Genomic DNA, 138479 nt, shown 5'->3' on the forward strand with positions numbered 1-138479 from the left:
ATCCAGGTTTGTGACAGTATTGTTGCTAACGCTGGGTGTCGCTGTCACTGGCTGGATCAATAGCGCTTGATGATGTGGCCCACAGCTGATTATCAACTTTCAGAGACACGCTTTTAAAGTGTCCCAGTCTGTTAATGGACTCGAATGAGCTCCACAAACTGGAAGCTAAACACCTCGGAGGTCTGTCCAGGTATGAGCATGATTATAACCTGGTTCACTTTGGAGTCTATAAAGAGGTTTGAATATGATCTGGATGCTTATTGATCCATTATGAGGATGCGGATATGAAACCAGATGCCTGGAAGTGAGGTGAAGGGTTATTCCCAATGAGTTACTGAATAAGTACTGTGGCCATATAGGACTGTATATCATATGTGTGCTCTGGGCAGAAACAAGTATGCATTAAGTTTGATTTTATGATATTTAATTTCTATCTTGGACCACCGGCACATTCGCTGTCGCCAGAACATGTGTTGTAAACTACAAGGCCATGTCTGTGAAGGAAAAAGCCAGTAAAGCCTAAAAATGGTTCAGCATCATACTCGGAGCAGGTTTTGGTTTAAGGAAGCAAACCGGTATCTCAAATCGTCAAACCATCTGTTTTGCGGCTCTCATCATGTTCCGCCTGTGCCATAACACACGTCTACAGCCGCTCCGCATGACAAATTAAATGATTCGCACCAAAGCAAAGATAGGCAGGTAATGAAGGTGACAGAATGCTGATAGCTAAAGGAAAGAGTTTATCAAAAGCTTCCTGGGAGATTTTACAGGACATCTGCCACCGAAACTGAAGCGGCAGCGACATGAGGAAAGAAGAGCGCCGTGGAAGATAGACTCCAGAAATCAACTGAATCGTCAGGGGGCAGGAAATGGATTATTGAAAGCATAGTTACTTAGAACTTGTGATCTTTTGCCGCAGGGATGTTATAGAGCATAATCTTCAAAAAAAAAAAAAAAAAAAAAAAAATGTCAGTACGCTTAAAATAAGCTCGAGCACTTGAGCTAAAGTGGAAAAAACTGCTAGCAGAGCAGATTAAAGTTGAAGCACACTGCCAGTAAAGCAGATGTTTGAGCAGTGGCCTACCACTTACATTCAAAAAAAAAAAAATGCTGGGTAAAATGTGGACAGAACCAGCAACTGGGTTGTTTTGACCCAGCGGTTGGGTTAAATGTTTAACACGACCCTCTGGATAGTAACCCAACTGCTGGGTCAAAACAACCCAATCGCTGGTTCTGTCCATGCTTCAACCAACACTGGGCTGCATTTTTAGAGTGTAGGATTCATTTATTAATACATCTAATATTTATATATAAGCAGTATTTATTTATTTATTTTTTACAGTGCAGGGTTTGATGAAGCCGCTTATGAGCTAGTTACCAAAGAGAAAAGGAACTTTTAAAAGTAAATCCAAAAACTTCACATTAGACTTAAAGTGTTGATTGCACTTAAAAGGATCTAATGCACAAGATTATAGCATCCATCTATTATTCACATTTGAATAATTGATAATATGGTGGTTTCCCACCAAAGTATCGGAAGTTTGTGCAATTTGGCAGGTTTCCTCGTAATGTCCTATAGTCAATGTATACAAACTTTTGTGAAGTCTGAACAACTTTTTCACCAGATACAGAACGATTAGTCAGAGGACATTCAGCCCATATCTATTAGACAATTAAATTCTTTTCTTTTTTGAAGGGCATCCTTCAAATTCCATAAAATGTCTGTGCTGAACTATTATGTTGACTTAGTATTGGATGATGATTACATTTACTAATTACAATTACTGAGTATTTTATTTAAATTGGAATCAAAAAACAGAAGTGTACACGATTGCTTCGCTCCATGTGGAGAATTCAAGCAGAAACGCTTTTCACAACCTGCCAGATCTCAGGAATGGGATCTGAGATGAATAAACTCACGTCTGTTCGACTTCATGCGGCAATTTTAGGAGTCCAAGAAGCAAAAAGGCTGTTGACCTCGCTGTGTTGTAACCTCATGCTTTGACAAACCACAAGCCAGCAAGCATTTCCAAAAAACTGTCTTCTTGGCATTCCGATCAGCCATAGTTGAGGGAATGTTGGCCGGCCCTTGAGGGATGGACAGATGGACGATTAGCTATAATGAGGTCCTGCAGGGTTCAGCGCGACACGGAGCAAAGACAAGAGGCACATGCAGGAACGTCCAAGGACATACTTGTCTCCAGGAAAGTGGAAGTCGTTTGATATCTTTTGTTTTGGGGGAAAGGGTCAAACCCGGGACGTTCTAGATCAACGTTATCAAATGCTTTAACACCGTAGCTTTGTTCAGCATACGACCATACTATTTATGCAAACTATGCAGCTGTGCAAAAGTAATAACAAATGTTCAATAGAGTCGCTTTGGCTTAACTGATCTTTTTTCACAATAAATATTTACACAGCTGCAAACAATGAACTGACTGGAAATGAATAATGACACTATTGTCTTGAATTTTGGATTTGCCTCCTGTTTAGGTTTGCACCAGTTTGATTTAGTTATATTCCTGTTCTGTAAAGCTGCATTGAAACAAATCTCTACTGTATGAAGCAATAAAAAATAAAGGTGATTTGACTTGACAGTGTCTGAGGCAGTTTTCTGTATAGGTTAGATCAGATATCTTCAACCCTGTTCCTAGGGACCCAAAGTCCTTGAGTTTAGCTACAACCCTAATCAAACGCACTCGAAGCAGCTAATCAGGCTCCACAAGATTGCTTAAAAATAGACAGATGTGCTAAAGCAAGTTGAAAATAAACTCTGTAGGTCAGTGTGTGTCCAGGAGAAGGGCTGAAGACCTCTGGCAAAGATCTCTGATGACTGACTGCATTTGCCTAAAAGTGACGTATGCAACTGATAACACCGTGTGAGATTCTGTAAAGATTCAAAAATTTCGTGTTTGTGAAAATAAACTTTTACAAAACAATAAATAAATAATATACAAGAACTTAAGTAATAAAATGCAATTCAGTCAGGACATAGATCTCCAAAACAACATTTGAAGAATTAATCTCTGCTCTATATTAATCTATATTAGCACGCATCGCATGTACTCAAAAGGCATTTTCCATGTTCAGTTCATACCTGTTCATGTTCATTAATTGATAAAAAGTCATGACAGGAATGTTCATCTTTAGGTCAACAACTCTCTACGTGTGCCTATAACTCAGATCTGCACTTTAGGCAACTATCAATGTCAAAAGCAGATCTTCATGGGACTTTGTGGATTCTTTTGAAGACACTTTTGTGAAATGCTGTACCATACCCACTTTTTTATTACAGTTGGTTAGGAATCAAATTGAACCATCCTGCCACATTAGCCTGATCCGAGGCTTTACTTCATGCCGTTTTCAACATCCCTTTGAGAAACTTCATATTCTGTTTTTCATTAAAACTGTTTGAGTACAACTTAACAGTCAAAAGTTCACTCACCTTTTCTTTTCATTACTTCAGCGCTTGCCTTGAGTTCAAGAGCTGAGCGATAAATTATGAAGGTATTTTAATTAAATACTGTGTACAACACGTCCTGTCCCCTTGAATTGTGCTGTCATTATTTCTTTCAGGTGCGGCTCCATTTCAATTTGCAACTCTTCAAGCGAGTAACTCCTAAAAGATATAATTCAATATTCATTTATGCTTTACTAATAAAATAAGACGCCTGGATGCTAAATTAACACATCGGCCTGACTTTTGTGTGGAACAAAATTTACAATTAAGCATTAATTTGCTAACCTGATACAAGGTAAACACTAAAGAAACACTAAAGGTAAAACACTTGGCGGCTGTGCTTGTTTTGCCTATTAAGAGGTGAAATTGGTTAAAAATGAGCAGCTTAATCAGTAAAATTGAGTGTATGTAAAGAATGTAGAGACAAAACTTGAAGAAACTGTCAGGAAGTCAAACTAAATATCAAATCAGCCGTTTATTATTACTATAAAAATCAAGCAAGATCTAGAATGAAGTACATATATATAATCACGAGGCTTTTTTGCAGTGTATAAATATTCTATATATGAAATAAATACTTAAATATATTAATCGTATGCCTACTGTTTAGGATGTGATCTTAGAATGACTGTGAATGACAACATCCAGCTTTTTTCTTCCCTGATTCGAGCCGTTTCACCGTACTTACCTAAACTTCAAAAGGGATCGATACACCGCAGAGGCCTCATTCTGTCCGACTTCACCTTTACTAGAAGTGTTCAATACTCGAAATGATAACAGCCTCGGAAACCATCCACGAGTTTTGCTCAGCGCCGGTCCCCTCAGCTACCGAGGCGAACGTGAACGCGGCGGGTTAAGTTACTTCACCTTCAGTCAAACGCGCGGGCGAGTGTTGATACCCGGAGACCGCGCGGTCGAAACGCTCCAGCCCAAAATGCCACCGTTTAAATTTGATTGACATGATTCACAATGGATTCGGAGAACAAAGGTTTCCTGAATGTCAAGATTATGGCGCGGAATACACAAGCCATTCTCATCTCCGGCCGGACGGGTGAGAAACGCGTCCTCCATTACAGGACTTAAGCTGCCTGTATTAATTGGTTTTCTTAATTAACAGCACGCGCGGGCATTAATATTCGCGCCTCATAAGATAGCGACGCTCCTCATTCAGCGCTAAATAATTTAGCCTTAGCTGTGCTCCTAGCAGAGACAGGCCATTTTATACGATATTCTGACAAAAAAAACAGCAATTAGAGGAAAGTGTTTGTGTTTTTTAATGATTAGAAATGCTGCTGTTCTGCTGTCTTTCATTAACGATATGTATAACGACAAATGGGATGCTAGTAACGTTGAAAAAATAAATAAAAATCTAAACAAGGAACGCAAATAGCTAAACAGCGATTGACTGTACGGGCAAACACTTTCTGTGCGGTTTAAATTGTAAACAAGGGAAAATAATTAGAGTTTCGAATGATTTACTGTCCTTATCTGCCAGTTTGATAACTTATTCAATTTGACATGTCATGAGTGTCAACCAGCGCTGAATAATTACCTCATTTCTACCTCATTGTCACTACGCCATTCATTTACGGTTTGACAGGTTTGGGGCCGAAGAACAAGAGGATAAGACCTACCTGTCAGAAAGAAAAATCACAAATGACTAAATGAAATGAAGAGCAGTTTTCTTCTCAGTGTCGACGTAAGCTACTGAAACAGGAAGTTGGAACACAGTCCTGTTAAAAGTCAGAGCTACTCCTTTGCAAACTCTGGAAAAAACTAATGATTAATGAAGCAAGCTATAAAGACATATCAGCAAACAATTTGCTAGACATATTTCAAATTTGGAGGTAGGGGGGTCTTGAAGAGACAAAAAAAATGCGGGATGATGTCGTCAATATGTTTGGTTTGAAGAAAGAATGTGAAATTTGTCAACTTTTATAAGTACACTGTAGAAATGACTGAGAAATTAAGTAGATTATTGAAAGGTGTTTTACGACAAAATACTATTTTCATCTTTTTACTTCTCAATTTCTTGTTTAAAACTCATTTTCCTTTGTAATTAAGTGAAATTTAGCATAACAGGTAAATTATAGCCACAAAACTCTTTGCCAACTCAATCCTTTCTCCAAGACAGCACGGGGATAAAAGCGAGAGCAAATGGGAATTTTCTTCTCAGATGTTTCTTCTGCTGAAAAACCTATAGAGAAAAAGCACAAATTTAAACTCACACATTACTCATTAAAATCAGTTCTCAGTCATTTTATAGTTCTTTACTTTAACTGCATGACAACAGCTGACTATATCTTTGATTTAATTTTTGTTAAAGTTGATACTTCAGTAAAACGCCAAAATCCAGCAAGCATTTAAAGAGCAACCACCGAGCAAACACAACTTTCCTGAGGCAAGGGAAGTTCTGGTGAACTTGGTCTCTTCAAAGAAACATCAGCATGAAGCAGTTCGTGACATCAGCAGTGCCTGAATAAATGATGATGTAAAATATCGCCTGTGCCGTTGAGGGTGGGACAACAAATCAGGCCGCAGTCCTCCGCGGCCGCTGACACATTCTGACACTGATAGATCCGCATGGAGGGCCGCTCTTAATTACCTTTTAGCCCGGCACTGGAGAGAGAGAGAGAGAGGGGTTTAGAGGCGGCCATCGGCCGAACGGCAGCGACAGAGATGAATGCGCAAGACTTCCCGATCAATCAGCCACTCCGGCCTCCTCTGGATCATCTGTCACGCCCCGGAGGAAAGGGCTGAAAGAGAGCTCTCATTCTCGCCCGTCTCAAAGAGAAAAGTCACAGGACGAGAGAGACGAGAGATGATAAAGAGAAGGACAGTTTGAAGGTGTTTAAGAGGAGAACGCGATGACAATAAAAGCTCGAGGTGTGCAAACACGCAGGCTGATATAGTTAGCGGGCTCTTATCGATTGCTTCTGTTGTGGTTTAATTGCAATTAAAGCTTGCAAATTGGCCCGTGGATCATTTTCAACAGCGTCAGGATGCATAAAGACATTGATACCACACACACACACACACACACACACACATTAACTAATTAAATTAGGAAAAAACTATTAACTTCTATTGTTTATGTTTAAAGCATAGTCTAAAACAAATTAACCTAAACCCCAAAGATAAAATTAAATTGGATGTTTTTTTTAGATTTTACAGAGGTGTGTATATATAGAGACAAATATAGATGCCGACAAATTGATAGAAAAACTGATAGATGGATAGAAGGAGAGACAGACAGATATATAGCCACATTGACAGATAGATGGAGAGACATACGGGTGATGATGGATGCAAAGATAGACAGACAGATGGATGTATAGATAGATAGAAAGAGGAACATATAGACTGTTAAAGAGAGAAAGAGAAGGACAGACAGATAATAGATAGATAGGATAACAACAGATGGATGGAGAAATGATCTGGAGGTGACGCTGCTCTCGGTTCTTCAGCGTGCGATGCTCTGTTGATTGGTTTTGACGCCTGAGCAGTTTCATGGTCACTGATTGCTGCTCGACCTCGCTCTCGGTCTTGCGTTGGCCGCTGTCAACAGGATCATATGACCCTGACCTGTGACAGCACTGCTCGTAGAGGAGGAATGCTGAAGTCAATACGCTGCATGTCTGAATTTCAGCCAGTGCCAATCATTTGACGTTTCACTCAGATCATTTCTGGAAATGCAGAGCGGTCTAGATCACATTTTAAAATCCAAAGCACCGAGCACGCAATCTCCTGATGATAGGTTGCCTCTAATCCCTGTGATTTTCAGTCTCTGTGCAGCAAATAAATTGAATGCAAGTTGAAATCTTGAATATTTGTCTGCGTAACTAGCCGATCTACGGGGTAGCCTCTGACTAAGGCCAAACAAGGTCTCTAAGCGACCCAGACTCCTAACGAACAATAAGTTGAAACTAGGAAAGATTAAAGTTAATTAATGATCCAAATTTTATCACAACTAGAGGGATCAGCAGTTACATTTAAATAAATATAACTAAAATCACGAAAGATTGGAGTCAGATGAAATTATGTATAAGGTCAGTACTAAAATTGGAAACTCAAAAGATTAATAAATATTAGTGATTTTTAAAGAGACGAATGGAAAAGACCAAACACGCATTAACCTTCGACCAGGACCTCTGGATTCTGTTCTTCAGGTAAAGGGAAACCCTTAAATAAATATATATTTTATAAATAAAAAAATATCAGAGTTACTATAATAAACCCAAACTAAAATTACTTACCATAATTAAAGTAAAATAAATGTTAACTAAAATAAAATATCTATTTTTTAAATTTAGCTTAACTTGATGTACAAAACTATCAAAACTATAACTTAAAATATTAAAAGCTATATAGACAAATAAACAAAAACTATTACAATGACAAACCACAGCAACATTAAAGTTGCAATAAAACTAAAATATGCAAACTGAAAACATCTTAACACTATGATATCTAAATAATAAAATAACACTGCAAATTACACGTCAGATTTGGTTCAATACATAATACTGATCTCATGTTGTTACAATCTCACGATACATTAATATACATTATAATGCCTGCAGTCTGATGTCCCTGACTATATACATTTAAAAAGTTTTAAATATTGTATATATTTTTAAATGATACGTTTCAATTTCAAATACGTGACCTTCTGGGTCAACCATATTCGATGCGCCGTTACTATATTTTGCACAAGATTTTAACTTTAAACTTCTTAATACCCGATATATTTTAAAACGATATATTGCTACAGCCCTAATGACATATAAAGCAGCACGAGGCGTGTTTGACCTCTGTGAATGTGACGTGTCTCTCGGGGAACGCGCGGTTGCTCTGAGAGACTTCACCTGCCCTCGACACCGTGAACCTGCATCGACACGCGTAGAGGATGGCCGTCCACGGGGGTCACGGCCAGTGCGTGTGAGATAGATGTTTAGAGTGTGTACGCGAACCTCGCGGGATCTGCAGCGTTCTTTCGCCAGACTGCAGGCGCTATCAGCGGTGGAAAAAAATCTCCCGATGTGGCGTCGAGTTTCCCGTTATCTGATGGAGCGCTGGATGATGTGCCGGGGCAGAGCAGCCTCTGCTGACACTCTCATGATGACAGGACACAGCGGAAGAGAGACCTGCAGGAGAGAGAGAGAGAGAGAGAGAGAGAGAGAGAGAGAGAGAGAGAGAGAGAGAGAGAGAGAGAGAGAGAGAGAGAGAGAGAGAGAGAGAGAGAGAGAGAGAGAGAGAGAGAGAGAGAGAGAGAGAGAGAGAGAGAGAGAGAGAGAGAGAGAGAGAGAGAGAGAGAGAGAGAGAGAGAGAGAGAGAGAGAGAGAGAGAGAGAGAGAGAGAGAGAGACAGAGAGAGAGAGAGACAGAGAGAGAGAGAGAGAGAGAGAGAGAGAGACAGAGAGAGAGAGAGAGAGAGAGAGAGAGAGAGAGAGAGAGAGAGAGAGAGAGAGAGAGAGAGAGAGAGAGAGAGAGAGAGAGAGAGAGAGAGAGAGAGAGAGAGAGAGAGAGAGAGAGAGAGAGAGAGAGAGAGACAGAGAGAGACAGAGAGAGAGAGAGAGAGAGAGAGACAGAGAGACAGAGAGAGAGAGAGAGACAGAGAGAGAGAGACAGAGAGAGAGAGAGAGAGAGAGAGAGAGAGAGAGAGAGAGAGAGAGAGAGAGAGAGAGAGAGAGAGAGAGAGAGAGAGAGAGAGAGAGAGACAGAGAGAGAGAGAGAGAGAGAGAGAGAGAGAGAGAGAGAGAGAGAGAGAGAGAGAGAGAGAGACAGAGAGAGAGAGAGAGAGACAGAGAGAGAGAGAGAGAGAGAGAGAGAGAGAGAGAGAGAGAGAGAGAGAGAGAGAGAGAGAGAGAGAGAGAGAGAGAGAGAGAGAGAGAGAGACAGAGAGAGAGAGAGAGAGAGAGAGAGAGAGAGAGAGAGAGAGAGACAGAGAGAGAGAGAGAGAGAGAGAGAGAGAGAGAGAGAGACAGAGAGAGAGAGAGAGACAGAGAGAGACAGAGAGAGAGAGAGAGAGAGAGAGACAGAGAGACAGAGAGAGAGAGAGAGAGACAGAGAGAGAGAGACAGAGAGAGAGAGAGAGAGAGAGAGAGACAGAGAGAGAGAGAGAGAGAGAGAGAGAGAGAGAGAGAGAGAGAGAGAGAGAGAGAGAGAGACAGAGAGAGAGAGAGAGAGAGAGAGAGAGAGAGAGAGAGAGAGAGAGAGAGAGAGAGAGAGAGAGAGAGAGAGAGAGAGAGAGAGAGAGAGAGAGAGAGAGAGAGAGAGAGAGAGAGAGAGAGAGAGAGAGAGAGAGAGAGAGAGAGAGAGAGAGAGAGAGAGAGAGAGAGAGAGAGAGAGAGAGAGAGAGAGAGAGAGACAGAGAGAGAGAGAGACAGAGAGAGAGAGAGAGAGAGAGAGAGAGAGAGAGAGAGAGAGAGAGAGAGAGAGAGAGAGAGAGAGAGAGAGAGAGAGAGAGACAGAGAGAGAGAGAGAGAGAGAGAGAGAGAGAGAGAGAGAGAGAGAGAGAGAGAGAGAGAGAGAGACAGAGAGAGAGAGAGACAGAGAGACAGAGAGACAGACAGAGAGAGAGAGAGAGAGAGAGAGAGAGAGAGAGAGAGAGAGAGAGAGAGAGAGAGAGAGAGAGAGACAGGCCACTCATGTCTTTCTTCTATGGCCTGGACTGCATTCATACAATATATAGTTTATAGTAGTGCTGTCAAATGATTAATCACCATTAATTGCAACCAAAAGAACAGTTTTTGATTACACACACACATATACGTATGTGTATATATAGTTATCAAATATAATTACTGTTTAGTTAATAAAATATTTAAGTTATATTAGGAATAATTAATGCATTTAATTTTATAAATTAAAAAATATCAGAGGTAGAAAAAGCTAAATAAATATTATAACATTTATTGCAATTTTTATAGTTTACAGAGAATTCAAATGAAATTATAAAGCTCAAATGATAAACCACATTTCAGGCTGTTCAGAAGAGAAATTCATGATTTTTACACTATTGGTATTTACTATTTTTCTTCATGTAAAATTTAGAAAAAAAGGCATCTAAAAAATTTTGCTTTAAAAAAGTTTTAGAAAATTAACCAAAGAGATTATAAAACATGTTTTCACATAGCGTGCATGGAAAGTATTAAATCATAGGGAGTGTTTTCTGTAAACGAGAACATTTGCTTCAACTTTTTGAAGTTATCTAAACATTGTAAAGTTCTGACTAAACCCAGACGAAAAAACTCTCAGAAACGTTCTGAACGCCCCATGAATTTCATCAGCACAAGTCATTAACTTTCAAACCTCACAAACTCATTTGTGGGAGCTCAAATCCTCCCTTCATTAAGTGATGACATTCTATCGTGAACAAACATCTTTAATTAAAACATCCTCCCCGTCTGATCCGAACGCTTGATTCAGGCGTGATTCTCAGAGGTGCCGTGGAGAGTGATGGATGATGGGACCGAAGCCTGTGTGAAGTGGAGGAGCCACGGATGGGCCACTTCTGGTCTCAGCCCAAAGGCCCAGATGTTGGCGCCAGCGCCGGCTCAATTACCAGTCAGGACAGCTATCTTTCTAATGGACTACGATAAGAGAATAATCCAAACGCAGACGCTTTAATGACTTCTGCTTTAATTAGTGACAGTATAAAAGGTGATTTGGCCTTCCTATTGTGCTCAGATCTTTTGTGCGAGCGATCACGAGTTTTGGATGGCCACTATTTGCTGTGTGAAAGAAGTATTTTATGAGCTCAGGACTGAAGACTGAGCTGGGAATGAACTAAATGAGGCTAAAACCAAAGTCAAGGCCAATGTCAAAGAGTTAGACGTACAAGAAACGGCGATGAAAGATTCTCACATGTTGAGTCGGTCTGGTAAATGCCCTGCTGTTTGGGATTTTAAAGTTTTGAGAATCAAACTCAGAATTTATTCAGCTGTAGGCTATTTTTCCTTGTTATTTATTAGTTCTGCTTTTTCACTGTTCTGAGCAACAATGCTAAAAAAAATATCAGTTTTGAAAGGGAAATAACATAAGCGATGACTATTCAGTATTATTCGGGGTGGTTCAGTTATGGTACAGAAACTACTGCTGTCAATATCACTGATGACAGCAGATTCAGTCCAGCTTTGATAAAAAAAAAAATCACAAATCAATCAATCAAAGCCTATCACTGGTGTTCCCAAGGTTCAGTTTAAGGCCCGTTTCTGTTCATTATTTTTGACCTATTTTACATATATATATTACAATTTAAACACATTTGTCACATTTAAGTATTATATAAACATAATACAGCATATCTAATTGGTCAATTTTGTAGTAGTATTTATTTTTAATAATTGTTAAAGTTTTGTTTTTTATATTAAATATAGTAATAATAGATGCTTTTTCATATATAACTTTAATATTTCAAATAATCCAATGACATTCATCGTACAAAATGTACAAGAACACGGTAAGAGAAAAAATGTGTTCAAAACATAAAATTCAGTCAGACCTGACCTCATATTCTCCTCAGATTTAAATGGGTTGTGATTTCCTTGAAGGCACCTCAGTGACCAGCACGTGACCTTTGAAAAGAGGTGAGAAGAATAAATGTTTTTAGTCATAGTGAAAGGTCACGTCATCACATTGAGGTCAGCCGTGGTCAGCAAATCCTCAAAACTGAGTATCAGAGTGTAGCCAATAATTTTCCCAATGTACGGAGGTCTATCCGTCCATCCGTCTATCCATCAAAACGTATCTATTTATATGATGTTTGCTGCAACAGTGAAAAAAAAATAGAAGGTAAAAGAAGGCCACACCAATGGAAGTTTCCAGAAAAGAGTAAGTAGTAGAAAAGAATTCAGTATACTGTGCACTGGCTCCCTCTAGTGTTTAGCAGAAAATCTGTTATTCAAACCCATTCAAGTAATTAAAGTCATGTTTACAGTAGGGGTAAGTTATTAATATTAAGAGTTACTCACAGCATCTGCGTTAGTCAACATATTTTCGTGTTCTTGTAACATATGAGCTCTCTTTAGTCGCCCGAGTTGTAAGATCTCTGTGCTCTACATAAAATATTAAGTTTAAGGTTGTATAAATAATCCATTGCTCTACAACAGGTGGCATTTTTGACTCCTGGAAATGCCAAATATAAGTCTTATCATGCTGAGGCCACCGTTTTCTTATCAATATCAGCAGTAAACCTGCAAATCGAGGAGTGAGAACCAGGAGGGATCTTAATGAGCTCTTTCTATTGGCCAATGTACTGTCATCCACTTGTGATATCAAAATGTACACCTTTAATTATACTGCACAGGAACTTTATATGAGGAGCATAAAGGTAATTCGGAAAATAACTAACTTAAAGTTAATAGAGGTCAAGCATTTGTGTCAAGCTAGATAAACAAGTTTATTCTGCAACTGGCACACCGGCCTTGGCAGCGCTGAAATCTGTGGGATTCACACACCTGTGGGCATCAGCCATGAGAAAACACCTGTTCTGTGAACTTCTGCAGGCATATATATGGATGACGGAAGTGTTTAGAGTGCAGAAAGTCCAGACAGACTGCAAACATGCTGAGGATCCTGTTGTTGAGCGTGCTGGCCGCCTTGGGTGAGACGTCCATCTGTTTCTACTGAAAAAAACATTTGCGTTTAGCTTAGATTTAGTTCATTTATCAAATGCACGCAATACTCAGAACTTAGTATATGTGGACGAAATGCATCGCTAAGTATGTTTTTCATATTCAGCGCTGGCTGAGCCCAGGTATCTGGAGGAGGGCCCTGAACAGAGGGTTGTTGGTGGAGAGGTGGCAAGACCCAACTCTTGGCCTTGGCAGGTAAAACATCTTTAACGATAACTCAATAAATAAGCTGTTTGGGTGTTTTTTTCTTAATATGGTTGAAGGTTGCTTTCTCAATAGCCATCTTGCTAAAGATGGTCTACAAGGCATCAGCGCCAACATAATGATCATTAAAAATGAACTTGATACCACGTAAATCCACTGTAAGCTGCATTTTCAGCATGAGTAAAGACCACTCATATTGAAAGGAGGGTGTTCCCTCTCAAACAAAGATTGTAACAAAGTCATCGTCTCTTTCTCAGATCTCTCCAGTACCTGTCTGGCGGCAGCTACTATCATACCTGTGGCGGCACTCTGATCAGAACTAACTGGGTGATGACTGCTGCCCACTGCGTTGACACGTAATGAAAGTTTGTTTGTATATAGACTATATAGTTAAAAACAAAACCCATCTCAGAATTTCTCAGAATTGCAAGATAACAATGCAATTTTATATTGTGAGTTGATATTTTTGAAATTCATGTTTTTCTCTCACCATCCTGATCCTGCAATTTTGTCTGAAGAATTGTAAGAAATAAAATACAAATTGTGAGTCACTTTACACAGTTACTGAACTGAACCGACACTGTTAGTTTCTGATGAGAAAAATGACTGGAAATTTCGCGCCTTTAGCAAAAACTCTATGCAGACAAAACGTAATGCATCGAAAAATGTACGCTTGTTTCCTGACTTTACCCCTGTTCACTTGAATGTGTTTCCGGTGCAGCTCGAGGACTTGGCGTGTTGTCCTGGGCGACCACGACATCTACAACCACGAGGGTCGCGAGCAGTACATGAGCGTCAGCAACGTCTACATCCACCCCAACTGGAACAGCAACAGTGTGGCTTCTGGGTGTGTAAAAATCACATACACGTAAATGTATATTAATGGCAAATTTAGCAAATATATCCATATATATTAAAATAAGTATTACAAAAATATACTTAGAAATTGCAGAATGAGAACAATGACCATGCCAAATTATAGTAATTTCAACACATCATATAAAAAACAAGCATGCAAACCCTGACACAGCATATACAATATATCTAATATATCTTGACTGCATCAACCTTCAGACCTAATGTTAAGAACATAATGTTGCAACATAAATGTACCATAACATACATCAGCACAATATGCATGATTGTATCAAGATTTTCAAAAGTTTTAGCACCCCTAGCATCATAAATGTGTGAAATCGGTTGTCGACTGTCCGTTCTTGTGCGTTTCAGATATGATATTGCCCTTCTGCGCCTGTCCTCCAGCGCCTCTCTGAACTCTTATGTACAGCTGGCCGCCCTGCCACCTTCTGGACAGGTTCTGCCCCACAACAACCCTTGTTACATCACCGGCTGGGGCCGCACATCCAGTCAGTTTCGCTTTAAATACCACAGATCAGCCTTGACGTTGCTTGAAATCATTTCTGACTCATTTCTATTTAATGTCTCTCCTCTGATCTTCATGCAGCTGGTGGGTCGCTCTCGGCTCAGCTGAAACAGGCCTATCTGCCCGCAGTGGACTACAGTACCTGCCTCGTAGCGACTGGTGGGAAGCACCGTGAAGAACACCATGGTTTGCGCTGGCGGCGGAAGCGACTCTGGATGTAATGTAAGAAAGACTCTCAAACAGCTCATGAACTATTTCCTGTGAGAAGTTATTTGGTAATGCAGTAAAATGTCTCATTTTGGCCCATTTTCAGGGTGACTCTGGTGGCCCTCTGAACTGTCAGGTCAGCGGTCAGTACGTCGTCCACGGTGTGACCAGCTTTGTGTCTTCACTGGGTTGCAACACCACCAAGAAGCCAACAGTCTTCACCCGTGTGTCTGCCTACTCCAGCTGGATTAGTGGCGTAAGTGCAATTCATAAGATAATAAACTTTACATATGTAATTAATAAACAATAATTATCACAGCTGTATCTTATAATACTATTATAATATTACATTTCTTGTGCCCTATTGTTCATTTCAGATCATTGGATAAGCAGGAAAAATCCGAGACGATGAAACAAGAGCATCCTCCATTTAGCAAACATCTGCAATGGATAAATTTAATAAACATTTCATCTCAAATTGAAATTGTTTTTTTAATTATTCTCAAGATTCCAAGATATTTATGACCTTCTTGTTTTTTGTTTGTTTTTTTAATCTGACCCGGTTTGTCCCACCCTTCATCCCAGAATCTGGACATGGACGATGTTTTAATTTATTTGATGCCTGCACACAGAGCAGTAGGAGATAAATGGCAAGTTCAGTGACGTTCCACCCACAGCAGCTCTCCATAGCTCTGCTACGCTTCATATATCAATAAAAAATATGGTGTTAAACAAAACAGTTAAAAATATAACAGGAATCTGAAAGTGTCAGTTTCTCCATGACAATTAAACAGACGTTTTATTCTAAACAATTCAGTGTCGTCTTTATCTTATTAAACATATTGCTTCGTGATCGTATAAGACGTTTTAAATCAAGCAGGAAGAACAGAAAGACTGAATAGAAAGTAAAGGATAATATGAGGTACATAAATTGCATTGCTTACATTTTCGTATGCATGATAATTTAATGAAAAATCATGATATTTCTCTGCAATACAATGAATTTGTGTGAATAAGCAGAGTGAACTACATGATTATCTGAACGCAGAGCAGTAGGAGATGTAAATGTAAAGTTCAGTCAAGTTATAGCTCCATCTATTAAGAATATGTTTCATTTTGTTAGCATGTGGCAAAATGATGCATGTGGAAAAGGGTATATCAAAACATAAAAGTAACAAGAAATAACAAGAAAATCAATGTCTATGATGTTCAATACTTTTCAAACAGTGTCTAACAATTTACAAGAAACAGTATTTATTTTTTTAGTTTTAGTATCAGATTTGATTTGTATATAGATTTGTCAAATGAAGGCAGTCTGCTGTTTTCTTAAGGCGGCGGTTAACTGTTTTTCGAGGCTTGATCGGGGTGCAGTCTCACGTGTTGAACTGCCAACACACATTTCAGTTCAAACATCTTCAAACCGTTATATGAATTATTACAGAGAATAAGTCAACATTTATGTTGTTTGTAGACCATTTGGGATCCTGACCAATTGTAGAACGGAAGAGGATGTTTGACACTGAGAACCATCTCAGGTAAAGTGGTGTATGAAATTAATTAACATACAGACCACAGATGTTACAACAGGTGCAACTTGATTTACATGAAGTGTAGTAAACTTAAGTGTATAAAAGGTTTGAGCTTAGGATGTTCAGGATTCAATCCAACTCCGCTGAAGCCAAGGTACTACATGTGTTTTGTCATTGCTATGCTACATTAAACGTCTTCATCAAGATCTTCTACGTCCTCGTAATTTTTTCTTACAACTGTATTGTCAAGTATTTAGTTTTATCATGTTTATAAAATAATGATACGATTTTTTCCAAAAAAAGCAGAGCTTCTGGAGACATTGCCTGTGGGCGTAGCTAAAGAGTGACAAGCACTTGAGCGCCGATCACCAACAAAATGCTTGTAGACATAATGCTTTCCATCTTTCATTATCAAACAATGTGCAAATACAGTGTCGAACTGTCATTTGTTCATATATGGACAAATATATATGTATTGCAACTTTGTCAATGAGTAGCATTAGAATCCAACTCTTTAACAGTGTAAGCGTATCTTTAGCTATTATGTACTAACATTTAAATAATTTCATACAATGTAATAATAGAGATTAGTTCAGACTTGGGGTCTAAGGACTAAAAAATATATATCAAACTGCCCCTACATCAGTACAAGTTGTTCAAATGGGTTTCAAGGGGAAAAAAACTGCTAACTCATCCAAAAACAATCTCTGCCATATTGAGTTGTCAGACATGACTGGAACTTCAAAGAACACTGGATTCTATGGTCAGATGAAACAAGCTTTTTGGCAGAAAACATTCAAGATGGGTTTGGTGAACACTGGGATAAAAAATACCCCATGTCCAGAGTTAAATATACTACTGGATCTATAAGTTGTGGGCCTGTTTTTCTGCCGGAGGTCCTGAACATATGGTTCAGATGCATGGCATCATGGATTCTCTCAAATATCAGCATGTAAAAAATCTGATGACGACTGCCTCAATTAGAAATCTTGTAATGAGTCATGGATAGATCTTCCATTAAGACAAGGATCCAAAATAAATATCAAAATCAACAATAAAATGAGTCATTGAGCACAAAACTAATCTTCTCTGACGTGAACCCTATAGAAAATGAGGGGAATTAGCTGAAGATGAGAAGCACCAACATGGATATGTGAATCTAAAGGGTTTGGAGTTATTCTGGATGAAGAAATGGTTTCTGAACTTCTGTTCTCCTAACTTGTCAGGCATTACAGGAAAAAAAAAACTCAGAGCTGTTATCTAGGGAAAAATATGTTGCAATAACTGGGTGCCAGCCAATAACCGTGGCTATTGTGAACTAAAGAAAAACATTTATTTTAATGGGAATGGGAATTCCCTTCTACTTTCCATTAGTTTGCTTTAATTAATTTTTTTTTAATGAAAGATCAAAAAGATAAAGAATTTCACAGCCAATACCAATGTGAAGTGAACACTTTCAATTATACACAGGAACATTACACATGGACCATGAGAGTAATTCTGAAATGAACTAACTCAAAGTTAATACACGTCAAGCATTTGTGTCAAGCTAGATAAACAAGTTTATTCTGCAACTGGCACATTGGCCTTGGCAGCGCTGAAATCTGTGGGATTCACACACCTGTGGGCATCAGCCATGAGAAAACACCTGTTCTGTGAACTTCTGCAGGCATATATACAGTATATATATATATGGATGGCAGAAGTGTTTAGAGTGCAGAAAGTCCAGACAGACTGCAAACATGCTGAGGATCCTGTTGTTGAGCGTGCTGGCCGCCCTGGGTGAGACGTTTGACTATTTCTTTTGAAAGAATCATTGACATTTAGTTTAGATTTTGCCAATTTAAAAAAAAATGCATGCAATACTCAGAATTGAGTTTAAATGCATGTCTTAATGTGTTTTTTGTATGCAGCGCTGGCTGAACCCAGATATCTGGAGGAGGGCCCTGAACAGAGGGTTGTTGGTGGAGAGGTGGCAAGACCCAACTCTTGGCCTTGGCAGGTAAAACATCTTAATGATAACTTAATAAATAAGCTGTTTGGGTGTTTTTCCACCTATAAATGGACATGGTTGTGCAAGGTGGTCAAGATATTTTCTTTATTTAAGTCCTGTCTACTTGCTGGGATATTTTAATAAGGTTTCAAAGACCACTCATATTGAAAGGAGAGCATTTCCTTCAAATCTTCTAATTGTAACAAAGCTATTGTCTCTTTCTCAGATCTCTCTCCAGTACCTGTCTGGCGGCAGCTACTATCATACCTGTGGCGGCACTCTGATCAGAACTAACTGGGTGATGACTGCTGCCCACTGCGTTGACACGTAATGAAAGTTTTCTCTATCTAGATGGTTAAGACACAACAAAACCATGTAAAAATATACGCTTGTTTCCTGACTGTGCCTGTATTCACAGTGTATGGATTAACTGGTTCTAGCCATGACTTTAGCTACTTGTAGCTATAGATGCTGGAATGGCGTTAAGAAGAAGAAAATAATCAAACTGGTAAAACGTGTTCACTTGAATGTGTTTCCTGTGCAGCTCGAGGACTTGGCGTGTTGTCCTGGGCGACCACGACATCTACAACCACGAGGGTCGCGAGCAGTACATGAGCGTCAGCAACGTCTACATCCACCCCAACTGGAACAGCAACAATGTGGCCTCTGGGTGTGTAAAAATCACATACAATCACATTTAAATAGGGCAAATACATACTTTTAATGCTCTAAATTTGTAATTATTCATATTTATAAAAAAATTTACATTTTCAAAAAAAATACAAGCAATGGTCAATAATGTATTCTAAGATTCAAATTCTTGAGCTTGTGAGAACAGAAGAGATACTGTTTGGCTGTCAGTGTGTGTTCTAGAAGTGATTCCAATGATATTGTTATAATTAGGGTGTGGACTCTGCTATTCATTAATATTAAAAACTATTTTTAGAACTATATCTTTATCAGCACAACATGCATGATTGTATAAAGATTGTATTTGAAGAAGTTTAAGAACATCATAAATGTGTGAAATCTAACCTGTAGACTGTCCGTTCTTGTGCATTTCAGATATGATATCGCCCTTCTGCGCCTGTCCTCCAGCGCCTCTCTGAACTCTTATGTACAGCTGGCCGCCCTGCCACCTTCTGGACAGGTTCTGCCCCACAACAACCCTTGTTACATCACTGGCTGGGGACGCACACAGAGTCAGTTTAGCTGCAAGTACAACAAATTTGTTATGCTGCTGCCTCAAATAATTTGTAATCATTTCTCTCCTCTGAACTTCATGCAGCTGGTGGGTCACTCTCGGCTCAGCTGAAACAGGCCTATCTGCCTGTGGTGGACTACAGTACCTGCTCTCGTAGCGACTGGTGGGGAAGCACCGTGAAGAACACCATGGTTTGCGGTGGCGGCGGAAACGACTCTGGATGCCAGGTGAGAAAGATCAACTCTTGAACAAACCATTAACTATGAGAAGTTGTTTGGTTCTGTGGTAAAAAGGTCTAATTTTGGCTTGTGTCATGTTGTTTCAGGGTGACTCTGGTGGCCCTCTGAACTGTCAGGTCAGTGGTCAGTATGTCGTCCATGGTGTAACCAGCTTTGTGTCTTCATCGGGTTGTAACGCCTACAAGAAGCCAACAGTCTTCACCCGTGTGTCTGCCTACTCCAGCTGGATTAGTGGCGTAAGTGCAATTCCTCACAGATCATATCATCATTATAATATACTTTAAATAAGAAATTAACATGGTCATGACTGTATCTTTTAATACTTGTACCATTATTTTTTTTCAGATCATTGGATAAGCAGGAAAACCTGAGAGGCTAAAGAGATAAACATCCTCAATTTAGCATGTTTTAAGATCTGCATTGGCCAAAAATACAATAAACTTTTCATCTGATCTTGGGCTGCTTATGAATCATTTTTTAAGACTGTATCCTTGATTAATTCAGTTTTGTCTTACATAAACATATTTTAACAAAAAAATTTAAAAAATATCCATTTGATCTCTTTTAAATAAGCTATTATTGAAAAGGAGAATCATTAAAAAGGAAGCATTACTAAAAAAATGATAAATTCACACTGCTATTAAAACCATTTTTTTACTTTTAACACACTGATAACCACCAATAAGGAAGGTGGTATAATAGAAGACATCACAAAGAATCAAAGCTGATCACAAGTTGCTTCGCCACAAGCACAATTATATATTAGCATACAGAAGTGATTCACACAAAACACCATCACGATCGGTGGCCTGCACAGACCTCTGTAACAGACATTGCTAGTATACAAGCGCCAAAGTTAAATAGTTCATTAAAAAAATTCACACATTGAATATGCAGTGTCATATGTATGTGCAATACTATCTGCTGCTGTCTGAATTCACAGTAATCACTGCTGTTGCATTAAGGGCATGCACACCTGCATAGGCCCCCAATCCTGATTTCTTTCAACTGAAAAAGGTTTCATAATAGGTAATGTGAAATGTATACGTAAAGATAAAATCACATCTAAGCATTCTATTTTATTTAAAGCTGAAGTGTGTGATTTCCAAATTAATAAGATCACCACGTTACTCACCATGGATTGTAACTATGAATCTCTTGTATTTGGTCTCTCGGCTGCTGATGATCAGAAGTTTATAAAGGTGTTCAGTTGTGCTGTTTGTAATAGTCAGAGATCCAGTTTGATGATCCAGCATGAATTTGTTTCTGAACTTCCCTTTGGCGCCATCATACGCACAGTCTTTATTTATTTCACCTCTAGCAATGAGGCTGTCTTCAGGTCCAAACATCCACAGCACCAGATCATCTTTTTGTATTTGATTAGTGTTGAGTAGTGTGACCGAACCTTCCTCCATTCCAGACTCAATCCTCATAATTTTATGACAGCACCACAAAATGAATTGCCATCTGAATAATACGATTTTTGTTTTGTGCATAATTGCGCCGGACAGAAAAAAAATACACCTAGGATGCTTCAAATATGAGTAAAACTCGGGGTAATTTAAATTTTTTTAGTGAACTAACCCTATAAAGCAGTCATAAATTTGATTGAGCTACTCACCATGGGCAATAACCATGAATCTCTTACATGAGTTAATTTTGCAGCTGGTGATCTGGAGTCTATAAACATCTGAGCTCTGCTGATGTTCCTGATGGTCAGATCTCCAGTTTGGTGATTTAACTGCAGTCTGTCTCTAAATTTCCCATTAGGACCTTTGTATAATTTGGTCTGATTGGTGGCTCTGCTGATTTCCGCTATGAGAGGAATTACTCAGTTCAGTTCCGCCAGTTCATAGAGTGACTGAATCTCTGTCTTTATATTTCAGCATATGCACTGCCACAGAGAGAGAGAAAGATGTAGAAGAAACGTGAGTTTGAACACAAATGGGGCTATCAATGTTTTGGTCTACTCACACAAAACGAGAACACTGAATTTCTTGTAAAAGCCTTTATTGCTGCTCTTGATCTGCAGTTCATAAACTCCAGAGTCTGTGCTTTTGGTGTTTGTGATCGTCCAGTTCGAGCATCCAGCTCCAATCCGTCATCATCTTCATTGTAGACGCTTTGGTGAGTCCATCGATTTTGGCTATGATGGCGTTTTTAGGCTCAAACTTCCACAGTATCAAATCATCTTTCTTTAATCAGTAACACCAGTCTGCAGATGGACAGATACTCCTTCTGTGAATTTCAGAGTGTCCACTTAATTTCATAAAGAATCAGAAACACATAAAACATGTCAGCGTGAATGTGGAGGTGAACGACTGGACTAACAAACAACACTTTAAGACATTTGAAGTGTTAGAGTTGTGCACCTCATACAAGAACTTTGAATCTCTCCAATTTGTTGCTTTGCTGCTGGCGATCTTCAACTGATAAACTCCAGAGATTGGGACCCTGATGTCGCTGATGGTCAGATCTCCAGTCTGATAGTCCAGCTGAAGCTTGGCTCTGAATCGCTCAACATCAGGGTACGAGATTTCACTGCCATTTTTGTTGATATGAGCGATGACTATCTTGAGGTCCAAACATCCGGAGAACTTTGCTATGTCTTTGGATTTTGGATGCACTGGTTTTTAACATGACAGTATTTTCTTCTGCCATCACATAAAACATCAAGCAAATGGAGAAGTCAAATTTTGGTGAAAACATGGTTACTTAAAATTAGTGTCTCTTATGAACAAATCTGCTCCTCTATTTAATGTAGATAAGCCCACTTTTCCGTTTTCTAGCATGTTTTACGTAGCACATCCCTCTTAGAGCTGCAGCCACTAACAGCAAAACCAAGAGACAAATCATAATAAAATAACCAATGAACAGACCTGGATCTGGAAGAGCTGAAGAGAGATAGTCAAACATCATTGTGAGGAAACATCTAAAATGACACTTTTTTTTAATGTGATTTGACATGAATTAAGTACCAACAAAAACATTGAATCTCCTGTATAAAGTTTCTTTAGTGTTGGAGATCTGTAGCTGATAAACTCCTGTGTCTGTGGTTTTGACATATCTGATGCTAAAATATCCCGTCTGATATTTTATTAAAGTATCTGAGCTTCTCACCATGGACAGTAACACTGAAAGTACTGAAGAAGGTCTTGTCACTGATGATCTTTAGATGATAATCTCCAGAGTGTTTGGTTCTGATGTCACTGATGGTCAGAGATCCAGTCTGATTGTCCAGCTGCAGTCGGTCTTCAAACCTCCCATCATCAACATCGTACAATGAGACTGTTTGAGTTTTCCCAACGATTTTAGCAACAACATTGTTTTGAGATACATACATCCACCACAAAAACATTGTCTTATTATTATTATTTTATTTATTACTATTTAAAAATTTGTACGAACAAAACATTAACTCTGCAGTTGATGTAAGCTATAAAACCATGATGATTATACACATTACCTTAATAGTATAGCCCAGTATTAGCCTTATTAAAAATTAACCATGGTCTTATTATAGTAAAAGTGTGGAAACCATTGCATTTTTGCATATTGTTTACTTTTGGTATAACTAAAAAAAAAAAAAAAAACGTTAATTTTGCCTAATTGTTCATTTGTGGTTACGTTTTTTGTTGATGTAGGTTTTTCATTAGCCTATTTACGAAAAAAAACATGGTTAATATTAAAGGATGCCGTCATTTGTAAATTCTGTCCGCGTTTGTTTATTCAGTAATCTCCGTCATAATTTTCTACAGGTCTAAATATCCTCATGAATAACTTGACGTTTTCAAAATGAATTTATCAAAACTGACTCTAATCACAAACCGAAAATGACGTCAGCGCCACGTAGCTAACACATATATGATTATTAGGAGGCTGTTTGTTGGTTTGAAATGAAATGTTTCATCATTTGACATCAAATGTAGACCAACACATAAAAAATAGATACGCCAACTGAAAAGAGTTATTCGACTGCAATGTTTATCATGTTCATTTTTCCATGTCTGTCTTTGTTATGTCTAAATGGCCAAAGGGGGCTTTGGCCGTTCTAATTCACTTTCCAATGGAATAGCTTTGGTATTGAATGTCATTATAGATAAAAGTATACTAAAACTAACTGCTTTCAAAATATAGCCAGAAATGACCCTGTCTGTTACAGAAACTCTACATAATGTAGGGGATTCGGTCAATCTGCCTCTTCTTTGCCAAAAACAAACACTAGCTGTTCATCTGCTTTGTTAAAGCAGATTTTAGTACTAAGTCTTACAATAAATGATTTTCCTCTCAATCCTTAGACTACAAGCAGCACTGCAGTTCTTTAGATAATTAGGTGATTAGTTGAGTGATGATTACCCATTATTGAAGACAAAATCAAATAAAACACATAGTACGGAACAAAGTATTTACGCAATTTGGATTTCATTATTATACTGTTACATGCAAATGTGTATTCGGGGACATTTCACGTGCTTCGTGTGAGAACGGTAAGCAGAAACTGTATCAGTATTTGTCCACTAGAGGACAGAAAAGATCAGACGTTAAGACCAGCTGCATATAAATGTTTAACATTGTTCATCAAGCAGGTGCTTTTGTCAAAAATGCTACAGTTGAGCAAAAGCCATTTTTATTTTTTGCCAAGTGCAATAATGCTAATTTAATATCAACGCAAAAGCATCAAAAGCATCAGACCGGATCACAAGAAGATACGTTTAGAGGATGAAAAACCTTCATATCTAAGCATATTCATGTATGCAAAATGATACATTTTGTTCTGCGGTGAGAGGAGGCATATCCACGGAGGGACGCGAAGACCAGGCCAGACAACAGAAAGTCAGAACGATTCTAAGAGCCCCACGATGGAGGAGGCCCCTCGAGGGGAACGTGGTTACGATTTCCTCCACAGAGTAGCGACTGTAGTTTTTCTCGGTTGTTTTAGTGACATTAAAAGAGTAGGTCACGCAAAAAAAAAATCTGCCTGTCAATTCTGTCATAGTGTTCTATTTCTATTAATTCTCAAGCTGTTTCAAACACGGATTAGCCTAGTTTATTTCTTTTGTTGAACATAGGTTATTTTGAAAAACCGAGCGGTTGGTGGTTTTAAACTATTTATATTATAGCATTTTCCACTCACAGTCAGCGTGTCGAAATATGTTTGGCACTAAATACACACATTTGACTTGTGGTAACTTACAGCTCTATATATATATACTGTATATAGACATACGTATGTGTCCTTGGTTACGACAAAACACCTTCAGCGTGTTTCCTCACCCAGGTGGCCACAGTGAGCTCTCTTCATCTTGAACACTCCTTTCGAGCTCATTCAGCTAGTAGCATTAGATACTTGCGTTAGATCAAACAGAGTAATATTCTTTCATTTTTAGGTACCAGGATCTGATGATGGCCTCCCTGCTCCTGATGATCTGTATAATGCATCTGCTCTACGAAATAGGTAAGCATAATAAACGCTTATAACGCATATATGCATGGCTGAATCAATTTCAAATACGCATGCATGGAAGATAATTCAAACCATGCTGTAAAGCAATTATCACACAGGAACAATGATACACTTATTTTCGTTTGAAAGTGCAGTGCATGTCTCCTTTTCCCGACAGAAATGAGTCTCAAGCAGTGCGTTTAAATTGATTGAACAGGTTTGCTCTGTGTGTGTTGGGGCTTCCTGAGCAGTCCTGAATTATTTCCTAAAATTCCTTTGTCAAAATGATAACTTTTCCTGCTTCCAAGACATGCAATTTACGAACTGTCTGTTCACTTAGTATATAAAACCTTGTATATATGCAGTAGCTAAAATCAGTATATGCAGATGTCATATAACGATCGTGTTGATGTGAGATTCAGAGACAGACTCATAACAGACTCAGAAACTCCAGAACCCAAGACTCTGGGTTTTGGTATCTAGAAATGAGTTGTCTTTAGAGTCAAAAAATGACTTGATTTGTCCTGTCTATATTTTTCTGACAATCACATCGCAACTTATAATTCTTTGTAAGCAATGATATAGAGATTTAAATAAATTTTTCTCATGTTAAACTTCCATCGAACACAATAAAACCTCTACAAATGATTCAGAATGCAGCAGCACGGCTGGTATTCAATGAGCCCAAGAGAACCCATGTTACACCTCTCTTTATCTCCTTACATTGGCTACCGATTGCAGCTCGCATCAAGTTCAAGGCACTGATGCTTGCATATAGAACAACCACAGACTCAGCACCGGTCTACTTCCACTCACTATTACAAATCTACACACCCTCTAGAAGTCTGAGATCTGCTAGCGAGCGACGCCTCGTGGTACCATCTCAAAGAGGCTCGAAATCACTCTCCAGAACTTTCTCGTTCTCTGTTCCTGGCTGGTGGAACGATCTTCCCGTACATATCCGGAATGCTGGATCTCTGTCAATCTTTAAGAAACTGCTGAAAACTCACATCTTTCAGCAATACTTGACCTCATCTTAAAAAAAAAATAAAAAAATTCCTCTCACTGTCTCTGTCTCTCTTCTCATCCCCCTTGTTTATTCCTTCCCTTCTGGCATGTACTAATTTGAACACTGCCTTTGACTGGGTGTTATAAGCACTTACTCTGTCTGTTTGTCTCTCAAAAAAATGAATCGCTGTTGTACTCTCAATTGTAAGTCGCTTTGGATAAAAGCGTCTGCAAAATGACTAAATGTAAATGTAAATGTAAATGTTCCGGTGTGTCGCGCCACCGATTCGGCATCTTGATTAATAAGATCTTAATTAGTGACTATCTAGATTAGCCATTGCTAGTTTGAAAGGATGAAAAAGACCTTTCGCACTAACAGCAAATCACAGTAACAACACAATGTCATTCATTTTCTTTGAGAGTCGCTGTTGTTCATGCTGCTACCTCCAGTGACCACTGACAGCTGAAAGTGGACAATATACACATTGGATTTTTAAAAAATACATACTAGCAATTCTGTACATTATCGGATTTAACAGGTATCCGTATCAATTAATATATTCCAGTAATACAAAGATATACAAACACTGTTTCATGTTACCATAACAACCAGCTGTTAGATCATCCACAGTACAGCAACCAAAGACCTATTCTGGTATAAGCCAGAGAGAACATAAACGTAATTCCTTAATAATAATCCAGCATTAAGTAGTGCATTAATTAATGTTGATTTATTCTATATTTTACAGCTCCTCTACCTGTTACTGAAAACAGCAATTACTGTCTATCATCAGAATCATCAGTTTCCAAATGTCTGTTGCTGTGTTGGGTGGTGAACGTGAGTCATGTGACTCTCTCCTGGTACAAAGGAAACAGTTTATTGTCCAGCATCAATGTGTCTGATCTCAGCATCAGTCTCTCTCTACCTCTGGAGGTGGAATATCAGGAGAAAAACATCTACAGCTGTGTGATCAACAACCCCATCAGAAACCAGACCACACATCTGAACATCAGTGAAGTCTGTCAGACATGCTCAGGTACAGTAGAGCTGATTTTAATGCCAATTCACTCAAATATTCCTGGGTTCTCTGTCTCCTCAGAAACCACTTAAGGACCTGTCCACCTGACTGATTTAGTAGTTCTCTATTATATGCCTGATATGTTAATAAGCAGCAGCACTGTTCTTGTTCTGACAAGCAAGATACATTCCCTGTGGTTCAGTGAATAAAAATATCAGCACCATTGCTAAATATTATCAAAAAATTAATCTGCATTGGTAAATCTAACCAAAATGTAACCTTTTATTGGATAATAATAATTTAAAATAGAGAGAAATGTCATTATGAAATAAATGTTTTTCTCTAATATACATTGGCCACAATTAACGGCACCCTTTTATCCAATACTTTTTAAAACCTTCATTTGCTAGTTTAACAGCTCTAAACGTTCTCTTATAATGTCTGATGAGGTTAGAGAAAACCTGACAATAGATCTTAGACCATTCTTTCATCCAAACTCACTCCATATTCTTTAGATTCCCAGCTCCAATGTGGTTCTTCTCTTCAGTTCACCTCAATGATTTTGTTCAAGTCATAGGACTGAAATGGCCAGCAGAAGCCTGGTTTTGTGCTCAATGACCCATTTTTGTGTTGTTTTTGAGGTTTGTGTTTGGATTATTGTACGTTTGGAAAATCCAAAGATAGCATATTATAAGATTTCTATCAGAGTCAGTCACTTATTGACTTTTTATCTGTTGATATTTGATAGAATCCATGAAGACATGTGTCTAAACAAGATGTCCAGGACCTCCAGCAGAACATCAGAAATACAGCTGTATATTTCATTGTACACATGGGATCATTTTTATCCCTTTTGTCGGACATCAGAAATATATACTTAGTCTTTCTTCTTATGGTGATAGATGGTTAAGGGAACTTGGGCTTTTTATTCCCTCCTGTTCGCATTTCTGTTAAATAAAAAGCCACAGCTGGATCATTTAATGATCATAATCACCCTGGAGTGCTCAAAATTTTAAATATGAATGGGAATGTATTTCAGAGATATTTCGCTCATGAGAATTTCTAGGGGCGCCAATAATTATGTCCAAGATGTAAAAAAGCTATTATTTCATAATGATATTTCCACCCATTTTAAATTCTTATTATCCAATCATTTTTTTAACCAAATATAATTTTCACAGCCTTCTTTGAACATATTTACCAAGTGTGCTGATATTTTGATATATGTTGTTCCAAACCTATAAGACATTCGTTCATCTCCAGTATTCTCGTAGCGTCGCTACCGTTGCGCCACTGATGTCACATGGACTGCATTTACTGTTTATGTTTTCCATTTACGTTTCTGAATCTGGATCATTTCGGTCATGTTGCTGTCTATGGAGGGTCAGATAGCTCTGATTTCATCCAGAACATCTTAATTTGTGTTCCAAAGATGGTCTAAGGTCTTACAGGTTTGGAATGACATAAGATTCCAAAAAGAAATTATTTTGGGGTGAACTAATTCTCTAAGGAACAAATTCCATGCCCATGTGTGATCTGCGCATACTAGGCAATGAAATTTGGATTCTTGCATACAATTAAAAAATAAGCAATGTATACTTTGGACTTTAGCTTTCTCCTCCCTAGTCTTGCCCTTGACTGAAGGCCACCGATCGTTGGGAAAGCATCCATTTTCCATTTAAACTTTAAATCGCTCACAATGGTTTTTAATATGCAGCTATTCCCTGCTTCCATTTTAACTTGCTGCATCACTGAATGTCATATTTTTATGATGTTTCAAATCGATGTTTGTTCTGAATCATCCCCTTACACTACTGTACGTCTCTCTTTCTCACCGAACCCCAAAGACTGGAGTGCATTGCAGATCAGTAAAGTGGTGGTTTTTGCTTCCGCCGCTGTAAACTTTCTGATCGTGGCTGTGACCGTGATGGTCTGTATTTACAGGAAACATAAAAAAAAAGAACAAAAAGGCAAGTCATAACCACATTTGTGATTCAAAAGGAAACGCCGGTCTCTTGCTAAACATAACCTCTTTTGGTAAAGATATTAATGAGTCTTGCATTTTAATATTTCTGTTATTACTGTTGAAACAGTTCAGACCAGTGAAGAAGAGATAACTTACGCTGATCCAACATTCTGCCAACAAAAAATGCACAAAGCGGTAAGATCATCAATTGTGTCCCTGGCCTTTTCTCAGGAAACAGGTTGTTATTATTTCCTTTCCTAGGCTCAAAGTACCAGACATTAACCACCAGCAATGAATGCACATGCATAGGCAAAGCAATGCTTTTTAAAATCACCAAAACATTTTTAATTTAAGATATTTTTTGTTTACCACACTTTATATAAAGATGATTCTCAACTATAACTAACAGAATTATTCGATATACCATTTTTCTTATGCAAAATGTGTGTAAAATAGTCATAAACTTTTTTTTTTTGTTTAATGCCATTCATCTATAATCTATATATTATTTTTTTTAAATCAAGCTTTTCATAATAATATTTAATAGATTGAAAAAACTTTTGATAAAGTCGATAAACTTGCTTTCAGTCCCGGTGTCCTCATACGAGGACATGCATCAAATCAACTTCCTGTTTCATAACAGAAAGTCGTATTTGGATTTGAAACCCTGTAAAATGTTCAATTTACAAACTAGACAGATTAAAGCGATAATTACGAAATATGATCATATTTCCGTAACTGTGTCACAAAATGAATTTCAGACATTTTTGAAGACCAAAGAAAGAAAGTGGACTTGGTGAAACATCTCCACATTTAGTATCTCTGTAAAGCCCTGAATGTGCTCTTTAGACTTAACACTATAGTATAGTCTCAGAGAACTTCACTAAAATATAAAACCCTCACATGAGGCCGCAGGGTCCTAAGAGATTGAACTAAATCAACAATACTAATTCATATTTATTATGCTTTACTATATCGTTACTACAATGCAAGTATAAAGTGATATATTATTTTATCTTCCAGGGTACCTTTGGTGTTTAAATACTAACTATTGAACTAAACAAGTAAAGTCTTCTAGTGGGTCAGTTATAACATCTAGTATACGATAACATTTTAAAGTGCATGTACTGCAACAGGAAGTCTATTTTTTGTTACCAACCAGTCAACATGAGAAAACGACCAAAGCGTGAGTCCGTCTTTGTGTTTCCTTACAGAGAGTGCAAAAAGAAGAAGATGTGGTGTACGCAGGGGTCTCTGCAAGTCGCTGATGAAAAAACAGCATTACTTTCGAGTCCGTTCTGGGCCCAGTGCTAACGTTTGCTAGTCGATCGTGTGATTGTAAATAGTGTGCTGACATGGACTTGTGACCTTTTTTTTTTACACACATGTCTTCCTTACTTTAAACATCAATGCAGTTGCTGGAGCTCCACCTTGTGACTGAACATGAAATCATTTTTGCTAGTTTCTCTGTCTGTGGCACTTTGTGCTAAAGCGCTACGCTGATCAGCTTCTTAGCTTCTTTGAATAATCAAAAACCAATTTTACGATCTTGAAATACTTGCTTAAACTTCCACGTCATCACTTTTTGAGCACGTCTCTAAAATCATATTCAGGTTACCTATTGCGTTGATTTTCTCACTGACTTGTTCTTACATGCATTTTCTGTCTCTTAAATGTTGGTAAGTGCATTTTGTTTGTGTTAGAATGGTAGTCATTTAGTTGCGTGATTCTAAAACAGATGATCTTTGGCTAATGCATGCATAAAAATTATAGTTTTAAACCTTCATTAGTCAAAACAATTGGCGCACTGAATTGTGGTTTTCATTTTGAAGTCCCTCCCCCTTCACGAGAGCCATCTTGACCTGCTTTTGTGTTGTCACCAAATTAGCAAATGTTTCTCTTTGGGTGATGCATCGTCATTCTAAACGTACAGGTCCCTTTTACAGGTCAGCACAATTGATTTTATTTTTATAATTTTTTTAATGTGAAAAGGAGGAGCATATATTAACTGTTTTTTGTGACTACGTACATTTTAATCTCTTTTTCAAGCCCCGTAAAACGAGGTTTGCCTTTTGTAAACTTGCATTTATGAATGTGAAATTTACATAAAATAAAAATAAAATTTATAATAAAACCACCATCCTTTAAAGAGTGATCCTTGATATAAAAAACCCAATATAAAATATTTATAAAATCTTGAGGTAAAGTTAGCAAACTCACTAATAGCAACCCATTACTAAACCAATCGTGAAAAAAATACTCATTTCTATATAAAGTATTATTCCAGTGTGCAGACAGTACTCTACAAGAGACTCTGCTGGAGCGCCTTCTAGTGACTGAACATGGAAAACAAGTTATGTGTAATATTTATCTTTAATATTTTTCATGCTGATGATGATTGAACACCTTTTTGTTCCAGAGGATGAATTTGAGAAACAGTATATTATACTGTGGCATATACATAACACTTTACTGTTTACAATTTACAGTAAATCTCTTCTGGTTAGCATGGTTAGCATGGTTTGTTAGCCGCTTCTGGTTAGACGTAACCACACAGACATCGACATGTTTGTGTATTCTGACTAAATAAAGCCACATACAGGAAAAAAATAAATAGTATTTTCTATAATATTTTGAGTGAATGATTGTTTCTCGGACGCTTTCGGGAAGATGCTGTAGCGCCCCCTCTGGCTGAATATAAAAATTGCTGTAATGCACTGTAATATTTATATGTTATATGTTATCGATTCTTTGATGAGCAGAAAGATTGAAATTGTAAATAAAAATGTGATTATTCAAAATTGCATAAACTTTAAACGCTTAATTTCTATTTTTATTGGACATTTTGCACATTTACAATGTAAGAGGGATCATATCTCATTTGCTATAGTTTCTATTTACTTCTGCTGCTATCTTGTGGTGAAAAAGATGAAGTGCATTTAAAAGCCTTTTTGTGGCAGAAGATCAATTACAGTAAAAATTGTCTAGATGGTACTTTTAAACTATGAAATAAAATAAAATGTAGACCTAACTCAAAAGTATTCATATATCATTTCGACCTCAAATTATTATTTAGCACCGTTACATTCAGGGAAACTGTTCAGTTTATTTTGTGGATCTGATTTTGTAGAATAGTTTGTTTTTTATTATATTTAGTACATGCAAAAGTATATTTATTTAGGCACGTTGTTTATAAAAGGAGCTGTTAGGAAGCAAAACCTGTTTCAGTGTTTGTCCACTAGAGGACAGAAATGATCCAACATTAAAAACAGTAGCATTCATCAAGCGGTTTCTAATATGGTTTTACCCAGCATGCACTGCAGCAGCAAGCATTCTTTCTATTCTCACCACAGTTGAGATTCATATGCTGCTTCTTGATGTCTGTGTGCGTCTTAATTATTGCTTTTTTATACCAATATTGTATAAAACGTGTGGTAGAATTGACGATAAAGCATACTTGACACCTGGCTGGAACATTTTCAGAGACCCTTCTCAACAGAACACGGTTCTACAATGTTTTATTTAATCTTCGGTGTCGTAAAACAACGGCGAGAGAGGGTTTGAAGTCCTTTGTTCCTTTGGAGATACCTTCTCAGATTAGTTTTACTGCATGGCAGGTTTTTGGCTCCTTAAAGTGTTGACTACAACTGTAAACTTGAATAGTCTACTTAAGACTGTACGTTCATACAACTTACCCCGTTTAGATTCAACTAAAATGGTTCGGTGCAACAGGTATCCACACAATTTTCTAGTAATGTCAACTAATTTGGGTTAAGAGTGCAATACCGGAGACACTGTGCCATTTAACGGAAAAAGCGCTAAAAGAATAAAATGGTGCAATATTCATATTTAAACTTTCAAAAGTGGACAACCATTGATCTCATCCCGTTAAAGGGTGTTGAACAGTTCTAGAAAGCGTCAAATGAAGCCGAGAAGAAAAAAATTCACAGCCCACACGCTCGTAGCCACAAAGATAAATGTGTGAACTTTAGTGAAGTCTTCAGTTTATATTTCCACACCGCTCTATGTTGATCTTTATCTCTCATCACAACTATTTTAACACATTTTTTGCGCTCATGGCCGTCGAAGCCCATGACCGACAGATGCTTGGCCTGATCAGGCCTGATCATTAAAATCATTGTGTGTGTTTCTCTGCTTCCCACAAATCATAATCAAACTCCACTGATCGACTAAACCACGGGCATCAGCTGCGTCATTCACTGAATCCCCACAAAGTCTGAATAATTCATAAAAACACGTTTTGTGTGAATATACGATCAGCTGAGATCAGATGATAGAGAAAACTCGCTTATGAAAAAAAGGGAGTTTATTCAAATGTGCTATTAGTGTGGTTCTTTTAAATTTAAAACAGGAAAGTATGCTTTCTGTAGGTTCATGCAGAGCCATTCAGTCATTCTGTGCAGGATTGCATCTTTTGAATATTGAGTTTATGATTATTTGGTGATATGGTAAATGACGTCAAGTGGCACATTACAAAATGGCGGACGGCCTACGAGGCATCTACATGATAATCAGACATAAAGTATTGAAACTTTGTAACATTATGGAATAAAATAAAGCTTTTAGGTTCAACAGCATTATTTTAAAGCCATAGGCCTTAAAAACTTTCACATAAACTCTTTTTTTAAGTGCTAGCTAACTGTTTAGCATTTCCATAATCTATTAAAATATATTTTAATAATTATTTTATGTGATCACTAGAAGCTGCTACAAAAACCTATATATTATTTGATTATGTGTGTGATCAGATTTATAAAGCAGGTCAGTTGATCATGAAGATCATTGAACGTACTAAGAACTGCATAGTAATGATCTGTGACAAAAACTGCCTAGCAACACGATAAGCACCCAGAACACCCTAGCAACACCAGACAAACCATCCCTAGCACCCTGGCAACCTCCCAGAACACCCTAGCAACAGAATTCCACAGAAACTGCCTAACAACCGTTGCAGTTGTTTACTGAATTACATCCGTCTCACGTTCTCACATTCACAAATACTTTCTTCTGAAAACATACTGTTAATCAGTTCTAGGAAGACGTTGACCGCCGGAGTGAAAAAAAGTGTGAAAGAGAAGCGGAGAAGAAAACAAGATCACGAAAATAAATATGTGAACATGAGTCACTTCTTCTGTTTCACTCTGCTCTAGGTTGACCTTTATCTCTCATCCTGACTATTTCAGCTTTTTTTCATACATGGTTGTTGAACCCCATGATCTACAGGTTTTAGCTTGATCAAGTTCAGATGTTTAAAATCATTGTTTGATCCAGCGTTTTTTTTCACAAACCGTAATCAAACTAAACACTGAGATCAGCTTCATCAGTCACTGAATCACCTCTTGAACAACATTTCGGCAAGAGATTCAGGGCAAAAAGCTTAGTAATTCGCATCAGCAAAAATGCATTTTATGAGAATATAGAAGCAAGTGATCAATTTAAACACAATGAGCTTCTGATAAAACAAACACTGATAGTTCTTCAAGAAATTGCCCTCAGCAGCCAATGAGTCCTAATGCTTATATGCGTGTGGGCCTGTAAAATGGATGTGCATTGTTTTAATACTAAACGATAGCATTCATATCTGCTGTATATGATCAAATGAGGTCGATGTATCACGTTTGTTTAAAATGACAGAAGAGTACACAGATAATGAGAGTTTGTACGGGATCAGGATCTAAACATCTGTGTGAACTTGAAGAGCCATTTGAATCTTAATGACTTCTCCAGTGTTACTCTTTGAAATAATATTATATAAATTTGAACCACTTACAAACGATTTTGGGCTGTTTAATGTCACCGTGTGAATAATTTTGGCTAAAGGCCAAAAGGTCAAACATCACACACAGACACACCAGCGACAGAATATGTCTAAATTATGTTATGAGTAATGTCCTCGCCTGATCCTGGTTTTGATTGTAATTCAGATTTGATCTGGTCATCATCACTTGAAGATCTTGTGAAGATCTCAGTATATTATTCATCTGTGTTTGATGAGGAAATATCAACAGACTCTCCTCACCGAACTCTGATTAAATGCTTATTATAGTGAAGGTTATAAAAATCCTCTGCTTGAGATGGGTATATAATATCTGGTGGATTTTCACAGTATATGTATTATCGAGGTTCATGGTGTGTTTTCTCTCTTCTCTTCCTGTTCATGATCACCTCTGCTGGTAGATGTTATAACTACACTCTTCTTCTTTGAAGGCCATTCAAATGAACATGCGTAGTTATGTTTTAAAGCAACATATGAAATATTTAATTTTATTATATTTGTTACTGTAGGACTGTAGGTGGGGAGAAGAATGTAAAGAGCTGTCCACGACCTTAAAGCAGGAACTGAACCCCCAACTGCTGTGTGTAATTGCTGTAATTTATCACGTGATGGGGACCAAATATCCCCACATGAATAGGAATACCAGTAAAATTTGACCTTGTGGGGACCTTTTTTAGGTCCCCATGAGGAAACAAGCTTATAAAACATACATTATTTAATTTTCTAAAAATCTAAAAATGCCAATAGTTTCCTTTAAGGGTTGGGTTTAGGTGTAGAACAATATCACATACGGTCTGTACAGAATAAAATCCATTACACCAATGGAAAGTCCCCATAAAACATGGAAACACTGCATGTGTGTCTCTCTCTCTCTCTCTCTCTCTCTCTCTCTCTCTCTCTCTCTCTCTCTCTCTCTCTCTCTCTCTCTCTCTCTCTCTCTCTCTCTCTCTCTCTCTCTCTCTCTCTCTCTCTCTCTCTCTCTCTCTCTCTCTCTCTCTCTCTCTCTCTCTCTCTCTCTCTCTCTCTCTCTCTCTCTCTCTCTCTCTCTCTCTCTCTCTCTCTCTCTCTCTCTCTCTCTCTCTCTCTCTCTGTGTGTGTGAGCTCACACTCGGTCACTTTCACTTTCACTCTCTTAATGAATCTCCTGTAGCTTCCTCTTGTGGCTCAATACGAAAATTGCTCCTCAGGCTGATATTTCAGTCTTTCAGGAGCTGATATAAACGGTTTTGCTGCTTATTGAAATCTAAAATATGTGAGAAATATTCTGTGTGTTTGTTGTTTTTATGATGATGGTGAACTACAATAAAATAAGGAATAGAAAATGTATAATAATAAAAATGATTTAAAATATCAAAGCTTATTGGCTGTGAATGCTTTTACAGTTTTTTCCATTTATTTTAATTATCGTATTGATGAACAGATGTGATGTACACATGACAGTGAAAGAGAGGGATCGATATACCACTTACTAACATTTCACGTCTCTGTTTTCTCCTGCTGCCATCGTGTGCTGAAAAAGATGAAGTGCATTTAAAAGCCTTTTCCTGGCAGTATTTGAATTGCAGGAAGATCATCTGTAGATGATGTATTCAAACTGTAAAACAATAAAAACAAAATGTAATACGTGAGTGGAGCTTACATGCATTACATAGATTTAAAATTAATTCTCTTTAATTGGTCAGCTGCTGGTTGCACAAATAATAATGATTTCAGACAATATTACAATTTAACCGATATTAACAATTGTTTTGCCAGGCAAGAATATGTTCCAAATTAGTTTAATTCATAAACAAAACAAAACAACTATAAAAGGTCATTATACCTTGTCTTTAGAAACTACATAGTATGGTGTAAGGAGAGACACACACACACCACACTACGGGCCGATCTGACTACAGAATCACCTTGTTGTGTTTTGTCACTTTCCTTATATTCTCAGACCAGACAAAGAGATCCCAAATGTAGTTGTATAAACCTTTTGGTGTTTAGGTTCCCGTGCTCCAGTGTCACACCTGGCTGGAACACGTTCAGAGACCCAAAAGGAGGACACACCTCCTTCTCAACAGAACACAGTTCTACCAAGTTCTTAATCTTCTCCATAGTATAAGTGATTACTGTGAAATTGAGACCAATTTATCAATTGCACTGAGACTTTTCAGATGAGACCAAACATGAAATTGAGGTTCAAATGACATAACGCCTTATTCTTAATGAACCTTAAGCCAAATCTTTTGGGCAGAAGGAGGGGAGTCAGGAAGAGCAGTGGTGAGGAGGGTGCTGTAAAAACAACAGGGAGGGATGGTTTTTGAAGTCCTTTTGTTCATTTGGAAAACCCCTTCTCAGATTAATCTTATTGCATTGCGGGTTTTTGATTTCACTCCTTACAAAAGACACCAGCTATCCTCCCAAAGGCAACAGGAAGAAAAGTGTTGAAGCTTACTGCATGCAAGATCACACTTACTGTCGACAGGATGAGCTTTTTGTGGACACCTAGACCTCGAAATGGAAGAATGGCAGAATGGATGCTGGTTATCCTGGAGTCCTGTTAGCTGAAGAGTCATTGGTTTAGCAGCTGGTGTAGTATTTATGGTCACATCACAAACCATGCAGATCAAGGATATAAACTTCTAGTAACTGAATGAGTAGGAGCAGAACTTGTGCAAAATGTCTTGTCTTATTGCAGTTCTTATTTAGCAGATGCCGCAGTTACTAGTCACTTAATTATCCCATTAACTTATTAAGTTAATGAGACAATTAAGTCTTAACAAGTCTTTAAACCTTTTCCCCCGACACAGTACTCACACCCAACACTGATCACATGGCTCACGGTCATCACTGAACATCGTAATACAACAATTTGATGACAATGATGTGATTATGGACACCAACAGTGGTGTCGACGAACAAAAACTCTTCAAAAGCTGTAATAGCATCTTCCAAATTGTCACAAGTATTGGGCAATGTATGAAACAATCTCTGACCTTCCGTTCCCTGGCTTCTGGCCAGGAATCTCCAGTTGGATTATCTAAGCCATGTAACTGGTGAAATTAGGCAAAGGCAAAAAAGGTCTTGGAAAAGGTGCACTTGCTGATGCCATCTTTGGTAAAACTTAGAAAAATGTCCTTGTCACCAATCAGCTTCTCACCACAAGCTGATAGTTAGAGATAAAGCCTGTGAAGTAATAGGGTAGCTTATGTCAGACACTGGCGTTGTTCTAAACCTGTATGGAATTTCTTTGCTCTCCTCACCATAACAGAAGATATTTTGAAGAATGCTCATAGTCAGGAAGTTTTTGGACCCCTTTGACTTCAATAGTGTTTTTATTTTTTTTATTTGTAATTGTTAAGAATATTGTTTACAGAAACCAAAAGAATATGAATCATGTTAGTTAATTCAACAATATTTCACCTTCACTATTAATTTTATCATCTGAAAAGTTCTGCTACTTATATTCCAAAGCCACTTATGTTATGTAATTAACGGCAAGCAAACAAAAAGTAACACATGCAAGCATATTTATTTTACTTTCACTTTAAATAAAGTAAAGGATAAGATTATGTATATGTAGCGAATTAATTTTGAGTAATGTTGATGCTTTAGCAACAGTTTTCACAATTTTTTTTTTTAAGTCATCAGACTCCCCGTGGCTTAGCTGTCTGCTGCTCAGTCACTTAAAACATGTGCTTCTTCATTCATTCCTTTTCCAGCTGAGTCTGAAAGGAAACACAGAGATAATCAGAAATTTTCAAGAGAGAAGACCTGGGCCCTCATTTATCAACAGTCCGTAGAAAACGTCCTATATTTTGACCTACGAATGAAATTTAGAAAGTACAAGTTCACCTAGGACCTGTTTGCCTTGGGAGACCCTTCAAGGGGCATATAGCCCTGGACAACATAGCTCCTAGGGTCGTTCAGGCACTCAAACCCCTCCGCCACATTAAGGTGGTGATCCCAGGAGGGGTAAAAAAAAATGCAGTAACCAGCAATATCAATGTCTCTATTGTTGTTCAGTTGTTATATAAGTAAGGTGATTGGTCGGGTCAGTGTAGTATTTGTCCCCCCCTCCACTGATTGGATGGCTGAGAAAACACTGACAGGGACTGAGCAGAACAATTTTGGGAAAAAAGTGGATTCGAACTCCAGTTGATCACGTTAAAATGAATTACCTTGTGTCTTACTACATACTACAACAGACAACTTATTTCTTTCTTAGAGCTGCTTTACAGCAGAATTGAAATAAAGGGTAAAAATAAAGCTTTCTAGAGAATGTGCGTGTTAGTGTACAGATGAAGAAACTAGTTACAATGAAATATTACATTTAAAGACAGCTACTCACCATGTATTCAGACTCACCTTTCTTTTTATTCACTAGACTTATAACAGTGTCTTCATAATAACTGGCCCTTTTTTTTCACCTTCATCACCTGGAAACAGATTTACAGACATAAACAGTAAAATGAAGAGCCCGTTCCTCTTATATATGCGAAGAAGCAGCTCTGTATAAAAGGCATAATAAAATGCAGCAGCTCAAGAAGACACATACGAACATATTGTGCACATATGCACAAACTTAATTTGTCAGTTATGTGAAAATATTTATGCATCCTGTTTTTTGTATTTACATTATTCTAAATATGTTTTATTAATATATTTTAATGAAATTATTTTTTATTAATTAACTGTGTGAATCCAGGTTTTGCTGTTACTGTTATGGTGTATGTTTGCACATTAAATTAAACACATAAAATGTATATTTGTTTGTATTTTGATTTTGTTTAATTTAATACCAATTTCACATTTTAATCTCATCAGTTAACGGTTGACAGAGAAAATGAGCATCCCTAAGCTCTTCACGTCTGATTTGTATTTGTAATGCGCATACTAAAGTTATCATTTAAGTATAATATTGAATAGGCAATTATAACAATAAGAATTATTTGGGCAATCGAGGTATTACTTAGTTATTCTGATGATTAATATATTAATATTTTGGTAATAAAAATAGAACAATAAAGATAGAACAAGATAAGAAAACAACAGACTTCTTGTGTAATACTTACCCGTTTCTTGGTCTTCATTGATCATGGCATCAACCAAAGCTGCACACAGAATTACATTACATTAGGTAAAGCATCATTGATGCAAATTAACAATAAACCATACCATTCATATCATTTATTTGTTACTGGTGATAATTATTAGCATTTAGCTGGTTCAGGAGCCTGATAAAGTTCTGTTGTATATGAAACAGAGTGAAAATAATTATATTCAGACATTCATAAATTGGGATAATAAACAAGTCATCACTCATTGGGCACAGGATGTAGTGGGCGGAGCTCTATATCTCCCTACTGATAAGACACATCAAAAAAAAAGTTTGGACTTGAAACTACACATACGTTTCCTATTTTGTCTGTCAGGTATTTGTGACGATAATGTGAAAAGTGTTTTATTGACTTACTTGTCTTACATGCAACTAAAATCGTATCAATGACTCTTTCTATGTATTTGTGTGAATACATACTGTTATCTGAAATCTGGGGTCACAGGTGCATTTCCTTATCTTTCATTGTTGGATACGACTGTCACCTGAGGCTTTTGACAAGTACTAACCGTTGCTAATTTTAAGATGAAGTACTTAAAACAGATTTATTGCTGCTTCATCTGTGATACTTACGTGTTTCTTGTTCAGAGTTCTGTCCTTTCTTTTTCGAAGCTGCACAGAGGCACAAAAATTTGTAAACATAACCGCAAAGTGATCAAAAACACTGAGAAGATGCAATATGCTTAAAGTGCTTCTAATAATCACTTTACCATCCGCTTGACTTTTTCTTAACAATAGACATCCACAGCACTATATACTGTAGCATTTCTCTCTTTGTATCAGCTGTAATACTTACACATTTCCTTTAGTCTGTCAGAGATCTTGCCTTCATGTCACAGCAGCACATAGAAACAGAAACGAGATGATTATAAGAGAGTGAACAAATGAAGTTTTCCGACTTATTTTTTTTTTTTTTTTTTTACAGAGATGCTAAATGTATTTTCATAGATACATGGACAAATATAGTGGTGTAGCACAATAAAGCAAATCTATATCTCTATATCGGTTTTAATACTTACACAATTCTTTTTCACAGTGTTTTGCTTCACGTAACAGTCACATAGAAACAAGAGAAACAAGGAGACATTAACAGAAAAAACATGATAGAAACACTAGCCGCATTTCCATTACCTTTCAAATTGCGCAAATTAAAATTGCGAATTGAAAATACGTTTAAATGGAAACGCATCAATTTCGCAAAAACTCAAAACGTTTTTCAGGGCCTTGAAAATTGGGTAACTTGCAAAAATGCAATAATGAAAATGGAAACCCTGGCATTTTGCAATACATTTTTTATCTACATTTATCAAATATCGCCAACGTTTTGCGCGAATGGAAACGCAGCTAATGAAAAGATATTGATTCTTTATGCATTTCTAAAAATCACTTCGTTATGTAAATGACTTTGTAAGAATCTATAGTCTGCCTCGACTCAGATTCCACTCCACAATAAATGTTTGATCATGCTCATCTAACAAAATGGCTTAATTATTATCAAGAATTAGTAAAACAACAGTTTGTAGACCATTTAGGATGATTACATCCTGAGCAAATGGTCACTAACTGTAGAGTGGAAGATGATGTGGGACACCAAAGGGGTGTGAGAAGCTGTCACAACAGGAGCAACTCATACATTAAGAGAAGTACGATCAAAGTGTAAAAAGTTTAGGAAGTTTGAGGTTCACTCCGACTCTATTTAACTCAAGGTACTACATGTACTCTATCACTGCTGTGCTGCAATAAGCATCTTCATCAAGATCTTCTACGTCCTCATCACATACAACGTAAAGAAGGCAGTTCTAGCATCTATTCAGTCAAAAGAAACAAAGCTGTGGTGGAAACAGTTGTATCTTGTGAAGTTTTAGCAGTGAATGAGGAACAAAAAAAGGACACAGCAGCAGTGGAAAGAAGTTAGTAGAACTAATTATAATTACTGACGTGTTAACACTGAATGTTCACGCACTCATCCAGTTTTTGCTTGTGACCGTAAATTTCAGAAAGATCTCAACGGCAGGGACAAGCGGATGGTTCCAGGATTATCTTTGTTTTCAACATTTTGGTTTCTAAACGAGGCAGTGTTAAGGAGAGCTTGCTGGAAACTTTGGTGAAAGATGAAGCGGTAGCTGCATCACAAACAGAGAGTTTTTGTATGTTTTGTCTGTAAATGATTTGTATAAGAGTGACCGGTACACATTACATTACACTAGTAATGTCACGCAATACAAACCTCAATACTGCACTAAATCCAACACAAGTTTGAAAAACTATTTTGTATGTTTACATTTCCAACACAGCTCAGTTTCTCCTGTCTCTTCAGCTGTAGTACTTACACAGTTCCTTTAGTCGTTTAGAGTCCTTCACTTCAGGTTCAGCAGCACAGAGACAAACAGAAATGAGGAGATAAGATGAACATAACGTACAATACTGGACAATCTAACATTTTTGAAAAATAGTTGCACTGAATCAAACACAAGCAGAATCAAAATAAAAATGAAAAATAAAAACAATAGAATATATATTTAAAATTTAGCACATAAATCTTCTTTTCCTGTCTGTGTGAGCTGTAAAACTTACACATTTCCTTTAGTTTTTCAGAGATCCTCGCTTCATGCCACAGCAGCACATAGATGCAAAGAAATGATGAAATTGAAAGTGAATGAACAGATAAACATGTCAGAAACACTGAAACGTGCTTCTAATAATCACTTCATCTTCTGTACAACTTTATATTAATAAATCAGTAACAATTACAGCACGGTTTCTCAACTCTGGTCCTCAAGATTCATTTTCCTGCAGAGTTTAGCTCCAACCCTGATCAAACCTACATGCCTGTAGCTTTCTATTAATCCTGAAGACCTTGATTAACTTGTTCAGGTGTGTCTGATCAGATCAGATCAATATAGAAACCCTTGAATTACAGTAATCTTGTAAACGTGAACATAAGTTAAAGTCATTATTAATGTAAATTAATGTGAACAGTATTTTACATTTACACTGTAATGTAATATTTTAATATATAAATATTGATGATGAAAAAGCACAATAAAGCTTATTTTTCCTGTGGCTGTATCAGCTGTAATACTCACACGTTTGATGGTGTTCTAATACATCAGCTTCATGTGTGACAGCAGCACATAAAAACAGATGAACATGAACATCCTGTGACTCTTAATCACCAAATATAAGGCTCTACATAATTTCTTAATTAACAATACAGCTTGTTACTGAAAATAATTAAACAATACTAATTCTAATAATAATGAAATGCATTTTAAATACACAGATAATGAACTCAATTGACCAAAAAAAAACAATAACACAGCATCAGAGTTTTGCATGATTTACAAAATCAAATTACTTACGTTCTAAAAAAGTAACTAATTTTTTTTTGTTTACTATGGTAGAGAACACATTCAACATTTGCCAAAATAAAACATTATATATATATATTAAAAATAAATAAATAAATAAAAGCCTAGCCCAGATGACAAAAGCAATGCAAAAGTAACATCAATTTCCATAAAAAGCAATGTAATTACGTTTTTATGGAGTAACGCAACATTACCTTTTTTAAAAGTAACTTTCACTTTCACTTTCACTTTCACGTCATGCACTTAATCACAGCTGTATCTTTTTCTGTATCAATTTTAATACTTACGCAATTCTTTTTCACAATCTTCCGCTTCATGTCACAGCAGCATATAGAAAGAGTTAAAACAGTATTACCAATTAAAACAAGGAGTATTAAACTACTAAAACTAATGTCTGGCTGATTGTTAGATAATGTTAGTAAATGCATTACCTAACATACAAAGCATTAACTATCCAACATTTACATTTTTAATTTAAATAAAAGCATTAAATAACATTAACTAAAGACCATTATTGTTAGGTGTCACTTAATTTCATAATGTACTAGTAAATATTAATTTATATATTATATAAAGATCAGTTAAGTGATGTTTATGTTCATTTCAGCTTACTCGTTTCCTTACCTAGTTTTGTGGAGATCTCAGCTTCATGTCACAGCAAAGAAACAGAAACATTTAGATCATCAGTGAATGAACAGATAAAAGTCAGAAACACTGAGAAGATAATACGTGATTCTTCATGTGCTTCTAAATCATTTCATCGTCTGCGTTATAGTCTGTAATAAATAGGTCAATAGGTCTGTAAAAATATCTAAATACAATTCAGACGCAGGTTTTGAAAATGAATAAATAATCAAATCAATAATCAAAAACTGGTGATGTTATTCTACTCACTCTTCAACCTGAATTATTTAAAGAGAAATTACAAATTAACAAATTACTACAACAGACAATAAATAGCCTCAAGTGCATGATAATTAACATTAATAATGAATAATACTATATCAGATAAGTGGTTTCTGTCATTTTGACATAAAAAATATTGTATCTATTACTTATTTACTCAGCATTTATTTTTATCATATTTAGCTGCAATACTTACACATTTCCTTTAGTTTTTCAGAGATCGCCACTTAATGTCACAGCAGCACAAAGAAATAAAAAAAATGTCGATTAGGAGATAATAAATGAGATATACACAATTCAATAACTACTACGCTAAATCAAATACAAACAGAACATTTATAATACATAATTACTGACCACGACAAATCATATTATATGTTTAGACTGCTGAAGCACCATAAAGTTCACTTTGAAAGTTCATCACTTACATGTTTCATCTTGTCGTTCCGAGATTTTCGCTTCATGTCACAGCAGCACATAGAAAGACAAATTGGGATATTATTTGTGAATGAAAAGAGGAACATGACAGAAACACTGAGACCTAACACCATATTACTAAATAAATCTGTTATTATTTACTCGTCATCTTCTTCCAAACTTTCATGACTAGATATTAAAAGATTTTTTTATACAATGACATTTTATCATAAAGATCATCAGACATATCAAAACTAATATTAAAAATATACCAAGATAGTGCAGTAAATTAGGAACTAGGTCATAAATTGTAATATAAGTCTTATCAATATGAAAGCTTTATGCAGTTTAAGTATCTACTGTCATGCATCAATTTTTCTTGCTGTATCATCTGTAATACTTACAATTTTGTTTGTCTACTTCAGATTTCGTGCGTAAATAAAAAAAACACCAGCAGCGGTGGCAGCTAGCACCAGAATCAAGCAAGCACAGATGATCCCTGCTACAGCAGCTGAAGAAAGACCTGGTTCTGTAGAGATAAATAGAGACAGTCAGGTGAATGTGTGTCTGATCTACAGCAAACATTATTAAACCTTTTGAGTTCTGAAAAAGTCTTTGTACACTGAAGCTTTTCTATTTTAATGGTCTGCTTGATTTCTCATGATCTGAACCCTTTAAAGGGAGGGTAAAATGCATTCAGAGTTGTTTACACTGTTAAAAAGTTGGATTTTCATGCTACGCAAAGTTTTGAAATAAAAATTGACGAATAAAAAGGTGCCAAAAATCTTACTTCCTGGTTTGTTTCTGAGTTTTTTTTTTTGATCACTGGTCTAAATGACATGGTGGAACTCCTTATATAGGAATTTCTTAACTAAATTAGCTCCTACTTCACAGTAGGGTCCTGTCGTTTACGTTGTTATTCTTTGGGGTTTTTTATGTGTGTTTGTTGAGTTCCTCACCGCTGACAGTAACAGTGAATCTCTTGTATAAGGTCTGTTTGTTGCTGCTGATCTTCACTCTATAAAGTCCAGAATCTGTGGTTCTGGTGTTGGTGATGATCAGAGATCCGGTCTGATCCAGTTCCAGTCTGTCTCTGAATCTCTCATCATAATATAATGGTGAGCTTTTGGTCTCTATATCAAGTTTAGCTATGAGTTTTCCGTCATCTCCAGACCTCCACACTATCAGCTCGTTTCCTTGTAGTTGAGGAATATTTAGAGTTACAGAATCTCCCTCCATCACCGACATGAGCTGCCTTTCTGCTTCACCAGCATCTATAACAGATGGAGACTCTACAAGAAAGAGATTAAAAGAGTTTCTTAGATTCAAAGAGATTTAAAGTTTTACTGTCAGTTAAAGATATAGTTACTACACAAGGCATTTAGGAACCATTTGTTCATTGTATTAATCTAATTTAAGTACTGTATTCAATTTACAATGCATCCCTTCATTTGAACGTATTTATTATTTAACATATATGTATGTTTGCGTGTGCGTTGATTCAGTTTACTCTGCTGTATAATGGGTGCAAATGTACACGTGCGCAATAAGGTTAATGTACAACATGGACAATTGAGATTGATGACAGCAAGCAGAAACACTCATTAACATGCTCACAAATAGAGACTATATTTTTCTTAATCCGCTATTTTTGCATGTTTTTTGTTAGAAACAGGCTTAATAGAGAAACATTAACATTTAGGAGTTACATGTGTTGACTGAGCATAAATAAGACAAAGCCCTTCATTGTAGACAAATGTTTGCCAATACAAGGCATACGTAGGATAATAAAAGTATTCAATTTGAGATGAACAACAGTTATTAATACTAATTTCATGAGTCGCTTTTTCATTGAATGACTTGGATTTTTCCATGTTCAGCAGACATAATTACAATCTGTATTTCCAGACAACATTTGATCCTGCTTTGAATTATTTCAAAATACCAGTGGAATTCAGCAAACAAATCCAGGCCATATGTTTGTAGTAGCAGTTTGTTAGTTTTGACTTGGTTTTCAGTTTCTGGAGTTTTTTATTTTTTGTTTGAAACATTTTACGTAGTATAGTTCCCTTTCAATTGGTCACTCCAAGTCATGTCGGATGACCAACGAATTGGGATCTCGCTTCGAGAGACCAATCTACTTCGAGTGTATCTAAACGAGCCAATTGAAGATTGGCATGCGCTAATCGTATCCAGCTGCCGCTGATCACAGCGCGGGTATAAATAAGCAGCGAGTGCACTGCATATTCAGGTTTTTGCTTTGGAGCCGAGTGTGACTGTTCTGCTCCCAAGACGATCTACGGGCTTTGGAGTACGGTGGTTCAGCGGAGGTCATTCCTGTGTCGAGTGGGTTGCCACAATCAGGCTGCACTACCCCCCTGTTTGTGTGCAACGAGAAATGGTGGCTATGCTTGCCCAGGCAGCCGAGGGGATCGGGCTCAAATTGAAACCTCCACCGCTTCCCGAGGCCTCAAGGCTGGATGATTGGTACTTAAGGGTGGCTTGTGCTGGTTCTCAGGGCCCCACCCTGGTACCTTTCTTCCCAGAAGTGCATGAGGAGCTTACTAGGACGTAGAAGGCACCTTTGACCCTGTCAAATCAGTACTTTTTTTTTTTTTTTTTTTTTTTTTTTTTTTTTTGGTTCTTTGTTTATTAAACCACTGCTGTGCTTATATCCTTTACCTTATCCAAGCTTTAACTGGTAAGTGACAGCTGTATGTAAAATATAAGTCACTCCATATCATTTTTTTTTTTTTCCAACTGTACAATACAAGCAGCAAAACGGTTCACATCATGCTGCTGTTCTGAGTATCATTCATGTGATCACCTCTGGTCCAGTCACAGCTATAATGATATGCAGAACAACTGCACAGTATTGTGAAACCACAATTCTGTAAAACTTTTAAATACATTTGATGGCTGCACTATAAATCTCAATGTAGTATAATTTAATAAAACAACAAAAACTCAAAACATCATAGTCAAAAACAAATGTGTCCTTACCATACACAGTAACTCTGTATGTCTCATATAAGGTCTCTTTGTTGGTATTGATCTCTAGTTTATAAATTCCAGAATGATTTGTTTTCATGTTCTTGATGACCAGAGATCCAGTTTGATCCAGCTGCAGTCTGTCAATGAATCCTTTATCACTGGTATATGAGATCTCCTTTTCCTCAATTTGAGCTATAACTGGACCCGGATCTCCAAATCTCCACTGCATCTGAATAATTCTCTGTATTTGAGTGAGATCAGGGTTTAGAGTGACAGAATCTCCCTCCATCATTGACTTTTCTTTGACTTGTTCAGCCGCAAACACACCTGCAAAACACACACAAAAAATAAAATGCGAGACTGAAGCTGAAATGGCGATGTTTGACAATGAGGGGACAAAAAAACCCTCATAATATAATCTATATTGTGTTATGGCTAAATGCGATGTTACATGCAGGAACGTTCAGTTTATTTAACTTCTATGCTACATGCATTTCTAGATCATGTATCATAGACACACACACACACACACACACACAAATCAGAACAGTATTAGAATAGACCCTTTTACACGTATCTAAAAGTTGTAACTGGAATTGGTCATAAATCAAGATCATTGTTTCCCTAAATTTAGGAATGTCTGAAATTAAGACATACATTTCAAGACAATTTTTTTTTCCTTTTAATAAATTACTTTTATTCAATACACAACTCAAATAGAAATAGTTTTTTAAAGTTCTGTTCACATATGGTTACTTTAAAAGGTTATGACTGGTTCAAGCTGTCTTTTTTTTAACTTTTAAAATGTATTTTTACTCTCTACGCTGATGCACACTCTAGCAAAATCACTCCAATTGCATAAACACAGCTGTCCAAGAATCATTTGGTGATAAGTCACAGACTAAACCTAATATCACATTTAGTGAAAAAGAGCACTGTTAAAAAGGAAATTAAGCTCAATGATGTGAGAACATTCCTTTCCATTGAACTCTACTGTTTTCTACGTCACAATGAAACCGAAACTTGTATATATAATGTATAATATAAATCGTGCACTTACCGCACATTACCAGAAAAATCACAAACAATTTTAAAAAGGTTTTCATAATGTTGAAGATTCCGGCAAATGCAAATGACTATGGTTATTATAACGTTTTGGGTTTTTACGCAAGAGACAAACCACACCCATCAACCGACTGACTGCTAACAAAACTCTGTTAACACCTATAGAGAGATATACTAACTAATTAAATAACAAATGCTTTATATTCTACAAAAGTGGAACAAGAACGTTTGCGTTATTCAAACCAAAAGTCGTCGCTGGAAAGAAGGGAATCTGTAATGGCGGATGCTAACGGTTTTCTTTCTCTATGGCGGACTGCTAACTTAAATAGAGAATTGCTGCCATCTGCTGTTCTCTCTCTCTCTGTGTGTGTCTCTCTCTCTCTGTCTCAAAGTCGGGAAAGGATTGTTATTGCTGGCAAGCCAATTTAAACATTCATAGATTAAAAATTACAACAGCTTATGGATCGTCAGAGTTTTGTGTACTTTGAAAGATTATATAAATGTATAAATTAACAATATACATGTAAACAAGAGTAAATTAGCCTATAGAAATTAGTAAAAAAATAATATATAAAAGACAACATGAAAGAGAAAAAAAAAATAGTGTTACCAATTTGGGGTGACAATCCAAAAATAATAATGATCACAAGATTATAAATATATATCCATCCATCCATCCATTTACAACCGCTTATCTGGGGACGGGTCGCGGGGCCAACAGTCTAAGCAGGCGCCCAGACTTCCCTCTCCCCAGACACTTCCTCCAGCTCTTCCGTGTGAACATCGAGGCGCTCCCAGGCCAGCCGAGAGACATAGTCCCTCCAGCTTGTCCTAGGTCTTCCCCGGGGCCTCCTCCCGGTGGGACATGCCTAGAACACTTCCATTGGGAGGCGTCCGGGAGGCATCCGGAACAGATGCCCGAGCCACCTCAGCTGGCCTCTCTCGATGTGGAGGAGCAGCGGGTCTACTCCGAGCTCCTCCCGAGTGACTGAACTCCTCACCCTATCTCTAAGGGAGCGCCCAGCCACCCTATGGAGGAAACTCATTTCAGCCACTTGTATCTGGGATCTCATCCTTTCAGTCATGACCCAAAGCTCATGACCATAGGTGAGAGTAGGAATGATGATCGACCGGTAAATCGGGAGCTTCGCCTTGCAGCTCAGCTCCTTCTTCACCATGACAGACCAGTATAGTTGACCGCATTACTGCACAAGCTGCACCGATCCGTCTGTCAATCTCTTGATCCATCCTCCCCTCACTCGTGAACAAGATACTTAAACTTCTCCACATGAGGCAGAAACTCTTTACCAACCTAAAGGGGGCAAGCCACCCTTGTCCGACTGACCATGGCCTCAGACTTAGAGGTGCTGATTCTCATCCCAGCCGTTTCACACTCAGCTGCAACCGTCTTGGCCAGATGCAGCCAACAGGACAACTTCATCCGCAAAAAGCAGAGACGCTATCCTGTGGTCACCAAACCAGACCCCCTCCGGCCCCTGGCTGCGCATAAAAATCCTGTTCATAAAAATAATGAACACGACCAGTGACAAGGGGCAGCCCTGTTGGAGTCCAACATGCACTGGGAACAAGTCTGACTTAATGCCGGCAACGTGAACCAAGCTCCTGCTCTGATCATACAGGGACAGGACAGCCCTTAACAATGGGCCCCTTACCCCGTATTCCTAGAGCACCCCCCACAGGACACCACAAGGAAACCGGGGCGAATGCCTTCTCCAAATCCACAAAACACACGTGGACTAGTTGGGCAAACTCCCAGGACCCCCTTCAGTATCCTGAAGAGGGTATAGAGCTGGTCCAGTGTTCCATGTCCAGGACGAAACCCGCATTGTTCCTCTTGAAGCTGAGGTTCCACTATTGGACGGATTCTCCTCTCCAGTACCCTGGCATTAACTTTCCCAGGGAGGCTGAGGAGTGTGATCCCCCTATAGTTGGAGCACACCCTCCGGTCCCCCTTCTTAAAAAGAGGAACCACCAGAGGCACTGTCCCCCGTGTCTACGCGATGCTGCAGAGGTGTGTCAGCCAAGACAGCCCCACAACATCCAGAGACCTGAGGTACTCCAGGTGGATCTCGTCCACCCCTGGTGCCTTGCCACCGAGGAGCTTCTCAACAACCTCAGTGACCTCAGCCAGGGTGATGATTGAGTCCCCCCCCGGGTCCCCGGCCTCTGCTCCCTCAATGGAAGATGTGTTGGCGGGATTGAGGAGATTCCTTCCACTGCCCGACAATACCCGACCGAACTCTTCTCAGACCTGAGTTTTTGCCTGCACAACCACCCGGGCAGCAATCTGCTTGGCCCACCGGTACCTGGATCCATGGCAGGGCCCTGTACCAGGCGACGTCGCAACTCTATTATTAGTTTTGTTGTCCATATGGGGTGGGGTGGATCGCTCTTTGTCTGGCTTGTCACCTAGGACCTGTTTGCCTTGGGAGACCCGACCAGGAGCATATAACCCCAGACAACCTAGCTCCTAGGGTCATTCAGGCACTCAAACCCCTCCACCATGTTAAGGTGGCAATCCTAGGATATATATATAAACAACAAAAAACTCAGTTATCTAATAAATTAGAGTAGGCTACTTTAGAGTTAGCCTACACTGTACAACATATGAAAATGAAAGTGAGTGTTTTATTAAAATTGAAGAATGAGAGAATTTAACTTTTGTGAGAAATTAAAATGACCTATATTACAATTATTTTAGATGTCAGTTGATTTTAAAATGACCAAATACAATTTAAAAAGGTGCACACACAGTTTGGCTGTTGGCGTAGACAAGGAAGGAAATACATGATTTAGAGAGGAGGAAAATTCAAGGGTAAATCCAGGAGTAAGAGTCCTGCCATATGTTTATTTTTTATTTTTTCCAGCCGTGAACTCATTAGCTGATTTCACCAAGTCATTCCTTTCAAGACACAAGCATGTCGTCAAAAGGCCTCAAAAAGTTAAAGTTAAACATAATAAACTCCAGAAGATGGCAGTAGTGCAACATCAAGTGTTCAAGCTGCCTTAAAAACCACAAAGCATTAAACAATAATTAAATATCGGGGAAAACGGTCAGATAAAACAATTTAGGGAGACGCATGGATTTCAAGCACGGGAGATGAATGTGCAGAAATACAGAACTGTGTGAACTCAAATAATTATCATCAATGTAAGGAAATAAATTGTAGGTGGCAGTATGTGTCTATGGTGCGGAATGCAGCAGCAGAAGAAGAAGAAAGTAGACGTAGAAGAAGAAAACGAAGGCGGACGTCGTTTTTTTTCTATCTTAAAGCATATATTTTTTTAAACTGCCTATGCTTTAATTAGACATTTTACAATTACGATGAAGACCCTATGAACATTTGGAGTTGTTTGCTAGTTCTTCATGCCTGAACATCCTGACTGTGTACAACCTGGACGCTTATTTCTGGACTTTTGTGTACACTTTAATATCTAACCTTGTCCTCACGGTACATCATATTTTTACTTGTTCTCTTTGCATTGTTCAAGTGGTGGATTAAATGTTACGTATAATAAATTGATTGAAAATAAAATTGAAAATAAATTGATGGCTTTCTTTTAGCGGCATTTGATTGTTATTGCGTTTAATATGCTTCAACTATTTAGAATTGTTTTAATTCAATGTAGGAAAGCTGTGACCCTGAAATATTGTCGTTTTTTTTACCGATTGATTCGGTATAAATGCGTACTTTTTTTGTTAACCGTGTGTTAAACCGTTTTAAATGACTCTTTCCACTGTGTGTGTATACGTGAATTTAGGTGAACTTTGCTGACAAAGGTTTTAACATCTTTGCAAATATTAAAGATACAAAACAAATTATGACGTTGAATAAGTATCCGTGTCTTCATCTAGAACAATAGAATTTTCCCTCAGGAGCATTCGTTTTGTTTATGTTATTGTACAAAAAGACATAAAACTGAATAAATAAAAAAGTATATATATATATATATATATATATATATATATATATATATATATATATATATATATATATATTTGCAAAGTAGTCTGTAAGTTTATATGATGGTGACCCCACCTCCCCAGCCAATGCTATCATCTAGCATACTTTCTATAGGAAGGACCAAAACAGTCAGGAAGTGGTTCTCTCACAGTTTTTTTAAGCCACTTTACAAAAGACCAGCTGCACCGTCCCCTTTCGTCTTTATAACAAAACGGCCAAGGTTTATTATAACTATTGTACTTTGTTTTGTGTCCCCTTCACAAAAGTAGTAACTGTTATTATTTGAAGTGGTTCAGAGAGATGGAAAAATATATATATAGCACATTTATATATTTCTGTTTGAACTTATGGAGTCTGAGTGGTAAGTGTTCTGAGCGCTTTCATTTCAACATAGCTATTATATTGTCCACATACATGTCATTGTGTTATTATTTCCATAATTTACGTTAATGTTTTAGTAGACATTTATCGTTATGATTTTTTTAATTATTATTATTATTATTATACTTTTTTATCAGCTAGTTACGTTAAAGTGGTTAATTATTGACACATTATACACATAAATCTGTGAAGTGTTTTTTGGTTATAATTTTTTAAATGACAAAAACTCCAAATCTGTTAAACCTCTAAATTTGTAGTAATTATGTGTATGTGTTCATCAGGTGTGTTTGGTGTAGATTCGGTGAGGTCAGTGACGGAGGGAGATTCTGTTACTCTAAACTCTGATCTTACTCAAATAGAGTCTGATGATGAGATGATGTGGAAATATGACAACATTCTGATAGCTAAAATCTATGGGAGGGACAAAAGCACCAGGGTTTATAAAGAAAGTGCTGACGGTAGATTCAGAGGCAGACTGGAGCTGGATCAGACTGGATCTCTGATCATCACAAACACCAGAACCACAGACTCTGGACTTTATAAAGTCTCCAGCAGAAACTCAGACATCAACATCTTCAGTCTTACTGTCTACGGTGAGTACACAATCACTTACTCAGGATTTATATATATACAATAATACTTTTGACAATAATATTATATATTATTAAAACTTCATCTTCTCAACTTGTGCTCTCTGTAACTATCAATCAACAGACAATTATCGCACCATTTTTATTATACTGAATTAAATTGTTCCCCTCATGTTTTCAAGCTCATCTGCCTGTTCCTGTCATTATCGGAGACTCTTCACAAAATTCATCATCATCATCTTCATCTTGTTCGCTGCTGTGTTTGGTGGTGAACGTGGGTCATGTGACTCTCTCCTGGTACAAAGGAAACAGTTTATTGTCCAGCATCGGTGTGTCTGATCTCAGCACCACTCTCGCTCTACAATCTGGAGTGTCTGGATGATTCCTACAGCTGTGTGGTGAACAACCCCATCAGAAACCAGACCACACATCTCAACCACACTGAACTCTGTCATCCGTGTTCAGGTAGGCCTACTATACACACACACACACACATATATATATACTCCCGAACGAAATCTTACGACCAGGGGAATATTATAAGCATTCATATTTCACGCTGGTGGATCGTAATCAGGTTGTAAGTACTGCTTGCTATTTTTTGTATCTTGGTCTTGTTTCTTCTATTATTATTCTGCTATTCTATATCTTGCTGGTTACAATCCACCAGATTATAATGTTTCCCCTGGTCTTAAGATTCAGGATTTTGTATACATACATACATCATACTAAAACTAAATAAATCATATTTCTGGTTCTAATGCTGCTTATTTCTTCCCTCATAAGACCTTATCCATTGTTGCGGTTTTACCGAAGCTGTGATCCGATTGGCTCTCTCTGCTCTGGTTGGGGTGGCTGCTCTGGCTTTTCTTGTTTATGATATCAGATCCAGACGTTTTCAACAAAAGAGGGAACCAACACCACCATCCAGCTCTGAATAAAAAGACAATCAGGAAAATGGATGTAAAAGTGGAGCTAATCAATTCAGTGAGAAAATGATCCGTATATCTGTAGTTATCAAATTTTTGGCATACCTTTTTTTTAATTTTGTAAGGTAGGAAGCATTGGCAGCATATACATGTTTTTGAGCAAAGTTTTGTTTTTAAATCGTATTAGTTTATTAGAATATAAGAATATGTTGATGTTAACGTCTCGATTTCTTTAATAAAACATTTGCTTCATAACGCTGTACACCTAAGCTGTTTTGACTAAAGAATATATTATTATACTGTATTACGCCACTATATTCAAAATAAAAAAATTCTAGAGTTGTGAAATGTTTGTCTAAAATTTTCTGAATTTTAATTGAAATTGTCTGAAATGTGAAGACTAAAAGTCAAAAATAAACGACATGAATTGCAAGACAAACTAAATAATCCAAATTCTAAATAATTACGATTAACGTTAGGATGAAACAAAAGCTTCGAAACCTTTTTTAACAATAGTGTATTATAAATTACACCGTTTTAGTGAAAGCCGTTGACTGGGAGACTTGAATGTTTTAATCTGCTATGTATATTTGAATAACAGCAAGTTATTTATAAAAATTAATGTTCAGTGCATTGAATTGCAGCGTATGCTTTTTAGCAAATATATATTGTTGTGAATGTTTGCGTCCTGTTAGATTTTTCTTTAAAAATACAAAATATTGCTCGTATTTGTTGGAAAATTTACGTCAGCAGACATTTTAATTGATATTTTGGGTCAAGGATCATTTTTAAGGACGGTTGTGCTTCTTATGAGCAGTACATATCGTGTTATATAAACAACCCCTACACCAGTGCATTTTTTATTTTTTAATAGGTTTTCAATTAATGTTTAAACTTAACAGTGGAGTGTGGTTCAAACACGAAACGTATATATTCATTTATTATGCTTGATTTATTTATTGTACATAAAGACTCGCTGCTATTATTAAAACAAAAAGTATCATTCAAATGAAGTAAAAATACATCTTATTGTGATTTAATATGACATTTGAATGACTGCTGACCATTAAGAACAAAGTTTTAATTTCTTTTCATAATAAAAATTGAAAAGATGAAATCGTGTCATCGGCGTGTTTGCTTTTTCTTCTTTCTGTTAATAAAACGGTTTTCCATTTTTCTATGCAAACCTTTCTTAACTGGGATAGCATTAATGAGCGCAATTCGTCAACTTCAAAACTGCATGTCGGGTTTATGACGTGAAATGTGAAAGTCTTGCAACAATTTAACACTAAAGTGCGAGAAATGTGATTGTTAGCAATTTTTCTTAATACCGATGCTGCGCCCATTTGATACGATGCAATGCAGCGTAACAAATGCTTAACGTTAAACTAATTCCCGCTTTATTTTGGTGTACTCCAAAAGTCAGTAATTCTGACATGAGGGACAAAAGGATTTGTAATTGCTGCTTTTTGTCCAGTGTAGACAACCTTAAGCCATTGAAGTACTGGTTAGTATTGCGGTAGGCCTGCTTAGTAAAAATAGTATGTGAAAAACATGCAACAAGTTCTATACAGTCTGCGATGGGAGGTGTCATCTAGAGGAGTTTAATCAAACCACTTCCCTACGACGCCGTCCTCCACAGCTTCTCTATCGCTTCAAACGTTCAGATGTTTACTATATATATATAAAATCGTTAAGCTCCAAAGGAAATATATGACATGTTTATAATCTTCTGTTTGTGGAGCCTATGGAGCCCGAATGGTAACTATATTTATGACCGCAATACACATTATCATTTGTCTGCAAGACCATAATGTTATCAATTACGTTTTATCAGACTATAATGAAATGTCTTTGTTTCGTAATGTTATATTGTATTTTAACATTATTGTACGTTGGCTTCATATTATTGAACTGTGAACCTTTGCATTGACAATTTTTAAATATAGTTTCCAAATGTTAAAAACTCTGGTAATTCCGGTAAACTAGTTCTTATTTATGTCTGTTCATCAGGTGTGTTTGGTGTAGATTCGGTGAAGTCAGTGACGGAGGGAGATTCTGTTACTCTAAACTCTGATCTTACTCAAATAGAGTCTGATGATGAGATGATGTGGAAATATGAAAACATTCTGATAGCTAAAATCTATGGGAAAGACAAAAGCACCAGGGTTTATAAAGAAAGTGCTGACGGTAGATTCAGAGACAGACTGGAGCTGGATCAGACTGGATCTCTGATCATCAGAAACACCAGAACCACAGACTCTGGACTTTATTCAGCCTCCAGCAAAAACTCAGGAACAGTACTCTTCAGACTTACTGTCTACGGTGAGTACACAATCACTCTGTTTGTTGCTATTGGCATTTCTTCAACGGTCAATTTTAGCTATAGACTGCAAGAATATAAGCATTTTAATAATTTTAAATCTGTAAAAAACATTACTGACTTAGTAGCTAGTGCATAAAAAACTTACATAAAAGCTAGCAGACACATGTCTTTTTGTTTGGAGTTAGCTACATGCTCAACAGTTACAGTTGTCTGTTTATTTAACACCATTTCTTTAGCTACATCAAAAATTGTTATATTGTCTCATGTTTTCCAGCTAATCTGTGTGTTCCTGACATTGTTAGAAACTGTTTATCATCATCATCATCATCATCTTGTTCATTGTTGTGTTTGGCGGTGAACGTGAGTCATGTGACTCTCTCCTGGTACAAAGGAAACAGTTTATTGTCCAGCATCAGTGTGTCTGATCTCAGCAGCAGTCTCTCTCTACCTCTGGAGGTGGAATATCAGGATAAAAACACCTACAGCTGTGTGATCAACAACCCCATCAGAAACCAGACCACACACCTGGACATCAGTCAGGTCTGTCACACGTGTTCAGGTATGTCAGTCAGGGGCACTGTGTTGTTATGGGGCCATTATAAGGGCCAAACAATGGTAACACAAATTTTATCTAGGGGAATGTGGGCATGATTTCTATACCGCTTGGATACCCCCAGAATATGATTTGTACCTGTACAACACAAATGTAATATTTTAAACTTTAACCCATGGTAGAAAATTCACTCGCCTCAACAGAAAGGTAAGTCTTTAGGTGATTAGTATTCGTTTGATTGGGATCGTACATTAAGTGGATGATGGAAGTGATGGCGTGACAATAACACGGTTCCCTCATATGGTTGATAAGTGTAATTCTATGTCATCCAAAAAAAAAACATATCCACATTTTTCTTCATGTAAAAATGACCCAGCCATTTGTAAATTCTATTGGTCTAGCTTTCGGTCTTATCTGCATCCAGCTATTTTTAGCTATAAAAACTGTTTGTTTTGCTGCTTGATATTGAAAATTGGCGTGTCTTAGCATATTATATTAATGTCTTAATTATTAACATACTGGTTTGTGGTGCAAACAGTTTTACCATTTACTGCACGTTGCTATTAATCTCGTTATTTTCCTTTAGCGTCTATCGAACCAGAATTCTCACCCATGAGCTTACTTCCGTGTTGAAGAAAAAAGTAGATAAGTGTCCTGTAATAGCTTATACATCTGACATTCTCATATTTTTAGGCTGTAAAGTAATAATTAAAAAACATTCAGACTTGAAGTAGACTGGGGAATTAGTTTTTTAATCTGTGCCAAAACAGATATGGCACTTTTAAAGGGTCCCAGGCAAAAAGGAATCCTCAATAAAGAAACTTCAGATACTCCACTGTCTTTATTTTCTGCAGAAATGGGAAATATGTTGAAAACACTGAATTCTGTGAGTCTTCATTTAATTAAACATGTTTCATGTCTCAATAAACTGTTAGACAAGCTTCTCTCGACTCAGATGTAAGTAAACTGACTGAGCAAACGATTGAGTTACTGTTCATGGTAGCAGTCATCAAGATGTTCAAACACTGAAATCATTTTAGAGATAGCATTTTCAGGTAAAAAAAAAAACAACAAAAAAAGAAAAACTGTAGAGTTGCTTTAAAATACGCCAAATTCTATGATAAAAATATTTATTTGGCAACTCTACGTTCAACATGAGCTGCTTCCAACTGGTCCAAAAAGAGGACATGTCCAGGAAAATGAGGATGTATTAAGCTCTTTCAAGTTATATAGTACAGACAAAGTTTGTTGTTGATCAGATTGAAAAATTCACTCATATTAATGCTTTATTTTGTTTATTATAGATAAAGGTCTGTCCTCGTTGTACACTGGGCTGATCTCTGCTGCAGCTGCTGGGTCTCTGTTGATTGTAGCTGCAGTCTGGATCTTCTGTATCTGCAGGAAAACTGGCCAAGAGGGCAAGTATTATCTACTGCTGAGATATGTATAAAAATAAATGTTTTTGAGTAAGGAATTGCTGACTTGAATAGACATTGTATATGTAGTAATATAACACACTTGTAATGGAGTTACAGTGCTGTCACAATATACCTTTCCTGTTTATGCATTTGGCTCTCCATTGGTTTCAAAATGAACCTCTTGTCTTGGCGCTGCTCTGGATCTGCTGGATAAAAGTACAACAGCCATGTTTTTGGTACATATAGGACATTATGGCTTGCTTTTAGCAAAAACCGAAGAGGCTACCACAGTTCTCCCCTTCTGGCTTGGTTTTGCAAATTGTTCCAAGCAAGCTAATGTGTTTGTGGAGCAATTCAGCAGCAAGTTTGGGAAGGAAAATGGGGAAGTTCCAACTTTCCAAATACAGTCTGGCGCTTCTGTCTTGAAAGTCAAGTTTATAAAGTAAAGTTGTTAAGCTGCTGGATGCAATGCGCAAAAAGACAGCAAAGTCATTATAATCTGTAATTATGTCGCCAATGGATGCAACGAATGTCCCATTTGTAATGTGTTTTATTGTTTTTGTATCATTGTGCTGAGTCACAATATCACAATATGGTAAGAGCTGCAACATTTGCATCACATGCTTGAGGTATGTGGAGGCAAGTTCAGGAGATAAGTTACAGGATTGATTTGGGAGTGGATAATGAATGGCCCTATGTCGCAGGGACTAAGCTTCTTACAGGGCAGTTGGAGGTGGATAGCCACACCTTGTCTCCTGGAAGATAAGTGGGATTGGGTAACCTGCCATGGTTGTTGGTCTACATACTACCCGCTGCAGATGGACGTGCGCTGAGTCCCACACCCTCTCGCTCTCCTGGAACCAGTGATTCACCATGGGCACTTTAGAGGCTTCGCCAGTCTATGGAAACAGAGATGGTTGGTATCCTAGAACACATTGGAACAAGGTTAAACAAAACCTGGTCTCTATCGTGAGATCTCCTGAATTTTCCGCTCGGTCTGGCCGTTGGTTTGGGGATGATAGCCTGATGATAAGCTGACGGAGGTTCCTAGGAGTTGGAAGAAGGCCCGCAAGACCCTGGAGATAAACTGGGACCCTCTGTCAGACACAATGTCCTCTGGCAGCCCAAAGTTCCAGAACATGTTGGTAAAGAGGGCTTCCACAGTCTCGAGAGCTGTGGGTAGACTGTTCAAAGGGATTTGTTTACAGGCTTTAGAAGAAATGGTCGACAACTACATGGATGGTAGTGTAGCCTCACGAGGGGGTAAATCCGTGGCAAAGTCCACTCTGAGGTGTGTCCAGGGGCGGCCGGGAATGGGTAGAGGTTGTAATTTCCCTTCGGGAAGACAGCGAGGTGTGGTTGTGATGGTACAGACCAAGCATCCATGGACGAAGCGAGAGACATCACTGGCCATGTCAGGCCACCAGTACCAGAATGTTCTCCTGCTGCCAGGGTGTCCTGAACCAGGTGATATGTGCGTACTGTTCAGTAGAGGGAGTCAATGGCTAGTGCAGTGGTTCCCAACCGGTGTGCCGCGGCACTAAGGGGTGCCGTGAGATCTTTTGAGGGTGCCGCCAAAATTTCAACAAAATTTTTTTATTAAGGCAGAATCAGTGTAAACAGTATTCTCATATCATCTAGGACTAGGTATAAGGTGTTGTTGCATGCAAACTCTCGAAATGAAACAAATAAATAATAATAAAAAAGCTACGGAGATTTTAAATATCTATTTCCTTATAAGGGTGCCGGGAACTTTTGAAAGGCTTTCCAAGGGTGCCTCAAACAAGAAAAGGTTGGGAACCACTGGGCTAGTGGGAACATAGGTAAGACCTGAGAGAACTCCCTGCGGAGTGGGTTCCTCGAGGGTGACACACTGGATAGGTGGCCAGTCTGAGCTCACCTTGTACAAACTGAACTCAGAAAGGCAGGGTGTATAGTATGTGCAAAATAATGTGTTTTATTTTTTAAACCACATAAGCACATTTTTTATATATTTTTATATTTTATTCAGTGTTGTGATGTTTTTACATGTCTGTTATTATTGTTGAAACAGTTCAGAGCGGTGAAGAACTAACATATGCTGCGCCAACATTCAGCAAAAGAAAAGCACAGGAATCTGTAAGATTTTTCTTTCTTTCTTTGTGTTATTTTAGAAGTGAGTCAGATCTAGCTGTGTTTTTTGTTCTTAATAACTGTGACGTGTATCTCCTACAAAGTATCTGTGATGTGAAAGTATGTTTGTTTTTCTTTCAGAGAGATCAAGTGCAGGAGGATGTTGTGTATGCAGGAATCGCCATGAGACATTAATCAGTGTGTGATTCTGTGAAAGGCTGAAAACTTTCTAGAACCCAAATATCTAAAAATGGAAAAGGGGCTGTATTATTGTATTAGTGTGCTTAATGGGTTTGATATATTTATGCCAAACAGTCACACACAGAACATTTAATATATCTCCTAGTGGTCTTCATTCGCAAAATATTTAATAAATGTAACCCTCGCACAGTATTGGATATGAGATCAGCATTGTGCATTAATGATAAACAGCTGATGTTACAGAGAATTACAGATTTATATATATATATATAATGTATGTATGATATTCTAAAAAGAACGTTCATGTGGTATTAAATGGAAACTAATGGATTTCAGGTCAGGTATTTTTTTATTGTGTTTTCGATTTGTGTATATTTGTATTGTTTTTAGACAGTCCTGTGTTACATGATAAGCCTGATGAAGCCCAGCCTATGGAATGTAGATGATAACATATGATCTAATATATATATATATATATATATATATACTGTATATATATATATATATATATATATATATATATATATATATATATATATATATATATATATATATATCTTAATGTTTTATTGTCTTTTATTGTCTTTATTGTCTTCTATTGTCTTGATCTTTTGTAGTATATAGTACTTTTTTGTAGCAAATTAAAGAACAATAAATAAACAATATGATTCACTGTCTATTCTATTATGTAGTACAAAATAACATCTTTCTGCTTACACCATTTACATTTTTGGATTTTCTTTTTACTTTGTACTTATACATACATGCCGCTTCTGTTGAAAACATACTTTTCCTGCAAAGTTGATCACCAAGAAAGCTAACAGGCCACAGTCACTCACAGTAAATACTAAAAATAAATGTGTAAAAATTTGCAGATTATATTCCACTCTGCTCTTAGTTTGATGTCTCATCACAGATATTTTAACATGTTTGCATTTATTTTTGTTAAACTGCATGGTTATATGTTTGACCAGGAGCTTATACCACAATCCTGGTGTAGATAAATAGGTAGGTTTCAGTTTGGTTTATGTCAACTCTGGGTTTCAGGCACCACGAAAGTGGCTCAGCTTTTATTGCTGTTCATCGCTGTAGTAACTCCATGGTAGGTATATGTTCTGTTATCCATGTTCTGGATAACAGATTTCAAACCAAAATCAGATGAATCAGCTGTGAGCAAAGTAACACAAGCCTGAAGCCGGAAAGGAGCCACTGTAATAAAGCATGTTCTTGTAATATAATGAGTGCTTTAAGAACTAAACTAATAGTAAATTAATTGTAAATAACATGGTTTGCAGCATTCAGAAATAGAAATTACAGTAAAATTCAGAAGTTACTGTAAGGTAGTGGTCAAAAAGGATTTTGAATGGATTTGTAATAAATGTAGCAGTGAATAATGACATAGGGACAGTAATATCATTTCTTTTTTATATTGTAATAAACAAATTGAACATAAAAAATCAAACACAACAGAAGTGAAAAATGGAAAACTAAAATATACATTGTATTTTTAGTTACAGTCAAGCATTTAATCACTAAATATTAATAATAATAATATTGATTTAATCATAAATGCTATTTATTTGGATTTTATATGTCCAGTGGTTCAAATTCATCTACACCTTTGTGAAAATCCAACACAGTCTGACGGCCTTTGAATTTGCTGCAAAAAAAGTGATGCAAAAGGGTCCTTGACCAAGCGGCAATATGTGACGAGTTGGGGTGAGATCGTGTTGGAAAATCAGTTTAATTCTTGTTTGATTGCGACATCTGCTCTCTCTTTTGCTCGAAGGTTTCTGGATCTGAATTCATAAACCAGCACAGCAACAGCAGCCACGCCCACCAGAGCAGAGAGGGCCAATCGGATCACAGCTTCAGTAGAACCGCAACAATGGATAAAATCTTATAGAGGAGGAAATTAGCAACATAAAAAATAGAAATTGAATTAATGTACTATAAAAATATAATAATAAATAATGCCACTGACAAACCTAAATTTATGTGACAAAGTTGAGTGATGTTCAGCTGTGTGGTCTGATTGCTGACAGGATTGTTCACTACACAACTATAGTTGTTTTTCTCCTGATGTTCCACCTCCAGAGTTAGAGAGAGACTGATGCTGAGATCAGACACATTGATGCTGGACAATAAACTGTTTCCTTTGTACCAGGAGAGAGTCACATGACCCACGTTCACCACCGAACACAGCAGTGAACAATGCTGGTAGGTTCTGAAAACAGAGGGGTCTCTGCTAATGACAGGAGTAGACAGACGAGCTGGAGAATATTGAAGAATAATTTAATTGGTTAAACTGCCAGGTTGGTCCATTGACATTGATATTTAAAATTGAAACAAATGTTAAAAAAGGCTGATTATCATATTACTAATCACCTATTATTTTTATGATATTCTTAGTAATATGAGACTGATGGGATCAGTAAGATGTTTGTTATTCCCATCAAGGATCCATCATCAAAAATATAGATTTTTTTTATATATATATATGTGTGATTTAATATAATATATATAATATATAATTTAATATAATTTATTTCTGTGATGAAACGTTGAATTTCCATCAGTCATTACTCCAGTCTAAAGTGCATGCTCCTTAAGAAATAATTTTAACATGCTGATATATTATTAGAATTATCAATGTAGGCTGCCAATTAATTTGGGGAAGCTGTGATACTTTTTTTTAGGATTCTTTGATTAATTAAAGTTTTATTTTAAATAAAAATATAAAGCATTTATGAAAACTATAAATCTATAAATCAATAATATATATATATATATATATATATATATATATATATATATATATATATATATGTATTTATTTTTTTTTTTTTTTTCAATTAAGTTTTTTTTTTTTTTCTGTATATTTTTGATCAAATGAGGAGCATATAATAAACATCTTTAAAAACATTACAAATCTTACTGATCCCAAACTTTTGACTGTTAATGTGTAATAAATTCTGTACTCACCGTAGACAGTAAGTCTGAAGAGTACTGTTCCTGAGTTTTTGCTGGAGGCTGTATAAAGTCCAGAGTCTGTGGTTCTGGTGTTTGTGATGATCAGAGATCCAGTCTGATCCAGCTCCAGTCTGTCTCTGAATCTACCGTCAGCACTTTCATTATAAACCCTGCTCTTATTGTCCTTCCCATAGATTTTAGCTATCAGAATGTTGTCATATTTCCACATCATCTCATCATCAGACTGTATTTGAGTAAGATCAGAGTTTAGAGTAACAGAATCTCCCTCCATCACTGACCTCACCGAATCTACACCAAACACACCTGATGAACAGACATGAATAAGAACTAGTTTACCTGATTTTTTTTAGCATTTTGAAACCTTGCTCTTTAGGTTAAGTTTGATAAAAAACCTGTTAATATCGCAGGCAAAATGAATGATGGCAAAAATAAAAACAGAATGATCTGGATTTACATGGAAATAAATAATTTACTAGATTTATAAACATTTTAAGGTAAGTGGTTGCAAAGAATGTATTTCATTTACATTTTAATAAACAAATTTAGTTCAAAGTCAGTCAACTAAATTTATTTAAACGTACAGTAGCTAAAATAAATTGACCGCAACAACCCACCTTAAAAACTGTGAGTAAATGCAATAAATCAGTTTATAAAAAGACTTGAAGCTATATTTACCAGCCAGATTCCATGAGAACAAAAAGAAAATAAACATGTCAAAGATTTTCTTCAGCATATCTCCTAACAGTTTCACAACAGAAATGATAATCACGCCCTGACACTCTCAAAATATTGAATGAAGCTGTTGGTCTGTAGTGCAATGGTTTAGTAAAAGTATGAGTAGCTCCTCCCCATCACAGGCAGACCTAGGTCAATAATTATTTAGGTTTAAGATTAATAATAGTCACATAGTTCAGTTCATGAATGTCTTTGAGGGCTTCTGGCCTAAAGCTTCATTTTGGCTTTAATAATGGAAAAAGATTAAATATTGTTTTAGAAAGTGTTTTAGAAATTTCTGTTCTTCTTGTAGCTTAAACAGTGTCATTGTTCAGCCACTGAAAGGAGGAGCTGCTGGAGGAGTATTCATACTGCATGCTGAGTTTTATAAACCGCTTCATTACAGAGCGACAGCTTCAGCTCCGTTGTAAAACTACTTTGCAGACTGCTAAAGAAAATGTTCATTTACATATATTTGGTGTCATGGAGTATGGCTGGTGAGTATTTACTTGGCTTCAGTTTTGTTTTTATTACAATTTGTCCATAATCATAGTTTAGATTATGTTTTTATTATTATTATTAAAAGTGTATAATTATTCATGTCTGCTCATCAGGTGTGTTTGGTGTAGATTCGGTGAAGTCAGTGTTGGAGGGAGATTCTGTTACTCTAAACTCTAATCTTACTCAAATAAAGTCAGACGATGTGGTGATGTGGAAATATGAAAACATTCTGATGGCTAAAATCAATGGGAAGGACAAAAAGAGCAGGGTTTATAATGAAAGTGCTGAGGGTAGATTCAGAGGCAGACTGAAGCTGGATCAGACTGGATCTCTGATCATCACAAACACCAGAACCACAGACTCTGGACTTTATAAAGTCTCCAGCAAAAACTCAGGCATCAACATCTTCAGACTTACTGTCTACGGTGAGTACAGAATCACTTACTCAGGATTTATATATATACACATCTTTAGACAATAATATTATATATTATTAAAACTTCATCTTCTCAACTTGTGCTCTCTGCAACTATCAATCAACAGACAATTATCGCGCCATTTTTATAATACTGAATTAAATTGTTCCCCTCATGTTTTCAAGCTCATCTGCCTGTTCCTGTTATTATCGGAGACTCTTCACAAAATTCATCATCATCATCATCATCATCTTGTTCTTTGTTGTGTTCGGCGGTGAACGTGGGTCATGTGACTCTCTCCTGGTACAAAGGAAACAGTTTATTGTCCAGCATCGGTGTGTCTGATCTCAGCACCATTCTCGCTCTACATCTGGAGTGTCTGGATGATTCCTACAGCTGTGTGGTGAACAACCCCATCAGAAACCAGACCACACATCTGAACCACACTGAACTCTGTCATCCGTGTTCAGGTACGTCTGTATATTTAGTGTTTATGTACGCATTCACTCACACTGTTGACCGTCTCCTTCATATCCTGCAGATTCTGTTCCTCTGTTGATTCCTGCCGTCTCTGCTGGATCTCTGTTGATCGTAGCTGCCGTCGTGGTCTTCTGCGTCATGGAAACACAGGAAAACAGGCCGAGAAGGCAAGCACTGCCTACGTTTGCTGTGTAAATATATGCTTAAACATCAGTTCATTGAGCATTTTGTTTCTGCATTTTGTTACAGTTCAGACCCTGAAAGAGAGATCACTTACGCAGATCCCACATTTTACAAAAGACATAAATCGGTAAGAGAACATGTTTCTGTTTATGATGTTCGTGCATTATTTTAGCAGCGAGTCCAATTTAGGTGCACGTTTAATGGTTTACAAACACAAGCAGCAGAACTGAAGCGTTTTAGTGTCTTTTATTCTGATACATATTGTAGTCTCACACAAGACCATCATTTAGAGGCATTAATACTGTCCCAAAACAAATCCAAGACATATCCCCCCAAAATATGAAGTTACTATATTACAGACAAATTAAAAAGACAATAATTGTACGTTTTAGTGCAATTCAGCATAAAAATTCACCACATCATAACATAGTTCGATTGTCCTGTCAGATCAAATAGTCTATTTTCCAAACTACTTGGTGTACGATTACAGATTTCTGCTGATATGAGAGTTACCGCATTTGCATGAGAAGAAATAGGGACACATATTTAAAAGTGTTTGAGGGATGAAGAGAGATGTAAATAGGTTTTTATGAATAAATAAGCGAACATGCATGTGTGTTTTCTTTCAGAGTGCTAGAGAGCAGGACAATGTGGTTTACGCAGGAGTCTCAAGGCGTTGATCAAGTCTTGATCCAAATGTCATTTTGCTTTTAGATTACTATCTTTCTACACCCCAAATGTGATTACAAATATAGCGAGGAGGGTTAAAAATGTTGTTTTTTAAATCTCCTTTGTTTCATCAGTCAGCCCTCTATTTAAACAACCCGCTAGTTCTCCTGATGGCCAATAGGCCTATATTCCTGCATATTCAAAAATAAATCAATACATTTAAAAAAAAGATTTCATGAAACAAGCTATTTGCCGACCAAATGAGCCAAGCATATTTGAGTTATTCTGACTTATTTTTGAAACAAATCAATTGGCAATACGTAAGACTAACAGAAATAAAGCTCAAACTTGTTTTATGAAACAGGCCCCTGCATGGCTAGAAATCCCTGAATTAATAATGCTTTATGTTTCATTGCTGTTTCAAGTGTACTTGTGTTTGTTACATTTAAGAGTAAATTAATGATATAGAAAAAAAAATAATAATAATAATAATAATCATCATTTACGGCTTTTGAGCAGTGTTTTTGTCTTATTTTTTGTTTGTGTTAATTTCAATAATTTTCTCAGTAATGTCTTTGCTGATACAGATGAATCTGCTTGGAGCATTGTATATTTTTGATTTAAATTGTTTCTGTAGAATGTTAAATAAACATACTTTGATGATTTTTTTATTACTATAATTTGATTATTATTTAAATATATGCTTTAGGCCTCTTTCCTGACTTGTGAGAAAAACCGGAACATACGCATTTGTACCATCATTCATCACTTGCTTCATAAATACTGAATCTTTTCCAATGTTCATCCCAATGTTCATCCACCCTGCATGTGAGATTAAGCTAGGAAATTTCTACTATGGGCAAAAGTGTCCAACTATCGCTGTATCAAAGAGTATAGAAGCCCAAGAGGCGAAGCTCGATAGAACACTTCATAGCAACAGTTAAACCCATGACAGTGCCGCCGCCATTTTGGACTGAAAACTACACAAAAATGAGCCAGTGAATGGTTATAAATACCTAATTACAAATTAGGAATGCTATTAAAGATATACCCATTTGATTTATGATCGTCTGCCCTATTTTTCCATTTGAAAACTTGAGAAAGCTGCTTTTAAAAATTTTCAAAATCCATTGCATTTAAAGTGATAAACTATTTATTTCACACCTTAATTTGACTGTTAGATGTGTAAAGTGAATTTGCATATAGGCTATGAAGGTTGACAAAAATGGTTCTTATCATGGCTGCAAGTGTTTCAGGAAGATGTTGGCCACTAAAACATGAATTTAAAAAAAAAAATTCTAAAATGAGAAGGTGAGAAAAAAAAAACTGACAGTCGCTGGTCGCGAATATGTGTGAACAGTCTTCAGTTTGTTGTTTATATTCCACTCTGCTATTAGCTTGATCTTTATCTCTGATCATGACTATTTTAGCACATCTTCAGTTTCATATCTGTTTAACCCCATGATGCACAGATGTTTGCCTGATGAAGTATCTCCCTTGTCCTACGGCTTGTAAAACTGTTGTTTGGTTGTAATTCAGTGGTTTTCCACTCTCTACAAACCACAACAAAGCTCCAAAGGCCAACCCAACACATTTCTTTTATTCTGCTATCATTCAGCTCTGGCCCTCTGTCAGTTGGTCATTTGGTTTTACATTTACATGGATGCATTTAGCAGATCCCTTTTTAGTTGTAGTAACTAGAATGTTGGTGGTAGCCTTGAGGCATGTGGGTACAACCGCCTGATTAAGCGAGGTGTTGAAAATGTCTTTGAAGACATCAGTGAGTCTCTCAGAACACACACAGGGAATTTTGTCAGGACCCAGAGCTTTGCGTGCGTTGACCCTGCTGAAGGTTCTTCTCATACTGTCTGGGGATAGCATCATCACCTGGTTGTCGAGAGGGGGTGGAGTCTTCTGTGCCTCAAAGCGAGCAAAAAGGTATTTAGCTCATTCATCAGCGAGATGGAGCTGTCGCAGGTCTGAGGTGGGGGCTTGTAGTCCTTGATGGTCTGGATCCCCTGCCACAGGTTTTGAGTGTCTCTGCTGTCACTGAAACAATGGGATAACCTTCTGGAATACTGTCTCTTAGCCTCCCTGATGCCACTGGACAGGTTGGCCCTAGCTGCCTTAAGACCCTCCTGATGTCCAGCTCTAAAGGCAGCGTTCAGAGCTTTTAGGAGTCTGTAGACCTCTCCTGTCCACCATGGCTTCTGGTTGGGTCATACAGTGATGGACTTTGTGAGTGTTACATCATCGATGCACTTGGTGATGTAGGATGTAACGGTCTCTGTTGTACTCCTGGAGGTCTGTGGTGTTATTGTATTTGACATCTTGCTTGAACATACTCAAGTCAGTGGTGTTAAAACAGTCTTGAAGGGCTTCTGATGACCCTTCTGGCCTCACTTGAATCCGTTTGTGAACCGGTTTGGTGACTTTGACGACCGGCCTGTATGCAGGCATTAGCACGACTGTGATGTGGTCTGAGGCACCGAGGTGGGGGAGGGGTAGGCTCCTCTCTGTGTGATATAGTTTCCAGGGTGTTGTTTCCTCTTGCTGGAAAGTCAATATGTTGGTGGATGTTTTTGGAAACTCTCTTAAAGTTAGCATGGTTGAAAATCATCTGAGTGGGCTGTCTGCTGCTTACTGATGTTGTGGTACAGATCATTTAGTGCCTCACTCCTGTTATTGTTGTTGGAGCTGGGAGGGATATATACAGCACGAGCAGTATGGCTGTATATTCCCTCGGTAGATAGAATGGCCACACTTAATAATTATGAACTCCACCAGAGATGGTCAGACCACAACAGCATTACCAATGCATCGTTAATGTAAACACAAAGTCCACCGCCATGGGTCTTACCTACCTCAATGAGAACTCTATCTGCTCTGTCTGCATGTTAGTGAGTCGAGCTGAACGGCACAGACCGGTATGCTGTTGTTGAGCCATGTTTCAGTCCTCCGTGTTGAGCGTAGTAATCTGATTTCCAAACGTTCGCCAGTATGATAGTAGGGATAGCTGGCTTGAGTGGGTTAGCTGCTAGCCTAGCCTGAATACCTCCAAGCTTACACCTCTTTTGTTTTTTTCAAATAAAAATAAATGAAATACAACTACTACATTAAAAGAACAATCAAAGTGAAAACTTTTGGAGAATAAAAATGGAAAAATGCTTTTTATAAGTTGTCACACATTGTTCTCATCACCTCTGTGGGTGTTCTTCTGAAAACATACAGTTAATCAGTTCTTGGAAGACGTTGGCCACTGGAGTGAAAAAAAATGTGTGAAAGAGAAGCTGAGAAGAAAACATCTGATCACAGTCACGCGGTTGCAAAAATAAATGTGTGAATATTCCACTCTGCTCTAAGTTGATCTCTGATCATGGTTATTTTATCACATGATTAACAGATCTCCATTGAGTTCAGCTGTTACAATAAATAAAATAAACCCCTGACACCAGCAGCATCAGTCACTGAATAAACACATCAAAATATTTCAGCATATGAGTTCGGTACAACAATCTTAATGTTTCAGATCAACAGTCAAATGATCAACTGAGAGCAGATGAGAGAGAAGTGCCAGTGTATCTAAGCTTCTGCAAAAACAAATGCAGTCCTTTTAGAAACTGAATCTCAAAGCAGCCCAAAATAATCCTGACACTTTACATGTGAGAGAGAGGTGTAAAAAGTGACCAGTGCATTGAAAATGTTAAAACAATAGCATTCTGATCTGCTACATATAGCATAATTAAATTATGTTGATATATCACTTTTTTTTAAAAACTGACAAAAAAAGTATATAAGAGTATACAAATAATGAGAGCTTGTGCAGGGCCTACATATCTGCGTTGATTAAAAAGCTACATTTTATTTATTTATATTTTGTTATAGTTTTTGATTTACCTGGTGTATTTAAGTCCTGTGGTTTAAGTTCTGTTTGTCTGATCTCGTCTTTATGTGCGTGTGGTTTTGTCCTGTCTGCCTGCAAGTATATTATTTATTTAATCTCTGAGTAGATTAAAGGGTTTTATTTACCTTTATGCTCGTTGTGTGCTCTCCTGCTAACCACAACCAGAAGATCAGAAGATCAGACCGTACAAAAGTGCAAGTATAACGGCGTTTATTCTCTTTTATTCGCATAATGTTTTCCCCGTATAAAGACCCGAACTTCCTCATCCTCCTGCTGGAGCAGGGGGATTGCTCTCTCGAGGAATATACAGAGACATTTTTCCTCCTCACCAGTGACTCCCGTTACCCGGGCAGCTTTCTGTGCGGAATTTACTTCCGCGGACTAAACATCTCCAATCAAGCTCATCTGTCCAGGAGCGGTCCTCGAGAGAGCTTCGCCACTTATGTCGAGTGGGTGCTGGTGTCGTGCAATTCGTTAATGACTGTTCAGCTGGAGGACAACGACACCAGCCCCACTCGGGATCCAGAGCCCAGCCCATCACTTCCCCGTATGGTCGAGCCCCAGCCTGAGCCCACCGCTTACACAGGTGCGGAGTCGAGCGCGACCACGGACCCATCGCCAGGCAGAGCGACAGAGCCGTGGAGTGCCACCGGACCTACATCAGACCAGGTGCGTGAGCCGTCAACAGAGCTCGCCACGGTGGAGACGACCGTCTGCGAGGAGAGCTCGGAGAGGAGCTCCACCCACTGCACTACGGCGGAGGATGAGCTGATTCTCCACCTGGCGCTGCTGGATCCTCAAGAGGAATATACAGAGACTGCTACCCAAAAGCTCCGTCCAGTGCCCGCCCCCATGTGCGCTCCATCCTTCCCATCCCCCGTCTCCACATCGGTCCCCGAAGCCTGCAGCGTCACCTAGATCCTCCAGTGCCTCGTCGTCACCTTGGCTCTTCGGCTCTCCGGCCTCCGCCTCAGTCTCCTCCACCACCTGCTCCGTCAGTCGGCCCCATGGAGTCGATGGCTGTAAAAAATAAATTAAATATAGATATTTGCTTGTATTTGTCAATTGTTGTTTGCTCTCAGGAACCAAGAAGACCTTCTAGTTTTATGCATGTGAGAGAGATACAGAGTATGAAAACCAGAGCAGAGACTGACCAGCGCATTGGATATTATGTTTTTATTACTAAATAATAGCATTCAGATCCGCTGCACAATTACAGAACAGTACAGATAATGAGAGCTTGTACTAGATCTGTGTTGACTCAAGTATGCTGTATGACTGTTTTGAACAATTGTATGTCAATTCTGAACAGTTTATGACTGATTTATGACAGATTGTGATCCAGAATGTCATTGTGTGGCTGATTTAGACTAAAGGTCAAATATCACACTACAAGAGTCGATCATTATTGGATATTTCATTTATTTATGTCATTTACATGTCAGTTTCTTTTGTAAACTTCGGACTCTGTCTTTTTTTTCCTTTTTTTAAGTTTAATGGCATCTAGGCGGCATGTCTCTCCTAAAGACACTGCTGGAGCGCCAACTATTGACCAAAAATGGAAAAACAACAATATTTTACAGTTCTAGGCCTTGAAAATATGTAAGCGAAAATATTTTCACATTAAAGCAATAGTACAAAAAAGTATTTTCTGAAAAGTAAATTATTTTAAATAGCAATGCTTATTAATGTTATTAAGCAAGACTGGGATCAAATCCTACTTACTAACATCTGACGTCTATTGTCTTCTACTGCCATCATGTGCTGAAAAAGAAGATGTGCATTCACGAGTCTTTTCATGGTAGCGCTTGATTTGTGATTAAAAAAAAACCAAAAACAAAACCTTGTCTAAATAGGGCTTTTAAACTGTAAAATAAAAATATGTAAACTGCTAAATATTTTAACATCTGGTCATCATCTACTGTTGAATTAATTTTTTATTAACCATAGAACATACTGTACAGTGTGCATCAACACATTTCACATTGTTTTTATGTTGCTTAATTATTAATACTGTAACATTCACATATAAACTATTATTGGGTATATAAAATATTGGAAATGTGCTTAAATAAAATATTATTTCGGTACATTTCCATGCGTTTTGTGTGTAAACAGCAATTAGGAAGCCAAAGCTGCATCAGTAGGGGACATAATCATAATCATAATCACATCACTGATTCCATAACATATTTTGGTTAACATTTAATTTAATTATTTAATTTTAACTAGATAACACAGTTGTGTAGTAATGATATAATAAATGCATGCTACTCATCCCCTCCTGATCATTCACCTCCATCCATATCCTCTGTGTTGAACAGAGGCATCTCTACAGTCGCTGATTCATTCCCTCGCTTTTCTGTGAAACCTGATCGAAAATACAGAAACAACGAATAGTTTTGCAAAATAAAATGTGCAAAATTATTTCAATGCCATATGGTCAGTAGCGCATTTTTGCTGAAAAGCTTACAATAGGCATGTCAACATATATTAGTAGTATAAGCAGATGTCAGGACGTCTTCTATACTATTCTTTTTGGGGGTTTTTCCCTCATTCACAGTGTAATAAATCAGCAGGTTGAGGATCCATTGGTGAAGGTCCTTCTGAAGTGCCAAACATACCAACAACTAAGTTATCTATCTAGGTTATTTTAAAGGTCTTATAACGGATATAAAAACTGATATGTAGAAACTTTAGCATTCAACACTTTTTTAAAAATCATTTTAGTATATGTATTTTTTTAGTGGCTCATGTTAGTGTACTGCGTGGCCTGCCCCTGCTGGTAGATGTTGTAACTACACTCTAGGAATACAAGGCAACACAATGGCACTCAAGCTTGTGTAGTCTGGTGAAATCAGCAACATACCACATACGAATATTTCAATTAGGGCTGCACGATAAATCGCAATCCATGATATTTAATGCGCATCTTCTCAGTAAAGCCTATATTGTTGTTTTATGGTGCTCAAATCTCCTGCACCTTCTACCTTATTTTGTTTATCCTCAGGTCAGGTAAAGTAAGTCGAGTCTGTCCTATCTCTCATAAGCACTAGACAGGTCACAGAAGACTTCTCCGTGGTCTGTTCTGCTCAGGTCTAGAAATCAGAGTCTTTTAGCAGGCCTGCGTCAATAAGATGCAATAAGATGCGTCAATAAGATGCAATTTCATTATATATAGTTTAAATACATTACAAATAAAATGCTAATGTTAAACCGAAGGCATGCAGAGATGCACATATAACTTCTGGCTCACTGTTCAAACATCCATTATAGACTTTAGGTGCATTCCAAAGTCACTTTTTGGACGTCCCATATAGTTGGAAACATCCTTCTCGAGAAGCTCACTATAAAAAGTCCATTTTGCTCTTCTGCGAAGATCTGGTAAGATCTGGTCTCCTTCCGTGTATTATTAAGAGTGAATACATGCTGCTTATACTCGTCATCAAAATCGTATTTATTCAGAAGTCTGTCCATTCTTCAGTCAGCTCATTCGCAGAATGGGTAGGTTTGGGTGTAGAGCAATAGAAATGCCAGTTTGTTTAGTAAAAAACAGACGTGTGTTTGTGTGTGTGTGTGTTGAATTTTTCTGTATAAAGGTTATTCACCAATTGAGGAAATAAATGCTAGCGTGAATATATTGGATATATTGTAATGTTTTGAACCTTGGGGTCTATAGCAAAGTTAACATGTTAATTAAACTGTCTCTCAGATGCCTGATTAGGTTTTCTGTTAGTTATTTTGAGTTGTCCATGGTTAACCTATGGAGTACAAAAATAAGCAAAAAAAAAATAAAAATTGAAATAATCTTTCGAAGGCCTTTTGACTGATTTTTTTTTACTAACTACCAGATGGCACTGTTTCTGACACTCTTAAATATTATACCAATATAGTCATGGGAAAAGAAATGTGGTTGTTTACAAACATGACCATTAATATCTTAATAAAACCGTATAAAAGTATAAACAAATATCTTAAACATGAAGCCTGTTTTTGCAAAGTCTTAATTTTATAACCCATAGGGCCTTATTGAAGAAGAACCATTAATAAGATAGTTGGATGTTGTAGCCTCTACGTTATCGTAGATATTTGTAACGAGGACGTGGAGGCTGAGTTTGAATCCATATGCGGTTGTTCATTAGGGGCTGAGAATCACAATCATAAACGTGAAAGCAGGAGCTCAGAAACACAACATCAATCAAATCGAGAAGACAAAACATTAGGGCCAATCCAAAGGTTGTGAAACAGGTTATCAGCCAAATATCATAAACAATTAACCGCAACAGGCAGAGATAAAGAGCGCTCAGTAAGGCAGGTAATACTGGCAATGCTTTGGATTGTTTCTACGGAGGGTCTTTGGTTATAAAGGCCTGAAAACAGGAAATGAAGGGAGAAGAAGCATAGGGTGAGCCCAGCTAGTACTAGGACGAGGGCTCCCTCTGCTGGCTAGGCGTTACAATATTAAGGTGGTGAGATGTGTGGTTCTTTACTCAAGTTGGTTTTATTTGTCTTGAGCAAGTTTTCGGAACCGATTTTGTTCTGATTTCTCAAGAAAACGATTCACCCAGTTTTCCTCCAACAGTTTCTATTATTTGTACATCTGGCAAAAATTAATGGGTTCTACAGTTCTTTCAAATTTAAAAGTAGATTGACGTTTCTTTGGTCAGTCGATAAAGTCTGATGGTTGACAGCTTCTAGCAACAGTAAACCCCTGAGAGAGCGCTTAGAGATTCATGAGAGCACAGCACAATATCAGAGAAAGAGTCGATTAATAATAAGCACACTATAGAACTGGGCTCACACATTACCTGCATGTGTTCTCACGTTAATGCACTCTCAACATATAATGCCATGAGTGAACTATAAAGAGAAGAGAAGTCACATCTGAGAGCTGCATGTGCAGACAGTGTCTCATGCTGGCCCTCAGCATGTTACAGGCCCTTGGCATCTGCCTCTATTGCCTTGATTTTCTTTTCCAAGAACTCTCTGCTGCTGATGATGATCTGTATTTTGTAGAGTCCAGTGTATTCAGGTCTGAAGTCTGTGATGGTCAGTGATCCAGTCTCGTTCAGATTCAGTCTGTCTCTGGATCTCTTATTAATACCATCATCACATGTCTCTACCAATCTTACATTGATTTGAGCTTCTCTTGGACTCCAAACATCCGCAGGATCAGATCATCTCTCTGTATTTCAGTATCAGGTTTCAGAGTTCAAGCTTCAAAATCATGGCCACCAACCTACAGCATTAAAAGGCTTGGAAAAGCCAGGATAATAAAAACAAACAAACCTCTAACCGTGTTAATCTGAAAGAAGAAAGTCATATACACCTAGGATGGCTCTGGGGTGAGTACATTATCGGCTACTTTTCATTTTGGGGTGAACTATTCCTTTAAGGAAGTAATTTTTGGGGCAGCACCAGAACAGTGTTTCTTTCACAATGAAGTTCAATTGGTAGATCTTAAATTGTAACGATCTACAGAAAAAACTCTAAATGAGGTTTTGAACATTAAGAAGTTTGAGTTCAATTACCTGCAGAAGAACAGAATTATGGGGAACAGTTGCTCTAGTTCTAGAATGGTTAAATTGGTATTATTTTGGTTTATTTCAGTCTTTATCACTTCTTTTGTTTTATTTATCCCCTGCCATTTGTGGAGCACTTTGCGATCCTGTGGAGCCTTGTCCCGACTTGTCTTTTTGTGTTAAGTCTCTTGTTCCTGGTCTTGCCAATAGTCCTCGCTAATAGTCTTCTTTTACTGTGTTCCTAATGTTGTATCACATCTCAGCCTGTTCTCCACAGTGTTGGGTATGAATACAGCATTCAATTACTTTTGAGTACTTTGCTGATGAGGGTTAAAGACTTTTTTTAAGTTTACTTAATTGACTAATTAGATAAACTAGATAAACATAAAATCACATTTGGCTTTTGACCATTCAAAATGGGTAGGATACAACAATATATCTACCGACAGAAATACAGATTGCGATTGATTTCCAAATAATGGTTTTTACGCTACTAAGGAGAAGAACATTTGCGTTCCCAAAATCGAAACACAGAACGCTGTAATGGCAGAGATGGTTTTTCGGTTTTCTTTACAATGAACTACAGAACTACATAATAAGAGCATTACCGCCATCTGATGCATAGAGCAGACAGTTCTCTCTCTCTCTCTCTCTCTCTCTCTCTCTCTCCACCTTCCTTTTTACATCAATAATAAAAAAAAAGAATATATCAATCTCAACATATATATATGAAACAGATAAAAAAAAAAAATCAACTGTTCTACCAAGTTGGCGTAACAACCATATTAATGGATCACAAACAATTATCTTAAATTTAAAATAATAACAAATAATAATAATTTTTTATTTCATTTATTTTGCAATGTTCTCCTTAGTGTGCATTGTGCAGCAATCAACAAAATTAATAAAAACGGTAACAAAAAATAAAGGGGTGCCTGAGAGAGAGCCGTAGACGGTTCACATTCTCTGTTCTTTTTCCTGTAGATCAGTGTCACTGTGAAGGGTGGAGCTACTGGAGGAGTTCACTTCAGAGCTTCACTAAACTACCTCACTACAAGTCGACAGCTTCAAGAAACATTAAACTTTTCAAAAGCTCCAAGTGTGTTATATGATATCTTGGAAAACCGCTGGAGGAAATGTTTGAGGCAGTCATTCTCTTCTGTTTGTGCTTGTGGGGTCTGACTGGTAAGTATTTTTGAGGCTTCATTTGATCAGTTCTCGACGTGCACAATGTTATTATTTCCATTCATTTTGCCTCTAGTATTTTCAGGTTTTCTAAAACAAATCAGCGCTTCTGTGTTCATGATGCTCGCGTTTTAGTATGAAAGGTTTCAGTTATTGTGAATTATTGGTGAGATTAATGCTAAGAAGTCTTTTGTTCTCTGACAAATGGTTGATAGTTACAGTACAATTAGTTTTACAGTAACTAAAACCCGGTTTCTCAGTAAATGTTCATGTGTTGATCAGGTGTGTTTGCTGATGAAGTGAAGTCAGTGTCAGTGATGAAGGGGATTCTGTCACTCTGAACATCGATGGTGATGTACAGATAAACAATGTGACCGAGTGGAGATTTGGACCTGCAGAGCTTCTCATAGCTAAAATCAGCAAACGGAACAATACAAGTATGTTTCTTAATGAAAGTGCTGACGGGAGATTCAGAGACAGACTGAAGCTGGATCAGACTGGATCTCTGATCATCACCAACACCAGAACCACAGACTCTGGACTTTATAAAGTAACCAGCAACGGCACTGAAACTCTGCTAAACACATTCAATCTTACCGTGTATGGTGAGTTAAAACACTTTTCACCCTGTCAGTACTTTATTTCATTTCTCTATTATCGATCCGACATTGTTTGTAGGGGACATTGTCCCAAGAGAATCCTGTAATTTCTCTGAAACCACTGCTACCTCCAAAAATGAAAACGCTATCAACCCTTCTCAACCAAACAGTTGCTGTTCCCCGGCTATCAATGGCTACCAGAAACAGTGTGGATACCTGAATAAAGAAAACATCTGTTAATTTTTTTTTTTTTTTCTCAGTTCCTCTACCGATCCCTGTCATCACCATTTACTGTCCACAAAATTCTTCATCACCCTCAGTACCATCGGCGTCCAAATGTGTGCTGCTGTGTTTAGCGATGAATGTGAGTCACGTGACTCTCTCCTGGTACAAAGGAAACAGTTTATTGTCCAACATCAGTGTGTCTGATCTCAGCATCACTCTCGCTCTGCCTTTGAAAGTGGAATATCAGGATAAAAACACCTACAGCTGTGTGATCGACAGTCTCACCAATAACCAGACCACACATCTGGACATCACTCAATTCTGTCCCACATGTCCAGGTACAATATGTGCATATATATTATTTTGACCCCACGAATCATATTTCTGTTTTCTCATGTGGTTCATTTCGTTTTTTTTACAAGACTGCATTCATTGTTGCGGTTCTACTGAAGCTGTGATCCGATTGGCTCTCTCTGCTCTAGTGGGCGTGGCTACTGTTGCTGTGCTGGTTTACGAAGTCTTCAACAAAAGAGAAGATAACAGACATTGCTGTCAATCTCTAATATATGTAGAAAGGTGGAAATATGATTGAATAGCATACTTTACAAAAATAAAGCAACTTTAAAGAAAATAGTACATTAAACCCATTTGGACTAATTTGACAATCAATATAATGATTTTTTGGAATTATTTTTATATTATCTTAAGTCTTCACTAAGTGTTTAAATGGTTCTTCATAGCGATGCCATTTTTCTGCTCAGTCAGTCAAAGGTTCTTTAAGGAACAATCTTTTTTCTTTTTCTTTTTTAAACTGAAGAACTTTCTTTCACCTCAAAGAACCTTCTGTGAAACAGAAAGGTTCTTCAGATATTAAGGGTTCTTTATGGAACCATTTGGACAAAAAGGTTCTTCTATGGCATTGTGAAGCACCTTATTAAAGCATTGATTTTAACCTTGTTTCACATTCAAATAAAACCCCATAGACCAACTAAACGTCCAAACTCAGCTGTGTCAATAAACCAATGTAAAATGTGTTTGAACAAATATAGAAGCAAATACTCTGAGAGACCTGCAAGTGAACTTTACCGTAAACAAGCTGCGGTTTAATGCCCTGCTGATAAAATAAATGCTTGTAAGCAGTTCTGCAGGAAGTGTGGAAGTGTGAAAACCACAGCGTCAAAATACACAAAATCTGCAATAAAAACGTTGGCATCTGTGGTTGCTAGAATTTGAAAATAATAAAAATAACCTATTAAAAAATAGAAATCTGTTTTGTGTCTTTGAAATACACTGCAGGCGGTGATGAGAACAGCTAAGCTTTTAAAGAGTAACATTAAACACTCAACACCATCACGGTGAGACTCGTTAAACTGAATTATGCAATAAAAATTCATTTAACAACATTAGATGTAACATACAACCCTAATAAACACAACTGATTCAAAAGAATTTTAAACGCAATGCAGGGATTTCTGGGAATGGCTGGTTACTGGTTACAAGAAATGTACCATTAACCATTTAACAGGTTTTTACTGTAGAATTTTCCCAGGTTTTAGCATTAAAATCACAACTGATGCATCACTACAAACTTCTGTGAAAACGTCAATATCATTAAAATGACATGATCCAATCAGTTTTAAAGATTAGGCTTCAATACAGATATCAATAATATCGTTCAAACTACAGTTAAAATAAAGAATTGTAGAATGCATTATAAATGTTGTTATCATTAGAGGCATCTGGCTATTTAATTTATTTTATCTGCGTAATTTTCCACCCTAAAGCAAATCTGAGTAGGCTAGTCTATAATAATAACGCAGTGTTTCAAATGAAACTGTAGAGCAATAACAGTAGAAAGAGCAATGCCGTGTTCTCCAGGTTATGCAGGTGAAGAATCTCAATGAATACGATCTCTGGAGATTTAGATTATTCTGGTCGGCTCAATCCGTTCCGTTGTGTTTCTGAACAGCGGCATGCACCGCATCCGGTCAAACGAAACGTTAAACGGTCAGCGGCGCATCAGGTCGAGCACAGAGCTATCTAGCTTGGGACGCTTTGATGGGAGTTACCTCTATCTGCGAAAGATGCATTTTCAAAGACTGGTTACGATAAGATGACAGTGCATCAAGTGATCAAGTTTTCCAGAAAATAAAATAAAATAAAGCTAAATAAATATAAACCACTGAACTTACAATGGTTCTCATCTCAAATACTATTGTGAACAAAGTCAAAACCAACTAGGCTATTAACCATCAGAGCTGTTTAGATTACTTACAAACTGTAATCTGTTACTGATTACTGTAATATAATCAGATTACTTTTAGATTACTTTTGACTTCGCTTGTATGCTGCATTTATTCTAATATTATGTAAAATATTTATTCTTAATCATGTAAAAATATGTTCTATTCATTGTAAAATTATTGTCCCATAACAATAGGCTCAAATGGCATTTAAGAGGTTTATTTTTAGGCTAGACCATGGGTAGCTTCTGGATCTATTAAAAAAAAATAATTTCCTCAATTTTGTGCGACTGTAATGTAATGTAATTGCATATCATTTAAAAGATTTAATCACAGTTAGGACTTGAGTAGTTGACTTAATTTCCACTTTCTAATGCATGTCTTTCCACAACTCCTTTCCTAATTGACTCTTCTAAGCACATTAATAATTAGCTTGAGCATTAATGAAATAAGAAAAGAATATGCATTCGAGAAATATATACACACTCATTCTTTTTCCATGAAATATTTCTATTAAGCGTTAAAAAAATAAATGCACTGTCAAAGCCATGTAGCATCCCGCCTACTGTCGCTCATAACCGTTACTAGGCAACCGTTGGGAACGCCCACTAGCGACTCAAATCCGGGCACTTGCGACATGCAGCCACAGTTAGTTGAGTTGTGAACGGGAACGGACAGAGAATATGATTCATCTGTTTGTATTGCTCTCCTTGTGCTTGTGGCGTCTGGTTGGTAAGTTATTACTGTGTTTTCTTGGCTTTGCGGCTTTTTGTAGGCATTTTGAAGGAGCTCTGCATGCTATGTTACCTAAATAAAAATTGTCTATCATTCATTTAAAAACTTAAAAAAAAAGGTTAGGATATTCAAGATGTTTAAATTTAGCCATTCAGACCTTTATCATTTAATTTTCAGGCTTATAATAAAATGAATAGACAAACCAGTAAGTAACTGTAACTAGTTAGATGAATAAGCTTAGTCTGATTCACAGTTCATGTTTTATGTTTCACTTCTGTTTACACGCCAACATGAGCGCAGAAGAAACAACCCTTAAGAGGAACAATCAGTTCAGTAATTATCATCAGCGTTTTTCCATTTCGTTCAGCAAGCCGAACGAACATGTGCAGTTTTTATCAACTGTGGCGTTGGTTAAAATGCGATATTTACGTACTATGGATTGGGGCCAAAGCTCGGTTTTGACAAAAAGTCTGTAACAAAGCACATCCCTGTCTGTTTTCCAGGTGTGTTTGGTGCTGATGAAGTGAAGACCGTATCAGCGAGGAAGGGAGAGTCTGTCACTCTGAACAGTGGTGTTACAGAAGCGCACAAATATTTTCTCATACAGTGGACGTTTGGAAGCACGCGGATAGCTGAAGTCAACAGATTTAAGCAGACCAACTCGACATATGGTGGTCCTGATGAGAGGTTCAGAGACAGACTGATGCTGGATCAGACTGGATCTCTGACCGTCACAGACACCAGAACCGCAGACTCTGGACTTTATAAACTAACAATTGTCAACAGAGATACCATTTACATCAGTTACAATGTTACAATTAGAATTGTTTCGTTGCCATTGTAATATTTAAAAATGGTTCTTTTCCATTAATTTCAGTATTGCTTATGACAATAATGGCTTTAATTCAATTTAAACAAATGACACAGATGCGAATGTGAAAGTTCGGTCATGTATAAACATGTATTTGAAGATATTTTGAAGAAAGCTGGCAACCAAACAGTTGCTGGTAGCGAAAAACGTGCCATGGAAGTAAGTGGCCATCAGAAATCGTCTGCTAGGTTTTTTGATTTTCAGCAGAAGTTGTAATATTTTGGATGAACTATCTCTTTGGCCCATTGGTGCTGTTCTGTCATATTAGACAGGCAAAAAAAGTTCTGAATTTGTAACAATCGCTACTTTATCGTAATGATTCGAAACTTGACTTGTTTTGAAAAAGCTGATTTGTGTCATACTTGTGTAGTTCTTGGTTACAAATGTCTCCCATTGGAAATAAATGGGAAATGTTAGTTTGTAGAATTTTTGATGTTACGTGTAACAAAATGCCATTTTCTGTGTTCAGGTTGGACTATAGTGAAAAAAAAGCAAAAACTAACATTTCAAAACAAAACAAAAAGTATTTGAGAATGTCTAAATATATGTCCAGATCCACAACAAATTATTTATGCCAAAAAAAACACTAGAGAGTTTATACGCATTTAGTGCTTTATAGGAATCTAGTGGCTAAATCAGACGGCCCTAATCTAACTTCAAAAACTAAAGCATGTTAAAAAAAAGTTTCAGTACTGACCAGCACAAATTAACAATACAAGAGGGTTAAAGCAGTCTGATCCACAGATGAGTGTTTAGTTTGTTTTGAGAGTTTAGTTTCACTTCCGTCTGCATATGACAGTATTACGAACTCACATTGAACTCCTAAACTTTAACTGTTATTGTCTTTGGTTTACATATCGTTTAGGAAATGGGAAATGCACGGATTGAAATATTTCTCTGGTCATTAATAACCGACATAATGCCATTAACAAGAATGTTTGTTGATTCTCTAGAAGTGGCCGACGAGGTCAAGTCGATATCTGTGTCGGAGGGAGATTCGTTCACTCTAAACACTGATGTTACGGAAACAAATAAATATCTGTTAATACAATGGATGTTTGGAGGCGCTCGGATAGCTGAAGTCAACAGACTCACGCTAAACAACTCGACATACGATGCCGGTGGGAGATTCGGAGACAGACTGAAGCTGGATCAAACCGGATCTCTGACCGTCACGGACACCAGAACCACAGACTCTGGACTTTATAAACTAGCAACTGTCAGCAGAGAAACCAGCTACATGGATTACAACGTTACAGTCTATGGTACGGCGTTGAGTATATTTTTCAACACATTTTATGATGTTGTCTGCTTTAATTACAAAATTCTTCATCGTCAGGAATTTCATCGAGCCCAAATTGTGTGTCGTCCGGCTGGGAAGTGAACACTTCAAGCGTGAACAGAAATGAGGATGCCGGCATTACAGAACATCAGCCGACTTCAGGTGAGCCACTGGGTTTATGGAAACATTTGGTTGAATCTGCTTCCGTGATTTTGCGGGAACAGAAAACAGATGGCTGATAAGCCACAGAGAATGCTCGTCTACGCTGCTCTAGGGAGCATTAGCGCTCAAGGCATCGTCAAAAAGCATTCTTTCTCTTAAAAAGAGTCTAGAATTGCTTCAGTTGGCCGAGCAATTCTAGCTAATGTTATTCGGCTAAGCAGGGAAAGAGCTTGTGGATTTTTTTTCTTCTCCATGGACTCCATGAGCACTTAACAACCCACAAAATCCACACCTGTAAGTCTGTTTGAAAGAGAAGCAAATGCTCAATTGTGAGCTTTGTCTTTTCAGACCTCATCCACTGCTGCGGTTTTACTGAAGCTGTGATCCGATTGGCTCTCTCCGCTCTGGTGGGCGTGGCTGCTGTTGCCGTGCTGGTTTATGACGTCAGATCCACAAGAAGCGAGCTGAATGGGACAGAAGAGGCTGGATATCTCTACGAGACACACGGAGTAAAAGCAGACATACAGTATAAACAGAGGTTGAGTTGCAGATATATCCAGATGTAAAGCAAAACACGCATTAATGCTCTGTTCTTTACACAGCTGTTCATTAACAGATCATTTAGGCACTCATTGGTCGTTTATTGATTGTATGACTTTGCACAATCTAGTAAATACATGCCTGTAAACATAATTTCTATGAACTAAATAATAAGCAGCAACACAAATTATGACATGGAATTATCTCAAAAGCATTTTTTGGGGGAATTAGTGGTTTTCAGCTGATTTTTACATAAACGTTTAAACCTACTAATATAAACTACTAATATTTTGTCTTGCACTATAACAAAAAAATCCACAAGAAAAGTAAAAAGGGTACATAAGAATTAGTTTGCAGACAAATATATACATACAGTATATTTACATTTACATTGGATATTACAATGCTATTTTACAAAAATATACTTTGCAGACAAGCATGATTAATGTATTTTATATTGTATTAAACCTTCAAGGATGAGCATATATTAATCGTCTTAACAGCATTATTTTATTTTCATGTTTTGACATCACATCTACATTTTAATTGCTTTTTCAAGCACCATAAAAAAGGTAAACTTGCCTATATGAATGTGAAATTCACCTAAAATATGAAATAATAATAATGAAGTAATACTGTAAGTACCGATATGAAAATCAACACTGCATCTCGCACAACATAAAAACAGCATGTCAGTCAATTTTGATTTCACATTCCACTCCACAGAAAGATATTTATTGGGAGAAAAGATTTAAAATGTTCTTCACATTTCTGTTTTAGGAGGATTAACAAATATTCGGTGGCGTCACTGTGAATAAGCACTTTTGTTAGAGTAGTAACAGCGTTTGGTAATTGTGTTAAAACTAACTGCTTTCTTAAAAGCTGAAATGTATTGAGATCAAATGTTATATGATGCCACAATGGAGTCTTATTGAATTAAAGTGACCATGTCTCTTCCTGCTCATTCAGTCCATCCACATCTTCCAACATCAGCATTACATCACTGTCTAATTGACTCGCCTGGTTTTCTGTGGAACATGGAAGAAATACAGAGATTACATGGAAAGTATAAAGAGAGAAAGAAGTATTTATATACACGTCTGATTACAAATGATGTTGCAGCTACACAATAATCCAAGCGATGACACAAGAGTTACTCTTAATTAACGATGTTCTACTCACCGGTGACGGTCACATTGATTCTCCTGAATGTGGTCTTTTTAGTGTTGACGATCTGCAGTTTATAATGCCCAGAGTCTGTATTTGTGACGTCTGCGATGTTCAGAGATGCCGTACTCTTGCCCAACCTAAGCCTGCCTCGGAATCTCTCATTAACGGTAGTTGTTTCTCGATCCTTTTTAACGATGAGAACATTCTCAGCTCCAAGCGTCCACAGAATCAGATCACCGCTCTGTATTTGGGCATGAGTCTGGAGAGAACCTCCTGCGGTCGCTGACAGTGACTTCACTTCGTGTCACAACAACACACGGAAATTCATTATTAGTGACCGAATTGATTTTACCTGCCATTTCATTCTTAAAACAACTAATGTAGCTGTTGGAGACTAATAAGAGTGTTGTAGTAAACGTATCAGCATTAAAAGAAGTCCTATTTTGAGACTGTTTTCCAAACTCTAATATCCTATATCTCTTGATATATAATCGTGAAAAGCTAAGACTTAGTAACTGAAATCTAATTATTATTTGCACACTTTAAAATGCATTCATTTTAAATCATCTCACTATATGACTTACCACTGATGGTAACAATATATCTCTTGTAGTTGTTTTCTTTGCCTCTGCTGCTGATCTTGAGTTTATAGAGGCCAGAGTGAATGGTCCGGATGTTACTGATAGTGAGATCTCCATTCTCCTCCAGCTTCAGTTTGCTTCTGAATCTCCCATCGGCACATTCCCATGTCCTTTTGGTTCCTCTGTTGAGTTCAGCTAAGAGATTGTCATCAGTTTCATAGCACCATTTTATTGTAACATCGGCTTGTGTTTCGGTAAGTCCGGTATGTAGAGTGACAGATTCTCCCTCCGTCACTGTCTCTTTCTTCTCTTTGACTGTCACAGAAACACACAGAAACATGAGGGTTTCGGGTGAAGATCCCAGTTATTGTTTATTCATGCAATCAATCAATCCAGATCCATATGAGTCATAATTCAAGTCTTCTAAGTGAGAAATGTAAAACATGCCACAGCATGTCAATGCTTTCAGGAAAACATTGTCACTGAATCCCAAAAAAATCTGTCATGACATGACATATATGGTAGGAATTGCTTGGATGACATCACTTTTTGAATTTTATAGATTCAATGTTATGCTCAGCATATGAGTTAACATTAAGTAACATTAAGTAATAACATTAAGTGGAGAAACCTACTGTATTTATGCTAGTGACACATTTAAAGCAGAAAAGCTTATTTAATGTCATAGTTGAAAGACACTTAGACCAGGAATGATGGACTAAACTGATTCAGTGCTGATAAGAATATATATAAATTCACTGAATATCAAAAATGTCACTAATCTGAAGCTTACTTCAAAGAGCATGAACATCAGTGGTTTGATTTTAAATGCAATGGAAAAACAAATACTACAGTGTACACAGTATATAGAAAATCAGAGCAAGTTTGGAGTAGATGGTTAACCATGTTTTACTTCAATTTATAAATCCTGTGGCGATAGTACATAACAGAGGCAACCAGGATGAGCAGAAAAGGAACAATAACACCGACAACTATTCCTGCTCTGACCCTTGAAGAAAGACCTGCATATAGGTATGAAGAGAAACATTGAAAGTGTCAGTGAATGTGAAGATCTGAAATGGTTTCAGATATATGCCAAAAATATGTGGAGTGGAGTTACTCACCACTTACAGAAACCAGGAATCTCTGCAAGCTCTCGCTGCCTTTGATCTGCAGCTCATAAAGTCCAGAGTCTGTAGTTCTGGTGTTCTTGATGGTCAGAGATCCAGTCTGACCCACCTGGAGCCGATCTCTGAATCCCTCATCAGCAACGTTTACTGAGGTCTCATTGGTCTCGATGTCAATTTTAGCCAGGAGGATGCCTTTATTTCCAAACCTCCACAACATCAGAGCATCTTGGTGTATTTCAACATCAGTATGTAGAGTGACAGAATTTCCCTCCATCACTGAAAGTGACACTGAGTTGACTCCATCCATCTTACCAACCACAACTGGAAAAAGAATAGAACAATACTAAAATGTTTTACAATAAATAAAGTGAATAAGTGCCATTACGTAGACCTGGGGCCAGTTAAACTTAGCCACCGTGTTAAGAAGAACTAGTTTGAACAACTAGAAGTTGCTAAGGCGTAGTTAGTTTTCCTATACAATATGACTAATCTACCTTAAAAAAGTTCTGAACGGTCTCAAAGAAAAAATAGATGACAAACTGGATACTAAAATTCTCATTTAATAAATGCTTGTTACACACATACTGTGTCGGTTATTCAAGTGTATGGTTTGAAATCATCCAGACCAACCAATCAAACTATTACTAACAGTTTGAAACAGGAAAAAACAACTCATTTTTGGGATTGTTGTTAAAATGGAAGACTTACCAAGGACAGTAACATAAAATATCTTGATTGTAGTCTTTTCTCTAGAGATGGATAGTTTATATTGTCCGGAGTGTCTGATTCTGGTGTTTCTGATGGTTAGAGAGCCGGTGTTTTGATCTACCTGCAATCTGCCTCTGAATCCTACATCATCTGTGACCAAAAATGAGGTCAGGTCATCCTCTCTTCGGATTTGAGATATGAGAGCGTCTTTACGTCCAAACATCCATAGTATTGTATCATCATTCAATATTTCCGAAAGATCAGATTGCAGAGTGACAGAATCGCCTTCTGTCACTGACATGCTCACAGTTTTGCTCGGCTCTACACCTGACACACCTAAAACAAACAGAAAACCGAGTCAACTTAAATCATCATCTAAAAAAGACCTTCCAAAACTTACCAGCCATTAATAATAAGTTTATAACCAAAAACATGTCTCTCCTGTTTCTGTAGCTCGGTAAAGAATCCGAATTCGATCAATGAGATTACTTTTTGTTGTAGGCTATATGTTTATGTTGCGTTTGTCAGGAAGCACCTTTAAAAAATAAACTCAAAGCAGTAATAAAAACGCCAAATTCGAGTCGCTAGCCCGGCTGGGAATGTCGCCTTCACTCAACGAAATGAATAAAACGCGCCTGTACCTTTAAGAAATCCGATTCTCCACATGTGAGTGTGACGCAGCCTCCGGGAGTTTCACTTATCAGCTGTCCACCTGTCAGCAGCTTTACGATTTCTAAACTTTAAAAAGCCACTCTCTGAAGCTTTGAAAGACACTTCGTTGCTATTATATGGATCCGGTGGCTGTTACACCGCATCCTGTACATGCACGAGAAAATGCAGCTTAACTGTATTAAGAAACTGTAACAAAGCCGTAAGAAAACGTGCTATATGTTCAATGCCGTCATACTTCAGAATAGTTCAGATGTGTTCGGCGACGTTCTAAACGAAAGAGAAATGGAATATATATATATAATATATAATAAATGTCTCCTGCTCATTGAGTACGGAACTGTAAACACTACATAGGGGCCAAGAAATGGAACGCGGCCAGTCAGCTAAACTCTAATAGACTATTACTGGCAAGGACTGAAGTTACTGAGCGCACGTTTCTCCTAGTTCGCTTAACGTGTGTTTTATGGACGTGCTAGTACTTGCTCCATTTATATGTAATGGTCCCTTTCCAAAATGATTATTTTAAGCAATACGAAACGTATGTCAAGAACTTGTCGTGGCATCCGGTACTATTCGCTCTCAAAGCACACAAGGGAACGCCTACTAGAGTCTGGAGACATTGCTGCCATGCAGTAACAGATCGCTGGCGATGTGATGCTTTTTAAAAATATTAGCGAATAACAAATAGCCAGTAATGAATATGGTCAACGCTTTTATTTTCTTATATGTGTGCTCGTGGCGTCTGGTTGGTAAGTCATACGTGTTTTACTTAATTGTATTAATAAAACGATTCTGGTAATAAGGTATCTCAGAGTTTACTATCACTGCTAGTTTTGTGGCATGTTGAGAAATTTATTGGGATTCTAAAACCAACATTTTTGGTTTCTTTTTTAAAAAGCATGCTGATCCACAAATGATTGTTTAGGGCTTAAGAAAAATCGCTTTGAATTTTAGGCTACTCATGCCTGACTACATGCAAAGTTTTGATTTCGCACAGAAAACTTCTCCATAACACAGATTTTGTTAATACCAACGTAAGGTATATGGCAGCATTTAGCCTGTTGCAAAATGTTCCTGCTGGTTTTCTAGATGTGACGGAAGAAGTGAGGACAATATCAGCGACGGCGGGCGATCCTGTCACTCTTCACAGTCGTAATGACATGCACAGATATTTGTTAATAAAGTGGATGTTCGGAAGCACTCGAATAGCTGAGATCGACAGGCTCACGCAAACCAACTCCACATATGATGGTCCTGGTGGGAGATTCAGAGATAGACTACAACTGGACCAGACTGGATCTCTGATCATCACAAACACCAGAACCACAGACTCTGGACTTTATACAGTGACAGTCTTCAGCAGTGAGACCAGCTACACGAGTTTCAAAGTTACGGTCAACAGTGAGTATTAGAGAATAGCTCATTTGAGTTAGACTATTGTCTTATTGTAATATTTTAAATGTTTGTTTTTTTATATATAGTTTTTACATGCACATTTTATGGCATTAACTGTAATAATTTGCCCCAAAATAAAAATTTGACCGATTATTTACAAATTCATTTCCAAACCTGTGTGCTTTTCTTTTTCTTGGAACAGCTTGAGAGTGAGTACTATAAATGAGAACAAAATTTGAACTTAATTCTGTTTAAAATAGAAATCTCATAAATATCAGAACTCGATGAGAACTTCGATGAGACTATATCACAGTAACATCTAATTTTCAGAGACTCCACAAAGTTCTGCATCACCAGAAAGTTCAACAAGCTCATCTACTGCCAACTTAACCATCAACCAGACCGAAGATACAAATATTACTAACCTCCATCAGCCACGTCCAGGTACGTGCCTTATAATGTTAGTGTTAATACAGAACTCTAAAATGTGTTCAGCCAAGTTTTGATTCTGAAACCCATTGTTAGTTCAAAGTGGTTTAATATCAGAATCAAGGCCACCTTCGTGCAATACTGACCTACCGCAATGCCAGTACAGGACATATTTATAGGTGCTGCGTTATGTAACTAGATAGGTGGGTGTGAAATAATTAACCACGTAAGCAAATTAAAACAGCAGCATTGTTTGTGCAACTGAGGGTATAGTGAAATAGCTTTTTTTTGGGATCTAACTGGAACAAAGAACAGACCACAGATGAGCATCAGAGGCGTGAAGCGGGTGTGGTGCACCATTTTGCTTAAAGCAACAGTAACAACAAAAAAAAAGATCTTAGAGAAGAAATGACAGGTTTCCTCTGTGACCCCACAGCGGATGCTTGGGTTCCTATTAATAGCAACCCTTAAAAACAGCAGCTCTTGAGTATGTTTGAAAGAGCGTTTAATGCGTTATTCTAACTCTGTGTTTTTCTTTTTTTGTTTCAGACCACGTCCACTGTTGTGGTTTCACTGAAACTGTGATACGATTGGTTGCTTCTGCTCTGGTAACCGTGGCTGCTGTTGCCTTTCTGGTTTATGACTATACGTCTACAAGAAATGAGCTGAACAGGATGCAAGAGCCTAGGCGTCACCAGCCGACCCTAAGAGTGAGATTAGACCAACATCAGTTGAGCAGAAGAAGTGTTTGCTGAAGGACGCTGGTATAATTCTCTAATTAAATGATGATTGAGCATTAGTGATGAACACCTCTCGTTATTGAGAATTATAGAGGATCAGATGCTGATGTTTTATTGGATAAAATTATTTCACCATAATGGAGATCGGTGTTTGCTTTAGTTGGCCTCTAGACTTCTTGTGTTAGATCTCTCTCTCTCTGTAAGACTGCATTTGATGTTGAGAAGTAGAGAGATCAGTGAAATAATGGTGAAGTAATTAATCACTTAATTGTCTTATTAACTTTAAGTCTTTAACCTTTTCAAAACTGGATTCAGATAGACTCGGACACAACACTGCTCTGCAATCCAATCAGCTGATAAAAATGTCCCAATAATCCATGCGTAATTTAGTCCAGTCCATGTTGTGAAGTAAGAAAAAATCAGTCATTGAGATGCTTTGATTGAAAACTATTGCTAGTCTTCTATGCATAATATTATTTCCCCCCGGTGAAATAGCATCTGTATTCTGTATTTGTTTCTTCTAATTGCATAGTTTTTCACGTCACGAGGCATTATCTGTTGGGCTTGAGTCATGTGGATTACTTGTATATTATTATGATGTTTTTAATGTGACAGCACCCATTCAATGCAAAGGACCATTGGTGAGCAAATGATTTAATAATAAATTTGTCATATATTACAACCTTATAAAAATAACATTATTACATATATATATATAAGAAATGGTACTGATAAATGAGCCCTCGAATTTTGTTCTGTTCTCATTGCGGTCTATTGACTGAGGAACATGGATCATAATAAAGTCGTGTGATGTGTGGAGATGCCAAGTTTCAGTTCCAACACCAGCGCTTTCACATTAACCAGAATAAATCAACTCAGTATATATATAAAAAAAAAGTTTAATTTATGCATGTGTGAGGTTTTAAGAGGCCAAAATGACAAACATAACCCATGTAACCTGTATAAAACCTGTATAAAAACCATACAACCTGCATAAAAACTATATAACCTATTAAAAGAAAAGACAAATACATTCCCAAACTCCTGACTCATTCCCAAAGAATGAACAATTTAGACTAAATCAAGAACAATACACAAATAGTAGCTTGTAAACCAGAAAAGCAGTAGTTGTCATAAACACAGTATGTACTGTGATTGTTAAAGTAAACACAATAACACTGAGGAAAAAACCCGAGGCATAAAATCTTCCAATCACAGAAGACAACCAATAACTGGAGTCAGCTGGCAGCCATTACTTTCTGATGAATAGAGAGAAACAAATGTCTCTGGGTGTAATGCTCTCTAAATTCATTTATAATTTGATTTAAGGATGGATAAATAGACTTTCTATGTTTAAGCTTTGTTATGTAATACATAAAAAAATAGTATATTACTGTATAGAGATGGAAAATATATTGCACGATATATTCATGCGCATTTTGTCAGTAAAGCCGGTTCTTTGTTTAGCGGTAAATCTCCATCAACTTATTTTCAAATGGAGCAGTTAATGCACAGAGCCGTAGATCACCGACAAGCTGAATGAGAACATTAAAGCCCGATATACTTCAAGCTAATTTTTTTTTCTGTTCTTCGTTCAAGGGCAAAACGATGTTCGAAAAGGCTGAGCAACGGTGTACTGTTTCAGAGCGCTGCTGGAGGCGGCGAGATGTTGCTGAACGGGAATCGAACCATGTGTCAATTCGAACTGCCATTACGAACTTATTTTGGCCTGATTCTGTTCGAAATTACGTATTTTCAGTTCGTTTCAGAAGTATATCGGTGCCTAACCATGTGCAGCAGGTTTTTCTCAAAACAAAGGTTGTGAGATATACTTCTGTGGTAAAACACGTCTTTGGAGAACAGGAGTGTAGTGTAACATTAATACAGTTACTTATGACACCGTTTCATCTGAAACCTTTTAACACAAGAAACACGGGGTTCATTTCTCACTTTGACCGGATGAATTCAAGAGCTGTAATGTTGATGATGTCACAGTGATTGACACTGGTGGGCGTGTCTTATCTCATTAAACCCAACTTTTTACTCTTTTGGTCCGTCCTCCTCCTTTTGGTTCATTAAAGGTGTTTCTTCATTTGCTGCTTTTTCTGTTGCTTCTGAAAGGAAACAATCACATAAATTGAAAATAGGAAAACCTGTTGATCAACAGGCAACTGCAGTTGTTCCTGAGAAATCAAAATGTTAATATTAGACAATTTAAACTTTTATTATACATTTATTAGATATGACGGTCACATGGAAAAAAAAACACATTAGGCAGGTTCAACTGAGTGCAAATATGATTTGAGGATATTTTCATTGAACAATCACCTACATCTGGGTCTGTTCCTCACAAAACTCTAATTTGAAGATTTAGAATACAGTGCACTTATGATCTATACTTTTTGTAGACAGTCAGGAAACTACCATCAAACTTGTTTCATGTGGACAACGTTCTGTTTTCACCTGGTGGTTTATTTATAATATAATTTTGTTATATCATGCCATATTATGGACCTTGATAACTACAAGCAAACAATTGTCGTATTAAAAATATTACATTAAAACAATTACTCACCGTGTGTTTGAACTGCAGGGTCTTCAGTATTGTTTTTACGAATAACAATGCTCTTTTTGCCCTGTCTGTCTTTCAATCTCTTATCAGCACCTAGCACTTTACTTATGGGAGTCTCTTCAACGTAAATGATCCGTTCCCTTTCACCTTCTCCGGTCTCTGATCTTGGTGTCTCTTCTTGTGGGACATCAGCACCTGAAAAACCGAGATTTGTAAGAAGTGTTGATATTGTATGGTAGTGTATATTATCCTCCCAAATGCACTTTCTTGCAGCTTTAAAATGAAAACATCCTTGAAAGTAAAGGGTTGAATGTACTTCGTATTTTACTGACAAATCTACAGAACCTAACCCTTTAAATCACTACCTTTTCACAGTTTTGTTCCAAAAATTCTGAAACCCTGATTTCGGCCACGTATCCCAGTGTGGTGAAAAAGAAAACATTAAATATTTTGCTCTTGCTGTATCAGTTTTAATACTTACATGACTCTTGTTCAGATATCTTTACATCTGTCAAACCTGCACATAGAAACAGAAATTATATTTTATCTGAATGAACAGATGAACATGTCGGCATTAGAATTCATGCAAATTTTATAAGGTGGCTAATTCGTACAAACTAACATGAAGGACCCTACCAGTCACAGAAACCGTACAAAAGAGGTTACATGAATTTGTAAGAATTTATCTCGTATGTATGAACTGCTTATATATATAATTAAAATTCTTCAGGAGTGCAAACACCAACATCATACCTTCTTTCAGCTCTTTCAGTTCATTTCCAGGATATTCTCCATCTGCTCCTGTTTTAAAAACATGGTCACATGTAAACTAGCTTTTGTTTTTGTAAATAATTAGTCAGCTGTTAAATCTCATATTCCCTTAATTCAAACACTTGTGGACATGTCTCGGTTAAGTGAATGAAAATGAGATTTGAGCGCTTCAGCCTATGGGATATTTTCAATTCATGATGATCTACACCTGGGTCTGTTCCTCATAAATCTTATTAAGTTGTTAAGCTACTCACCACGGGCATGATCTTCATCATCTTCAGCTCTGATGGCGATGCTCTTCCTGCCCTGACTGTCTCTCAGTATCTTTCCAGCACCAAGCGCTTTACTTATAGGAGTCTCTTCCACAAAAATCCGCCGTTCCCTTTCACCTCTGACCTCTGGTCTCGGTGTCTCTTCTTGTGGGACATCAGCACCTAAAAATAGAGAAACGAGGCATATGGACAAATATAATGAATGACAAAGCAGACATTAGATCAAACGTGAACCTAAAGTACTACAAAAATACAAAATGTTTACCTAAGTACAGTAAAAAAGCATTTGCACCATATTTCCACAAACCCTCTTTTTATTAAACAATCTTGCTGCACAACCAAAACTTGCTATATCAGTTGTAATACTTGCATGTTTCCTGTTGAGACGTCTCCGTTCCACCTTTCAAGGTTTCAAAAAGAAAAAGTAAAATTTACATTTAAGTGAATGAACAGATTCAAAACACTAAGAAGATAATGTGTGATTCTTCTTGCATTTCTAATAATCACCGCATCCTCCACATTACTTTTTTTAGTAATGATCCATAAAAACTATTGTAATATTACAGGATTACTTTTTAAAATCGTTTATAGATTTTTTTAAAACTGTTGATTTATTTTAGACTACTGTCGCATATGAAGTTTAATTTTTCTCTTGTATCAGCTGTAATACTTACTCATTTGGTTTACTTGTTCAGAAAGCTCAACTTCACGTCACAGCAGGCACGCAGAAACAGAAAAGAGATTATAAATGAGTTTGGTGTAAATTCAGCAGTTTAAACAAAGATTAAGCCATGAGTATATGAACGTAATTCAGTTTAATATTTAACTTATTCACTGCACTAAATCAGGCACAAACAGAACAGGCGGTGAAAATGATAAATATTGAATATTAAACAATTTTACTCTTGCTGTATCATTTTTCTCTTGCTGTATCAGTTTTAATACTCACACAGTTGCTCTGGGATTCTCTGTTCACCTGTCAGAGAAACAGAGAAATGATTATGAGTGATTGAACAGACGATCATGACAGAAACATCGACATAATTAATGAGTTATCTATGAAAAAGTTCTGTGAGGTTCAATATCAGAAGAACACAACATGCAGACACAAGCAGAAATGTGGTCAAAATTACGAATATTGACTATGAATAAAATAATTTACACATTTAACTGTAATACTTACGCAGTCGCTCTAGCTGTTTAAAGATCTCGGCTTCATGTCACAACAGCACATGGGAACAAAACTGAATTAACTTCATTATGTAAATGACAGTAAAAATTATCGGTAACAGTCACATTATGATATGAGTGAAATCATAATTTTTGTGAATAAACAATACTTAATTTGTTCATTTGTTTTAAAATGAGTTCAGTGGTAAAGACTAATTGCACTGAAGGTGCTTCACGATGCCATAGAAGAACCTTTCGTCTAAACGGTTCCGTAAAGAATCGTTAACATTTGAAGAACCTTTCTGTTTCACAAAAGGTTCTTTGTGGCAAAAGAAAGTTCCTCAGATTACAAAAATGTAATAAAGATGGTTCTTTAAAGAACCTCTAACTGAAGGGTTCTTCTATAGCATCGCTGTGAACCTTTTCCTTGTACCATTAAAAATGTTAATCCTTTCTCTTTCGCCGTATCTGCTTTGAAACTTACGTAATGCTTTTTCATAGCCCTCCGCTTCACGTCACAGCAGCACATAGAAAGAGTAATGAGGAGATTATGAGTGAATGAAACACTGAAATGAGGAGATTTTGAACGAATGAACAGATAAGTTGAACATTACAGAAACTCTGTTCATCACTTCATCACCTGTATGACTTTATATTGATTGTATGTAGTTGTATGTAGATAGATGATTGTAGTTTAAAATATAAATATTGCCTATGAAAAGGATTTTGTACATTTAAACTGTACGGCATAAAGTCTCTCATTCTATGAACTGAATACTTACACATTTGTTTTAGTTTTCCATAGAGCTCGTCTTCACAGCAGCACATAGAAACATGATGAGAGTTTAAATGAATGAAATGGTGAACAAGATACTATGCTATGTGCTTATAATAATCAATAACTTTGTATTAATGATCTATAACAGTTACATCTGTATATTAATGTAATGCAAGTTAATACTTCATTATCACACTAGATCAAACAAACACAGAACTTCTAATGAAAATATATCAAACTACGGACTATGAAAACTTACTTTTTACATTTTCTCTCACATTCGCTTCATCTGTATATGAACAAAGAAATGAGTAGATTATATATAAATGAAAAGTAAATAATTTTATAAGAAAAACTGAGAATATACAATGTGATTCTTCATGTGCTTTTAATAATCACTTTATCATCTGTATGACTTTATATTAATGATCTATAATTACAGTAATACTGTACACATTTTATTACATTTTTAAATTCAGGTTTCTGTTACTCTGTAATTTTTTTTTTTACTCCACACTCATGAAACCATTTTTTTCTTTTTAAATCAGCTGTAATACTTACCCATCTGATTTAGCTGTTCAGAGATCTTCGCTTCGTGTTCACAGCAGCACACAGAAACAGAACCGAGTAGATTATACGTGTATGAACAGATAAACATGATGAGAAACATGGAGAAAGTACACTTTTTGATTCTTCATGTGCTTCTAATAAGAACTTCACACTTCACAAGTTTGTTTTGTAATGCACCAGACACAGAGAAAGTTACAAAATTATTTTCATATCGTATTTATGAACAATTGTTTCCCAATAAAACTCTGGCCGCAATCAATTTTAACACTTACCTAGGTCTTTTTCGTTGGTCTTGGCTTCATATCACAGCGACACATAGAACAGAGATGATCAGATGAAGTGAATGATCAGATGAACATGACAGAAACACTTTGTGAATCGCAATGAAAAACACAAGCTCTGCAGGACTTTATATTGATGATCAGTAATTTTGTATGCGTGAAGATTAGTTAAATCCATCCCTAACACTCTGAGGTTCCAAGGATCTCACAGTTTTTCCTCATTTATAATTAGAGAATTCAGCGAATCGTTAAAGAGATTCACTCCGAATCAGTGAATCAGTTTCACCGATGAAAGAGATTCACTCTGAATCAGTGAATGACTCTGAATCAGTGAATCCAGTGAATTACTGAATCCCCTGAATCAGTGAGTGAAGCGAGAACAGATGTAACTGGTTCAGAATCGTTCAATGCACAATGGTCTTGGCTGTGTCACAATAAAGCAAAATTTTCCCGCTGCATCAGCTCTAATACTTACTCATTCGCTCTAGTTTTTCAGTCATCTTCGCTATATGTCACAGCAGCACATAGAAACAGAAATGAGGAGCGAATTAGTTTTAAATTCAGCATTTTAAACCCAGAGATTCATTCATAAAACTGTCAAAATGACATTTAAAAATTTACTCTAGCCCTAATACTTACTCATCTGCTCCAGTTGTTTGGAGACCTTCGCTTCATGTCATTTAGGCACATAGAAACAAAAATAAACAGATGAAAGAAATGTCAGAAATGTTTTAATACTGAGTGATTCTTCATGATTCTTCTGCTTGACTTTTATTTGACTTACACATTAGATATTTTAATTTGTAGCGACCACGTTGACAATAAATCATAACGACAGCAACTACAGCTACAGCAGCGACCAACAGCAGAACACCAACACATATCCCTGCTATAACACCCGGAGACAGACCTAGCACTGTAATGAGAGACAGACATTAAATGAACATGTAAATCATTAGTAGATGCTAGAGTCGTACAGTACTGAAAGAACAAGTGACTCACCAGAGACAGTAACGGTGAATCTTTTGAATATGACCCTTCTGTCGCTGATGATCTTCAGTCTAAATTCTCCAGTATGCTCAGTATCGAGGTCTGTGATGGTCAGAGATCCCGTCTTACTGTCCAGCTTCAGTCTGTCTCTGAATCTCCCATCAGCACTATTATAGTACGATGTGTGATTGTCTTCTGTATCTCCTTTAGCAATGAGATACCCTTCAGCTCTGAATCTCCAGAGTATTAGATCATGTTCCTGTAATTCGGTTTCAGTGTGTAGAGTCTCAGAATTTCCCTTCGTGGCTGACAACACCTTTATTTCATCTTTATCTTCAACAGACTTGAGTGGAGATTCTGCAAAAAATATTTTCACAGTGATTAAACTCTTCTCACAAAGAAGCTCCGATTGAATTCGCCTCACCTTTTACAATAACTTTGAACGTCTTGGATTTAGTGCCTGCAGTGCTGATGCTCTCCACTTTATATTCACCAGAGTGTTTGATTCTGATATTCCAGATGGTGAGAAACCCGGTTTGATCCAGAGTAAGTCTGCCGCTAAAGATCACTACCAACTTATCATCGCTGTATTCGACTTTACCAGTTCCTTTATTGATTGATGCGATGTTAGCGTTACTAAATGTCCACTCTGTTATACCGTCTTTCTGCATTTCAGTGAAATCAGTCTGTAGGGCGACAGAATCTCCCTCTATCACTGTCTTCACTTCATCTGGATCAACACCGAACACACCTGCAGAACATATTGAAACAGAGATATTCTTTTTCCAAAAGATTTATCAAATTACGTAACATTTTGGTCTCCATATTTCCTACCTGGTCTCATGGCGTAAACGTACCTGCGTGCACTTTTTAGCAAGACGCGAAACACATACCAATAAGCAATTATCACTGCTGTTTCCAAAATAAATGAAAACCAGACGCAGTAAAACTCTGACATCTTTTATTCCTTTTTATTAATAGAGCTCAATTTTTGCAAATATTCTTGGAGAGTATCATGTTAGCACTTCGAAACTAAATTAATATTCTGGCATATTTGAAAACTGATGCTTTTGAACATTAGCATCGCACATATCCAGCTTCATATCTATGGGTTTACATTGATGGTAGGTTTACTCAAGCAATGAAAAGCTCTGGTTTGAATCCCCTGTAACTACGGTTCTAGAAAACAGGCCAAATGTGTGTAAAAGAAAGTTGAAATCAAATCAAAGAAGCATCAACAAGTTTGCATCTGTTAACACTACCGGGTAGGTTTAGGGTTGAATTTGGTTTAGGGAATTTTTCCAACACGATAGAGCGTTAACTTTTAGCAGCAGTCCATGGATACTTGAATTATTTCGGAATTAAAACTGAAGCAATGTAATAAAAACACAGGAATACTACACCTATAGTATTTTAACGTAAAAAAATGTGCCAGGGTTTACATATTGAACCTGTGTTTTAGCGCCACTCAGTTGATTATGAGACCAGGCTGCATATTTGCATTTTGCCTATTTGCATATCTGCTTGAACAAACACTGTTTACCTCGAAAGCAGTGCAAGCTGCTTTAAAAAAGTGCGTAGTTGGAATATCTGCAACGTCTCTCTCGGAACAAAACCTACCACACCAGTTTTCAATAAGAAAGTTTACATCCTCAAATGCGTGCTTGTTTACTCTCCAAAGCTTCACGAAACAAATATTTTGAATAATTAATTGACGCTTGCCTCTCTTCTGGGCTCATGTACAGAAATATATTATGCATTTTTACCCCTTCAGCGTTAAGTCTTTAAAGCAATAAGGAGATTTGTAGCTACTACTGTCTTGTCATTGTTGGATTATTGTGATATTATCTATATGCAGGCACTTTGTTTAAGCGTTGTTTATGGGGCTGGATCATGTTCATCATTAAAGCATGATTTATTATTAACTCAAAAGCTCTTACTGTTTTCGGGATTTAATCATCCTGAAAGTTTTACAAATGTGGATAAAAGCTTGTTTATACACAAACAGATGTGTGTGTGTGTGTGTGTGTGTGTGTGTGTGTGTGTGTGTGTGTGTGTGTGTGTGTGTGTGCATGTGTGAATTAAACTAATGTATTTGTAGTATGCTCAAATTTATTTATATTGAAAAAACTGTGCTGTCCCTGATTTAAATCTTTTAAAAATCTTCTAAAGCTTTGATTTCAGTGTTGTATTTCAGTAACAGGCTGTCAAATACATTTTAGCATAATAATGTTAAAGTAATCATTTAAACTCTACTCTAGTTTATTGTACGCCAATTAAGGAATTAATAAGAATCTGAAGCCAGTACTTTTGACGCAGGCCAGGTAATCCCGATGGAAAGTGAAACCGAAAGCATTAAAGACCAGCAGAATTCAATCGCTTACCGTCGAAGACGAATATGGATAAAATCACCGATAACGCGAGCTTCATTACGCTACGACGCTGAGAGACAGCGGAGTTCAATAAAAAAAAGCTGCGGCTGTGAATCTCGGTCCACCGGAGTTTAAGGGTCGTGAGACACACCCGCATTACGTGCTCACGAGCGCCAAGGTGCGAGCTTGAAACGACGTCATTACGTCAAGGGCCAACGCTGTGGCAGAAATAAAAGATTATTTGAGTACTTCTCTCTCTCTCTCTCGCTCTTCTTTTATTTTATTTGAAGTAGCTTATGCCTATTTTTTTTTTTATTAATTTACATATTTTTATATAAATTATTTAGCTACAAGTTATACTATAGCTACACTATATATATTAAATAATTATATATTTAATATGAAATCATATATTATTATTATTATTATTATCATAAACATTTTAAATTATATCGCATGTTTTATTTTTCCATTTTTTTCATATGCTGTTTAATTTATTTCATGTCTCAAGCAGAAAAAAAAAACAAACACACAAAATGCAATGGTTCTCAAGCCTCGGGTCGCTTGATCTTTGTAGATATATTAATACATTATATATATATATATATATATATATATATATATATATATATATATATATATATATATATATATATATATATATATATATATATATATATATATATATATATTAGCCTATTATATTCATTTACATAAATCGGTGAGATCATTCATAGGCGGGTGCCTCGCGACCAAATAAAAATTTCCATGGGGCTGACACTAAGAGGTGAAATGGGACAATAATGCAAATATTTTGGAGACTGTGGAAAGACGGTTTAAGAGTGTGCAGGCGTATTAAACCTTCAATACGAGAAACCCTTAACTCAGGTACGAAAAGGGAAAAACGACACCATTGAAAGTCCTGCTTCTTGTTTCCTTGGTTTATCTTGACACAAGTGAAAGGCGGGTTGTCATTGACTGTCGACCTCTACAACATCACTTAGGCTATCTATAATGAAAAGTACAAATCTGGTGACCTTTAGGAGAAATTTTGCAACTTAAAAGGTTATACTGGAGACGAATGAGAAGAAAATGCTTTTCCTGTTTGCCTTGCTTTATTATTCGTGGCGTCTCGATGGTAAGTTGAATGTAGCACGGTTTTAGGTTCGACACTTTCAAGAGACTCGAGTTAAGCATTATTAGCTTAAAACATATCTGGACATGTCAAACTTGACGCAGAAAAAAATACTATTTAAAATCGCTATTTAAAAAAATCTTTCTTTAGGTGTGTTTGGCGCTGAGACGGATGAAGTAAAGTCCGTGTCGGTGATGGAGGGAGAATCTGTCTCACTAAACACTGATGTTACTGTGACACAGAGGATACTGTGGAAGTTTGGAGGTCAAGGTGTTCTCATAGCTCTCTTAGATGACAACGAGGTCACATTATACAACGGTACTGAAGGACGGTTCAGAGACAGACTGCAGCTGGATCCTCAAACCGGATCTCTGACCATCGTGAACACCAGAACCACAGACTCTGGACTCTATGAACTAAACGGCAGAGGAGGGTCAGGGGACCGAGTCAAGAAATTCAATCTTACAGTGTACTGTGAGTAACTTGTCCTTCTCAAATTCCTTTATTGAGACAAAATCATAGTATTCTAATACCTCTGTAGAAGGGTTGATTGGAAGTAGATATAGTAGGTCTCAGTTGGGGGAACATTACATGTGCATATATATACATATTGTATATGATATATGTATTGTTATTCTTCTGGTGTTTTGGTTGTTCCAGAAGCATAATTTCCCCCTGATGATCTTGTGCATATATTGTTTTTCTTCTGCCATTTTTTATGAAACATTTTTTTTTATATATGTGTATTTTTTTAGCTCGTCTACTCATTCCTGTCATCCGCAGAGACTCTTCACAATGTTCATCATCATCATCTTCATCATCTTGTTCATTGTTGTGTTCAGTGGTGAACGTGAGTCATGTGACTCTCTCCTGGTACAAAGGAAACAGTTTATTGTCCAGCATCGGTGTGTCTCGTGTCACCAGCAGCGTCTCTTTACATCTGGAGGTGGAATATCAGGATAAAAACACCTACAGCTGTGTGATCAACAACCCCATCAGAAACCAGACCACACATCTGGACATCAGCAAACTCTGTCACACATGTCCAGGTATGTCAAGTGTTGGCATTAGCGTTTGTTTAGTACCTGTTATAAATTCCAGAATTCAAATAATTAAATAAAATTCAACACAAATGACCCTCCTTTAGCAACCTAACTGAAGTCCCAATTTTCTCCTTCAGAAATTCACTGTTGCGGTGTTACTGAAGCTGTGATCCGATTGGCCATCACTGCTCTGGTGGGCGTGGCTGTTGTTGCTTTTGTAGTTTATGACATCAGATCCAGAAATGCATTGTAAAGTTCTGTACTTTGTAAATCTGCTCTGCAACAACGTGTGGTAACAAGCACTATAAATACTGTACTGCAATATTAATATTTGATATGCACTGTACCTCATTCTTAATTGAAGGATTGTAACTAGCTCAATCAAAACTAACCTCTTGTGAGAACTGTCCACATTCTTCTCCCATGCTATTTTTGGAAAAATGAAGTAACGTGCTTTGGTTTAACGTGCTTCTACTAGAACAAACACTGGTAAACAGTGTCACATGAAACCGAAGTTCTCAGTAGCTACTTGTGGCTACTGAGGTTTCTGCTTATTTGCACGTGATGTAAGAAGAAGTGTGCAAAGCAGAGCAGAAACTATGCAGTTTTTTTTCACTATTGCGTTCTCCAAATTTGATTTTGCAACACGACGGCCAAATACACGAATAATCACCTGGTCAATTTAAAAAACTGTCCCCTTAAAAAAAAGTGATGTGTGCTTCCAGGACATTTTGCCACAATATCATTGAAGATCCCCAGGTGATCACACACTGCTTGCACACGGATGACTGGATAACTCTTCCTGCAAATGGACAAGGGTTTATTTACCATTTGCATTGCATTTGTGCAATGTTGTGCAACTTTTTGAATGTACTGCCTAATTTCTTGAGTTCTAGAGAATGTCAGCATGTTCTTCAAAAGCTCTAACAGTAAAAGTAGTCCCTTTAGTTCCCTCAGGGTGGCCAAAACTTTCTCTTCCTCTGCGGCCAGAGGAGGAACAGAATCAGCACCACCACTAGTCTTATCTGCTTCTCTATTTATTTTCCCTTAGATAGATCACAGCTTAACCACAGTATGATTTTATTCTTTATTAAGGAAATTAATGGGATATTGTCAACTGTTTCCTGAAAGAGTAGTTCCCTTTCGAAACACACTGCTCAGAGGGAACTTGGTTTTCTCTGAATATTGAAGCCTGATTACATTTTACTGCACAAACCTATAGCAAATGTTTTGTCTGCATACGATGGTGGTCCTGCAGGTTTCGGTGGATGAGCCTGCCCAGATCTTTCTGCTTTAAAGGATGCTGAATCTGAAGCAGATCCTCACAAATATTAGCATTTCAGCATTTTAGTATTTAGTACATGATTCCACATTATCTCAGGGAACCAACTTTGCGCTATTAACCAAAGCATCACTTTGTCCCAGATCCATAGTTTGAACCACATTGGCAAAAATGCAAGAGCTAACATAATAATGTTCCTCAGGGGGTGGAGTAATAACTTCTGCTTTTGGCCTGCTTGATGTGTTGTGAATCTTCAACAAGAACTGCCATTTATTCAATCATTTTCATCTTAAGAAAAATTATTTATTATATATTCGTGAATTTTTCAAGAATTGCACATTCTTACAAACTTCTGACACTTATTTCTTAATAATTTTTTTTGGTGAATTAAAGTCCAGATTCGTTCGAAAAACATATCTTTGGGTTACAATTTTTAAGCATTACAAATTTAGTAAGAAAACATGCAACGTTTGAGAAGGTCTTTTTATTCTTGATTGAATTTTAACGAGAACATTATATAACCCCCACACACACGCTTTAAATCCCTCTCTAAATCTACCCCAAACCCTACCCGATAAACACTTAACTTATAAAAATAAATGCCTTTCTGATATGATATGAAAACACGTTAAGGAAAAAAATATATAACAATTGATTTATTGCTTTATATATACGAACTAAGAATAAATAACCACTCTATCTTTTTTAGAGCTAATATACAGCTTAATTGAACTCTGTCAATAAGTTGAAATAGTTTTGCCGTTTGTCAATATATAGCTGGAACTTAGCAGAGCAAAAAACGTTACGCTTCCGGAAACAACCGATGACGTTTTTTGCGTCACTTCCCGAAAACCACAACTTTCACGCGATCGCTCGCTCGCTCGCGCGCCTTTAAAAAATGCGTAGCTTATTTCAAATCAATATGTCAACTATAATGTACATTAATTGCTCTCTGTCGATGTAAACGATGGCCTTGGTTCGTAAACAATTCGTGCTGTCGTGTGGCTCTCGCTGAAACAAACGAGTATTTATAATATAAACGATATCCATCGTAATCATATGTTGCTGAATTATTAAACACCATGAAGAGCACGAGCAAAATCGGCCTGTTTTTGATAATAACGTGTGGTAAGTTTCCATTTTTTTTTTTTAAAAAAACACTTTCGGTTTCATTTCGGAAACCGCATTTGAGGACGTAAAATAGTGACGGCTTTACGGCAAAAGGAATAACAACAACGTTACTAAATGTCGAAATATGGCAACCACAAATTAACCATGGCTTTTCTACAATATCCTGTTTGAGCATGACATTGAACCGTAGTTTTACAAAGTGTAATTACTTTTAACAAACAAAAACCATGGTTAAAACAAACCAACAGTGTTAATGAGACCAGACATCTTGTCGTTTAGAAATGAATGTGAGTTTGATCCTTAAGAAGATGTCTTTGTTTGTTTTGCAGGAGTGTTTTATGCTGAAACCGATGAAGTGAAGTCGGTGATGGAGGGAGAGTCTGTCACTCTAAACCTCGATCTTTCTAAAATACAGGGTCTTCACCTGCTCCTGTGGTGGTTTGGAGATAAGGGTTACACAGTTGCTCAGATTGACGGAATAGAAATCTCATATGAAGATTATGAGTTATTTAGAGACCGACTGGAGCTGGATCAGACTGGATCTCTCACCATCACAAACACCAGAACCAAGCACTCTGGACTCTATAAAGCAGAAATCAACCACAGCACCGGAACTCTGTATATTAAGTTCAGTGTTACCGTCTACGGTGAATATATTTATATTTCTGAATAATTAGATGTTTTCGATTTCTCTTTGTGTTTGTTCTTAATAGAACAGTTTCAAAGTGCAGTAAAGAAGTACCACTTATAATATTTTTAGCCATCCTACAGAAATTTGTTCTGAATTCATGAAGTCAAGTGCACTTTAGAAAGAAGTTTATACCCAGTGACTTATTTGATACAGTACATAGATTATATAGACTACAGCAACATTACTGAAACTATTCGAGGCGTGATTAATGGTTGTATAGAGAAATTAATCAAATTATTATGCCAGCTGTAACTGTTTTACATTAAACTGAATCTGTTATTACTTATTTTTAGGACTATTATCAATCTGCCCATGCCTTGTGTAGTAATCATAATGAATCAACTGTAAAGCTTCATATTCTAGTGTTCAGTATATTTATTTTGAGCTAATCTGTTTTTTGTAGAGTCTCCATCTGTTATAGATGCTGGTGAAGCAGAAAGGCAGCTCATGTCGGTGAAGGAGGGAGTTTCTGTAACTCTAAATATTCCTCAACTACAAGGAAACGAGCTGATAGTGTGGAGGTCTGGAGATGAAGGAAAACTCGTAGCTAAACTTGATAAAGAGACCAAAAGCTCACCATTATATTATGATGAGAGATTCAGAGACAGACTGGAACTGGAAAAGACCGGATCTCTGATCATCACCAACACCAGAACCACAGATTCTGGACTTTATAGAGTGAAGATCAGCAGCAACAAACAGACCTTATACAAGAGATTCACTGTCACTGTCAACGGTGAGGAACTCAACAAACACACGTAAAAAAGTGCATTCACTTATAGGTCCTTTCACACTGCTTTAGCTCCAGAGCTAGAAGTGCTATACTGAAGTACTGGGATGATTTAGTGTGAACTATTTCCTAGTAGCTGCCTTTTAAAGGGTTGCATTTGCACTGTTGTTGGGTACTAAGAAATTACATAAGCTGGTTGACAAGAAAAAAAAAAACAAAGAATAACAACGTAAACAACAGGACCCTACTCTGAAGTAGGAGCTAATTTAGTTAACTAAGAAATGCCTATATATGGAGTTCCACCGTGTCATTTAGACCAATGATCAAAAAAAAAAACTCAGAAACAAACCAGGAAGTAAGATTTTTGGCACATTTCTATTTGTCAATGTTTATTTCAAATCTTTGCGTAGCATGAAAATCCAACTTTTTAACAGTTGTAAACAACTCATGATCATGAGAGATCAAGCGGACCATTAAAATAGAAAAGCTTCAGTGTACAAAGACTTTTTCAGAACTCAAAAGGTTTAATAATGTTTGCTGTAGATCAGACACACATTCACTTGACTGTCTCTATTTATCTCTACAGAACCAGGTCTTTCTTCAGCTGCTGTAGCAGGGATCGTTCTTTCTCTGCTGCTAACGGCTTTAGCTGCAGCTACTGGTGGTTTATTTTATTTACGCAAGAAATCTGAACTAGACAATCTAAAGTGTAAGTATTACAGATGATACAGCAAGAAAGAGAAAAAACAGACTTAAACAGTGCATGAAGCTTTCATATTAGTAAGACCTGCCTAGTTCACAAGTTATATCGAGATTTCTTGCACCATCCTGGTATTTTAAATATTATTTTTGATCTGTCTGATGATCTATATGATAAAATGTCATTGCATGAAAAAGAGCTGCATAAAAACTTTTAATATCTAGCCACACAAGATGGCGAGTAAATAATAACAAATTTATTTAGTAATTTGGTGTTAAGTCTCAGTGTTTCTGTCATGTTCCTCTTTTCATTCACAAATAATATCCCAATTTTTCTTTCTATGTGCTGCTGTGACATGAAGCGGAAATCTCGAAACGACAAACTGAAACATGTAAGTGATGAACTTTATGGTGCTACAGCAGTCTAAACATATAATATGATTTGTCGTGGTCAATAATTATGTATTATAAATGTTCTGCTTCTATTTGATTTAGTGTAGTAGTTATTGAATTGTGTATATCTCATTTATTATCTCCTAATTTTTCTGCTGTGACATCAAGTGGAGATCTCTGAAAAACTAAAGGAAATGTGTAAGTATTGCAGCTAAATATGATAAAAATAAATGCTGAATAAATAAGTAATAGATACAATATTTGTTTATATGTCAAAATGACAGAAATCACTTATCTGAGATAATATTATTCATTATTAATGTTAATTATCATGCACTTGAGGCTATTTATTGTCTGTTGTAGTAATTTGTTAATTTGTAATTTCTCTTTAAATAATTCAGGTTGAAGAGTGAGTAGAATAACATCACCAGTTTTTGATTATTGATTTGATTATTTATTCATTTTCAAAACCTGCATCTGAATTGTATTTAGATATTTTTACAGACCTATTGACCTATTTATTACAGACTATAACGCAGACGATGAAATGATTTAGAAGCACATGAAGAATCACGTATTATCTTCTCAGTGTTTCTGACTTTTATCTGTTCATTCACTGATGATCTAAATGTTTCTGTTTCTTTGCTGTGACATGAAGCTGAGATCTCTTCACGTTCACAAGATTACTGTTATTCAAGGGCTTCTATATCGATCTGATCTGATCAGACACACCTGAACAAGTTAATCAAGGTCTTCAGGATTAATAGAAAGCTACAGGCATGTAGGTTTGATCAGGGTTGGAGCTAAACTCTGCAGGAAAATGAATCTTGAGGACCAGAGTTGAGAAACCATGCTGTAATTGTTACTGATTTATTAATTTAAAGTTGTACAGAAGATGAAGAGATTATTAGAAGCACGTTTCAGTGTTTCTGACATGTTTATATGTTCATTCACTTTCAATTTCCTCATTTCTTTGCATCTATGTGCTGCTGTGGCATGAAGCGAGGATCTCTGAAAAACTGAATGAAATGTGTAAGTTTTACAGCTCACACAGACAGGAAAAGCCCTTAAATTTTTAAAAAATGCTTTTATTTCATTTTTGTTTTGATTCTGCTTGTGTTTGATTTAGTGCAACTATTTTTCAAAAATGTTAGATTGTCCAGTATTGTACGGTATGTTCATCTTATCTCCTCATTTCTGTTTGTCTCTGTGCTGCTGAACCTGAAGCGGATGACTCTGAACGACTAAAGGATCTGTGTAAGTACTACAGCTGAAGAGACAGGAGAAACTGAGCTGTGTTGGAAATGTAAACATACAAAATAGTTTTTCAAACTTGTGTTGGATTTAGTGCAGTATTGAGGATTGTATTGCATGACATTAGTGACATTAGTGTACCGATCACTCTTCATTTACAGACAAAACGTACAAAAACTCTGTTTGTGATGCAGCTGCCGTTTCATCTTTCACCAAAGTTTCCAGCAAGCTCTCCGTAACACTGCCTCGTTTAGAAACCCAAATGTTGAAAACAAACATAATCCTGGAACCATCCACTGGTTCCTGCCGTTGAGATCTTTCTGAAATTTACAGTCACAAGTAAAAACTGGATGAGTGCGTGAACATTCAGTGTTAACACGTCAGTAATTATAATTAGTTCTACTAACTTCTTTCCACTGCTGCTGTTTCCTTCTTTTGTTCCTCATTCATTGCTAAAACTTCACAAGATACAACTGTTTCCACCACAGCTTTGTTTCTTTTGACTGAATAGATGCTAGAGCTGCCTTCTTTACGTTGTGTGTGTGATGAGGACGTAGAAGATCTTGATGAAGATGTTTATTGCAGCACAGCATTGATAGAGTACATGTAGTACCTTGAGTTAAATAGAGTCGGAGTGAACCTCAAACTTCCTAAACTTTTTACACTTTGATCGTACTTCCCTTAATGTATGAGTTGCTCCTGTTGTGACAGCTGTGGTCTGTATGTTAAATAAGTTCTCACACCCCTTTGGTGTCCCACATCATCTTCCACTCTACAGTTAGTGACCATTTGCTCAGGATGTAATCATCCTACATGGTCTACAAACAATATAACTGTTGTTTTACTAATTCTTGATAATAATTAAGCCATTTTGTTAGATGAGCATGATCAACATTTATTGTGGAGTGGAATCTGAGTCGAGGCAGACTATAGATTCTTACAAAGTCATTTACATTAAAAAAATGATTTTTAGAAATGCATAAAGAATCAATATCTTTTCATTAGCCGCATTTCCATTTTAGATTCGCGCCAAACGTTGGCGATATTTGATAAATGTAGATAAAAAATGTATTGCAAAATGCCAGCGTTTCCATTTTCATTATTGCATTTTTGCAAGTTACCCAATTTTCAAGGCCCTGAAAAACGTTTTGAGTTTTTGCGAAATTGATGCGTTTGCATTTAAACATATTTTCAATTCGCAATTTTAATTTGCGAAATTTGAAAGGTAATGGAAATGCGTCTAGTGTTTCTATCATGTTTTATCTGTTAATGTCTCCTCGTTTCTCTGTTTCTATGTGCTACTGTTACGTGAAGCAAAACACTGTGAAAAAGAAATGCGTAAGTATTAAAACCGATATAGAGATATAGATTTGCTTTATTGTGCTACACCAATATATTTGTCCATGTATATATGAAAATGCTTAGTCATTTAGCATCGCTGTAAAAAAAATAATAAAAAATGAAGTCGGAGAACTTAATTTGTTCACTCTCTTATAATCGTCTCGTTTCTGTTTCTATGTGCTGCTGTGACATGAAGACAAGATCTCTGACAGACTAAAGGAAATGTGTAAGTATTACAGCTGATACAAAGAGAGTAATGCTACAGTATATAGTGCTGTGGATGTCTATTGTTAAGAAAAAGTCAAGCAGATGGTAAAGTGATTATTAGAAGCACTTTAAGCATATTGCATATATTGCATCTTCTCAGTGTTTTTGATCACTTTGAGGTTATGTTTACTAATTTTTGTGCCTCTGTGCAGCTTCGAAAACAAAAGAACAGATCTCTGAACAAGAAACACGTAAGTATCACAGACGAAGCAGCAATAAATCTGTTTTAAGTACTTCATCTTAAAATTAGCAACGGTTAGTACTTGTCAAAAGCCTCAGGTGACAGTCGTATCCAACAATGAAAGATAAGGAAATGCACCTGTGACCCCAGATTTCAGATAACAGTATGTTTTCACACAAATACATAGAAAGAGTCATTGATACAATTTTAGTTGCATGTAAGACAAGTAGGCCAATAAAACACTTTTCACATTATCGTCACAAATACCTGACAGACAAAATAGGAAACGTATGTGTAGTTTCAAGTCCAAACTTTTTTTTTTGATGTGTCTTATCAGTAGGGAGATATAGAGCTCCGCCCACTACATCCTGTGCCCAATGAGTGATGACTTGTTTATTATCCCAGTTTATAAATGTCTGAATATAATTATTTTCACTCTGTTTCATATACAACAGAACTTTATCAGGCTCCTGAACCAGCTAAATGCTAATAATTATCACCAGTAACAAATAAATGATATGGATAGTATGGTTTATTATTAATTCACATCAATGATGCTTTACCTAATGTAATGTAATTCTGTGTGCAGCTTTGTCTGATGCCGTGATCATGGGTACGTATTACACAAGAAGTCTATTGTTTTCTTAGATCTATTTTTATTACCAAAAAATAAAATAACAATCTGAACATTAATATATCAATCATCAGAATGACTAAGTGATACCTCGATTAACAAGTAATATATTAAAAATAATGTCAATAACAAAACAGGATACATTAAATATCTTCACATAACTAACACATTAAGTTTGTGTATACAAAGTAATTCATTTTAACGTGATCAACCGGAGTTCGAATCCACTTTTTGCCAAATTTGTTGTTTCCCGTCGCATATCAGATATGAATGGTATTTATTGTCAATTAAAAATATTTTTTTTGTTGTTGTTGTTGTTTTAGATGATAAACTTTAGCTTTGGGTAAAACGCAATACTTGTCACTGTCAGTTTTTTCTCAGCCATCCAATCAATGGAGGAGGTGTCTTCTCTCTTGAAAGTTTCTGATTGTCTCCGTGTTTCCTTTCAGAATCAGCTGGAAAAGGAATGAATGAAGAAGCACCTGTTTTAAGTGACTGAGCAGCAGACAGATTCCGATTCCAATGATGAGTGCCACGCCATTTTCACGTAGAGCGTTGGTTTAGTATGTTGAGTCTCTTTTGCTTTTCCCTCTCAACTAAGCCTCGGGGAGCCTTCACACTACAGTAAAAAAAATGTGAAAACTGTTGAAAAAGCATTAATATTACTCTAAATTAATATATTACATATACGTAATCTTATCCTATGTGTGAGTTGCTGTTTTAATTATAAAAAGCATTAATATTACTCTAAATTAATATATTACATATACGTAATCTTATCCTATGTGTGAGTTGCTGTTTTAATTATTCATTTTTTTTTTTAATTTCAAATACTTGTTTTTCGTGCCTAATTTATAAATACATAGTTTTTTTTATGATACTGCAAATATCACTCGATAGCTGCTGCGCCCGTCAGATACCAAAAAAAACAAAACCTCACGGTGCGTGGCAGTGCTGTGATCAGGCAAAGAAACAGAGACAACAGAACAAACAGAGAGCAGAATGGATACGTGTGAGATAAAGCATGTATGTACAACTGTATTCATTTTATGGGACTTTATTTAAAGTGAAAGTAAAATAAATATGAAAACGCATATCTCTAATTTGGCCCCAGTGCAAATGTTTGCATGTGTTGCTTTTTGATTATTACGTAATGTAAGTGGCTTTGGAATATAAGTAGCAGAACTTTTCAGATGATAAAATTAATGAAATGTGAAAGTGAAATGTTGTTGAATTAACTAACATGATTCGTATTCTTTTGGTTTCTATAAACAATATTTTTAACAATTTCAAATTCTGGTAACCAAAAAAAATATAAAAACACTATTGGAGTCAAAGGGGACCATAAACTTTCTGACTATGAGGGTTCTTCAAAATATCTTAAAACATAGTAAAAAAATATATATATATATATGTGTGTGTGTGTGTGTGTGTGTGTGTGTGTGTGTGTGTGTGTGTGTGTGTGTGTAAATTACAGTTAACTACTGTAATATGCACTGCATTGTGGGTAATTTCTATACATTTCATACTACTTTACTGTATCTGTGAATTTTCAGTACTTTACTGTTTACCTGTCACATAAAACAAAATCTCCTGATAGAAAAACATAAAAACAACATAGCCCAACATGCTTCATGGATAAATCACAAACACATTAAAACTTTGAATTAAAATATCAAATAGCCTCAGGAATTTAAAATGAATTTATATCTATCAGATGAACATTTAATACTTCTGAATCTCCTTCCAGAAGGCATTACTTCAAAGAGAACCTTCAAGGATGGGAATCATTTCCTACAACACACATCTTTCCTAAGTCCTAAGTAGGAACTGCAGATCGGTCCTATTTCTTAGAGTGATGAGTACCAACATAAAAAAGAAAAAAACTTAAAATAGTCTCAATAAAAGTAGTATAAAAAGTTCTCAATACACAGAAATAGTTACATTTCCTAAGTATGTACGTTCTTTGATTCGTATAACCCAGTTGCTGGGGTTAATCTCACTGACCATTAAAACTATACACCCCTCCCTCTCCCTCTGAGGAAGTAACCCAAAGCACTGTTGGGGTAAAGTCGTAACACTGGCTTGTCATTCTCCTCGGGAGAGAGTGAGTCCTCATAACGTTTGAATATGTTCTATTCCATCTCCAAATCTTTTATTGTGCTCTTTTATTGTATCGTTTCTAATTAATTTGGATGCTGAAATATTTTCTCGAAACTCTACTGTTTGTTTATGAACAGGTTATAAAGTCACAGCATCGGCTTCTTTCAGCTACTGGTAAAATTCGAGGCAGCTGTCTGAAGTTCGCAGTTTCCCATCGCCGGCTATGATTTCAGCAACTCGCTTAAAAATGACAAAATAGTCTAATAGTGTGTCTCAGTGAGGAGTGGACCTCCAAACCACATCCAAAGAAAATAAGGGTTCATCCTTAATTTCTCCCAGCCTCATCCCTGCAGATATTCTGCAGTCTAGCTCTTCACACGAAAAACTCTGTCCCCATGCACTGTCTACTCAGCGGTAGAACATAGTCTGTAGATGCTAATCCAGGATGTGGCCAACAACAACAACCCGAGTCCTATATTTCCAGAACAAAGGTGTGTGTACTCTCTTCTGGTACAAAGAAAAGCGTTTACTGTCCAGCATCAGTGTGCAGCTTGATCTCTTTCAACATCTGGAGTGTCTGCATGATTCCTACAGCTGTGTGTTGAACAATCTCTGTCAGCCATGTTCAGGCATGTCTGTACTGCGTTATATCTATATCAGCGTGTCCCATTGATAGACAGTGGCGGCCTGCAGCAATCTGTCCATATTCAGCTGACAAATACCTTTCTTAACGCGTGCAGACGAGCAGAAGCTCAGTATCTGGTGTTCTTGTCACTGAAAACGGTTTGCTCTCAAAGCAGTGCATTTAACGTACAAATTGTGTGGGAGGTGTTTCTGGAGCAGTTTATTCACACTTACTGCAGAGCTTCACTAAACCACAACAGACCGACGGCACTCTCCAGCTCGCCTGCCGCTTTCAGCTCTCAAAAACTTCATAGAACTTTTCTGTTGTGTTTTGTTGTAAATGTCGCCTTTTCAGAACTCAGGCCTGTTGTTATTTGAAGAAAATGCTTGAGAGTTTAATTTTTATCGGTTTGTGCTCATGGAGTCTGGCTGGTAAGCACTTTTATGATTTCATTTCTATGCAGGCTTCTTTATTATTAATCCACATCAACATAATTCAGATTTTTATCATTTTAAACATTCATTTTAATCAGACTACTACACTCAAACGTCTTTGTGTTCATTATGTTCACTTTGACAGCTTTCTCTTCCATTGATATCAAAGGGTTTATTTATTGCGCAATGTTGAGCGACGCACTCAAACTATGCGTTGATCACAGAGTAATTGTTTTGCTGTGAGAAATTTTTAAACACTTTCAAATAGTAAATATGTGTTCTTCAGGTGTGTTTGTGGATGATGGAGTGAAGTCGGTGTCTGTGATGGAGGGAGATTCTGTCACTCTAAACATCAACGATCATGATATGCACAAAGTTGAAGAAATACTGTTCAAACACAACAGCGTTCTCATTGCTCAAATCAACAGAATGAAGAAGAATGAGTGCAGGTTTTTTAATAATACTGCTTCTCAGAGATTCAGAGACAGACTGAAGCTGGACCAGACTGGATCTCTGATCATCACAGACACCAGAACCACAGACTCTGGACTTTATAATGTCTCCAGCCGTAAAACAGCAACAAGGCTCACAATCAGTCTTACTGTCTACGGTGAGTAGAAGATTGCTTACCCTGTTGACCACTGGATCTGAGTGTTTTTGTAATGATCAGCTGTAGACTTTGAGAAAAATAAGAATCACAATCATTTCAAACCTCATATTGCTGATTAGCATGATTGGAAATTAAACATAATGTGATATTTAGATTCAAACATACATTGCGGATTAAAAGTTTCAGTCTGCGATAAGAGAAATCTCTAAAATCTCTTCTCAGCTCTCTTCTTGCCTGTCCCTGTCATCACAAGAGACTGTTCTTCATCATCATCTTCCTCCTCATGTTGTTCACTGCTGTGTTCGGTGGTGAATGTGAGTCATGTGACTCTCTCCTGGTACAAAGGAAACAGTTTATTGTCCAGCATTAATGTGTCTGATCTCAGCATCAGTCTCTCTCTACCTCTGGAGGTGGAACATCAGGATAAAAACATCTACAGCTGTGTGATCAACAACCCCATCAGAAACCAGACCAGACATCTGGACATCAGTGAAGTCTGTCAGACAAGTTCAGGTAGGACAGGGATATTTGCATTAGTAACACTTTATTTTATGGTTACACCTATTTAGTTGATTATTAGCATGCATATTACTAGAATATTAGCCATTATTATAACATTATTCTACATCTCTCATCCTACCCAATACATAAACATAACTAACTAACTATGAATTAAAATTGTAGTTAATTGTTACCAGGTGTTACCTATTCTAAAGTGTTTGCTGCTTGCATAAAATTAAGGGCATTAACGGCTAAAAGAAATGGCCGAAAACACATCTCTTCCAACCATTATTTGACCCTCTAACTCTTTTGTTGGTTTTGATTGCTTCTATTCTCCTCTTTCGTGAGTCGCTTTGGATGGACGACTAAATGTTAATGCAAACGTACTTTCTGAGCTGATCTCATAGTGCTGATATTTCATTGACTTTTTTGTAGTAGATTAGAATGAAAGGCTCATTTTGCCTTTTACAGAACATGACCCAACCATATTGAACATTGTGCTGATCTCTGCTGCTGCTGCTGCTGGATTTCTGTTGATTTTTGCTGCAGTCATGATCTTCTGCACCTGCAAGAAACATAAAGAAGTAGAAGGCAAGCATAAGTTAATATATATATATATATATATATATATATATATATATATATATATATATATATATATATAAGTATTATAGATCATTAGTATTAGAATGGTGTGAAAAAGTGTTTTCTTTTAACATGACAATCATTATAATTGCAGCAGATCAGACATGTACAGAAGAGATCATTTACTCCGAAACAACATTCTATAAAAGAAGAGGACAGAATTCGGTAGGAGCCTTTATTTTGGTGCAAGGCTTTTTACTTGTGATCTGTGGAGAAAATATTTAAGGCATGCAACAGAAATGAGCAGTGTGATTGTGTTTAAGCTGTATTTAAAACACTTTGTTCAGGCAATGCGATTCATTAGCAAGCAATGTTTTTTTGTTTTTTTTTTCAGTGATGCTTGCAAGCAACCAATTGTTGGGTTTATTTTCACACTTGTTGCTGCACCTGCTTAGCCAGCTTTTGACACGTTGCATCCTATGTGTGAATGTTGTTTGTTGCACTGTCAGGGTTTATTTTCTTTTGTTCCTCTCCTCGTTCTCTCTTCTGCTTATTCTCTTTTTATTTCTTTGAGTCCTATTGTATAAATTAGGGAATGTTGCAATTCTGTGGCATGCAAATCTAATTAAGTAATTTGTTTGTTTTTTTAAGAGTACCTTGGCTGCTTGGCGTAGTAGTTTCATCAACTTTGTCGTGGTGCATGCTGGGAACTGTAGTCCAGCTACAGGCATCGTTATTAGGCTGAAACTATGTACAATAATAGTAATGATAACAATTAGGAGTACATATTTAAAGTTATTGATATGATATACTTTTCTCTTTTGCCATTCCTCATCTTCGTTTTGCTTTTATCTGAACATCTAACGGCACTGTAAAAAACAATAGTTGTTTCGAATTGAAATAACTTGTTATACCGCTGCCTAAAAATTTAAGTTGACTCAACAATGTCAGGTAGCCGGGTAACAAGTCATTTCAAGTTGAAACAACTAGGATAAGGAATGAAAATGTTTCCCATAATGAAGTGTCCCAAATGTGGAGATAATGTTTTTAAAAATTAAATGGGCTAAAAGGTATTAACGTTATTCTGTATTGTAGTGTACTTTCATGGCAGAATTTGGATGAAGATAAATGCGCCATAATAATTTTGCTAAATACATCAGTGATGTGAATGCATCTTTGTGATTTTTTCAGAGATCTAAAAAGGAGGAAGAGGTGGTGTATGCAGGGATTGCTGTGAAACAATGATTCTGACTGCTGTTCTTGTGAAATGACCGATGCTGATTGACATCTAGTCTTTTTATGTTATCTTAAAATATTGGAGGCAGAGCAATCAGTCTTACTAACAGAAGCTCTGCATTGCAACATAATGACATTGATGAGACTACAGATAATAAAAATAATAATATACAAATAATTACAAAATTGACAATGTGCAATATAGCACAAACACAATATACAAAATAAACTCTTTAGTGTGAACAGGTATGTCATGTACAAATTTGAAATGTAAATAAGTTTGTGTGTTAAATAAATACCTATATAGTGTGTGTTTATCATGCTTTCCTATTGGTATCTTCATTTTTATCGTCCTGTATGTTTGCATATTTGCACTGTTGTTGTTTTCATGTCTCACATGCTCTATGTGACCTACTTTCTGTTGATTGTCTTATTGTCTTCAGCTGTGTCTCGTTAATTTAGTCATTTACTTTGTGTATATAAGTGTGGTTTGTGTTTGTCAGTCTGCATACCTGCCTGCCTGGAGTAGTATTATTTGCTCCTTGGTGTAAAGTTAAAACTATTAAGAGTATATTGTTGTCGAGTGCTCCTTCCTTGAAGCACACCGTGACAGTTTCAGTTCCAGAGATATTGGAATCCAAATATGGCTCCTTAAGAAATCTCTTAAAATGTACACAATCTTAGTGGTCAAAAACCAAATGTGGGTCACTTTGCATACAAATGAAATTATTATTTATTATTTATTTAGTTAAATATATAATTAATTATTTTTAAATTTGCATACCTGTAACTCAAGACGTATTAAAGATGTTTCATTATGATTAAGATTCTAGGTCTTAATAAACTTTTGGAATCTTTATTTTTAACGCCCTATATGGTTCTGTACCAGAGATATGGGGATCTCCATGCAATGGAATATTAAAATTCTAATTATTTAATTTTAATAGACTCTCGTGGTTTGTTTACAGACAGAAAAAAACTATGAAGGCGAGGAACCAATGTGAAAATGCCAGTAGACTGGAAAAATTTATTTATAAATTGATAAAACTTTCCTTTTATGCTGTTTAAATACAAACACAAGACAGAAGGCGATGAGCAGCGTTGAATCAGAGACCACACTTTATCCGGTATAGACAGCGCTGCTGATTTTAATGAGCTTTGTTGGCGTCTATCACGTCACGTTGTGCTACTCGCTAGTGAAGGCTTGGTTTAAATCACAGGTGCAGAGATCTGGAAAGCCACAGCCCTGAAGAGTTAAGATTCAACCCTAATTCAATGCACCTGATCCATCTGATCATTCACGCTTATTTGAAAACTACATGGTTTGTTGGAACTAAGCTCTGCAGGGCTGATGTCCAAGTGGAACTGTATTAGCAAATCAGTCAACTATCCATTCAGTAAAAACTCAAAGTGACCTGCTGTAAACAGACCCACATAAGACTTGAAAAACAGTGAAGCAATGTTAGTAATCTTAGGGAAGTTTAACCTTTAGGGTGTTTCTCTTAAAGAGTATTATCTTAAAGATCGTGGCTGTGGGAGTTTCCCCTGAAAACAATCCGTTAAACAGTTCAGGAAGATGTTGACCACAAAGTGAAAAAAAACACTCAGTGATCTGTGAACTTTAGTGCCTTTAGTGCACTTACTTTGATCTTTATCGCTCATCATGACTATTAACACATTGATCATTCATGACTAATAAACCCTACGTTTTCTAAAATACATTGATATTTTTTTTCCGATCAAGTATCTTTTATTAAAATTGTTGTTTAGATTAGTCAGTGTTTTTATGCTCTCCTCAAATAATTAAACTAAACACTTACTAAATCAGTGGATCCCAACCAGTCCTAGAGAGCTTTAAACCATTGAACTACAGTACAGCACCGATATCAACAAAACGGGTGCTTTTTGTAAAATAACTAATGACTAAAAATGATTAATCAGAGTTCAGCTGTGTTCTGCTGAAGTCTTCTGGCTCTGATCTCGTAAACCAGCAAAGCAACAGCAGCCACGCCCACCAGAGCAGAGAGAGCCAATCAGATCACAGCTTCAGTAAAACCACAACAGCAGACACAGACTTCTGAGAAAACAAATGAACAGTGTTGAAACAGATATATGATTAATTTAGCTTTGCTGAAAAATATAGTATGATGCAATACCTGCACATGGCTGACGGGCACCTTCTCCGTCAGCTCAGCTCTGGTGGGCTCCAGACCCATCTGCTCTGCTGTGGTGGTGTTTAACTCCCCCAGCACTCCCTGCTCTACTGGGCTTAGCACATTGACCAGACCCTTCATCCCTCCCCTTGTTCTGCCTCCCCCTCCACCTCCCTCTTAGATTGTACTGTTTGAAGCATCCGGAAGCTGTTCACCAACAGATGTCATTCTCTCTCACCACATTGACTCCTGCACCACACCACTGTTGCATTTCACTCAAGACTTCAATTGCCATCATCCATAGCACTGATGATACAGACGTGGACAAAATTGTTGGTACCCTTTGGTCAATGAAAGAAAAAGTCACAATGGTCACAGAAATAACTGTTATCTGACAAAAGTAATAATAAATAAAAATTCTATAAATGTTAACCAATGAAAGTCAGACATTGTTTTTCAACCATGCTTCAACAGAATTATTTAAAAAAATAAACTCACGAAACAGGCATGGACAAAAATGATGGTACCCCTAGAAAACACTGAAAATAATGTGACCAAAGGGACATGTTAATTCAAGGTGTGTCCACTAATTAGCATCACAGGTGTCTACAACCTTGTAATCAGCCATTGGGCCTATATATATGGCTCCAGGTAATCACTGTGTTGTTTGGTGATATGGTGTGTACCACACTTGACATGGACCAGAGGAAGCAAAGGAAAGAGTTGTCTCAAGAGATCAGAAAGAAAATTATAGACAAGCATGTTAAAGGTAAAGGCTATAAGACCATCTCCAAGCAACTAGATGTTCCTGTGACTACAGTTGCACATATTATTCAGAAGTTTAAGATCCATGGGACTGTAGCCAACCTCCTGGACGTGGCGAAGGCGCAGGAGGAAAATTGATGACAAATCTAAGAGACGGATAATCCGAATGGTAACAAAAGAGCCTAGAAAGACTTTCTAAAGAGATTCAAGGTGAACTTCATGCTCAAGGAACATCAGTGTCAGATCGCACCATCCGTCGTTGTTTGAGCCAAAGTGGACTACATGGGAGACGACCAAGGAGGACACCATTGTTGAAAACGAATCATAAAAAGCAAGACTGGAATATGCCAAACTACATGTTGACAAGCCACAAAGCTTCTGGGAGAATGTCCTGTGGACAGATGAGACAAAAATCGAAGTTTTTGCCAAGGCACATCAGCTGTATGTTCACAGACGAAAAAATGAAGCATATCAAGAAAAGAACACTGTCCCTACTGTGAAACATGGAGGAGGCTCTGTTATGTTCTGGGGCTGCTTTGCTGCGTCTGGCACAGGGTGTCTTGAATCTGTGCAGGGTACAATGAAATCTCAAGACTATCAAGGAATTCTAGAGAGAAATGTACTAGCCAGTGTCAGAAAGCTTGGTCTCAGTCGCAGGTCATGGGTCTTGCAACAGGACAATGACCCAAAACACACCGCTAAAAACACCCAAGAATGGCTAAGAGGAAAAAATTGGACTATTGTAAAGTGGCCTTCTATGAGCCCTGACCTCAATCCTATTGAGCATCTTTGGAAGGAGCTGAAACATGCAGTCTGGAAAAGGCACCCTTCAAACCGGACACAACTGGAGCAGTTTGCTCATGAGGAGTGGGCCAAAATACCTGCTGAGAGGTGCAGAAGTCTCATTGACAGTTACAGGAAGCGTTTGATTGCAGTGATTGCCTCAAAAGGTTGCGCAACAAAATATTAAGTTAGGGGTACCATCATTTTTGTCTAGGTCTGTTTCATGAGTTTATTTTTTTTTTATAATTCTGTTGAAGCATGGTTGAAAAACAATGTCTGACTTTCATTGGTTAACATTTATAGAATTTTATTTATTATTACTTTTGTCAGATTTCTGTGACCATTGTGAGTTTTTCTTTCATTGACCAAAGGGTACCAACAATTTTGTCCACGTCTGTACGCACCTGATTGCACTCATCACACTGCATGCAATCACTCTCAAGCCATAAATAGCAGTTCCAAACTCTGTTCAACGCCGAGTATTGTTTAGCGTTTGTCCTTTTTCTAGAGATAGCTATACTTTACGAAAGCCATTCCCCGTTTCCATGTCTTTCATAGTTTTTTTTGTTAGATTCTCCCGTGTTCTGTTCTCTGACTGGTTTCTCTATTTAGTCTTTGCCTGCTGTCTTGGACATTGTTTATGCCCTGTTTGGATTATTGCTCATTCTCACCTCTTTGTATTACATTTGCCATGGACTAGACCCTTGCTGGTTTCTCGGACTACTGTCTAGTTTCCTTCTACATACCTGTTTGCCATTGTTCTTACCCTGTCTGTTTTTGACCATGTTTCTAAATAAAGATCCACACATCCCTTGCCTTGCCTGCCACGTTATACTATCCAATTAAACACATAGAGCTCAATGCTTACTCTAATACCTTATTACGTACACCATACACTATAACGGTAAGTGGTGTTTGAGTATGAATGGGCATTTGAGTAGAAACTGAACTCCAGATGCCACAAAACAATAAGTTATTAAACCTACAACCTTATTTAAAGAGAATTTACTAATGTAGAAAAAAATAAATATTTGAATTATTTTCTGAACTAAATTATTTAATGTAGAGATTAATACTACAGATACGGGCCATCAAAAATACTTATAATAAATCTAAATCTTTAATCACTTATTACAGCATTGTTGCACTTATGGCTGTTAAATCTCTCATGATTTACCTAATCAAGAATTTTCTCCTATTTAAATGCGGTTGTGTTGTTTGGTTCAAACCTGTGGTTTAATACTGAAACAAACTGAAACAGAAGCTCCTGCAGGTGGCGAAAGGTGTAGGTTTCTGTTGACTTGCATGACAACATGACTAAGAAAGAAATGGAAAAACAAGAGCAGAAACTGACTAGCTCTTTGGAAAACTTGCTTTTCAGGCCTGCTTCCTATAATACAATCATATTATACTTATATCTGATATGAATTGAAGAACATAGTTGTGTATACTGTTGAATGTCTCAAGGCTTTAAAAACCTATTGAACTCAATGGCCTATTATATAGCAGCTTACTGAATTAAATTCCTGATTCCACTTAATATTAGGTGGCTTTAGCTACTATATACTTACATTTAAATTGATGATTTTATAAAAAGCATGTATTGTGTACATGCAGGTTTTTTTTACATTGTACTCATATTTTTAAAAATACCTGTATGTAGTTACACCTGTAATTAATGTTTGTAATTACATTCTAATCATGTTTAGAAAGATTACAATAGGGAACATTCGTTTCTGTGTTCTGTGTGTTTGTCAGCTGCGAACAGCTTCCTGTTCTTTGTGGGTGAGGCACCAAACTCTGTACAAATACACACAGCATGTTAAAGGTAAAGGCTATAAGACCATCTCCAAGCAGCTAGATGTTCCTGTGACTGCAGTTACACATATAATCCAAATGGTAACAAAAGAGCCCAGAAAGACTTCTAAAGAGATCCAAGGTGAACTTCATGCTGAAGAAACATCAGTGTCAGTACCATCGTACCATCTGTCGTTGTTTGAGCCAAAGTGGACTACATAGGAGATGACCAAGGAAGACACCATTGTTGAAAACAAATCATAAAAAAGCCAGACTGAAATATTCCAAACTACACGTTGACAAAACTTCTGGGAGAATGTCCCATGGACAGATGAGACACAAATGGAACTTTTTGCCAAGGCACATCAACTCTATGTTCACAGACGGAAAAATGAAGCATATCAAGAAAAGAACACTGTCCCTACTATGAAACATGAAGAAGGCTCTGTTATGTTCTTTATTTATTATTACTTTTGTCAGATTGAAGTTTTTTCTGTGACCGTTGTTTTTCCTTCATTGCCCAAAGGGTACCAACAATTTTGTCCATGTCTGTACATATCCTTGAAACCAGATCCTGACAGAAAATATCTGTTTTGTCTGGTAATCGGAAAAGCTAATACCCAAAACCCATTAACAGTAAGTGTTAGCAATCTTCTATATCAGCCAGGACTTGACTGAGGCACACCTGAGAAGAGCAAAAGTTGGCGATGAAATTTAACAAAAAAGGAGTATTTTATTGAATAAGTCCTGGTTGTGTATGTTTCACAATTCCACCAAGTGTTATTATATGTCACAATACCATCCCATGACATAAAAAATATAAAAGTGGATACATTCTCTTATATTTTCCTTGTAAAGACAAATAGCACTTGACAATGCACCACGACAATGGACAATTAATATTATAGGCTAATATTACACAAATGATTAACCAATGAAATTAGCATATTAATGCTATGATGATTATTATCGATTATTAGATGGAATAATAAAATTACAATAAACAATAAAATATTTTCACAAAAGTGAAAGGCATCATGGCCGTAATCCATACACTTTTTAATTTTCATTTTTGGGTGAACTATTCCATTGAGTGTATTTAAACACACATTAACTAGATTAATGTTAAGTCATATGATGCATATAGGCTAAACTTTATCAGCTTACCATATATTTCAGTAACATTAGTCTGAAGAACAACCAGATCTCCCTCCTTCACTGACATGGTCTTCATTTCAGCTTCACCGGCATCAATAACAGCATCTTCAGATGGAGACTCTACAAGAAACAGATTCCCAGCTAAAGATTGTTTGCAAGACAAAGCAAATTTAATAACCATTTATTCTGAAAAGTATTCTCACTGTAGACATGAACTCTGAATTTCTCATATGAGGTCCCATTTTTGCCATCAATCTGTAGTTCATTAAGTCCAGAGTGTTTGGTTCTCATGTTCTTGATGGTCAGAGATCCAGTCTGATTTAGCTTCATTCTGTCGCCGAACCTCACATTATTGGGATATGAGATCTCATTACCATTGGTTTCATCAATGACAGGTGACAAAAACATAATCCTCTATACATAAACCACTTCATACTATTAAACACCCATTCTTGAATAAGACTAGGGTTTAGAGTGATAGAATCTCCTTACATTACTGACTTTGACTGGACATCATCATCACCATTATCATAATCATCACGACCAGTCACAGCTGCAGGACATACAGACCTGAGGTTGGTCTCTTTTTGAAAATTATTACAAAAGTTAATTCATAAAAAAATAAAGTAAGACAAATATTTTAGAAGTGTAAATTTGCTGTAAAGAAAATGTAAAATAAAAACATTTGATATAAAATCAATATAAATTTTTTTTTATCTAAATTTGATATCAAATTAAATCCATATTTGTAAATAAGTTATGTTCCAAATTTGAAGTTGTTATTTAAAAAATTGAGATCCCTATGTTATTTTGTTTAGGCGTTATACCACAAATAGCAACAGGGTGCCATTTTTCTATACAAATATATACATTAATTTTTGTATTATTTTTATCACTAAATAAACAATATGGAATCCTGAGACTTCAGGCAATATCTGTTTTGTCCAGATTATATTACATTTTGATTCCAAGAGGCTGTAAATGTGTCACGGTGTGGTTTAGTTCCTCACCACTGACAGTGAATCTCTTGTATAAAGATATTGTGATATTTGTTATGATCAGAGATCCGGTCTGATCCAGTTCCAGTCTGTCTCTGAAACTCAGTTATCAGTTTCACCGTATAAGGGTGAGCTCATGGCCTCTACATCAGCTTTAGCTATAAGTTTTCCTTCATCTCCAAACCAGCACACTATCAGCTTACCATATTTTTCAGTAACATTAGTCTGAAGAACAACCAGATCTAAATGTGTCACGGTGTGGTTTAGTGAAAAGGAGCGCTCGGAGAGAATATAAAGTTAATGATTTTAATCATGCACACATAGAGGAATAATACCTCGGGCAGGTAGGCAGAAAAACATCGATGGAGCTGAAACACACAGGGAATAAATACAAAGTAATTGACTAAATTAAAAGACACAGATGAAGACAAAGATACAATTAACAGGAACGGAAGGTAGGGCACACAGAGACAAAAACAACAACACAGAGTACACGCGTGTGACAAAATGAAACCCGTAATTTTTTTTTTTAAATGCCCTTCCTATGGGAATGCTGAAGGCTATACTCGCTCTTGCAATGTTGCCATATCTATTTATAATAAGCGAAGCATCTTTGCTTGTTTTTTGCCAGTTGCTTGTAAGTTCATAAAATTATCTATTTTTTTGTAGCAAGATCTTGCAATTCTTGTTGCATTTTGTAACAGTAAATAGTAAATAGTAAACAGTAAATAGGCCACTTTGGTGTTATGTCATGTTGAACCATTGGTTTTAGTTGAATGAAAAATGTCAGGATGGTTCTGTTATTAGTGCAAAATTGATCGTAAAAAACTGTAACAGTGACTTGCTGCCATCTACTGGTGGTTTCTAATTTTATATTCAGAGTATCTTTTCATTTCAAATATCAGTATTCAGCGTTTTATGTTTATTATATATAAAAAAACATTATTTATAAATATGTAATTGTAGGTTAAATGCATCAATGTCTTTAAACAGTGAGTAAATACATCTAAAGTGAGTAAATTGCATCTAAATCTAAAAACTTAGTATTTTAATTCACTGATTAAATGTACGAATTTGACTTAAAAGAGAATGGACACTTAAGGACAAGTTATTTTATACAAAAAAATTAAAATTAAGTAAAAATTTATTAAAATGCCATAATGATAAACAAATTATTTTAAATAAATATTTTTTTTTTTTTTTTTTTTTTTTTAATAATATGCATTGCTTAACTTCATGGTCAATCACAGTCATTGTTCTAATTTCCCTTCTTCCTATATTTACAAATCTATAAGTTTACGACCTAAAGACATGTGTGCATTTGAAAATAGTGTTACACTTGAAAAAATAAAACATCTTTCAGTCTCAAAATATATTTTAGAATTTTAGGTCATGCACTCAATAGGCTAAAACTTGCCACAAAGCCCCAAAATAAAATGTGTCCAGGAGAAAATAGTAGTACCATAAATGGCATAAATAATACAGTCATTCAAAAAAATGACTATTTCTATAAACCTATGTCAATAGGTGGCGATAAATGAGAGTCTATATTACAGATTAGCAAGTTAAATATTTGACTCATCGATTCATTAAAGTCACTGAATCATTATCAACTCAAGCAGTGTACATAAAATAAACTATTATTTCACTATGGCCTATATTTGTTCTCAAACATGATTCATTTCTCAATGAAACAGCATTATTACAGGTTATTTTCTCCTTATCATAAAAGCAGAAATATATTATTGAGTGCGATTGTTGCGAATGTATTGGTGGCACTGGTGGCCGTGTCTTATTAGACTCAACTTGTCCCCTGACGCTCTTTCACTTATTTCTCCTCTCCTTTCAGCATGGGCTTCAGTTCAATCGATCCAATTGATTCACTGATTCTGTTTACTGTGGAATCTGATAGAAAATAGAGAAGATAAAGTTTTACTAAGTCTGCATCTACAGACGATGTTACAGTTGCTTTACAGTAAGTTACAGTTGTTCGTATTCTTGGAACCCCCATCAGATATTCAAAAGATGGAAGCGATGTTTGAATAGGTATCTTATTTTAATAAATGTTGAACTGCTCACCAGTGACAGTCACATGGAATCTCTTGAATCGGCTCTGTTTGCTGTTGATGACCTGGAGTTTAAAATGTCCAGAGTCTGCAATTGTGATGTTTCTGATGATCAGAGATCCAGTGTTCTCGGCCAGTTCCAGTCTCTCTTTGAATCTCGCACCAGTGCTAATCGATCCTAAATCAGCTTTAACTACGAGATTGTTTTCAGCTCCGAATGTCCACAATACCAGATCATCGCTTTGTACTTCAATCTCTGTTGATAAATGGACCTGCTCTCCCACCATCGCTGACACGGTCCTCACTAAAAGCAACGCAGAAAAACATAAGGCACGCAGTCACATGATTATCATTTCAGTGCTTCACATTTTGCAAAGACGTAACAAAGATTTTCTTTTCTCGTAACATTATGAATTTATTCTTAAGTCTCATTGCAGTTTGACGATTTGTGTTAAGCTAAGACCATCTAAACAGTTCTGAATCGCTGATCTACTCACTTTCGACGGTAAGAACGAATCTCTTTTCTGTTATTTTGTTTTTGCTGGTGATCTTGAGTTTGTAGAGTCCGGAGTGATTAAGCATGATGTTGTTGATGGTGAGATCTCCAGTCTTCTTATTCAGCACCAGTTTGCTTCTGAATCTCCCATCAACACCATCACATGTTCTTTTACTGGCCGCTCCACTGATTTCAGCGACGAGATTGTTGTCTTCTATATAGCACCACTGTATCTTATCATCTTTATGTAGTTCAGTATCGGTTTTCAGAGTAACAGAATCTCCGTCTGCCACTGACTTTTCTTCGACTGTCACAGCATCACATAGAAATGGGTTCATGAGAGCAAGCTAAATTTTACATTTTACTTCATTGTTGCAAAACTGACAAACTTGTGATGATCAATCAGGCAAAAACCTTTAAATATTGATTATGAAACATGCTTAACTTTGTTTTTGCGTTGCTTGTATCGCCTTTTATACTCACCCACATGCATTTGTAGTTCAGAGATCTTGCGGCGATAGTAAAATACAATAGCGGCTACAATTGCAGCCAAAAACACCAGAACAGCAGCAGCTATCCCAGCTATAGCACCCGGAGACTGACCCGGATCAGGAACAGCTGAAGAGAGACGGTGAGGATCTGAGAACACTTCAAATCAATGCCGGTGTCAAATAAAGGACACAATATGATTTAGACTGGAGCGCTGTAAGTCGAGAGAGATTAGGACGATTCTAAGAGTCCAATGAGGGAATGTGAAAACTCATCTCCTTCATGAGCATTATTAAGAATTCAACTATCCGGTCCTGTGACCTGTGACTCCAAAATATTATAAGGTCTTTATTCATAAGTTCAGGACTTTTATATCTAATGTAGTTGCTTCTGTGAAAATAATCCTACAGTTTGAAATATTCCAATATAGTTTTGAGGCTATATCACTAATTTGGACCATGCACTGATAAGATAACATTGATTTTATGTATTGGGAGGAGAAATAAAGAAACACCCCATTCATGAGAAAGACGCCATTTGGAATGCGTACAAAAACGAAGCTGAAATACTCTGGACACCATCAACTATGCTCTTAGTCATGCTTTTTGGCATCACTTTTTGTGGCCTGCACACCCACTGCTACTTAGCCACGATAAGAAGAAAACCATCTAGTCTGTGTCTGTAAATCTCCTTCACTGACTAGCCTATACTGCATCTCAATTAGATTCAAAATGGTCAAAGCATGGTCTACATACATTTTCTACATATATGATGTACATATACCCTGATAGCACACATACAACTCAGAAACCTCTATTTGATGTCTGCAAAACATATTTTTAGAGTGTCTGCTCATCTGGAAGACATAGGATGTTTCCTTTTAGATGTCAATTAGATGTATATGAGATGTTTGTATTTTAGAATGTACGTAAAACTAGAAACTAGATTGATTAAAATAAACTATGCACATATCTGTATTCTCATAAAATAAATCGTTATGTCTTCACTTTTTTCAAATGAAACAAATTAAATGATTTGATAGGCCTGTGTAAAATACTAGATTTGAGGTTGCGATCTTAATCAAATGATTTACAATGCGAAGATCACTTTGTAAGTCGGATAAAAGCGTTTTCCAAATGAATAAACGTAAGTTAATACACCCTCCAAGTTTCATAACCTTAGATGTCCTCAGCATTTATGTAATCAAATTGCTTCATTTGAGGGCCGTATGAGGTGTGAGCAATTTGAAAATGTAAACGAATAGTTATATATCATCGCACCCTAGGCCACACCCACTACATTCATTTTGACCGCACTGCACATGTGGCATTAAGTCAAAAGAAACAGAACCCATCATAATTTGAACGCTGACCTAGATTTGTCATTACTTTGAAATGCTAGCTCAAAGAAGACTCACCATTTACAGAAACAAGGAACTGCTGTGAGCTCTCGCGGCCTCTGATCTGCACTTCATAAAGTCCTGCGTGTTCACTTCGAGTGTTCTCGATGGTCAGAGATCCAGTCCAATCCAGCTTCAGTCTGCCTTTGAATCTCTCATCGGCGTCGTTCAATGAGGTCTCTTTGGTTTCCATGTCAAGTTTACCGAGGAGAATTCCTTTATCTCCAAACCTCCACACTATTAGATCTTCTTGCTGTACTTCAGGAATATAATCCTGTAGAGTGACAGAATGTCCCTCCATCACTGACACTGACTTCACTCCACCCGTCTCACCAACAACACCTGGAAAACACATCAAACCAGACCTGAACTATTGTAATACTGCTTTTATGCAGCATCATATTATGGAGCAGAATTATATAAAGTCACATTTACCATTGCTTAGAAATTTCACAAAGTCAATGAATTTTTTGTGATTTTACACTCACCAATTACAAAAACGTTAAATTTCTTGGTTGTGATGCTTTCACTAGAGATGGTTACTTTATATTTTCCTGAGTGTTTGATTCTGGTGTTTCTGATGGTGAGAGAGCCAGTGTTTTGATCCACCTGCAATCTGCCTCTGAATCCCACATCATCAGTGACAAAAAATGAGGTAAAATCTCCTTTTCTTGTTATTTGAGATATGAGGGAGTCTTTAGGTCCAAACATCCACAGTATCGTATCATCGTTCTGTATTTCAGTATAATTAGTGTGTAGCGTGATGGAATCTCCTTCCATCACTGACATTGTCTCATCTGTTTCTGCAACAAACACGCCTGCAGAACACAAATTAACAATTAAAAACTGAAAAGATGTGCAGATACGCCGCTACTGTACGCATATGGGAAAAAAAAAAACAGAAAATTTAAATAATAGGTGCCCTTACTACACTTAAAAAAAAAACAGAAGATAAACAAAGCTATTAGGGGTTTGGAACTACTTGGCGTGAGTGATAGATTACAAATTTTTCATTTTAGGGTGGGGTATCCCTTTAAGACCGTTACTTAAATTGAAATAAAAGCGAAAGTGAAAGTGAAAAGGTGAGGTCATGCATGGTAACTAGTGCTGTCAAATGTTAATCGCATCTGTGTGTGTGTGTGTGTATATTTATGTCTAGCACACACACATTCATGTACATATTTAGGAAAAATATGTATGTATATTAAATATATTTACATATTATATAAATTATATTCATATAAATATGTACATGTACCGATATATGTACCGATTAATCGTACCGAACCCCCAACTGCTCCGTGTATGTGTGTGTGTGTGTGTGTGTGTGTGTGTGTGTGTGTGTGTGTGTGTGTGTGTGTGTGTGTGTGTGTGGATCACCATACCTGGCCATAAATCGCTTTAACTTTCTCTTTCATTTTGACTTCCAAAAGACTTCCAAAACAGAAATGCACTTACCGTCCACGAATAATAAGATAAAATACAGCAATGTCATCCTATGTTTTAACAGGGCTGTTCCAGATATAAGTCCAGATATAATTATAAACGGCGATTAGTTACAGCCCGCTGCATAATTGGTTTCTTCTACCTGAGCCGCGCCCGAACCTGCTACAAGCGCGAATATCTCCCAAAAATACACCAGTCTAACAGATACTTTACAGTCGCAGCTTTTCCCATGTATGTGGATGGCGTTTAAAGCTCAAAATAAATATATATAAAGCTTCAAGCATGCAATTTTCGGCGTCAAAATATCCGCGACATCAACGCAGCCAAAAGCAGAAGCCACCATTTAACGATCGGAAGCATCTCTAGTAAAACTGTAGATGTCAGTAAAACGCACAATGTCACAGGTAGAGGCATTCGTGATCAAACCGTGCGGTGGAGGGTTCAGAAAGGTTTACTCAAAAACTAAAAAGGAGTATTTCGACATAAGTGTAGTATTTTTGAATATGTAATATGAAATATGTAAATATGTAACTTTGGGCAATAAGGATTAGGACAAAAATGTCATTTGAAAGCTGAATAAAACGGGCATAAACATTCGCATGAACAACTAGCCTTAAAAATATCTTCACAGACAAACAAACTTAACTTGAGTTTAATTAAGCAGGACCTGACATAAAAAAGGCTAAGTCTTTGGAAAGTTATGCATACTTGCTTATCTCAAAATAATTTTTTCTCCACAAAAATGAGCTCTGTAGCTTTCTCAAATGTGGAATATGTGTCAATCTTCTTCTTCTTCTTCTTCTTCTTCTTCTTCTTCTTCTTCTTCTTCTTCTTCTTCTTCTTATTTAATTTTTAGACCATTTTAGAGACACAGAAAAGCTGCTTGTAAATAGAAAGAAAACAGTGGGCGTGCCCGTATGCATGCGCGTGTAGACAGAGCCCCGCCCACCAGTAACATTAACGGAGCAGGCTCCGCCCATTTAAACAATTTTGCTCTGCACTGAGCTGCACTTGTTTTCAGACATTTCCAGCGGTGGGTGAACCAAGGAAATATGATTTTTGTTTTTGCTTTGTTCTCCATGTGCTTGTGGTGTATGGTTGGTAAGTTGGACCTACCACTTCCCGTTTTCCACAGACTAATATTAATATAGTTTCTTTTTTTTAACTAAAGTAATTAACGATTTATTTAAAATAAATCAATGCATGCAATGAAAAAAATATATATATTTTTTTTTGAACGTATTGACCATGAACGAGACAAATTTGAAGCAGTGTTATAATATTTAATGTTTTCCACATACTGTATAAACATGCTGCATTCACATGCTGTTGGAATTATCGTAAAGGTTAGGTCAGCTGAGTAAAATTAAAACCGGTCAAGGTCACGTTTTACGTTTCACTTCTGTTTCTATGTGAAAACTGGCGGAGAGGAAACACCACTTGGAAGGAACAAATACGTTCTTTTTTCAGTTTTGTTGAGTTTTTTTGCTCATCAAAACGTAGTCGTTTGGAACCAAGTCACGATTATTTAGAGAAATTTAGTTGTATTTCTGTTTCTTCTCTAGATGTGACAGATGAAGTGAAGGCAATGTCGGTGATGGAGGGAGAGTCCTTCACTCTGAACACTGATGTTACTGATACACAGAAATATCTGTTAATACAGTGGACGTTTAGAGACGCTCGGATTGCAGAAATCAACAAATTTGCGGAAACCAACTCAACGTTTGATGCTGATGCGAGATTCAGAGACCGATTGAACTTAGATCAAACCGGATCTCTGACCGTCAAAAACACCAGAACCACGGACTCCGGACTTTATAAGCTAGCGATAGTCAACCAAGAGACCAGATACAGAAAGTTCAACGTTACAGTCTGCGGTGAGTGAAATAATTCGCATAACTTGCCCTTCGCTTGAGTTATTTTTTACTGTTATTTGTAAATTCGTCACCATTTATAACGATGTGAACGTTTAAGATATGATGCCACGGTGAAATCTGTCATTTCCAGCAAGTTCACGCAATATTTCGTCATCAGGAAGATCGAGCTCAGACTGCGTGTCGTCCAGCCCTGCGCTCAACGATTCAATCGTCGATCGCACCGAAGACGCCAACGTTACTGAGCTCTATCAGACGAGTTCAGGTATGTCTGCTGTTAGCAGTTATTTATAGCAACAGAACGTGTATTCATGCGTCTGTCTCGTTTTCTTTTTGTAAGGTTCACCCTGAAGTCGAAACTCAACAAGCCACATCCAGTTGTGGACAAACAGTTGTGGTTACTGCTGGCTGGTGCCTTAAACAATCAGCCACATACGCCAATTAATAAAAATGAGAACATTTACGTGCTACCTTCATCCAAAGCACCTTACATTGCATTAAAAACACGAGGGTGGGGTGCGTTCGCTTTTTTGCATATTATTTTTGTTTTTACTGGAACAGAGAACTGAGAAGAAACAGAGAAGTGAATCCCAAATATCAGATCTTTTTGTTTGGTGCCCCATATTCCTCTCAAGAACATTAGCAGAAAGAACAGCAGTTGCACAGGTTTACATGAGAAAAAAACAAGCAGCTGTTTATATTAAACTATTTTTGCTAATGCTATTTGGCCAAACGAGAGAAATGAGCACGAAAACGCACAGTAAAGCTGGTGGACTTCTCAATAAACGTCAGCTGTTAACGAACCGGCAAGCACTCGAGTGTTTGTTTTTGTTTTCCCAGAATGCATTCAACGTTGCAGCTTTACTGAAGCTGTGATCCGATTGGCTCTCTCTGCTCTGGTGGGCGTGGTCGCTGTTGCTGTGCTGGTTTACGACGTTAGATCCGCAAGAAGTGAGCTGGACAGAACAGAAGAGACTGAATATCTGAGTAAAATCTGATCATCAGTACGAACTGAGCAGAAGATTTAGTTCCCCAAAATAAAACATGTATTGATACTAATTTCCTTGCATATCTATTTTTTTTTTAAAAGAGATGTTTAATTAATTTGCCATTTATTGATTGTATCATGTTTTATGGGGACTTTCCATAGGCGTAATGGAGATACAGACTGTATGTGTTACTGTCCTACACCAACCCTACACCTAAACCTACAACCTACAGGAAACTACTAGCAATTTCAGATTTTCAAATAAGCTTGTTTCCTCACGTGGACCTAAAAAATGTCCCCACAAGATCAAAACGTACTGGCATTCATGTCCTTTTTGGGACATTTGGTCCCCATAACGTGATAAACGCCAGGTGCACACACGCACACGCGGTTTTCCTAAACTATTGCATTTATTTGGTGAATGTAGAAGACCTCAATTATGGTATGCAAAGAACAAATGATGGAAGAGTTATCAGAGCGCATCTGGTTTGAGACATAGACCAGGCCAGGAAATAAGTTATTATCGCATGCTATTTTTTAATGTACTACATTAACGCAATACATAGCACACAGAAACCTATAAAATTGCCACCACTGCTACTGGAAATTGGTAGTTGGTTTCTGTTTTGTGTTGATTTTACTTTAATGTGGTGTCGGAGGATTTTTGCGATATTTAACACGGCAATCCGGTTGCCTACATTACTCTTGCATATATCCCACAATTTTGTTAAACTTCATAATTTGTAGCAAAATGAGGTCAGTGTGTCTACTTACAGCCACTAAGTGGAGCCATCATGCTGCTCTTCTGTTTTACAACAGCACTGACGACACACTACCGGCAGACAACGTCCTCACATCACCGGAAGCGTGCTACGAGATTTTGACTTGATGAGTTTTATGCGAAATGTGTAAATGGGAAGTGTTCGTCTCTGCATATCTAACAGTTATGGCTAGGAAAACCAATCATCTGGCTGGAAACCATGCTGGTGGGACGAGCTGTAAACCCACGACCCTTGGGCCCATCACGCAATTCTTAAACATTGTGTCATACAGTTCTGACAGGTTCTGTTCTGGCATGCCATATTTTGTCCAGTCTTTTTTCACGAGAGTCAATTTCCTCAGTCTTTAACGGTGCACTATAATTTGCTATAGGAGCTAAGAGGCACAGAATTCTTTGTAATATTTTGAGTGTGCGTTTTATTATTCACGCATCCTATAAATTTAATATGTATCCGCTAAATCAAATACACTGTGGTATGAACAACACGTAGAAAGCTTTCAAAAAAACATAAACAGGAAATGACTTCACAGATAGGACCCCTTAGGCCCGCATGACTATGTGTAAAGGTCAACTGGCTCAAATGAAATCATTTAAATAAATACACTGTAAAAAAAAATAAAAATAAAAGTTTCTAGTGACTAATTTTAATGACGAGCATTTAATTTTTTCCATTGGCCCATTAGAATTTAATTAATTTAAAAAAAATTGTAATCCCAACAGAAAATTATGCAAGGCAGTGCAGAAATTCAATTGGGTCAACGGACAAATTTGGAGTCAATAGAATTTTTTCAGTTGGGAGGTCAATTTTTTTAATAGTGTAATTAAATGCGTAATTAAACATTTCTACATGACAAGAGTACATTTGTATGCCAAGAAACTTTATGGCCTATTATTTATTTATTTATTAATCATGATTTTGTCAAACTTTGAATACAGTTTTTTAGTATGGTGAATGTAAAGCGTGATTTGAAAAAAGTGCATCTATCTGCACTGCACGTGAAAAATCTTGACTTGGCTGTTCAGTAGCTTATCTCTATAGGGAAATGTAAGTCCATGAAGCTATTTTTTATTTTGCTTTTTTCCCCCTTCATCTACTTCTTGTAGAACGACGTATCTTGCTGTTGTCTGTCTAAGACAAATTCGCAAATGTCAGTTATCAATGAAAGTTGTTAAATCGAGTTCATTTTTAGTCTTTGCTCTCTCCTCGTTGCACATCTCAGTTCTGCAAACACCTTGGGCATCACGGTTAGTTAGTTCACGCTAACAGGACAGGAAGAAGCCCTTCACCCGCGTGCGTAAAACACCAGAATCTCGCTAAGACTGCTGTCCGTACATCAGACCGAAACCACACTTCTTTCCGGATCTAAAGGAGTCAGGCCTCGGCGGTTTCGTTTTGACTCTAAACCCATCGTAAAGGACGCGAAGAGAAAAACAAAATATTCGGGGCAATCGTTATTCACAAGAAAACCGCAAAGATGTCTTCGTTCACGCGTTTGCGCTGACATTAGAGTAGCGGGCTACTGAAATGTGTACTGAAAATTAATAAAACAGGTTATGATATATGCTGATAAAATGCATTATTTGGCTGCATGAAAACATTTAAAGCATACAGTCGTAAATTAGAACGGATTACGTTCATATGCGAAATAAAACTGTTTGCATAAAACTGAAAGACGACGGAGGCGTGCGCGTTCACAGGCGCGCGTGCATGCGCGTGGAGAGAAGTTCAGATCATCTGACTGAAAGTCGCGTCGTGCGTAATGTCGTGACAAATCCTCTTGTTCAAAATAGACTGTAATTACTTAAATAACTCAATAGAGGCACGGGAACGCTCTTCCGAACGGTTTTGGGAAATTAGTTTTATTTGCGGGATTTTTTTTTTCTCCAGGAACGTTAAGTGATGTCAGAGAAGATCTTTTACGCCTTTGTTTGGTTCTGCTTGCTTTTTGGTGGCAGATCTGGTAAGATATCTGTGTTGCATGACATTAGTTCTTTATATTAGAAAAGAAATTGATATGCCTTTTGGGGTCCTACAACTCTGAACTGTTTTGTTTCTGTCCACGATGCTCTACTATTAGGTAATAAACCCTTTGGACTGAGTGACAGTTACTGTTCTGTTCTCCTCCAGGTGTGTTTGGTGTCGACACAGGTGAAATAATAACAGCGACAGAGGGAGATTCTGTCACTCTACGAACTGAGATAAAGAGGGACGATGAACTGTTTTGGATGTTTGGACCTCAAGAGCTTCTCATTGCTCAAGTCAATAAGGAGGCTGGTGTCTTCAAAGTGCATGATGGTGCTGATGGGAGATTCAGAGGCAGACTGGTTCTGAACTATGAAACTGGATCTCTGACCGTTAAAAACATCAGACCTGAACATGCTGGACTTTACACACTACGGGTCATTACTGATACAATCTCATACAAAACATTCAAAGTTTCTGTATATGGTGAGCAGAGAATCTTTGCTGCTCTGTCTTTATATTGTGATATACTGAATAATTCTCAAGGTTTTTTTTTATCGTTGTAAACCCTTGATCAAATATGAAACATTTTTAGTTAACTCGTTCTAATTGGCCGTTTCCTATCACTTCCAGCTCGTCTTCCCGTTCCTGTCATCAGCAGAGACGTTTCACAGTGTTCTTCATCTTCATCGGCCTCGTCGGCGTTCAGATGTCTCTTGCTGTGTTCGGCGGTGAACGTGAGTCATGTGACTCTCTCCTGGTACAAAGGAAACAGTTTATTGTCCAGCATCAGTGTGTCTGATCTCAGCATCAGTCTCTCTCTACCTCTGGAGGTGGAACATCAGGAGAAAAACACCTACAGCTGCGTGATTAACAACCCCATCAGAAACCAGACCACACATCTGAACATTAATGAACTTTGTTGGCCATGTCCAGGTATGTCAATGATTCTATAAGTAATGTGCATTTTACAACATATTTTGCTTTTTCCATATCTAATTCTAGCAGTCAATATTTGTTAGCATCGCGTGATTCGATTAGGTGAGATGGCAATCAATGGTAAACTGCACGCTGTGGTGGTAGCACTTATCAATTTGAATCTCCACATCACAATTTTAGACCACCGAACATCTAAATGCTTAGTTTAACAAGCTTACATGAATTGTAAACGATATTGTT

General features: G+C 37.0%; 16 protein-coding genes and 2 pseudogenes across 32 annotated transcripts in view; 12 read left to right on the plus strand and 6 right to left on the minus strand.

Annotated features, from left to right (window-relative positions):
- The first annotated feature begins 12988 nt into the window (after positions 1 to 12988).
- On the plus strand, positions 12989 to 15376 carry LOC122328164 (annotated as a pseudogene).
- Positions 15377 to 18101: 2725 nt separating this feature from the next.
- LOC122327500 (elastase-1-like) lies at positions 18102 to 20309 on the plus strand. The gene is made up of 8 exons (XM_043222914.1): positions 18102 to 18203; positions 18335 to 18423; positions 18641 to 18741; positions 18959 to 19084; positions 19480 to 19616; positions 19703 to 19845; positions 19944 to 20093; positions 20203 to 20309. Exons 1-8 carry the CDS (start codon positions 18164 to 18166, stop codon positions 20212 to 20214), a joined length of 798 nt encoding a protein of 265 aa, XP_043078849.1. The 5' UTR covers positions 18102 to 18163; the 3' UTR covers positions 20215 to 20309.
- Positions 20310 to 22111: 1802 nt separating this feature from the next.
- Positions 22112 to 31412, plus strand: LOC122327554 (natural killer cell receptor 2B4-like). 2 transcript variants are annotated; one of them, XM_043223000.1, is made up of 5 exons: positions 22112 to 25312; positions 27058 to 27345; positions 29175 to 29297; positions 29421 to 29488; positions 30508 to 31411. In XM_043223000.1, the coding sequence occupies exons 1-5, from the start codon at positions 25258 to 25260 to the stop codon at positions 30559 to 30561; spliced, it is 588 nt and encodes a 195-aa protein (XP_043078935.1). In that variant the 5' UTR covers positions 22112 to 25257; the 3' UTR covers positions 30562 to 31411. The 2 variants fall into 2 exon arrangements, with proteins under 2 accessions (XP_043078935.1, XP_043078936.1); XM_043223001.1 differs by lacking the exon at positions 29175 to 29297 and having other exon boundaries at positions 30508 to 31412.
- A 6993-nt stretch (positions 31413 to 38405) lies between these two features.
- On the minus strand, positions 38406 to 49280 carry LOC122327494. 4 transcript variants are annotated; one of them, XM_043222906.1, is made up of 16 exons: positions 48943 to 49280; positions 47892 to 48123; positions 45293 to 45417; positions 44900 to 44929; positions 44668 to 44697; positions 44190 to 44210; positions 43853 to 43876; positions 43281 to 43307; positions 42769 to 42798; positions 42525 to 42554; positions 41214 to 41237; positions 40991 to 41020; positions 40768 to 40806; positions 40151 to 40189; positions 39444 to 39514; positions 38406 to 38803 (listed from the first exon to the last, which is right to left on the minus strand). In XM_043222906.1, exons 5-15 carry the CDS (start codon positions 44669 to 44671, stop codon positions 39465 to 39467), a joined length of 318 nt encoding a protein of 105 aa, XP_043078841.1. In that variant the 5' UTR covers positions 44672 to 44697; positions 44900 to 44929; positions 45293 to 45417; positions 47892 to 48123; positions 48943 to 49280; the 3' UTR covers positions 38406 to 38803; positions 39444 to 39464. The 4 variants fall into 4 exon arrangements, with proteins under 4 accessions (XP_043078841.1, XP_043078839.1, XP_043078838.1 ...); XM_043222904.1 differs by lacking the exons at positions 38406 to 38803; positions 39444 to 39514; positions 40151 to 40189; ... (8 more) ...; positions 44668 to 44697; positions 44900 to 44929 and adding an exon at positions 45848 to 46180 and having other exon boundaries at positions 45304 to 45417; positions 48943 to 49278; XM_043222903.1 differs by lacking the exons at positions 38406 to 38803; positions 39444 to 39514; positions 40151 to 40189; ... (8 more) ...; positions 44668 to 44697; positions 44900 to 44929 and adding an exon at positions 45848 to 46180 and having other exon boundaries at positions 45304 to 45417; positions 47892 to 48209; positions 48943 to 49278.
- A 3722-nt stretch (positions 49281 to 53002) lies between these two features.
- Positions 53003 to 55085, plus strand: LOC122327493 (annotated as a pseudogene).
- A 7962-nt stretch (positions 55086 to 63047) lies between these two features.
- Positions 63048 to 64720, minus strand: LOC122327526 (CD48 antigen-like). The gene is made up of 3 exons (XM_043222950.1): positions 64429 to 64720; positions 63432 to 63716; positions 63048 to 63342 (listed from the first exon to the last, which is right to left on the minus strand). The coding sequence occupies exons 1-3, from the start codon at positions 64706 to 64708 to the stop codon at positions 63182 to 63184; spliced, it is 726 nt and encodes a 241-aa protein (XP_043078885.1). The 5' UTR covers positions 64709 to 64720; the 3' UTR covers positions 63048 to 63181.
- Positions 64721 to 65641: 921 nt separating this feature from the next.
- Positions 65642 to 83165, plus strand: LOC122328165 (SLAM family member 8-like). The gene is made up of 6 exons (XM_043223870.1): positions 65642 to 65648; positions 65766 to 66077; positions 66254 to 66538; positions 79258 to 79386; positions 82317 to 82624; positions 83154 to 83165. The coding sequence occupies exons 1-6, from the start codon at positions 65642 to 65644 to the stop codon at positions 83163 to 83165; spliced, it is 1053 nt and encodes a 350-aa protein (XP_043079805.1).
- LOC122327529 lies at positions 81701 to 85632 on the plus strand. Of its 2 annotated transcripts, XM_043222957.1 has the most exons (5): positions 81701 to 81810; positions 82317 to 82632; positions 83634 to 83949; positions 84024 to 84128; positions 84477 to 85632. In XM_043222957.1, the coding sequence occupies exons 3-5, from the start codon at positions 83739 to 83741 to the stop codon at positions 84692 to 84694; spliced, it is 534 nt and encodes a 177-aa protein (XP_043078892.1). In that variant the 5' UTR covers positions 81701 to 81810; positions 82317 to 82632; positions 83634 to 83738; the 3' UTR covers positions 84695 to 85632. The 2 variants fall into 2 exon arrangements, with proteins under 2 accessions (XP_043078892.1, XP_043078891.1); XM_043222956.1 differs by having other exon boundaries at positions 82317 to 83949.
- Positions 85561 to 86759, minus strand: LOC122328166. The gene is made up of 3 exons (XM_043223871.1): positions 86423 to 86759; positions 85851 to 86135; positions 85561 to 85696 (listed from the first exon to the last, which is right to left on the minus strand). The coding sequence occupies exons 1-3, from the start codon at positions 86757 to 86759 to the stop codon at positions 85605 to 85607; spliced, it is 714 nt and encodes a 237-aa protein (XP_043079806.1). The 3' UTR covers positions 85561 to 85604.
- Positions 86760 to 86967: 208 nt separating this feature from the next.
- LOC122327498 lies at positions 86968 to 88869 on the minus strand. 2 transcript variants are annotated; one of them, XM_043222912.1, is made up of 4 exons: positions 88793 to 88869; positions 88258 to 88593; positions 87544 to 87870; positions 86968 to 87441 (listed from the first exon to the last, which is right to left on the minus strand). In XM_043222912.1, the coding sequence occupies exons 2-4, from the start codon at positions 88556 to 88558 to the stop codon at positions 87329 to 87331; spliced, it is 741 nt and encodes a 246-aa protein (XP_043078847.1). In that variant the 5' UTR covers positions 88559 to 88593; positions 88793 to 88869; the 3' UTR covers positions 86968 to 87328. The 2 variants fall into 2 exon arrangements, with proteins under 2 accessions (XP_043078847.1, XP_043078846.1); XM_043222911.1 differs by having other exon boundaries at positions 88658 to 88869.
- A 429-nt stretch (positions 88870 to 89298) lies between these two features.
- On the plus strand, positions 89299 to 93228 carry LOC122327536. 2 transcript variants are annotated; one of them, XM_043222968.1, is made up of 5 exons: positions 89305 to 89678; positions 90019 to 90330; positions 90655 to 90768; positions 91303 to 91517; positions 93093 to 93228. In XM_043222968.1, exons 1-4 carry the CDS (start codon positions 89624 to 89626, stop codon positions 91506 to 91508), a joined length of 687 nt encoding a protein of 228 aa, XP_043078903.1. In that variant the 5' UTR covers positions 89305 to 89623; the 3' UTR covers positions 91509 to 91517; positions 93093 to 93228. The 2 variants fall into 2 exon arrangements, with proteins under 2 accessions (XP_043078904.1, XP_043078903.1); XM_043222969.1 differs by lacking the exon at positions 90655 to 90768 and having other exon boundaries at positions 89299 to 89678.
- On the minus strand, positions 92375 to 101459 carry LOC122327332. Of its 2 annotated transcripts, XM_043222615.1 has the most exons (20): positions 101282 to 101459; positions 99322 to 99648; positions 98910 to 99254; positions 98692 to 98823; positions 98547 to 98576; positions 98383 to 98412; positions 97899 to 97922; positions 97618 to 97647; positions 97316 to 97345; positions 97061 to 97090; positions 96763 to 96786; positions 96292 to 96321; positions 96058 to 96084; positions 95783 to 95812; positions 95479 to 95508; positions 95091 to 95270; positions 94819 to 94866; positions 94547 to 94582; positions 94069 to 94260; positions 92375 to 93607 (listed from the first exon to the last, which is right to left on the minus strand). In XM_043222615.1, exons 1-20 carry the CDS (start codon positions 101424 to 101426, stop codon positions 93534 to 93536), a joined length of 1794 nt encoding a protein of 597 aa, XP_043078550.1. In that variant the 5' UTR covers positions 101427 to 101459; the 3' UTR covers positions 92375 to 93533. The 2 variants fall into 2 exon arrangements, with proteins under 2 accessions (XP_043078550.1, XP_043078551.1); XM_043222616.1 differs by lacking the exon at positions 94819 to 94866.
- A 791-nt stretch (positions 101460 to 102250) lies between these two features.
- LOC122327510 (SLAM family member 5-like) lies at positions 102251 to 104666 on the plus strand. Of its 2 annotated transcripts, none has more exons than XM_043222928.1 (4): positions 102251 to 102407; positions 102555 to 102878; positions 103160 to 103453; positions 103585 to 104666. In XM_043222928.1, exons 1-4 carry the CDS (start codon positions 102362 to 102364, stop codon positions 103698 to 103700), a joined length of 780 nt encoding a protein of 259 aa, XP_043078863.1. In that variant the 5' UTR covers positions 102251 to 102361; the 3' UTR covers positions 103701 to 104666. The 2 variants fall into 2 exon arrangements, with proteins under 2 accessions (XP_043078863.1, XP_043078864.1); XM_043222929.1 differs by having other exon boundaries at positions 103247 to 103453.
- An 885-nt stretch (positions 104667 to 105551) lies between these two features.
- Positions 105552 to 113153, plus strand: LOC122327397. 2 transcript variants are annotated; one of them, XM_043222736.1, is made up of 13 exons: positions 105552 to 105857; positions 106190 to 106507; positions 106955 to 107287; positions 107868 to 107990; positions 108343 to 108372; positions 108542 to 108571; positions 109376 to 109405; positions 109601 to 109630; positions 110942 to 110965; positions 111165 to 111194; positions 111388 to 111426; positions 112006 to 112029; positions 112500 to 113153. In XM_043222736.1, the coding sequence occupies exons 1-13, from the start codon at positions 105812 to 105814 to the stop codon at positions 112547 to 112549; spliced, it is 1107 nt and encodes a 368-aa protein (XP_043078671.1). In that variant the 5' UTR covers positions 105552 to 105811; the 3' UTR covers positions 112550 to 113153. The 2 variants fall into 2 exon arrangements, with proteins under 2 accessions (XP_043078671.1, XP_043078672.1); XM_043222737.1 differs by lacking the exon at positions 105552 to 105857 and adding an exon at positions 105947 to 106147 and having other exon boundaries at positions 106276 to 106507.
- Positions 113154 to 113287: 134 nt separating this feature from the next.
- On the plus strand, positions 113288 to 118461 carry LOC122327451 (CD48 antigen-like). Of its 4 annotated transcripts, XM_043222832.1 has the most exons (7): positions 113288 to 115209; positions 115499 to 115822; positions 116045 to 116136; positions 116233 to 116335; positions 116795 to 116914; positions 117063 to 117133; positions 118100 to 118461. In XM_043222832.1, exons 1-7 carry the CDS (start codon positions 115161 to 115163, stop codon positions 118151 to 118153), a joined length of 813 nt encoding a protein of 270 aa, XP_043078767.1. In that variant the 5' UTR covers positions 113288 to 115160; the 3' UTR covers positions 118154 to 118461. The 4 variants fall into 4 exon arrangements, with proteins under 4 accessions (XP_043078767.1, XP_043078765.1, XP_043078766.1 ...); XM_043222830.1 differs by having other exon boundaries at positions 116045 to 116335; XM_043222831.1 differs by having other exon boundaries at positions 116045 to 116335; positions 117066 to 117133.
- Positions 118462 to 124133: 5672 nt separating this feature from the next.
- Positions 124134 to 132064, minus strand: LOC122327354. 3 transcript variants are annotated; one of them, XR_006247637.1, is made up of 10 exons: positions 131707 to 132064; positions 130737 to 131066; positions 130267 to 130590; positions 128844 to 128978; positions 128362 to 128667; positions 127878 to 128168; positions 126134 to 127703; positions 125004 to 125143; positions 124810 to 124920; positions 124134 to 124327 (listed from the first exon to the last, which is right to left on the minus strand). XR_006247637.1 is itself a non-coding variant. In XM_043222657.1 (7 exons), exons 1-7 carry the CDS (start codon positions 131741 to 131743, stop codon positions 127627 to 127629), a joined length of 1500 nt encoding a protein of 499 aa, XP_043078592.1. In that variant the 5' UTR covers positions 131744 to 132064; the 3' UTR covers positions 126091 to 127626. The 3 variants fall into 3 exon arrangements, 2 of the variants coding, with proteins under 2 accessions (XP_043078592.1, XP_043078594.1); XM_043222657.1 differs by lacking the exons at positions 124134 to 124327; positions 124810 to 124920; positions 125004 to 125143 and having other exon boundaries at positions 126091 to 127703; XM_043222659.1 differs by lacking the exons at positions 124134 to 124327; positions 124810 to 124920; positions 125004 to 125143 and having other exon boundaries at positions 126091 to 127703; positions 131634 to 132064.
- Positions 132065 to 132701: 637 nt separating this feature from the next.
- LOC122327549 lies at positions 132702 to 134627 on the plus strand. Its single transcript, XM_043222993.1, has 4 exons — positions 132702 to 132795; positions 133260 to 133571; positions 133729 to 133833; positions 134409 to 134627. Exons 1-4 carry the CDS (start codon positions 132747 to 132749, stop codon positions 134564 to 134566), a joined length of 624 nt encoding a protein of 207 aa, XP_043078928.1. The 5' UTR covers positions 132702 to 132746; the 3' UTR covers positions 134567 to 134627.
- Positions 134628 to 136587: 1960 nt separating this feature from the next.
- The window catches only part of LOC122327387 (SLAM family member 9), a 2764-nt gene continuing 872 nt past the window's right edge, over positions 136588 to 138479 (plus strand). Inside the window, exons 1-4 of one of the 2 annotated variants that reach the window (XM_043222721.1) lie at positions 136588 to 137298; positions 137466 to 137786; positions 137934 to 138037; positions 138134 to 138236. In XM_043222721.1, coding sequence (XP_043078656.1) covers positions 137238 to 137298; positions 137466 to 137786; positions 137934 to 138037; positions 138134 to 138236 — 589 coding nt within the window. In that variant the 5' untranslated portion in view covers positions 136588 to 137237. Of the gene's footprint in view, positions 137299 to 137465; positions 137787 to 137933; positions 138237 to 138479 lie in introns of both variants that reach the window. The other variant, XM_043222720.1, reaches the window with a different exon arrangement.

This window comes from Puntigrus tetrazona, chromosome 22 (assembly GCF_018831695.1).
Source record: "Puntigrus tetrazona isolate hp1 chromosome 22, ASM1883169v1, whole genome shotgun sequence".
Taxonomy (NCBI): domain Eukaryota; kingdom Metazoa; phylum Chordata; class Actinopteri; order Cypriniformes; family Cyprinidae; genus Puntigrus; species Puntigrus tetrazona.

Excerpts from the sequence above, each read along its gene's own strand:
- LOC122327500 (XM_043222914.1), top strand. The coding sequence starts at position 18,164 with ATGCTGAGGATCCTGTTGTTGAGCGTGCTGGCCGCCCTGG. Across the intron at positions 19,085-19,479 it reads AGCAACAATGTGGCCTCTGG|ATATGATATCGCCCTTCTGC; the intron begins GTGTGTAAAAAT and ends TGTGCATTTCAG. Across the intron at positions 19,846-19,943 it reads GAAACGACTCTGGATGCCAG|GGTGACTCTGGTGGCCCTCT; the intron begins GTGAGAAAGATC and ends ATGTTGTTTCAG.
- LOC122327554 (XM_043223000.1), top strand. The coding sequence starts at position 25,258 with ATGATGGCCTCCCTGCTCCTGATGATCTGTATAATGCATCTGCTCTAC. Across the intron at positions 29,298-29,420 it reads TAAAAAAAAAGAACAAAAAG|TTCAGACCAGTGAAGAAGAG; the intron begins GCAAGTCATAAC and ends CTGTTGAAACAG. Across the intron at positions 29,489-30,507 it reads AACAAAAAATGCACAAAGCG|AGAGTGCAAAAAGAAGAAGA; the intron begins GTAAGATCATCA and ends GTTTCCTTACAG.
- LOC122327494 (XM_043222903.1), bottom strand. The coding sequence starts at position 48,988 with ATGAAAACCTTTTTAAAATTGTTTGTGATTTTTCTGGTAATGTGCG. Across the intron at positions 48,210-48,942 it reads GATTTTTCTGGTAATGTGCG|GTGTGTTTGCGGCTGAACAA; the intron begins GTAAGTGCACGA and ends TGTGTTTTGCAG. Across the intron at positions 46,181-47,891 it reads ATACAGAGTTACTGTGTATG|AGTCTCCATCTGTTATAGAT; the intron begins GTAAGGACACAT and ends TCTTTCTTGTAG.
- LOC122327526 (XM_043222950.1), bottom strand. The coding sequence starts at position 64,708 with ATGGAGGGAGATTCTGTTACTCTAAACTCTGATCTTACTCAAATACAG. Across the intron at positions 63,717-64,428 it reads CTTCAGACTTACTGTCTACG|CTCGTCTGTCTACTCCTGTC; the intron begins GTGAGTACAGAA and ends AATATTCTCCAG. Across the intron at positions 63,343-63,431 it reads ACTTTGTCACATAAATTTAG|ATTTTATCCATTGTTGCGGT; the intron begins GTTTGTCAGTGG and ends CTCCTCTATAAG.
- LOC122328165 (XM_043223870.1), top strand. Across the intron at positions 66,078-66,253 it reads CTTCAGACTTACTGTCTACG|CTCATCTGCCTGTTCCTGTT; the intron begins GTGAGTACAGAA and ends CATGTTTTCAAG. Across the intron at positions 79,387-82,316 it reads AGAAGATAACAGACATTGCT|GTGTGTTTGGTGCTGATGAA; the intron begins GTCAATCTCTAA and ends TCTGTTTTCCAG.
- LOC122327529 (XM_043222956.1), top strand. The coding sequence starts at position 83,553 with ATGGGAAATGCACGGATTGAAATATTTCTCTGGTCATTAATAACCGAC. Across the intron at positions 83,950-84,023 it reads TTACAACGTTACAGTCTATG|GAATTTCATCGAGCCCAAAT; the intron begins GTACGGCGTTGA and ends CTTCATCGTCAG. Across the intron at positions 84,129-84,476 it reads AGAACATCAGCCGACTTCAG|ACCTCATCCACTGCTGCGGT; the intron begins GTGAGCCACTGG and ends TTGTCTTTTCAG.
- LOC122328166 (XM_043223871.1), bottom strand. The coding sequence starts at position 86,759 with ATGTTTCTGTGTGTTTCTGTGACAGTCAAAGAGAAGAAAGAGACAGTG. Across the intron at positions 86,136-86,422 it reads ATATATTGTTACCATCAGTG|TGAAGTCACTGTCAGCGACC; the intron begins GTAAGTCATATA and ends TGTGACACGAAG. Across the intron at positions 85,697-85,850 it reads AATCAATGTGACCGTCACCG|AAAACCAGGCGAGTCAATTA; the intron begins GTGAGTAGAACA and ends CATGTTCCACAG.
- LOC122327498 (XM_043222911.1), bottom strand. The coding sequence starts at position 88,691 with ATGTTTTTGGTTATAAACTTATTATTAATGGCTG. Across the intron at positions 87,871-88,257 it reads ATTTTATGTTACTGTCCTTG|TTGTGGTTGGTAAGATGGAT; the intron begins GTAAGTCTTCCA and ends TTCTTTTTCCAG. Across the intron at positions 87,442-87,543 it reads ATTCCTGGTTTCTGTAAGTG|GTCTTTCTTCAAGGGTCAGA; the intron begins GTGAGTAACTCC and ends ACCTATATGCAG.
- LOC122327536 (XM_043222968.1), top strand. The coding sequence starts at position 89,624 with ATGAATATGGTCAACGCTTTTATTTTCTTATATGTGTGCTCGTGGCGT. Across the intron at positions 89,679-90,018 it reads GTGCTCGTGGCGTCTGGTTG|ATGTGACGGAAGAAGTGAGG; the intron begins GTAAGTCATACG and ends CTGGTTTTCTAG. Across the intron at positions 90,769-91,302 it reads CCTCCATCAGCCACGTCCAG|ACCACGTCCACTGTTGTGGT; the intron begins GTACGTGCCTTA and ends TTTTTGTTTCAG.
- LOC122327332 (XM_043222615.1), bottom strand. The coding sequence starts at position 101,426 with ATGCGGGTGTGTCTCACGACCCTTAAACTCCGGTGGACCGAGATTCAC. Across the intron at positions 95,509-95,782 it reads TGAACAAGTAAACCAAATGA|GTGGAACGGAGACGTCTCAA; the intron begins GTAAGTATTACA and ends AAACCTTGAAAG. Across the intron at positions 94,867-95,090 it reads TGATGAAGATCATGCCCGTG|GAGCAGATGGAGAATATCCT; the intron begins GTGAGTAGCTTA and ends TTTTTAAAACAG.
- LOC122327510 (XM_043222928.1), top strand. The coding sequence starts at position 102,362 with ATGCTTTTCCTGTTTGCCTTGCTTTATTATTCGTGGCGTCTCGATG. Across the intron at positions 102,408-102,554 it reads TTATTCGTGGCGTCTCGATG|GTGTGTTTGGCGCTGAGACG; the intron begins GTAAGTTGAATG and ends ATCTTTCTTTAG. Across the intron at positions 103,454-103,584 it reads ACTCTGTCACACATGTCCAG|AAATTCACTGTTGCGGTGTT; the intron begins GTATGTCAAGTG and ends TTTCTCCTTCAG.
- LOC122327397 (XM_043222736.1), top strand. The coding sequence starts at position 105,812 with ATGAAGAGCACGAGCAAAATCGGCCTGTTTTTGATAATAACGTGTG. Across the intron at positions 107,991-108,342 it reads TGAACTAGACAATCTAAAGT|CGGAAATCTCGAAACGACAA; the intron begins GTAAGTATTACA and ends TGTGACATGAAG. Across the intron at positions 110,966-111,164 it reads ACACTGTGAAAAAGAAATGC|ACAAGATCTCTGACAGACTA; the intron begins GTAAGTATTAAA and ends TGTGACATGAAG.
- LOC122327451 (XM_043222830.1), top strand. The coding sequence starts at position 115,161 with ATGCTTGAGAGTTTAATTTTTATCGGTTTGTGCTCATGGAGTCTGGCT. Across the intron at positions 115,210-115,498 it reads GTGCTCATGGAGTCTGGCTG|GTGTGTTTGTGGATGATGGA; the intron begins GTAAGCACTTTT and ends TGTGTTCTTCAG. Across the intron at positions 117,134-118,099 it reads AAAGAAGAGGACAGAATTCG|AGATCTAAAAAGGAGGAAGA; the intron begins GTAGGAGCCTTT and ends TGATTTTTTCAG.
- LOC122327354 (XM_043222657.1), bottom strand. The coding sequence starts at position 131,743 with ATGACATTGCTGTATTTTATCTTATTATTCGTGGACG. Across the intron at positions 128,979-130,266 it reads GTTCCTTGTTTCTGTAAATG|CTGTTCCTGATCCGGGTCAG; the intron begins GTGAGTCTTCTT and ends GTCTCTCTTCAG. Across the intron at positions 128,169-128,361 it reads ATTCGTTCTTACCGTCGAAA|TGAGGACCGTGTCAGCGATG; the intron begins GTGAGTAGATCA and ends CGTTGCTTTTAG.
- LOC122327549 (XM_043222993.1), top strand. The coding sequence starts at position 132,747 with ATGATTTTTGTTTTTGCTTTGTTCTCCATGTGCTTGTGGTGTATGGTT. Across the intron at positions 133,572-133,728 it reads GTTCAACGTTACAGTCTGCG|GAAGATCGAGCTCAGACTGC; the intron begins GTGAGTGAAATA and ends TTTCGTCATCAG. Across the intron at positions 133,834-134,408 it reads GCTCTATCAGACGAGTTCAG|AATGCATTCAACGTTGCAGC; the intron begins GTATGTCTGCTG and ends TTGTTTTCCCAG.